General features: G+C 39.7%; 14 protein-coding genes across 31 annotated transcripts; 8 read left to right on the top strand and 6 right to left on the bottom strand.

Moving 5' to 3' along the window:
- The first annotated feature begins 8,971 nt into the window (after positions 1 to 8,971).
- Positions 8,972 to 19,160, top strand: LOC108649914 (uncharacterized). Of its 5 annotated transcripts, none has more exons than XM_089257810.1 (12): positions 8,972 to 9,165; positions 9,232 to 9,427; positions 9,507 to 9,812; positions 11,031 to 11,132; positions 11,459 to 11,563; positions 11,726 to 11,824; positions 12,029 to 12,127; positions 12,199 to 12,297; positions 12,382 to 15,351; positions 15,451 to 15,552; positions 18,179 to 18,432; positions 18,763 to 19,160. In XM_089257810.1, exons 1-12 carry the CDS (start codon positions 9,154 to 9,156, stop codon positions 18,874 to 18,876), a joined length of 4,458 nt encoding a protein of 1,485 aa, XP_089113936.1. In that variant the 5' UTR covers positions 8,972 to 9,153; the 3' UTR covers positions 18,877 to 19,160. The 5 variants fall into 5 exon arrangements, with proteins under 5 accessions (XP_089113936.1, XP_089113935.1, XP_089113938.1 ...); XM_089257809.1 differs by lacking the exon at positions 18,763 to 19,160 and adding an exon at positions 18,520 to 18,722; XM_089257812.1 differs by lacking the exons at positions 18,179 to 18,432; positions 18,763 to 19,160 and adding exons at positions 15,683 to 15,775; positions 16,198 to 16,331.
- LOC149091631 (uncharacterized) lies at positions 16,365 to 18,423 on the top strand. The gene is made up of 4 exons (XM_089257817.1): positions 16,365 to 16,499; positions 16,565 to 17,089; positions 17,485 to 17,959; positions 18,179 to 18,423. The coding sequence occupies exons 1-4, from the start codon at positions 16,427 to 16,429 to the stop codon at positions 18,183 to 18,185; spliced, it is 1,080 nt and encodes a 359-aa protein (XP_089113943.1). The 5' UTR covers positions 16,365 to 16,426; the 3' UTR covers positions 18,186 to 18,423.
- Positions 19,161 to 19,347: 187 nt separating the features above from the next.
- LOC108649316 (sporozoite-associated mosquito saliva protein 1) lies at positions 19,348 to 20,252 on the bottom strand. Its single transcript, XM_030386545.2, has 3 exons — positions 20,047 to 20,252; positions 19,572 to 19,973; positions 19,348 to 19,494 (listed from the first exon to the last, which is right to left on the bottom strand). Exons 1-3 carry the CDS (start codon positions 20,107 to 20,109, stop codon positions 19,450 to 19,452), a joined length of 510 nt encoding a protein of 169 aa, XP_030242405.1. The 5' UTR covers positions 20,110 to 20,252; the 3' UTR covers positions 19,348 to 19,449.
- A 1,062-nt stretch (positions 20,253 to 21,314) lies between these two features.
- Pvr (PDGF- and VEGF-receptor related) lies at positions 21,315 to 45,928 on the top strand. Of its 11 annotated transcripts, none has more exons than XM_030386522.2 (19): positions 21,315 to 21,577; positions 35,704 to 35,896; positions 37,622 to 38,130; positions 38,746 to 38,920; positions 39,346 to 39,732; positions 40,091 to 40,242; positions 40,311 to 40,488; positions 40,579 to 41,048; positions 41,385 to 41,411; positions 41,806 to 42,115; positions 42,183 to 42,632; positions 42,702 to 43,181; positions 43,268 to 43,427; positions 43,789 to 44,036; positions 44,111 to 44,380; positions 44,446 to 44,695; positions 44,764 to 44,836; positions 44,903 to 45,053; positions 45,314 to 45,928. In XM_030386522.2, exons 2-19 carry the CDS (start codon positions 35,836 to 35,838, stop codon positions 45,730 to 45,732), a joined length of 4,770 nt encoding a protein of 1,589 aa, XP_030242382.1. In that variant the 5' UTR covers positions 21,315 to 21,577; positions 35,704 to 35,835; the 3' UTR covers positions 45,733 to 45,928. The 11 variants fall into 11 exon arrangements, with proteins under 11 accessions (XP_030242382.1, XP_089113933.1, XP_030242379.1 ...); XM_089257807.1 differs by lacking the exon at positions 38,746 to 38,920 and adding an exon at positions 38,226 to 38,397 and having other exon boundaries at positions 45,170 to 45,928; XM_030386519.2 differs by having other exon boundaries at positions 38,746 to 38,902; positions 45,170 to 45,926.
- A 752-nt stretch (positions 45,929 to 46,680) lies between these two features.
- On the top strand, positions 46,681 to 50,433 carry msl-2 (male-specific lethal 2). The gene is made up of 4 exons (XM_089257406.1): positions 46,681 to 46,793; positions 46,919 to 49,439; positions 49,520 to 49,871; positions 50,172 to 50,433. The coding sequence occupies exons 2-4, from the start codon at positions 47,183 to 47,185 to the stop codon at positions 50,233 to 50,235; spliced, it is 2,673 nt and encodes an 890-aa protein (XP_089113532.1). The 5' UTR covers positions 46,681 to 46,793; positions 46,919 to 47,182; the 3' UTR covers positions 50,236 to 50,433.
- A 1,126-nt stretch (positions 50,434 to 51,559) lies between these two features.
- LOC108649315 (uncharacterized) lies at positions 51,560 to 53,319 on the top strand. Its single transcript, XM_030386540.2, has 3 exons — positions 51,560 to 51,789; positions 51,869 to 52,135; positions 52,196 to 53,319. The coding sequence occupies exons 1-3, from the start codon at positions 51,720 to 51,722 to the stop codon at positions 53,203 to 53,205; spliced, it is 1,347 nt and encodes a 448-aa protein (XP_030242400.1). The 5' UTR covers positions 51,560 to 51,719; the 3' UTR covers positions 53,206 to 53,319.
- Positions 53,206 to 56,435, bottom strand: Sec5 (exocyst complex component secretory 5). Its single transcript, XM_030386531.2, has 4 exons — positions 56,216 to 56,435; positions 55,537 to 56,151; positions 53,638 to 55,477; positions 53,206 to 53,578 (listed from the first exon to the last, which is right to left on the bottom strand). Exons 1-4 carry the CDS (start codon positions 56,322 to 56,324, stop codon positions 53,440 to 53,442), a joined length of 2,703 nt encoding a protein of 900 aa, XP_030242391.1. The 5' UTR covers positions 56,325 to 56,435; the 3' UTR covers positions 53,206 to 53,439.
- Positions 56,436 to 56,480: 45 nt separating this feature from the next.
- Positions 56,481 to 59,921, top strand: Cog3 (conserved oligomeric Golgi complex subunit 3). Its single transcript, XM_030386532.2, has 8 exons — positions 56,481 to 56,698; positions 56,775 to 57,272; positions 57,330 to 57,817; positions 57,881 to 58,020; positions 58,076 to 58,236; positions 58,296 to 58,410; positions 58,465 to 59,201; positions 59,262 to 59,921. The coding sequence occupies exons 1-8, from the start codon at positions 56,534 to 56,536 to the stop codon at positions 59,655 to 59,657; spliced, it is 2,700 nt and encodes an 899-aa protein (XP_030242392.1). The 5' UTR covers positions 56,481 to 56,533; the 3' UTR covers positions 59,658 to 59,921.
- LOC108649313 (AN1-type zinc finger protein 2A) lies at positions 59,731 to 61,101 on the bottom strand. The gene is made up of 3 exons (XM_030386543.2): positions 60,882 to 61,101; positions 60,260 to 60,810; positions 59,731 to 60,189 (listed from the first exon to the last, which is right to left on the bottom strand). Exons 1-3 carry the CDS (start codon positions 60,934 to 60,936, stop codon positions 60,013 to 60,015), a joined length of 783 nt encoding a protein of 260 aa, XP_030242403.1. The 5' UTR covers positions 60,937 to 61,101; the 3' UTR covers positions 59,731 to 60,012.
- Positions 61,102 to 61,432: 331 nt separating this feature from the next.
- On the bottom strand, positions 61,433 to 63,827 carry Snx1 (sorting nexin 1). Its single transcript, XM_030386539.2, has 5 exons — positions 63,514 to 63,827; positions 63,143 to 63,264; positions 62,200 to 63,085; positions 61,983 to 62,135; positions 61,433 to 61,911 (listed from the first exon to the last, which is right to left on the bottom strand). The coding sequence occupies exons 1-5, from the start codon at positions 63,688 to 63,690 to the stop codon at positions 61,861 to 61,863; spliced, it is 1,389 nt and encodes a 462-aa protein (XP_030242399.1). The 5' UTR covers positions 63,691 to 63,827; the 3' UTR covers positions 61,433 to 61,860.
- A 61-nt stretch (positions 63,828 to 63,888) lies between these two features.
- Phae1 (Phaedra 1) lies at positions 63,889 to 64,981 on the bottom strand. Its single transcript, XM_030386542.2, has one exon. It carries the CDS (start codon positions 64,762 to 64,764, stop codon positions 63,943 to 63,945), a length of 822 nt encoding a protein of 273 aa, XP_030242402.1. The 5' UTR covers positions 64,765 to 64,981; the 3' UTR covers positions 63,889 to 63,942.
- A 473-nt stretch (positions 64,982 to 65,454) lies between these two features.
- Rab6 (RAS oncogene family member Rab6) lies at positions 65,455 to 67,190 on the top strand. Its single transcript, XM_030386544.2, has one exon. The coding sequence runs from the start codon at positions 65,852 to 65,854 to the stop codon at positions 66,476 to 66,478; it is 627 nt and encodes a 208-aa protein (XP_030242404.1). The 5' UTR covers positions 65,455 to 65,851; the 3' UTR covers positions 66,479 to 67,190.
- Positions 67,191 to 68,609: 1,419 nt separating this feature from the next.
- ThrRS (threonine--tRNA ligase) lies at positions 68,610 to 72,082 on the bottom strand. 3 transcript variants are annotated; one of them, XM_030386537.2, is made up of 4 exons: positions 71,791 to 72,082; positions 71,000 to 71,063; positions 70,446 to 70,879; positions 68,610 to 70,384 (listed from the first exon to the last, which is right to left on the bottom strand). In XM_030386537.2, exons 1-4 carry the CDS (start codon positions 71,842 to 71,844, stop codon positions 68,798 to 68,800), a joined length of 2,139 nt encoding a protein of 712 aa, XP_030242397.1. In that variant the 5' UTR covers positions 71,845 to 72,082; the 3' UTR covers positions 68,610 to 68,797. The 3 variants fall into 3 exon arrangements, with proteins under 3 accessions (XP_030242397.1, XP_030242396.1, XP_089113115.1); XM_030386536.2 differs by having other exon boundaries at positions 71,575 to 71,828; XM_089256989.1 differs by lacking the exon at positions 71,791 to 72,082 and adding an exon at positions 71,151 to 71,302.
- A 486-nt stretch (positions 72,083 to 72,568) lies between these two features.
- Positions 72,569 to 87,103, top strand: Lrch (Leucine-rich-repeats and calponin homology domain protein). 2 transcript variants are annotated; one of them, XR_016196371.1, is made up of 8 exons: positions 72,569 to 73,169; positions 81,474 to 81,991; positions 82,958 to 83,568; positions 83,630 to 84,239; positions 84,305 to 84,442; positions 84,901 to 84,978; positions 85,232 to 86,506; positions 86,624 to 87,103. XR_016196371.1 is itself a non-coding variant. In XM_030386526.2 (7 exons), the coding sequence occupies exons 1-7, from the start codon at positions 72,932 to 72,934 to the stop codon at positions 86,291 to 86,293; spliced, it is 3,255 nt and encodes a 1,084-aa protein (XP_030242386.1). In that variant the 5' UTR covers positions 72,569 to 72,931; the 3' UTR covers positions 86,294 to 87,103. The 2 variants fall into 2 exon arrangements, 1 of the variants encoding a protein (XP_030242386.1); XM_030386526.2 differs by having other exon boundaries at positions 85,232 to 87,103.
- The last annotated feature ends 28,575 nt before the right edge of the window (positions 87,104 to 115,678 follow it).

The following is a 115,678-nucleotide window of genomic DNA, read 5'->3' as shown; positions in this document are numbered from 1 at the left end:
GATTTCCTGTTTATTTGCTGGGGTTTTAGGCCGACCTAACTCCTACGATATATATCGGCCTATATATATACACACACACATTCTCAATAATACGTATAGAATACCTATATTAACACGCCGCTTCATTGATTTATTGCGCCTATAATTATATATATGTATATGTATGTATATGTATACCGTCTTACATAAATCCACATCTATCGCTATTAATATCGTAAGCCCACGAAAACCGGAAAAAGTCATCAACGTGATATTGCTACTTAATAAAAATAAAAGAATATGAAAATAAATGATCCTAAATATGCATGAAAATGTATTTATTGTAAACACAATAAATTGTTTTACTATATTTTAACTCCCGAAAGTAGACTCTATTATATGAAGACGTACATTAAATTTTGTTTAGTATACCTAAATGAATTATATAATATTGGTTTGAATACAATAGAGTGTTGCGGTAAACCTTAAAGGAAAATCTGGAAAACTGTAGGTCGACGTTTCTATGAAAGCTTTGTATGGAGTCTTATAGGCTTGACTTTAGCATCAATCAAGCAGTCTGTTCGCTTGGCTAATTATGGCCAGTGCAAATGAATCAAGTAGAACAGATGTTCATTATTAGAATAACATCTAAAAAAAATCAATTTGTTTACATCTGATTGTGTGGAGATTATCAGTTCAATTTAAATGTCCAAAGCGTTTGCATAGAAAATGCTTTCAGTTAGGTGCGATCGATTAACATTATACAGGCTTAAAATATTTAGAGATAATAATATGCGAAAACCCAATAAAATTGTTCACTGAAGCTAATTACATTGCAAAATGAGCATCTATATCGAGAATAGCGAAAAATGATCTTATATGGTTTTGGGTTTACGCTCCATTTGCCGCATGTGTGGGTGAAGGTTGTCCGTCTGAATCTGTGCGTGCATGTGTGTGTGACCGCAGCAGTAAGAATGATGATGATTATATAACAAACATACATAAGAGGCGGCATTACTGAAGCGCCATAAACGGCTGGGCTGCTGAGTAAAACCTAAACGAACTTATCGCAATTCAATGAGCCATTAAACAATTCAGCTGTTCGCTAAGGAAATGTGGGCGAATCGCACTACGTTCAACTTCCAGTTGAAAACGTAAAAGGCCAGAATTTGCGGCGAAGGTTAAAATAATTGAATAAAAATAAAACCGTTAAGAGGTGGTCGAAGAGAAGTTCATTAACTGTCAAGGCGCCAACGCCGAGTAGGTTGAATTGCAGCTGTTAGGGTAGCTGTTAAGGCTGCTATTATTATGTAACAATTGACAAAAATTGCAACGAAACTTTACCAGCTGCATTTACTTGCGGAAGCAAACGTTTGAATTTAGTTCTTTACTAAAAAGCAGACCCCAAACTGAATGTTGTTAAAAATATAAATATGAATATTTTTGTATTGGCATTTAGGAGCAAATTATGATAAGTTCTATAAAATTTTCTGTTGTCTTTGCTGCTATTAGTAAATAAACTAACTGAAATTGAACATATGGCAACATAAGTGTTATTGAAAAAGCCAATGTTATTGCTCACATGATTGCTTTCTGTTATGTCTACAATTCGTTCTGCTGCTGTTATTGCTTACAGTTGCGCTGTTATTAGTTAAACTGCTAAAGTTGCTGATGTCTTGCTGTTAAAACTGCATCTGTTATTGCTTGCATGCTGGCTGCTTCTACAGCCGCTAGCCGCAAGCTGTCGCTGTTATAGTTTACATAGCCGCCGTTCTTGCTGTTATTTGTGTCATCACATTACATTACAGCTGCTGTTATTTCCGCTGCTGCTCAAACCAAAAAGGCAACTGAATTCAACTTTGGCGCTCAGTTTGTGTACAGCAGCGCTCGAGTGCGTTACATTTGAAAACAAAGATATAGAAACCATTAATTTTTAATTCGGGAAAAACGACTTACGAACATAAAACAAAAACAAAAAAGTTGAATCGTAATTTATTAGATTATTGGCAATTTCTAGTATTTCAATTTACCGTGCGCACCAACAGTGCGACAGCTGTTACTTTAACTCAATTAACGATCACCGAACAACGAAAACAAAATACTCCCCTTGTCCCCCCTTTAAGTTCCCCCCGTTCGCAGTCAGCCCCAGCTCACCCACAAATTGAAATCGCTCGCGTTGTGTTGCTGCAGCTGCTGTTGTTGCTGTTGTGCTTTTTTGGCAACGTCTAACGCAGATGTTTTGAAAGTCCTGCCGCACAGGCGGTAAAAGCAACAAGGACTGTTTGCCTTTGAAACGGTTAGCTCGGCGCTAACTGAAAGTTTTTTATTGTGCAAAACAAAGTTGAAAAAGTTGAAAGTTGAAACAGACAACGGAAGCGCAGACTAAAGCCTGTGGGTAAGTGAGGCGTCATCACTATATCTATTCTATGACTTTGGCTGTGGCTGTGACTGTGACTGTGAGTATTACTATCACCGTTACTGTGACTGTGACTGTGACTGTGCTATTGGCATTGCGTGTCGCCTGCTTGCTTATCCTGACCTAAAAGTTCATTGACTGACTGAACGTTGCGGCAGGAAGCACGTTACAAGTCGGCTCGATTGTGTCTATCTGTATTGGCATTTTGTGGCTGTTCCGGCCCAGCCAACGGCACGCCCCTCGAACAGCTGTGCCTTTGCCTATGCCGTTGTTTTGTCAATTGTCGTATTGATGTCACACGGCTTGGTGCCACAAGTGGCAACAGCGAGGAAGCCTTTCAGCACTTTTTCACGGCTGCTCAGCGGTTTATCAAGCCCTATGACATCAGCTCTATCAAAGCGCAAACCGGTCGACTTTGCGTCTATTTCCAACTCTTTTTTTTCCAAAGCCACTGATTATGAGAGCTGAACAACAATAACAACCATAACGCGAACAAAAATTAAATTACCAAAGTTAAAAGAGAAGTAGAAAAACCTGGAAGCAATATCAACAAAAAAACGGAGAGGAAAATTAGAAGAAGGCACGACGGCTGGATACTCTTTAGAGAGCAGCTAACATTGCTTTATATCTAAGGCTGATCCATGAGATTTCCATATATTGTACATGCCAAATTTTTGTATAGGGTATGCAAAAAATCAACACATAAATTATGAATATATTTGTTGCTTTGCAAATGCATAAAATAAATATTTATTAAATGATATAACAGGCAAAACTCAGGCAAATATAAGTCAACTATTAGTCAGAGCTCTGTTCCCCAGAGCCCAAGTCATAAATTTTGCAAAACGACACAAAAAAAGGTGTTTACCAATTACAATAATCAGTTAAGCTGGTGTTTAACAAATGTAATAACGGCTCTCATCAGCCCATAGATCTTGGCAGGAATTCAAGTGTTTTTGGCTCGCTCAGGAGTTGTTTTCCAGCTTTCACTTGGCAGAGTTCTGGCCGCTGCTTTCAAGAAATCAAAAGCACGTTTCCAAAATCTAATTAGATTTTGAGAACAAACTAGTTCAAACACACACACAGACACACACACACGAACTTAGTTTTGCTGACGTCAGTTTGTTATTGTGTATTCTTTTGATCACTTTGCGCTTTTTGTCTTCATTTGGTCTAAACACTTTTGGCAACCAACTTGATATGATCGTTGTTGTAATGAGTAGATGGGTAGTACCGCTTTTTGAACTAAATATGTAACGCTCCGATCTTAGACCTATCTGAACTGAGCAGCTAGTAAAGCTATTCTCGTGAAACTTGGCACAGATGTTGGTTCTGATAGCAGGTGCTTATACTACAACTGATTTAATCGTATAACTAACACATATGTAGTTAGAATGTTACCTATAAGAACTGATATTCCAGTAAAAAAATCTGTCTTATACTTGAAACAGATGTTGCTTTTGATAACAGAATATACATATAATGAAATTGAAAGTATATTTACGTCAAATATATCATATACCTATCGGAACTCGGTTTTCTGTGAAGCTATGTATATTGAGGAAACTTGGTACAGATGTTGCAGGTGTTGTAGATCATATCGGCTATGTAATATAGTTATTTGATATGAATCTCGTAGTTTTCTATCTGAACTGAGCTGCTAGTGAAGTTTTACAAGTGCAGTTTTGCATAGCTGTGAATATACTTATAGATATTTGGCTTGGCCATAGCGATAACAGAATCTGCGCCTAGGAACTCAGTTCTTAGTAATATTATCTCTATTAAAGCTTATGTAAACATATTTATTTAAATTTCTACAAATTATCAATCTTAATTATAGAAGCGTTCTTCATCTTAAATAGCTTTAATTACAGGATATTTAATGGTTGGTTTGCTGTAGCTAATTGCCTTTCTTGTTGATATTTCTATTTGTTGCCGGTGTTGTCTTTTTTTGGCTTCGGCTTGGGCTTGCGGCGTGTTTTGCTGTTAATTAAACATGTTGATTGTTGCGATAGCTGTTGTTGTACCACTAACTGGCCAAATACCAAAAGAGACAGGTAGATAGTGAGCGAGCGAGATAGAGGCATCGTAAAATTCGTAACCAAAAAATAAAGACAATTTCGATTGAGAGACAAAACGCAGTTACGTGTGTGGGCGCCGTCTGGCGACCCATTTGGCGCTCGAGCAGCTTTTTGGACAGCTCAATGTGGGCTAAAGGAAATGGCCAAGTCAGACTAGTCGTCAGACATATATCTGCTCATATTTGGGCGTAAAAGTTGTCTCTAAACGCTGGAAAATGAGCTCATTTCATATCATTTCATTTTATGCCATTTTTAATTTTGGCAATTTGGAGAGCGTGAAACGTGGCCATTGTGAATAGGAGCAACAAAAAATTATTATTTATTATAAAATCAAAGCTGACAGAGTCTATTTCGGGTCATGTCATAGTCGAGTTTTTGCCTTTAAGTGGCTAACAATAGAAAAATTAATCAAAACGAAAATCTGCATTGAAATATGTCTACGACATTTAATTGCTTGTCAGCTTTCAACTAAAATTAATGATTGTGTGAAGAGAGAAGTGAGGGTATGTTGTTAATTGAGAATTTCTATATAAGAAGAAGAACTGTTTTTTTTTTTAACTTTCCCGGAGGCAATTTCCGCTAGATTCTTGGCTTAGCTGTTGAGCTCGTGAATTTTTGAATATTTGCCAAATGATATGCACATAGAAATTGAGCGAAATGAGGTTGATACAGCTGTTTTTAAATACATATACATATGTATATACATATATACGGCATATATTTCTATATGGAACAAAATCCATTTCCTCTCTGAGCTCTCGACTTTCTTTGAACAATGGCTCACACCTATATCAGCTTGCATCTAGCCCTCAGAGCAAGTCGCGTTGCTCTCCATTCCGCAGCCGTTGAGCTTTTAATATAGTCAGAAGGTGAGCAAGTTCTATGTTGATTAGCTGAACTCACGTCAAGACAAGATTGAATTGTGCTCAGTAGACCTTCTAGAGCTGAAGGAGATCTTTAATGAAATGAGCAGATATAAGAAGTAGCTGAGAATACCTCTAAGTTCGCCTTGCTAATAATATATTTTCAAATCTAAAATGTAAATACCTTCACGCCTCATATACAGGGTATTAAGTTTTCGGCAAAGCAAAGTAAAATTTGTGTGCTTTATTCTCTTGTTAGTTGATATCATAAATTGATGCTGACGTGTGCCAGGTTTTGTTTGGCTATTGTATTACTTAGCTGTTATTATTGACACTCATGCAAAGTGTGTGTGCGTGTGAGTGTGTGAGTGCGCAAAAAAGTGCGAGTTCAAAGTTGGCATCATCTATCAAGATCTTCGTAACATTAGCATAGTGTCATGCAACGAAAATAGCCGCCTGACAGGTTTCTGCGGCTGCCATCGTCACACGAATAAATTGAGGCGCTCTCGAGGAGGTAGGGGGATCATGGGGATCGGTAAATGTGGGCGTGCACTCAATTCCAATCAATTTCAATACGCTCAATTAGCAAGCGAACCGGTTGCTGACCTGACCACCTCTCTGGCTGCTGATACACTATCAGCGGCACCATCTAGAATTTGTTGTGGAGCACCTGCTCGCAGGTGACCAATCTAGCCATCAAATGCACGTGCTACACAGCGAGAAATTAGTAGCTGAAGCAGGCAAAATCGAAATGTGAGATATAAGATTTGAATAAAACAGCTCATATACAAAGATACTTATATTACAAAAAAATAAATAAATAAATTTATTAATAAAATAAAATAAAAATTATAATGATAAATAAAAAAAAAATTAATTTAACAGCTATACATTTTTAAATAAAAAAAATAAAATAAAAATAGAAAGTAGTCCGCGTGTGATTTGAACCCGAGACTGCCTGTTTACCGTGCAAGTGTCTTACCACGCAGCTAAGCCAACACAAGCTAAATCTGCGCTTAAGTGTTCATTATATAAATGTTTAAACATCATTGTAAATTATAGCTATTCCTACTAATTCTAACAAAAATTTCATTTCACATCGTATTCGTAATTCTTTCTAAGGCTAATTTTTCACAGTGTAACCCTGCTAGTTGGCCAAGCATTGCATGTGCAGTTGATTAATTTGATTAAATGCGACTAAGTTGGCTTGCGATTTTGGGCCACAAACAAATTAAGATTAATAAGTTGTTGGCAGGCAACATTGAGACATTGCCACGCAAATGTCTGCCGGCAGTCAGACACAGAAGCTGATTCATCAGCCGAGCGAGCAGTCGAGCATAGGCCATATATGGTGTAGGCAGCTTTGATTGATCTATGGTGTTGCATCCGCGCGTGGGTGCAGACTCGGCGATGATGTAAGATTCTCTTGGTTCTAAAGTGGCGCATATGGCCATGCCACACATACATACATATAGTGTACATATATATGGATATGTATATGTACACATATAATAAAGCAAAAGCCAACCGAAAATGAACATGTTTCAATTGCGTGCGAGGTCGCGGGGCGCTAACACGCCCACTTTTTAGCCTCAATTTGAACAGCTTTGCTTTATATAAGAGCCAGCCAATCCTCGCCCCCACTCCATCTCCCGCTGTCATTCATTGCTGACTGGCAGTTACTTTAGTGCCACGCCCACCCAGAAATTGGCTCAACTATATTTACATAGAGTCGAGCTGTTGAATTCACGGTCAAAGAAGTTGCACGCTTTGGCTGCCACTGCCACAGTCACAGCTACAGCTACTTGGACTTGGTCTGAGTCTTGGTATTAGTTACCGTAGCTGCGACTCCGTAGCTGCGACTAGAGATGAGCGCGTGAGCAGACGATCATGAGACTAAAGTCCAGGAATTATTGCTGCACTTTAGGACTTTTACCAAGTTATACGCATCTGCCAGATCACATTCTTTTCTTGCGAAATTCTCGCATTCTACATAGTTTATAGTCTCATTTCATAGCTCACATCGTTCACATAATATAATAACTTTTTAATATTCTGGTCCACTTTTGGTAAAGACCCTTTAAAGAAAAATTTTAAAATTTCTTATTGTAATTCAACTCAAAATAAGTTTTCCTCCACTCGTAGTCACTTCTATAGACTGTAGAGTCGTAAGATATTGTATTAAACTTTTGTCGAATCCTGCTGAGTCATGGTAAAAGTCGAATTGAGATGTATTTAAAATCGCTTTAAGTCGTTGTTGATTCTCTTTGAAGGTCGCGTTGTGTTGCTTAAAATTGTGTTAAGACCTAGGCTAGGTCAATTTACTGCGACTTGAATTGTAATAGAGTCCTGCTCTTTTGAAGTGATTCCAAGGCTTAGTAATAATCGAGCTCACTCGTGCCTAATAATAATTTTGTTATACCATCTCATAACTAATATTTAGATCGGGTCATATTTTCCCCAGTCGTTTCTGGACCCGCCTCTACTTACACTATCTCGTGTAAAGTAGTGCTCAGTAATAATAATATCGTGTTTCCTTGTACCATCTCGTGTTAAGTCGTGCCGAATGATATCTAAGGCTTAGGACAATTTGCTTCTGCTGCTTAGGTACCCTACTCGTACAGCTCTTCGACACGAATTTCAATATATTCAATTAGCCACATCACGCGCTCCACTCGAATGTGCAGTAACCGTTTTCGTGGCATGCAATTGTCGCTCCATAAGTCATTAAAAGTAATCGTTTTGTTGGCCCCACATGCGCCAAATGGGCAACATTAGCACTTTGCATACTTTTTGGAGGCGCAACCTTGTGACGGTGTTGACCAGGCGACCGAGTGAACTACAGGGAGTGGGAGTGGAAGTGGAAATGGAATGGGAATGGAAGGCGCGGCGGCCTCTGTTGCTGTTTCTTTTTCTGCTTCTGTTGACGTTCAATTGCGTTAGCTAATCGCTAGGAAAGCCAATTCAGGTCGTCATCGCTTAGTATCGATTACATTGCGACGTCGCTGCCTGTCACCAGAGCTCAGAGTTCAGCTGAGCAGCGCTGACACGGCGCAAAGCTATCAGACATCAGGTATTGGCTTTCGCGCCTGCCGGCAGCCAACACTTGCCAAAAGAAGGTCAAACGGGCTGAAGAGCCTACCGCAAACCCAAACTTTTTGTCCAATTCGTTGTCTTTGATTGTTTGTCTTGGCGTGAGCAAGCAAATCCACAGGCAACCCCAAACCGGAATTCTGCTTAGTCCTGTGCTGGCCCAGAAAATTCGAAACAAATAAATCGCAAAGTTTTGGGATCCCTTGCCTTGTACCCTGTTCTTAGGCAAAATAATTGGATAAAACGAAACAAATGAACAGATAGGAAATTCGTATTGATTGGCTAGAAATAGGTGGACCTTGCTCTACATTTTGCTGAATATCTTGCTTTCAGATACCTTAAAGAACCAAGACTTTCGTGTTGCACTTCAACAAATCTGTTGGCATGAAATATGAGTACCAACTATGTTTCCTGTCCTCGACACCATCATTTCAGGGTACTTACTAGTCGATCACGTTCAATTATTGTGCGCTTGTTTGTCTTGAGTTTATGGACGATATGGATTTTACGTCATTGATTTGATGTTAATTTAAGCATTTGGTTTATGAGGTTACTAGAGTTCCCTTTTCTTTCTCTTTTGTGTTTACTTCAAAGCAAAAACAACACTAAAACTCAAGTTTTTGTTTATATTTTTCGTTAAATTTTCCAATTGCTAAGCCAAAAAATTTCAAACCGAATCGTCTACAGAGACACCTGATTGTGCGCCAAGAACTGCAACAACATGAATAAAACTGTGCGGAACAGAATGCAATGCAGAAAGCAATTAGAGTACTCAGCATATTTGTAATTCTTCTTGCAGGTTGGCTTTCGTAGTAAGTACAGATATAAGAAGCCGAAGATTACTGGTCCTTGTGCACCGCTGCGTATAATACGTACTCTCACCATGGCTGGCAATATCGAGCAGCGACCCTGGACGCCCACCGTGCGCACGCGTCGAATTGCGGCGGAGACGAGTAATCCGGGACCGGCTATTGTGCAGCTACCCACGCTGATCGGTGGGTTGTTGATAGAGACTAAACCTGAATACTAGTAACTGATGCACCTCCCTCTTCCTCTCTCTCTCTGTTCATTTAGGCAGCAAAGTGCCAGACTCCAAGAAGAAGGGCGCACCGGCATATTCCTTTGGCCATAAGCCGGCCACCAAAGATGAAACGACAGGTCCCGGGCCCGCCCAGTACAATGTGTCCGGCATGGTGCCCAGAGGCAAGGAGTGCCCTCACGCAGCCACACTTCAAAGTCGTCCCAAGGAGCTGACGCGTTTTGTTAATCCGGGCCCGGGCGAATATGACGTGATGAATGCATCGAAGGCCGTCATCGATGCCACGCCCAAATACACATTTGGCAAGAGGCCGCCCCATACCAAGTACCAGCTGATACCGGGTAAGTCGCAACGGTCCCAGGTCCCGCAGTCCCGAACAGTGTTCAAGAGTTTGTTGGTTGTTTTGTGCTTTGGTGTTCTTGTTGGTTGTTTGAATGGTTTTTGGCCAATGGTTTGGTTGCATGCGCATCATTAACGCTAATGGACTAAATGGACTTGCAGAGGCATCATCAAGCATCAAGCATCAAGTAATATCTGCAGGCAGACGCATCCAATCCATGTTGTACATATATAAGAAATCATATCGAACAATAATAATAATTCCATTGAAAGAATCATCTCAGCAGCGCGTAAGTAATCGCTGCATTTGAGAGCAATCTCACTCTCTCTCCCTCTCTCACTTACACTCTTTCTCCTTTTCTCTCTCTCTCTATCTCTCTCTGTTTTGCATTGCCTCTCGCTGTATGTGTGTTACCCTGTAGTCACGTAGCTGTAGTTGCTTGCTTCATATTAGAGTATATTCATCTCGCTCTCTTTTAAGTAGTCGCTCTCTTGCTCTCTCTCTCTTTAGTAGCATTGTTCTTGAAGCGAATGTGTATTAAAATCTAAGATTATCTATTTTGTTCATGGTTTTTGTTTTATTTATAGAATTTATTTACGATAAAAGAGCAAAACTTAAATTATCCATATGTATATACAATCATTAAATTATAAAATTAAAATTATAAATTATAAATTCTTTTAAAAGCTAAAGTTCTCAATTTATACAATATGTCTTTGTAAATTGATTAAAAACATAGCTTGTGGTATGATCCTATCAAATTGATCTAATGTACGTAACTTTTGATAGTCAAATGTTTTTGTATATATAGAATATTTATATATGTATGTATAAGGATTAACAAATCGAATCCAATTTACGTTTTGCTCCTTAAGTGTATAATATATACATATGGTTCAATATTTTTTTTTATACATTTAATTAAATTTTTGTTAATTTAATATATTATTGGGGATTTTTATTAGTAATAGGTACGTACATTTTAATCACTCGAGGCACTATGTCTATCTGTCGCTACCTTATTGATTATAAAACTCTCTTTTGTATTATAGCCACAAAGTTTTTCTGTAGTATCTGTTTTATTTTGTTTACTTTTTTTATTTTATATTTTGGCTTATTCTTTTTTTTTCTTAATTTGATCTAAATTTTAATGGAAACATTTTTCTTCTTTGATTAATTTGACCCAACCACCGACTGTCAAAACCAACGGTTATTTTAGGTCCCAACCATTATCAAGTGGTGCCGCTTGATGTCATTAAGCCGCGTGCGCCTCGATATTCCTTTCGCATTAAGGTTAACGTTTACCTAGTTAACAATCCAGGTAACACAACTAACTGGCTAACGTTGAGCTGTTAACCCAGTTGCAATAACACAAATCTCTCTTGCATGTGCTCAATCTCTCTCTCTCTCTCTTTATCTGTGTACTCTCTATACTTTTACCTCTCCGTCACTTCTTCATCTTGGTGTGGGGTAGATTCCTTCTAGTCTGTTAGGCACTTTGCAACACTCGTAACTTGTAACTCCTAACCTTATTTAGTTCCGTTTTTTGCAGTATAACCCATCACTAGTTGCATTTCGTTGCATAGTCTTAACAAATAAAATGTCGTTATCCCTACCAAAATTATTTTGTTTTATTAACACTAACAGCGCCAAATAGCTATTGTCCTGAAAAGGTCACGCAATCAAGAAAGAATTCGCCACGTTTCACATTTGGTAGACGAACTAAAATCCAACACGATCAGCATACACCAGGTAATATGTTGTTGTAGCCCTAACCCCAACCCCAACCCAGCCCAGTCCAGCAAAATGAGGCACTCGTAGTACTCTAGTTAGAAATTTGGCTTTCAAACTTACCACAGCTTTACGCATAAATCACGCGCCTTGGGTTGTAATATCTATATGTCTATCCCGCAGCTCCTGGCGCCTATTCTCCCGAGAAGGTGAAACTCAGCAAGACACCAGAGTTCAGTTTCGGCATCAAACATCACGAGCTGCGGCCTGACTACACGCCAGGTTTGTAGACACTTAGCAACAAAAACAAACAAATAAGTGGGAATTATGAATTTGCTTTCTCAATCAACGATTAGTTTTGCACTTGAATTAGTATTTACCTACGTCTTATGGGTACATTGAGTAGTACAGTATCCAGTACATTGAGTAGAGCATGAGTTTATTTAGTTTTGTTTGCTTATCGACCTCACTTAATACAATTTGCAGCACCCGGTACCTACAAACCCGAGCAAACAGTTCTAGATCATACACCCGCCTATAGTTTTGGTCTGAAGACGAAGCACATTCAGCACAACGATTCTCCAGGTGGGCTATTCACACTTGAGCTATCTACTCTTGATCTGATCGAAATTAAATAATCTATATTATTTTGCTAGCACCTGGTACGTACAGTCCAGAAAAGTCAAAGTTGCATTCGGCACCCGCTTTTAGTATTGCCGGCAAATCTAATCACGATGTTGTTGATGCTACGCCTGGTAAGTCGCTTTGATCCATCCACTTGCAGTATTTTGAACGAACATATTTCACTAACTAATTAAAGACAACCATCTGTATTTCAGCACCCGGCGCATACGAGCCAGAAAAATGCGTCCTAGGTAAAACTCCAGCCTTTAGCTTTGGTCAACGTGTGCAGGTTAGCAAGTCACAAGATACACCAGCACCCGGCACCTATCAGCCGGAGAAAGTGCGCTTGGACAATCCGCCAGCCTATACACTCTCTGGTCGACATGAAGTGAAATCTGTTAGCGCTACCCCAGCGCCAGGCTCGTATGCCCCGGAAAAATATCGAAGCGACCACACGCCAGCGTTTAGTTTCGCTGGTAAGCATGAGCATCACATTGAAAACACAACACCAGCACCAGGCGACTACAGTCCTGAAAAAGTACGGCACGATCACAATCCTGCTTATTCATTTGCCGGGCGACACGAAACACAGAAGACTAGCGAAACACCAGCACCTTGCGCGTATGAGCCAGAAAAGGTTCGACTGGACCACAATCCCGCCTTCTCCTTCGCTGGCCGCCATGATCTTCACAAACCAAGCGATACTCCGGCTCCTGGAGCGTACTCTCCTGAAAAAGTCCGTCAGGATCACAGTCCTGCATTCTCCATAGCTGGCAAGCATGAAGTGAAGATCACAAATGGTACACCGGCACCCGGTGATTATTCACCAGAGAAAACCCGACTGGATCATACACCCGCTTATACATTTGGTGGCAAGAATGACCCCAAGGTTGAGAACCACACCCCTGCCCCTGGTGATTACCACCCCGAAAAAGTCAGACTAGACCATAATCCCGCCTTCTCCTTTGCTGGCCGCCATGATCTTCACAAACCAAGCGATACTCCGGCTCCTGGAGCCTACTCCCCAGAGAAAGTCAGACTGGATCACAGTCCTGCCTTCTCCCTAGCTGGAAAGCACGAAGTGAAGATTGCAAATGGTACACCGGCACCTGGTGATTACTCACCAGAGAAAACCCGATTGGATCATACACCCGCTTATACATTTGGTGGCAAGAATGACCCCAAGGTTGAGAACCACACCCCTGCCCCTGGTGATTACCACCCCGAAAAAGTCAGACTAGACCACAATCCCGCCTTCTCCTTTGCTGGCCGCCATGATCTTCACAAACCAAGCGATACTCCTGCTCCTGGAGCCTATTCCCCAGAGAAAGTCAGACAGGATCACAATCCTGCCTTCTCTATAGCTGGAAAGCATGAAGTGAAGATTACAAATGGTACACCGGCACCCGGTGATTATTCACCAGAGAAAACCCGATTGGATCATACACCCGCTTATACCTTTGGTGGCAAGAATAATCCCAAAGTTGAGAACCACACCCCTGCCCCTGGTGATTACCACCCCGAAAAAGTCAGACTAGACCATAATCCCGCCTTCTCCTTTGCTGGCCGCCATGATCTTCACAAACCAAGCGATACTCCGGCTCCTGGAGCCTACTCCCCAGAGAAAGTCAGACTGGATCACAGTCCTGCCTTCTCCCTAGCTGGAAAGCACGAAGTGAAGATTACAAATGGTACACCGGCACCTGGTGATTACTCACCAGAGAAAACCCGATTGGATCATACACCCGCTTATACATTTGGTGGCAAGAATGACCCCAAGGTTGAGAACCACACCCCTGCCCCTGGTGATTACCACCCCGAAAAAGTCAAACTAGACCATAATCCCGCCTTCTCCTTTGCTGGCCGCCATGATCTTCACAAACCAAGCGATACTCCTGCTCCTGGAGCCTACTCCCCAGAGAAAGTCAGACTGGATCACAGTCCTGCCTTCTCCATAGCTGGCAAGCACGAAGTGAAGATTACAAATGGTACCCCGGCACCTGGTGATTACTCACCAGAGAAAACCCGATTGGATCATACACCCGCTTATACATTTGGTGGCAAGAATGACCCCAAGGTTGAGAACCACACCCCTGCCCCTGGTGATTACCACCCCGAAAAAGTCAGACTAGACCACAATCCCGCCTTCTCCTTTGCTGGCCGCCATGATCTTCACAAACCAAGCGATACTCCTGCTCCTGGAGCCTATTCCCCAGAGAAAGTCAGACAGGATCACAATCCTGCCTTCTCTATAGCTGGAAAGCATGAAGTGAAGATTACAAATGGTACACCGGCACCCGGTGATTATTCACCAGAGAAAACCCGATTGGATCATACACCCGCTTATACATTTGGTGGGAAGAATGATCCCAAAGTTGAGAACCACACCCCTGCCCCTGGTGATTACCACCCTGAAAAAGTCCGACTAGACCATAATCCCGCCTTTTCTTTCGCTGGCCGCCATGATCTTCACAAACCAAGCGATACTCCTGCTCCAGGAGCGTACTCTCCTGAAAAAGTCCGTCAGGATCACAGTCCTGCATTCTCCATAGCTGGAAAGCATGAAGTGAAGATCACAAATGGTACACCGGCACCTGGTGATTACTCACCAGAGAAAACCCGATTGGATCATACACCCGCTTATACTTTTGGTGGCAAGAATGACCCCAAGGTTGAGAACCACACCCCTGCCCCTGGTGATTACCACCCCGAAAAAGTCAGACTAGACCATAATCCCGCCTTCTCCTTTGCTGGCCGCCATGATCTTCACAAACCAAGCGATACTCCTGCTCCTGGAGCCTACTCCCCAGAGAAAGTCAGACTGGATCACAGTCCTGCCTTCTCCATAGCTGGCAAGCATGAAGTGAAGATCACAAATGGTACACCGGCACCTGGAGACTATTCACCGGAGAAGACTCGACTGGATCACACACCCGCTTACACATTTGGTGGCAAATATGACCCCAAGGTGGAAAATCATCATCCAGCGCCATGCGATTATTCTCCTGAAAAGGTTCGGCTTGACCATACACCCGCCTACAAAATTACAGGTCGTACGACCATTGAGCATATTAGCCAGACTCCAGCGCCCTGCGACTACAAGCCAGAGAACTACCAGGTTGATTCTACACCAGCCTTCACCTTTGGCATGAAGCTCAAACGAGAGCATATCAGTGATACTCCAGGTAAATGAATGACTACTTATTTGTCATATGTGAACCAAAGTAATAAGTAGAAAAGCATATATGTATACCAAATCAAACAATCACTTGATAAACTTCCAGCACCCACTGCATACGAACCGGAAAAGCACAACAACACTCAACACTCTCCAGCATACACATTCGGCACTCGAACTGAGATCAAGGTGTCCACCGATGCACCCGGTAAAGAACCAATTGATAGAACTACTTTCGAATCTAGGCTTAAGTCCCCTATTAGCATGTTGCTTCCTCTATATGTTATGTTTATCTATGAATGTTTTGTGTCTGACATCTTGTTACGCCTGCTCTATAGCTCCCGGTCACTATCATCCAGAGCACTGTAAGCTCGACAGCTCGCCGGCATACAGCTTTGGTCTTAAGACCTTACCCATGCCGCCAATTCCAGGTAGGTGCAGCTCTCTGTATTTCACTTAGCTTCAAAACGGTGCTGGCTTTAGAACAATTTTTGGCTTAGCATGTGTTAAACCCCTTGCAGAATATGTCCATTAAATAAAATATATACTTTAAACTTTGAAATCAATTGATCAATCGATCGATTTCAATAATTTTATAAATATATCTGCTCGGGTAGTTTTATCTTCGGTGAACCGAAGCTAGCTTTATACTTTCTGTTGTATTATTTTATATGTTTATTTCTATATATCATATTTCTGTACTTTATTTTCCATCACACGTGGTTGGCTGGCCCTCACATAAATGTCTATGTTCCATATGTATATACCAATATATATCTGTATACATATATATATAATAAATCTATATATATATATTTATATGTATATATTCATGAAACTCTGCACTCACTAGAACCTAGAGGCGCTTACATTGAAGATCGCATATTGCAAAGACGTGAAAGGCGTTTGGCTAGTCCCGGTAAGCGTATCATCAAAACACTACGACACTTTAAGTACTTGATCTTAAAACGGGTAATTGCAATTTGAGACAGTTTAAAATACAATTCGTAACCCTTATCCGTTACGATTCAGATACTTCGCTACGAAGTTCTCTAGGGATTTAGTTGACAGATGAGTGTAAAATGAGATGGTTGGCATTTTGCTGTTTGATCTTATGGATCGTATCCTTATTCGATATCATTGAGAATTCGCGCTGTAAGTCAACCAATACTCATTTGTAGCTATAAATCGGTATAATTATCGATTATTTTGTTGTCTAGATAAACCCAATTTCGCATGTTTGGTGAAAAACAAATACAAACATGAACGCTACTGTATGGGTCCACGTCGCACGTTCTATGCGTTCCATCGCATCATTTTGGACTGTGTCGCGGTTTATACCAAGTGTAGAATGTTTAACAAATATAACGAATGGAAATCGATGAGGAAATGTCGCACTGAATGCGCTTACCATAAGATAATACATTACCCTAATCAGCACGTAAATGGTGGTGCAAATGGTGGTGCAAATGCCTCTACTGGAGCTGCTGGTCCTGATGATGGTAGTACTGCCGCTGGTGGTGCAAATGCCTCTACTGGAGCTGCTGGTCCTGATGATGGTAGCACTGCCGCTGGTGGTGCAAATGCCTCTACTGGAGCTGCTGGTCCTGATGATGGTAGTACTGCCGCTGGTGGTGCAAATGCCTCTACTGGAGCTGCTGGTCCTGATGGTAGTACTGCCGCTGGTGGTAATGGCGATAAGGCAACTACAGAAGCAGCTGCCGGTCGTGCTTTGAGTAATCCAGGTGAGAAAAAGATCACCGAAACGGTTGCCCAAGGCGCTGGCCCTGTTGGGGGTGGCGATTCATCGAAGACGTCCAAAAAATAAAAATTAAAAAAAGTGTATATGGAAATGTTGAGAATCCACATAATCAGATTAATATACATACATGTGCTTACATGCTATTATCCAAATCGTGTTTTTTTTTTAAATGTAGTCCCCAATTAATTTGTTTACCGTTAACTGCAATGATCAAGTACTTGAGGTGTTTAATTAGCATTTAATGGCAGAGGCAAATACATACATACGCTGTGATTTATATGTATATAATGTGTGCACATACATATATATATGCATATACATCAATCTGATGCATAGCTAACGGCGGCACAAATCAACTAATTATAATCTGCACCACAGTTCGCAGTACTGTTGTTGGCACCGCAAGCACTTCCACCACCAGCACAACAACAGCAACAACAACAACAACAACAGTAACCACCGACAAGGATACAAATGCCAATCGAATGGACAATGTAATCAATCAGATAACAACCACCAGCACCACCGCTGCACCCAACGATCACCACCAACAAGCAACCAACACCGACAAAATCAATTCAGCAACAATCACAAAAAAGCTCGTGGGCGACGACAATTCGAAATCGAGTCGCACCATCGTAATGAAGCGCTCGGCCCAGGCACATGCCAACGGTGACAATCTACAGGTAATTGCCAGTGGTACGGCAGATGCCAGAGCCACTCAGGCGGCAGAGGCGAGCACACGCACTGTGGTGCAATCGGACGGTGCGATTGTGACCAGCGGCGAGTTCACGAGATCGAATACTCTTAAGTACATTGTGAAGGCGGGCAGTGTGCAACACAAGATTATCAGGTAACCGAGTCCTTGAGACATCGAGGACATTTTGCTGTTTTCTGTTTTCCTTTCCTGTGCGTCTTTGTTATATCTCTTACAGCCCCTTCAATGAACCAAGCTCATCTCTCTAACCAAGCCATTCAAACACCAGCTGAATAACCATCAGAAAACAATTAGACAATCCGCAGTACACCCTATTTAATTACAATTATTTACCGAATTTGCATTCCTCGACAGCTCCTAATGTCTACAAGATACCCACTGTCTTGGGCAGCAGCAAGGAGGGTCAGATACGTTCAGCCCCAGCATATACGATGGCCGGACGCATGCGCCCGTCATTGATACCGAAGCTGGTGTTGCCCGGTCCAGGGTACTATGATGGCGAATACACGGTCACCAAGTCCAAGCCACCCGTCTATTCGATGCGCGGCAAATTCAACGTCATCACCGACAACAACAAGCCCGGCCCAGGTGCACATTGCCCCGAAAAGGTAAGCCAGATAGATCTGTTGAGCGGATCTCAACACTTTTACATACATATATCTTAAATATATATATCGATATGACCTGGCCCTTAGTATTGGGAGAAACGTTCGACGCCTTCAATATCCTTTGGCATTATGCATTCGAGGTTCTGCGGACGACCGACCCAGTGTCTAGTGCCAGATCGTTTTGTTAACTGTCTGTTAGCGAATCGGGTCGATAGGAATTACGCCTAGCTAAAGATCAGATCGAATACTAATAGCAAAATTAAATAGCCTAAACTAGCACTGAATACCAATTCTGCCTGACTTTAAATACTTTCTCCTTCCCTCATTCAGGTTAACCTCTCTCACACGCCCTCCTACAGCTTTGGCATCAAGCACTCACCCTACCTGGGACGCTTGAAAGAGAGGGAAGATGATTGCGACTTTGGCTTTTCGGGCATCTGCTGAACTAATCCTCGACTAGCACCTCGCTCTGCTCAAGATGGTCTCAACATTCCCCCGTCCCTCACCCCCTTCCACTATCTCTTCCCTTACTCTAAGGAAAAACAAAAGTGATGAAAATTTCCCTCACTTCCAGTTGCACAATAGCAAACTCAGCTGTCTGTGAATAGAAAATTGGAAAACTAACCATTAAGATTTGATATTTTTTTAATTCTTTATGTAATGTAAGCAAAAAGTGTTGTAAACTGTTCAAATATATACATTTATCTATTACTAACTAGCCAATGCTATGTTAAAGTGTTTTCATTTCACAAATGAAGAATAAGATAATAAATGATCAATATTAATCTATATATACTAAAGGATATTTCCTATTGTTCAAAGACACCAAAAAAGAGTTCAACAATTTCCCATGGCAAATACTAGTTATAGCAATAAGAGAACGAAGTGTGCAAGCCTCACAATTTAATATTCAGATTTTGTTTTTGTGCACTCCATTACCAATATGTTTTATTTATTACAAGGAAAGATACAGCTAGTTTGCAAGACTCATAATATAATATCGGATAAATGGGATCTCTACTTCTTCACAATTTCGACTTCAGCATGGAAACAGGATTTTCCCTAGAGAAAAAGAGAGTGAGAGAGATGTGGATATTAGTAATAAGCACATTAGTTAAATGGGTCGCTTCATGACTCACAGTATCGTGCTTAATCTCGGAATCGATTATGAGATGACCACGAGCCATGCCCAGCATGGCTTTGTACTTGGTCAGATCGACGGTATGATCGTTGGCGCAGATCTTCTCCTCGACCACGGGGCAACTGGATGGAGCACCGAACACCTTGAGCATGTCCTTTGCATCAGAGGACGCCTGATCGGCAGCGGCACACATATCCATTTTGCCCTCCTTTATCATAATGCCATCCTTCTGCACCTTATACTTGATCACAGCGGTGTTGAATGCCTTGTTCATTACGCAGCCCGTGGGAATCAATTCGCACTTTTTATTCAGCTTAACGCCGAAATTTTCATCCACTGTGATGATGGCGTCATCACCCGCACAGTTTTCCATCTTCAGAATCTTTGCCTTGTATCCATTCTATGGAAATATAGTATAGTATATCTGCAATCTATATATCACTTTATCACTTTTCACTTTATCTGCAACTTACACAGGCGAAAGCTGACTCAAAGGCCACACAGATGAACAACAGCAAGATCCCAATATTCGACATTTTCGTTACAGAGTTTGAGATGGGGTCTTATTTTGGCCCTATATATATGGGGCCTCCAGTTGCAATTAAATCCACATTAAGCGGTTCCTGGCTGTGGCGATCGCTGATCGTTCAGCTCAATTGCAGCGCTGATCACTAAACAGCCAGCCGGTCCATTAACTCGCTCTATATATATGTATAGAATAATATATATATCTATCATTTAACTGGCATATTTAATTGTTGGATTTTGTGTACATTAGCCTAGCGGAATTTGACATGCATGTAGATCTGGGCGATTACCTCGCTACTATGCCAAACCCATTGAAACGAGAAATACAATACAATTTATAAGCCGGCAGGTTACAGACAGCATAGAGAGGGAATTTTCAACTGATGCGTAAATAAAATTTATATTGTGGGTATCTTCTTACCATCTAAATTGGAGTTTCATTTTAAATCATACCTAGCAACTATCAGAGTTTTTTTTTTTTTTTTAATTAATTTCAGAATCTACTTTACTTACAATATATACCTAACAAAAATTTGTAAATATTTTTATGATTTTTACTGGCAAGACTCACAGTCGGAAAATGTTTCACTGCTCTGTTGTCGTAATTGAGAGTTGTAGCTGTAATCCATATATGGTTCCTTTGTCTATGCAAGTTTTGTTTATATAGAGAGCTTTGGAAATTTGTAAAAAAATATATATTTTTATCCAATACCCACTGTGCATATGTATATTTAAAAGCAAAGAAATTGTAGAATATAAACTTTTAAGCTAATATTATTAGCTATTCAAAATGTTAACACACTGCAAAGCTATTTGCTATATAACTGTGTGCGCTGCAGCATTTAGTACAATTAAATAAATACAACAATCTGGCAGCACCGCACGCACTTTTGCCGCAGTCTCTCGCTCAAAATTTTACATGACCAGCACTGCTACCATTTTAGCTATATTTCCGTCAGAACTAGCTTTTTGAAAGGTCGCGGGAACTCTAATTTATTTCTTATTATTGTATAATTTTGGTGTAAAATCTGAGTATCGTCTAGTCAAACCTATTAAAATATCACATACAAATTACAAATTGATAAAATCGTGACAAAATAAACAACAAATGTACGAATACATAGGCATCACGATTCAGCTTCTTTTGGCTGCCTTTCTAGCTAAATCTAGCTATCTGTGCTCTGGCAAAATGGCAACGCTCACGACCAAAGCCAGCGCTTAACATTTAGTTCAGTTCAGCGAGTCGCGCCGTGCGGACGTTACGAACGCTTTAACAGAGGAGTGCGCTCGAATCGCGCGTTTTTTCAAACTCCGTTCAAAGAGTGCAAAGCACAATTAAATGAGCTTGAAACGCACACAAAAAGGAAACTAAAACAAATAGAGCTGTTTTAACATGCTGACAGAGTGATAAATAAATGTGTTTCTTGTTGTTTAAAGTGTAAATATACAAAAGCGCAGAAAAGTTTAACTCAAAACGTAAGCAAATAATTTAAAAAAAATATGAAATATTTAAAACATCAAAAATAAAGTTAAAATCGAGTATCAAAAGGTGCTAATGCGTAGCCTAAAACAAATACGCGATAAAATATAGATATATGTATATAGTGAGAGCTGTGTTTTTGCCAAAGTGCAAAATAATAGAGATAGAGTGAGAGAGAGAGAGAGAGAGAGAGAGAGTGAGAGAGAGAGAGAGGACGTGAAAGAGATAGAGATCTGTAGAGCTACAGGTGGTGACGAACACAACAATAAATTGTTTAGCTATAGGAATTCAAATGCAAACTCTATAAGACATAGATATTGAATGAGTGTAATATGAACATGTGTGTGTGTGTGTGTGTGTACGTGACGTCTATTGACAGCGCTCAATGTCGCATTTTAATCTAAATGCATTTTTTGGTGCTCTCAGGGAGACATAAACCCATATATATTATCATTACTTGAACCGCTATCTGTAACCTCTCTCGCTCCCTCTCTCACTATCTCTGTCTTTTTGTGGTATTGTTATCAAATTAATTTTCATTGATAAGTGACTTTAAAAAGTATCAATGTATGAGTGTGTGTGTGTGTGCGCTTTGAAGGTATTCCAGCGAATCGAGAGAACAAACACGGCCCGGCCAAGTTACCAGGCCGTGATTCATCGCATTTATGAATGTGAATAAAAGTTGTTTTGTTGTTGTTGTTGTCGTCTGTTGCTTTTGCTGTTATTGTGGTTAACTGTAGACTGCGTAAGCAGCTGACAGCAATGACTATCCACTAGCCAGGCTTAATCATCATCTGTGATCTGGCCAAAGTGTCTTGCAGATATTTTATTTGTATCTATTACACAGTATGACGTCTTCGTTTGTGTCTTGCTGCAGTTGCAGCCAATGACCCAGCTGCCAAAAAATAAAAACATATAAAGGCAAGAAACAATAAACGTATTTCAATACGCTAACACACATTTAAATACCCTTTCAATTAAGGCAATTATTACATTTCGCTTGAAAAGCTCAAGTTCTGTTTTGTTGCGATTGTTTCCATGAAAGCTAGCTGATATATTTCCCAGATGTTTAAAAGTTGTTCTTATATATATAAGGAATATACACATACATACATACATATTATATATAAATAAAACAAAACTCGACTGAGATAAAGGCAAATCTCGCCGGGGTCCAGGACTCGTTCGCTTGAGCGCCAGACGCCTTATCACGTAAAAAGAAAACAGCATGGGAGTGAGCGAGAGGCAGACATAGAGAGAGAAGAAGTTTTATTATTGATAAAGGCTTTACAAGTGCAAGTAAAGTTATTCAGAGATTAATTTACAAAGCATTCAATCGCCATGTATTTCAAATTAATTTCCATATCAGCTGTCATTGAAAAGGAATTTTATTAAATATTTTAATCTCTCTATCTCTCTATCGAAATTCAAACAAACATTTTTACTCAGACCTCAAACAAATCAATCGATTGTTAAAACTGATCATTGAATATATTTTATAAATAGCGTGACAAATACGTTATACCCTGTGTTAGGGCATGCCTAAGAGACTGTTCTGACGAGCTGGTTTCACGTCTTTGTATTTGTTTCTTGATTTTTTTGGCAGACAAGTTTTGAAAACAACTTTCTTAAACCGGTTTTGAGCAGAGGGAGGGCTTCAAAAAACAAACAGAGTACAAATTGAAGTGTGGTATTATCAAATGGTTCGAGCTCCCACTGAAACGACAAACAAATTTTCATTGATCCATGAGTCAGGCAAACATATGATTAGACACACAATTCTGTCAAAGATGTTATTACAGACAATGAGATCAACTTGTATTTCGTGTGGATCGATAGATGCTTCAGAAATTATATGTTCTATCTCATATAGCATCTTGATAACTGCTTTCCATTAATGAATATTTTAAATGTCAATGAAGGCAAAATATGTTTTCCATTCAAATAGTATCTCATTTGCTATCAAAGTTACTTTTCATATGCAAATTGTATCGAAATGTTTTTTTGTTTTTCTTTCATTGCAGTTACTTCGGTATTTCCATTGTAATTTGTATTGATGTAAGATAACCTTTCATTCATATTAAATCTCATTTTGAATGAAAATATTCCTTACATTGAGTTGTATCTCATTCCGAATTAAATATATTTACAACATACAATTTGTGTCTCAAGTCGAACTAAAGATACTATTTACATCGCATTTTTATATTCTGTATAGTCTTTTGTCTTCTTACTGGTTCCAAGTATCTCTACATACATACATCTACACAGATACATTCTACGTATAAATTGTATCTCACATACGATCTTCATGCTTCTACATATCAATCTATGAAATCAATCTGAAGGTATTAGAAATATGTATCGTCTAGAGAATCCAAATTTATCTGAATATATATGTACAATTTGTATCTCGTATCGAATCAAAGCTACTCTATATGTAATTCTTATTTATTTTGTGCCATCCTAAATACTTCGCTACACAAATTGTGAATTGTATCAATCATAGTATCACATTCAAATTGTATCTTTCTATCGATCAAATTGCAGCCCATTACGAATCAAAGATACATACTCACACAGCCAAACAGCCTCTTGCATGGCAATATGGAATCTTGAATCTCGTAGTGTGCGTCTTTTTGATCCAATTGGGTCAGCTGTGAAATTGCCTGCTGTGTCCGATTTGTTTATTAAATGCACGCTCTCGAGATCCACTTGCCCCATTTGTCCATTAGCCTCAGCTGCCACAGAACGTTAATTGCTGCCGCTGCATCAATCACTCCAGCTCTGTGGCAAATTGTTGTTGTTGGGGCTAGTGAAACTGCAGCCGCAACTAGTTGCAGCACTTGCCGCCGCAACGACTGTTAACTGCTTTGATAAGCGGGAAAATCAATAAAGCTCGAGTATTTACAGGGAAAAATGGCCAGCAGCAGCAAATTTTCACACCTTTTGCTGGGTGTTAGCGTAGCGTCTTAGCGTTTCCCGGTATCTTTGAACAATGTATCAAATGAATGCCAATTGCATTACACTGAACTCTAATACGCTACACTCGAGGCATATGCGCAGTTAACTGTACTTCGCCGCAATACAAAGCGAATGAATTTGCAAGCTGTGAACGTGGTTTGTAGAGTTTTGGGTAAGTGGATTTGCCTTTACAGGGCATAAATAATTAATTATACACCCAGTGAACATTGCTTGACAGTGGAATACCCTATTATCTGTTGTAAATGGAAAAATTGTTGATAAAAGATGATGAACAGTCGAAGGCAAAGGGTAAAGATAGTTATAGATGCTTATTCTGGAAATATTGTATATTCAAATTGCCTGATTTAGTTTGCATCTTGAAAAAGAGCAAAAGTTCTTAAAGTATTTTGGAATATCTGCTCTATATTATTTGGGAAACTTCTGAATTGTATTTAAAAGACTTTTCCCAATTGCGATATATGAAGATCAGATTCACTTGAATTCTAAATTAATATAAATAAATTTAAGAAAACAAGTCAAATCAGACTTTACTATACTTCAAATAAATAGCATAAATTTGTGTGGCTTTTTAAGTGCAGAGCATACCCCGCTCATTAAACAACCCGCATACAGGGTATTTTAAACGAGCTGCAGTTGGCAGAATAACATTTTTTTAGCCAGGCCATTGAGCTGTCCGAACGGTCAGCCTGGTGGGTGGCAATCGCCAAGGTGTGATTGTGTATGAGTGTGTGTGAGTGTGTATATTTGCGTGCATATACTGTTTAAGCCGAAAAACTTTAAGGTCTTAGCCATAACTCACACAAAGCCATTGGCTTTAAAGTCTTGCCTTTCACTTGGGCGAGAGAGAGAGAGCGGAAAGCTAGATGACTTTTCTTGCTATTCATTATGTTTATTTAGAAGTTTTCAAGTTTACCTCTTAGCCGGCACTCGCTGCTCGTAAATTTTCCGCAATGTGAAGAGCTTGGAGCCTTGGCACGCAGCTGCCTGCGAGCAACAGTAAGAATTTAATCTCATTGTAAAACAGATTTCCGCAGAAGACGCCAACCCTCTGCAGCTCGTATTTATTATTATTATGATTATTAAACTTGTATTATTTTTGTTGGAAATGCCTGTGAAATGCATTGCGTGCATTTTCCGTGACCCAAAAGCGCCAAAACATAATTAAATATTTACATCCAACAACATCAACAATCGAATGCAATTTCAACTTTTTCGATGCCATTGCCAATCGAAGGCGGGACTCAGAATTTGATGTGGAAGAGAAATATGTATATAAAAATAAACCCGCAAACCACTTGAAGATTATTTCAGACGTAATATTTGCGGCTGTTGCTGTTTACACACAACACAACAACAATATATGGCCGATATATAAATCGGGCAGCCTGCCAACAAATTGCCAACACAAATTGTTTGTATTGAAGCCAAAATAAACAAAGCTGTCTACAATAAAATACAATACTAATAAAAGCCACTTAAAAGTCGCGTCAACGAAATCGAAAGCTGGAAAAAAAAAACTAATTTAAAAATGTCATACTCAACGCTCAAGATTGAGGCGAATTTTACCAACGGAACAATTATATAAGCCACATTTGCTGAAAACCCCAAACGGTTTTACTATGAACATTTCCCTGGGTCTCTGACTCATGCACAAGTGAGGCCTATTTCTGTTACACTGCAAGAAATAGATGGTCTCATTTAAATTAAATTTATATATAAATTATGTTTTATAAAATTTCCACGAATTTCAATCCAAATAATGCTCTAAATTGCCCAAACTGTCCTATTTTTTCTAAGTATTGTTCTAACTTTGGGGACATAATTTAAGAGGAGTCAACTTAGACTAGCTTTACCAAACTCTTAGCGGCATATCTAATCAAAATGTTTATATATTTCTATGAACAAATATTATTTAATATATTGCTTATAATTCATTTTCTATACATAATTTTTTTCCTACACATTTTTAATATTTTTTTAAAATTTTCTTAGCTCAAATTAAGTTTTATTTGACTTCATTAAGACAGACTCACTTAAAGATCATATGTGTTGCCAAACACTTTTCTCTGTGTATCGTGGAGTGGAAATTTCACTTTTAATTCCGTTCGAAATACGCAACTTTCTTTGTAATTATGTAAAGAAATAAAACAAAACACAAACAAGATGCGGCTAATTTCCGTGTACTTACTCACAGATGCCCGCCCTTATCGAAACCCCAAAAATTTTGCTCTTGCTGCTGCTACTATTTTGCATTTCGGACTTTTTTTCTGGGCGACAATTTAAGTGCTCGTCTAACTACATATCTCTAAAAGTGCTTAGATAAGCAACGCATACGCAAAAACATTATATTCGACTGTTGCAAAACACATGTTAAGCAGGCTGATAAGCGCTGCGAGTGTATCTGCAAGATACAGTATCTTAAGCTCGCCCGCACTTGATGTGAGCCCGAAAGCAGGCGAAAACAAAACCTTATATAAACATATGTATGTATGCATATACACGCAGATATATAAATATGTATTCAAATGCCGGCCTTTATCGGGCTGCGTCTTGTGAGCAATTGGGCTGTAGGCGTGGCAGCTGTCCCGCTGTTTTTCTTGCCAATTTATCAAAATGCAAAGCGTGTTTGTTTTCCCAGTTGTTGTTTATGCATTTGTCTGCTAGATTAGCTGCGGCACTGGCGGTGCAATTGTTGTTGATCTTATTGTTCTTGTTGATATTGTTGTTGCTATTGTTGTTGTTGTTGGCAGCAAAGCGTTTGCACTTCAGCAATTGCAGCCATGTCGCGAAGCTGCAGCTCGCGCTCCTGTGGGCGTAAGCAAGCCAATAGATACATTGCACAATATCCAACAAACTCCCAACTAGTCCCACACCCGCTGCCAGCAGCTGTCAGCTGTTGTGCATGTGTGTGTGTGTGAGAGAGAGAGAGAGCAGGAGGGAGTGTCTGTGTGTGTATGTGGAGCTGCACTTGTTGGACCGCCCTCAAGGCGGAAATATGTCAACAGAGCCCACGCGACACGCTCCAACTAGCTTCACTTATTTCGGCTCATATATCACAATTAGTTGAGTTACATGTAACGTGGTCACCAAATATTGGGTCAAGCTTTAATAACAACAACAATAACAACAACAACATCGAATTGTTAGCTAGTTAGTTAATTAATTAACAATACTTAAGAAACATGTAGCTGACATATTTTGCAAGTATGACAATAAGTGTCATCGGCCCATTAGCAGATATTGAGTAGACAGCCCTAAGTTCTACTCTACATAAATTACACTAAAAAAACAAGTAAGAAGACTCTAGTCGAGACTGCTCGACTAGGAGATACCCTGAACCCTCCAAGCTGATATTCTTATCATTCTGCACTTCTTTTATTCACGCACACATACATTTACATGCATCCACCCTCACGCGCCGGCGCTCTGCTAACTGCGCAGTAAGCAGCGACTGCGCTTGGGCTGCGCTGCAGTTTGGGCAATAGTATGAGAATTTACTTGGTGAATAACTTCTTTTGTAAACATACGATCTTAATGAAACTTTCAGGGCGTAATTATATGGTCAAATGGTGTGTACATTCCAAAGCACAAGTCTCTAGTACTTGAAATACGTTTTTTATAAATTGGGGGCGAAGGGGGCGTGGTATCCAAAAGCTGTTGATTACAAAATGTTTGTATTCTACATATATATATACACAATAAATCTGAAGTCTCTACATCTAATAGTACTCCGATGAGGCTCAAAAAACAAAATCAATTTTTCGATTATTCTCGATAAAAAAGTTATCGGATGAGCTATCGAAAAAATAAAGCAAACTCGTACTGCGTATGGTATACACGAGTATGCACACAAAATTTCAGCTCTCTAGCTTTTATATCTTCTGAGATCTCGGCGTTCATACGGACGGACGGACGGACGGACGGACGGACGGACAGACGGACAGGGCTATATCGACTCAGCTCATCGTGCTGATCAAGAATATATATACTTTGTGGGGTCTGCGATGATTCCTTCTGCCTGTTACATACTTTTACACAAAAACATTATACCCTGATTTCCCATTTTCAATGGGTTCAGGGTATAAAAAGCAACTACACACAACAAAAATTCTTTGTATAAAAATAACTAGGCCTGGTTTACAGTGGATTAGGATGTGAAGTAATATATATGAAAATATAATTATAAAGCCTATACGAGAGTCATTTGATAAGCTGATCAATTATATGAGTAGAACAAGGTTATGTGTATAATACTAGACCTATGCATTTAAGTACATATACAAAGGTTCTTTGAATTAATATATGTATATATTAGAACACTTTTACCAATTTCTGTATATAATTACAAGTACTGTATAATAAACAAGCAAAAACTGTTTTATATTTGTGCACGACTCTAGTTTGGCAATATCAATTTAAAGAAAAACAAAATATGTTATAGTAAACCTATGTTTATACGATACATTTCTTGTTTATAAATTTCTATTATTGTTAATGATCTACTCAAGATCGCTTGTTTGCCATATAATATATGGCACAAGCGAAAAAAAATAAAAGCCTTTGACATACTGCATTAGATCAACATTGAAGAGCAGAGTAAACTAGACATAGCACTTATGTGCTATCAGAGACAAAACTTCCAATACTAATCAAATATATTTATTTTATATTTATTGACTAAATATATATCTTCCTTGTACTACTATCGAACCATTTTATTATGCCTTAAGTTTCTGTAGTTTCTGCTTCCATCACTTACAGCAACTACTTTCATTTTCTCTCAGTGCACGTATAGCTCTAATAAGATACGAAAATGTGGCGAACGTTACACTAATTGCTCTTTAGCTGACTTTACGCCCACAAAATGCGACTCTTGAGCACGAAACAAAAATTAGAAATAAAAAACTAATGAATTAGACAGGTCCTTCAGTATGGCATGTGTTTCCAGCTAATTTCGTCATCATCTGGGCCAGCACGCGAATAGCGTCATGGTCCAACATTTTCCCTTTTTTGCGGAACAGCCTAATGATAATGCTTAGAGCCCCAATTCAGAGTATAATTTAGTTCTTGAACTAGAATATGTCGTAAGCTAATTAAGAGAGCTGTAAATACGAAATTGGTATATATTTTTTATCCTTTCATGTCGGCATCTATATATAAGAAAGTAGATTATAGATATACAACTTACTCCCACAACCCGGAATTGTTTATATAACCCACTGAACTCAGCATGCGTAAGGCCTGAAATCAGCAGATTTGATATATGTACGGCTTCAGTTATACCAAATGCTAGATTAAGAATGTTCAACTCACTCCCATGTATTTTCTATTTTCCTGTGAACTCACTATCTATAAGAGTTATAAACATTCAATTGTATATGTGGTTTCTGACATATGTACATATGTCTTCGAGATATCCAACTCCCTCCCTCATCACTCGACATATGTAGTATGTGAAATTCAGTTAGCATTTGTGGCACGCTTCTTATCTAAGCAGGCATCTGCTGTTGGCACTTTCTCCATGTTTTCGCTGGTTTTTCCTTTTGGCCTCAGCTCATGCAGCTAAGTCCAAGCAACACAAATGCCCGCCCACTGCAGATCTTTGCCGATATGCAGCTACCTTTTTTTTCTCGAACAATTGACAATTGCTAAAGTTTGATTTATGCGCGAGCTTAGAGAACGCCCGCATGCTTCAGCTGTCTGTCAAATGGTTCAGGCCCATAAATTGGCTGAAACCACAGAAATCGTTTGTTGCCCCCAATTGTGAAAAATTTTCAATTTGCGTGCGTTGCACAGTTTGAATTTGTAATGAGCAGATATACCTCGCTGCCACGCCTGCTCCACCCGCCGCCAACTTTGCGCCTCCAGCAATTGCAAATGGTCGAAAATATATTTCCTCATATTTTTGGCTGCATTCATTTCATATTTTTTTTCTTTTTTTTTTTCTTTTGTTGGCTTTGGGCCAAGAATTTGCAGTTGTCGTTGTTTGTTTTTGTTTGCTTAAGCAGTTTTTGCAATTAAGTTCTTGCGCTTGCAATGGCAAAACAATTGAGATGGAAAGCCACTCGACTTTCCCACCCGCTCGCAAAGGTCATGAAGCAACAAAAAGCGACATAAATCTAAAATACAGTTGGCAAAATGCAGCTGAGAAAGCACTTGGCGAATAACCGAAGAATTTTCCTAAATTTTTATTACATGAAATTTAAAGTCTTTCTTATATGTAGAAGAATCTAAAAAGTATTGCTCAGTTATTTATGAGTTCTTGATGTTTTATGATCTGTGATCGATGCGCTTCACCCTTCAAATCAATCCCCAGTTATACATTCTAGCCCAGTTTTTCTCTCAGTATACCCTTAGTCTCAAGTATCCCACAGTAGAAAGAAACTCTGCAAAGAGGATAAATTCTGGCTATAAATTCTAGTCTTAGACAACTCTTCTCTCAGTGCAAAACTTGCGCTAGGATTCCAAAATAAAAGGCGAAATGTGGGACATGTTGTGCGAACAATTTCCTTTTGGAATCGTTAAGTCCGGAACATAAAATTCAATTCAAGACACAGAATGCGAAACAAATTTAGATTTTTACGCAGGGCCAAATGAAAAGAAATGGCCAATAGCAACAAGGGTCAGCGGATGCCACAATTTGTGGCAGTCAGGCACGTAGAGGTGTTTATTGTTGTTGTTTTTGCAACAACACCAACACCAACACCGGCAACCGCACGACAGCTACAAATCTGTTGCACATGCAACCTACCAAAGGCGGGGGACGCGAAGCGCCACAAAGTTTTCCATTTATTGGCCATAAAAAAAGCCAGCAAGCAAGCAAACTGTCAAAAAACTTAACCCATAAACAACAACAACTACAAAGCATGAAAATGCCAGGCGTTGATGGAACTGAAACATGCAACAATCTAAATTTAAATATATAAAGACATATATATTTCTTCCACATCGATTCAAAGAATTGAAACTATTTATTTCACCATTGCGAAATACGATTAATAACATGGGCTACACTGGAAAAAATAAATTTTTAACAATAATAAACACATATTGCTGAGAGAGAGAGAGTGAGTAATGGGTGCTATACTAGATGCCAGATAATGAGAAATATGATGAGTATACAAATTGTAAAATACAAGATATTTATACTATATGGATATAAACAAAATATGAATAAGGTAAAAACCGCATTTCAGCCACAAATAGAAATATCAAATATCATAATTTACTTAGCATATGCGAGGGTAGTTCAAAAGATTATGACAGAGAGAAACTGAAAAAAATTTGTAATATTTTGTAATATTCTCATAGTGCTGTTTATGTTTTTTGCATTTTGTTAGAATTAAAGTGAGTCAACCAAGCTTTAAAACATTAAAGAATATAAAGCATTTCTATCTCCATAAAACTCCTAAAAAAATTGAAAAAAAAAGTCTGCTAGCCAGAATATAGATCAAATTTTATAGCGTTGAGCTCACGTAACTGTTTCAATTTATTCCACAGCTCTAATAAAAAGATATGCAGTCAGAGGGGATATTAGCTCGACTTTACAAATGTACATATGTATCTACATACATACATATATACATGCTTATACATCCACAAACATACATATGTATATATCATATATATCAAGCTTACCCATATGCTTATTTGTATATATCCGCTATTAGAGTATCAAATGAAGCATTGTTCAATGAAATTGCGAACATGTATATACATATATGTATATACATACATACATACATACATATATATATCATAAAATATACATGCGAAGTTATTTGGTCGACAAACATCAATTCATATGCATTACGAGCAATTGAATTTATGCCTTCCAATAATTATATTCTATATGAAGAAGTGCGAAAAGTGTTAGATATGGATGGCACACCAACTACTAGGGGGAGTCCAGACATCATCAAAACCCGTTCAGTTGTCGCTTCACTGGGCCGCATTTCAATTAATACGCAAATATTGTCATTTATGTAAACAGATTTTCATGGCGAGGCATTTTCAATGAGTGTGTCTCTCTCTCTCTCACACACACACACACACGATTGTGATAAGCATGTGTTGGTTTGAACTGAGCCGAGGGTGAGCGCTCGAGCGTACCGCTCGTTTATGACGTCATCGACGGCGCAAACAAAACGCTCGTAAACATGAATGTTAAATATTTCCAATAATTTTCACCTAAGCAAAGATTATTTAAGGCACGCGAAAAAACAAGTTGAATCATGTCTGATTGAGCAAGAAATGAAATCACAAATCAAATAGCGATGGACAGCGGCTCCTGCGTGCGAAAGGGACGCAAATTAAATCCGCTGCAGTTGTCACTAATTGCGCTGAAGGCAGCAAACAATTGCGGCTGAGAGCTGGCCAGTGGGTAATTAGGCGGGGCTGGCCCATAGAGAGGGGAATACGAGGCTGTTAAAAATAGCCAACACGACACCAACAGCAGCAACAGCAACAACAACAACAGCAGCAACAACTCTGACAACAGCAATTGCTGCAGCAGCAGAAAAAAAAAGTAGCCAGAGGTATGCGTGAGCGCCCTTGAAAATGCAAAAGTGGGCGTGTCGCTATGGCAACTGCACGACAGCAAAAATAATAATAAAAACAAAAAAAAGCCCCAGTCGAACAGTTGAGGACAAGAGCAACAGTCGCCGCAGTCAATGTCCACGCTGCTAGCTAGCAACATGTTGCTAAGTGCTAGCCACATGCTGCCAGACACATTTCATAGAAGCAGCCGCTGTGGGCAAAATAAACCGATCCTAGCCAGTTATCATTATGCTCTCTACAGTGGGCAATGCGGCTGTGTGGCAGCCGTTGTTATTGGATACGAAAAATTTATATATTGAATATGAAATATATATGTAGCTTAGCTTTGTCTAGGAAAACAAATGAAATGTGTATGGAAGCATTGCTGTTAAGTTTAACAGTAGGCTGTTAAGTGTTTAGAGTTGTCTGTTAAGCGGGCATTAGAGCACAAATTATGTTGAGATTATATTATAATATGTATGTATGTATGTATATTTATTTTTTTTAAACTCACTGCATTATAATATTGCTTTCCTACGCGATTCACCTGAAGTTATGTATTTTATATTTCCAAGTTTTTTATGCATTGGGTTTATAAATATGTGTGTGGGTTTTTGTTTGTATGGAAGTATATATACATATATACATAAATATGAACTGGTCTCTATGTGTATATTCATAGATTCAAATATGTATGCATTGATGTATTTATACAGGTATATATGTATGTAACTGTGTATATTAGCATATGTAAATATTTGCTATTTGTATTTAAATTCTTCTTCTACGAAGCTCTCACTTCAATCAAACAGCAGCTGCAACAAAGATATATGACTTCATGTAATTATTATTCTCTCTTACCTAATAAAATATAAAATTTAATTTCTAATAGAGCTGTTGGCTTGCACAGCTCAAGCTAATCCACTGAAGTATCGAATTGAAAATGAAAATACCTATCCACAAAAGCCAATTGCTTTCGAAAGCTAACCGGTTTTTATACGGTCCCTTTTACGAGCGTAATCCTCTTAAACGTGTACATTTGAAACGTCAGTTTGGCTGCAGAGCATCTGCTTGGCATGTACAAGCGTCTTGCTCTCTGGCCTGCCATTAACTAAGTGCTTGCTCGCATCATGGTTAAGCGATTAAACTTGTCCCTTCAATTCGAGCTGTCAATATTTGCAAGTGTAAGTGCCTGCAATGTCACTCAGGTGACTACGATAGATCGAGCACATTAATTAGATGTTAGCGAGCTAGAGATGACGCATGGATTCCTTATGTCCTGCTGTCGTTGACAAAGATGAATGCCCTTGTTTGCCGTCTGTTTGGCAGCCCAAAAAGACAATTAGCCAACAAGTTGGCTAGGCTTAAATGTCAGCACACCGCCCCCATATGCTGGCGCGCCATTCTGCTGATTAGTCTCTGGGTGTGTTCCCAGCGGGACAAATGTGAAATTCCTGTGAAATTCCTGTCTATATGACCACTTGTTGTCAACTGAAGCAGATGTGGCGTGTGGGCGGGTCGGGGTGGGTGTTTGGCTTGTCTGTGAGTATGTATTACAAGCATATTTATGGCTCGGCCACCCGCCATAAACAGAGCCAATTGTCAGTTGTATGTGTGTGTTTTAGTCAGCATGTTTAATTGTGCATGTTTCGTTGTTATTTAGTGCGCCGCATGTCGCCGGCCACCCCCTCAGAGCTATGTATGGCGGTTGTTCTTGTTCCACATTTCACTGATCTGGTATCACTGTGGATATCGCTTCTAGCGGATGTCTATTGTAATATTTTGTGTAACACTGTGCGTATGCGTAACGCACAGAGCTATGTTGATGCGTGAGCGCTCTCTCTCTCTCTCTCTCTCTCTCTCTCAATATCTACTCTCTGTTGATGTCTTTCTCTCTATTGCTCAGACACAATTTGTTTTTGTTTATGCGCATAAATACGATATACTGAAGCTGCGATAATACCAAACGTTTCAGATTAAGAGTTCAGCGTCCATAAAGAAAGAAGCACAAACAAAAATTCTGTGATATTACAATTATTTTATCAACAAAAACAGCTACCAGCTTCAATTCAATTTGAGCTTCGAGATGCCAGTCGTAAATTGCTTGAAGATTGAGCATTCAGTTGGGCTGGAGAGATTGCGCGCAGCGTTCGAAACGGAAATCGTCCGGCTATTGTGAATGGGTATAGAATGTTGTGATTTAAAGTCTACACAAATTACAAATTAATAGTCATAATAAACAATTACAAAAAAAAAAGTTTTTACTCATCATAAGTAAAAAAAATATAATATATATATATATACAAATTAATGGGTTCAGTGTATAAAACATTGTGCTCAGTGTGAAAAAAAAATTATGAATAAATTTTTAAATACTGAAAAAGTTGTATTTATTTTTTAATACACCAGAAATTAAAATCATTTATTAAAAACTAAACAAAACTAAAAATTTAACAAAAATAAATAAATCAAATAAAATATTACCAAAGTCTTATTTATTTTTTTATACTTTTTATTATTATATATATCAGAGACTAAAATCGTTTATTTTCGTAATAAACTAAAAGTTAAACAAATTCATTTCTTGCAGTGCACTCAGGGTAATTCGTGATAACAATGAAGTACTACAGCCAGATATCTTAAATATATATTCAAATATATACAAACAGAAAAGAAAACAAAAACAACAATTCAAAAATAAAACTTAACATAATTGATTAACATTATCAAAATGCGGAAACTCTTGCTGCTCTGCCTCATTGGAATCTCATGTTTTCATTACAATCAAGCATGTAAGTAACAATTTGCTGTTTACGCAATAATAAAAATATATATGTACATATATAAAGTATAAAATATATGATTCTCAGAAAATTTGCATTACAGGATAAAAAATATATATGTATGTATATGTGTTACCATTTAATCCGGAGTAGAGCGTTTGGTTTGAATACATTTCTGAGAAGTGATAAGTGCCATAAATTCTATTCCATATACATATGTATATATAAATAACTTTTGACTGCATAACAGAAGCTTAGCTTTAGATCTGTGGGCATGCCAGAACCCAGCTAGCATACAGGGTATTCTTAGTTGAAACGATTTAAATGATGGCCATGAAATATTTAGCGCAAGCAATTCACACAATTAAAATATGAGTAGTATATACATATGTGTATGCATATGCATATATAAACTCTGACATATATATCATGTGTCTATATGGCGTCTCTCTTTCTCTCTCTCTCTCTCTCTCTCTTTCTCTCGCTCTATATATAAATATATTATATGAGTATTTATTCCATACAATGATGATCGCACAGGCCTTTGCTTCTTGTCTTCCTTATAATTTATGATCCACGCTCGATCGCCTCATCCAGCCAGCTTCCAATCATCCAATCTCTATGGAGTCTTAAGTGAATTTCTAGACACAATTGTGAACTTCGAACGATCGTTGATAAGCGAATGTCTTCTCTCTTCGCTCTTCATTTTCGGAAATGGCGCCGACCATTAAAACGATCGAGCATATCCCATTAAAGTGTCACTCATAAAATATAATATGTTCCATTATTTACCACAAGCGAGTCTATTAAGTAGTACTTCATATCTGGGGCGTATTGCTCGCACGCTCAGCCCAACGAAACAAGCTGCCGTGATATGACTTAGATTGTTTCTTATCCGAAACTGTTGTGCCTCAAGTAGCTATGTGATCACTAAATATCTGTATAATATTTTTGTCTACACTCTGTTTGCTCTTGTTTCAAGTCGTCCTTACCTTAGAAAAATTAATTTTCTAATAGTGCAGATATTACATCAACCCTGTATACTTGTATTTACTTCGCGAACAGCGAATACAATTCAAGAGCTTAATGCTATCAACAGTCCTCCATTTAGTTATCGCCAGTAAAAAATCATTGACTTCATAAGGAAGCATAATACACAGAATATAAAATATTGTATTTATGTCTATATATACATATATATGTTTATTTCAAATGACGGACTCTATATGGAAGATAGAGAATGACAATGCAGCTGATAATTATTTAGCAGGAGGTAGCTAAACAGCTTCAATATATTTAAGTTAAATATATGGAAATTATAGAGACTTAGCTTATATTGAGATAAATCCTGAGGTAGACGACAAAAGTGAGAGAGAGAGAGAGAGAGAGAGAGAGAGAGAGAGAGAGAGAGAGAGAGAGAGAGAGAGAGAGAGACGTATCAGAAAGAAAAAGAGAAGGAACATTGGAACTGAGAGAGTAAAAGAAGGAAAAAAAGAGATAGAAAACTCAAGTGAGACAGAGAGAGAGGAAGAGATTGTTACATTCATAGTCTTAAAGTACCAGCAGATACCACTAGATTACATCTTCCCCTAAGACCGAAGAGATAACATCTCACATCTCACATCATTCCCGGTACATATATTGTTATAGTTAAAGCAAAGTTCATTTCGGTTTAAATAAGTATGGTATACCAGATGCATAAACTGACATTTGATCTCAAATTTTTCTCGCTAGTGCCCCGTCCACAAAGTCACCTCGAGGGTAATGACATACCCTATACTTGTGGCGGCGAGTTTGGTGTGCCGCTTATAACGCCCTGCAAGGACTCCCTTAAACTACAAGTTGGCACAACATACACTCTGCAATGTGAGGCCAGCGAACCCATCGAATGGTGGAGCAGCCACGACGGATTGAAACAAGGTGAACCCTTTGAGAACATTGAAGATCCACAACGTCCATTTGGCAATAGGCTCGTATTGGAGGAGGTCACAGTCGATAATGTGTCCGCCTATTATTGCATCAAATCCTCGTCGGCGCCCGATCAGATGAACTGGTCGGAGGAGGAGCTCGTCAGTTTGGTCAACGAAGACGAGGCCAGCACCATTTATGTGTTTGTGAATGACACGAAAAATTTGCTGGTAGCGCAGGAGCCAATCATTTATGCTCGGCAATACTCTGAGGTGATAATACCCTGTAAGCCAACCATGCCCGAGACGGAGGTGATGCTAACGTTCAACGGTGAAGTGAGTATTTAACGGGAAATATGTATATTCTATCTGTGCTTATCAATTCACACGCTTCTCAAACATGTTTATTCGTCATTCATCTCGGCGAGCAGATAGGTAAAATAAGCTCAAGTACGGCCTCTCAAAGCCGACATGATTTCTACAATAATTCTAATTATGACCCCAAGGTGGGGTTCACACTATATTTCATAACTGACAAAATACCGCCCTCCTGGAAATGCAAAGCGGCTAACACGGACTACAATGTTAACATACACTACCAAAGTATGTGTAATTATTTATAATCGATAAACGATAGACATATGTATTTAGTCAGTTCCATATTATATTTGCGTTCATCTGTACATATTACATATTCGTAAATGAATATAGATATATATATATATTTAGACATCTCTAAAGTATAACATCAACAATCGAAATTGTAGATCGAAGATTTCAAAATGTTGCTTTGTTAGGTTATCGTGGATGATCGATGAATCGATAGGATCGAAATTGTCAATTAAAGCTTTTCTCTGCCCTCATAACTCGCATCTCTCGCATCTCTTACCTAACATGTCTGATATACCTGACTATAATCATCAAATAAATCAATATATATATTATCCGTAGACATTTTCCAGTGAGAATACCGGTCGATATGATCCGAAACGAGGTTTTGTTATCGAAATACGCAGCGTTACCGATGGCGGTGAATATTATTGCGAGCCCAAAATCCCCTCGCCGGATAATGAAGAGGAAAGCACGCTCATTGTTGTGCGCTTTATTGGTAACGGTCATATTGATAGTGAGTTTTTGCACCCCAAAGTTTGTGATTTGTGATTTTCCGTCCATATATGTGTCGTAAATATTGCTTTATATTTAAAAACAAAACCTAGAAAATTCTTCTATTATTCTAAACTTTCCAAGAGGCTTTCGGATTTGCACCTATGGCTATGGGTCTAAGATCTTACAACAGTGCAATCAAAATTTTTTATTAATCACATACCCAAAAGAGCGCACACACACAAATACACACACGCACACATAAGTACAGTTGACACACGGTAGTTGTTGAAAATAAAACTGTAATTGCTTTTTAGATGTGGGACTATGTGTGATATTTACATTTTTAAACATATCAATCGGCCTCTATGTCTCTCTCTTTCTATCTGTCTTTTTATATAATTATGTTTCAATAACTGTCTTATTAATATGCTAACACATTCTCAGCATTCGGATTGGACAAAAATACTTTGGTGCAGACTGAGATGTTAACTAACATAACGCACGACGATTTAAAGGTTATGATTCTCGCCGATGAGTCCATCAATGTTACTAACAGAGCCAACGATATCGTTGCAATAACAAATGGTGCTGGGCATGTTGATAGCGATATCGATAGCGATAACGATATCCATGTCGATATCGATATTGATATTCAGAACGATACCGATAACACGGTAGCCTATGATATCCCCGACTTTGACTTTGACTCATCCTCGTTAACATCATCCTCGCCCTACTCCTCATCATCGTCGTCTGCCCCGCAGCGTCCTAAGCGCAGCTACACGATGTTGGCCCCGATGAAACCTTTGCCCTCAAGGCAACCAAAAGGGCGTAAGTGTTGCGGTTGTCCCTTGTTGTCTTGTTGCCTCTGAATGTCCTGCATAATGTTTTCATTTCTGTTTTGTGTTATTTTTGTTCGCTTTTGGATTACTTGCATTATTTTTTATTGTCGCTTGTTGTTAATTACTAATTATTTTTTGAATTTGCTATTAATGGTGCTTTGCATTTGTATATTAGCTAATTGTTAACACTTTAGCTTTAGTTCTTAACGCCTGTATGAGTATTACACTAACTCCTCTAAATCCTCCCCCGCTAACCCACTGCATGTAAATGTACAAATGCTTGCGTCACTTTATCTAACTGTAAATATCCTTCAATAACGTAATCCTCCTCTCTGCGTGCACAACAGAAGCGAGCGATCGCCTCAACAAGCCCGTCATCACCTCAACGTCTCGTGGCTATGTCTACGAGGGTGAAACATTTGAGCTGGTCTGCGAGCTGTCTGCCCCGCACGGCGTTGTCTACGATATGCAGTGGATTATTCCGGAAAAAGTGGACAAGGTAAGTGTTTAAATAGATCTATTCGGGTTGATTAATTGTAAAATAAAATCTGTTCAATGTTTCCTTAGCTCCGCTATACCAACACCACTCCGAAATTTGACGATAATGTGAAGAATCACACCTATCAGGTGGGCCGCAGTACCATGACCGTGCGAGATGCCAAGCTTACTGATAACGGTGTCTACAAGTGTGTCGTGCGCGACTCACATGTCACGCAGTTCGGCTCCTACGGGATGCATGTTATGCGTGAGTGACATTTCGATTGGCGATTTTAAAAACAAGTATAGAACTGGTTTTGTATTTACCTTTTTATGTGTATTTTTGCAACCATAACAGAGCCGAACTCCAGCTATCTGAAAGTGTCAGAGCCCTCCAAACACTATACAGTGCTCGAGCATGCGAACCGCACTATACAAATGACGGCCAACTTTGAGGGCTTTCCGCAGCCCACATTCAAGTGGTACAAACCGAATGGCATTGAGGTCTGGGACACCGAACCGAACTTCAAGATCCTCGCAACAGAGTCCAGCACAACGCTGAAAATACTTAACGCACAGCTCGAGGACAGCGGCACCTATACGCTGAAAGGAACGAATGGAGTGGATGCCAAGCAGCTGGACTTTAATGTTAGCGTCATCTCGGGACCTGTTCTCAGCATGAATGATGTCTATGTGGTGGCTGGCGAGGAAGCACATCTCAACTGCAGCGTCAAAGCCTATCCACCTGCTGTTGTCACATTTATGTTCAAGGCCTGTCGCCTAAAGCCGCGCTGGCCCGAGTGTGAGCAAGCATCGCAAAACTTTAGTGTAAGTATTTAGTAAATTAGCAATTCATTTAGTAGTTAATCCATAGTAGACGAATCCATACGTAAAAACCTTTCAAGCTGACTAAACCGCTCCTACTCCATAGCAGATAGTTCCTAACAATGTCCTAAAAAATTAGAGAATTCTTTGATTAATATAAATAAATAATAATAATCTATAGTAATTTTTAACTAATTTCATTTGATTGTTTAATATGCTAAACATATTTATAAAATGTATATATGTATGATATTCAATTTGAAACATTCAATTTGATAAATAATCTTTTATTTGTATTTTGCTCCCAACTTGCTCTGCACAAATGAAATTAAAATTCAGTCCAAAGAGGTCCAGGAAATATATCAGGTACTCGGTTTGTTCAGATTGATTATTAAGCTAAAAATTTCTAAGATTTTTAATTATCTATTAATATTAGTAATCTTAAGAATTAAATATGCCATTAATTCAAAAGAATTTGTTAGAATCCAAAATTTCCATAATAAACTGTTAAAGGCTGCGGCTGCAGTTAAGCACCAATACTGAGTCGTTTAACAGTGATGTTTAAACTAACAGTTAACAGTTGCTGCTGTCGGCTGCATAGCTGCTGCTGCTGCTGCTGCTGTAATGTAAAGACTACTGCCACTGTTAAAAAACTCTTGTGAACAGTTTCAAACATTGCAAATCTTAGCTTAAGTAAAGTAGAAAGTTTTAATATTGCTATATTCAAATAAAATCATGACATATAAAACTTTTTTACCAGTATAAGACAAACACTCGTCCGGGCCAGTTGAGTATCGAGAATATACACGAGGCGATCTTTACGCCGGATAAACCAGGAATTATCATATGCGTCGCTCAGAATCTAATCGACAATAAGCCGATGACATCACAAACCCGGGCACATGTGTTTCTGGGCAACGTTGCACAGAACATTAGTATATCTGGCCTGGATCCAAACCGTAAGATAGCCAAGGGTGATGAGGAGACGTTCACCTGCTCTGCTCTGGCCTATCACTTCGATGGCAATCTGGAATGGTATCACGATGGAGAGCAAGTGGTGGCCAGTCCAGGTAAGTGATTTGCATACAACATTAATTGGTTGATTGATTGACTAACTAATTGTGAATCGGTTTGAAGGTATTGAGGTGGAGATGAACACCACGGAATATTCGTATACGAAGACACTGAAGTTCCATGCCATAGCCGACCAGGATCGCGGCACGTACGAATGCCGTGCGCATTATATCAATAATCCAGATCTGTACGATAGTCGTGAGATCGATGTCTACGTACACGATCCAAAAGCTCCCCAATGGTCGTACACAAATCTCAATGCCAACTCTAAGATCGAACGAAATTTGGGCGATTCCCTGATCCTCGAGTGCAAATCGAAAGCAGTGCCACAGGCAAAGGTCTACTGGTACAAGGACGATGTCGAGCTATTCGAGACGAATCGCACACACATTGTCGAGGATGGCACCAAGCTATTGATACCCCATCTGTATCCCTCGCACGATGGCAACTACCGCTGTGTGGTCTCCAATCGCTTGGGCAGCATCGAAAACTCGGTCAAGGTCATCATTGCTAGTAAGTGTGAATCTTTGTAGACAACTAGGTGTCTAGATACATACATATACTATTTACCCCATTCCATAGATATGCCTGGCATGAGCAAAGCTTGGATTTGGTTCACTGTCATCTTCTTTTTGATTCTGATTGCCCTCTGCATTTTCCTGGGCATACGCTATCGACAGGAGCGCCGGCATCATTTGGCCTTGAAGGCCGCTGGACTAGCCAACTTTGTTGAGGGCGATGTGGAGCAGATCAACCCGGCTCTGTCGCTGGATGAGCAAGCGGAACTGCTGCCCTATGACTCTAAATTTGAGTTTGCGCGTGAAAAATTAAAGCTGGGCAAGCAGCTGGGAGCTGGCGCCTTTGGCGTCGTGCTGAAGGGCGAGGCGGAGGGCATACGAAATGATGAACCAGTCACCACGGTGGCCGTCAAAATGGTGAAACGCACGGCAGATGCGGAAGTGGTGCGCGCCCTGGTCTCTGAGCTAAAGATTATGGTCTATCTGGGACAGCATTTGAATGTTGTGAATCTCTTGGGCGCTGTTACCAAAAACATAGCAAAGCGTAAGTCATAGAATTTCTAGGCCTAGAAGCTTAATATATGTATTTATACATAATATTCAATAATTAACTGTTTATCACCTTGGCAGGTGAACTGATGGTCATCGTGGAGTATTGTCGCTTTGGAAATGTACAAAACTTTTTGCTGCGCAATCGCAAGTGCTTTATCAATCAGATTAATCCTATTAACGATCGCATCGATCCTACCATCATGACGCAACGAATCTCAGACAACTTCGATCTGCACCGGTAAGTGACAAATTAAAAGTGCATGTTAACATTTAACATTCAGGCAATCGCTAATGTCAACTAACATTGTTCTAATTTTCCTGTTAACTAACATTGTTCTCGTTCTGCTGCAACGCGTGCTAACAAATGCTCTTAACTATTACGAAACCCAATTCACTAACTAATTACAACAATCAAATTTCCTTAAAATATACACACACACATCTATACAAATGTATATATACATCTATATATATACACCCACACATACGCACGCGCGCGCGCTTGTGCCTGTGGTTTATGGTCTACTATTCCTCTCTGCACTCTGCTCTGAACCTGCTAAATGTGTCTGTGTTGTGCACCCACTATGTATATTAACCAGTGATGGTGGTGTTGGTGGTGGTGTTAGTGGTGGCTTGAAATATGCTAACGTCGGTTTCCCGAACCATCCATATATCAATCACATGAACTCCGTAAACAACAACTATACGCACCATAATCGCAGAAACTCCGACAACGATCCACGCTCGGGCACACGTGCCGGCCGCACTGTAACAGGTGGCTCCACCTACGATCGTCAAATGGACACCTGTGCCACAGAGGCAACTGTGATGACCACAGTTCCAGAGGGTAAGCTTACTACTATTACCTTTATTCCATAACTCTATATAAAAATATCTTGTCTGTTTTTTTTTTTTTTTAAGATGATCACGTCATGTCCAATAATTCAATTCAACCCGCCTGGCGTTCAAACTATAAAACAGACTCCACCGAAGCGATGTCTGTGACCACCACCGACCTGATTAGTTGGGCCTTCCAGGTGGCTCGCGGCATGGATTACCTCTCCTCGAAGAAGGTGCTCCATGGCGATCTTGCAGCACGTAATATTCTGCTCTGTGAAGATAATGTGGTCAAGATTTGTGACTTTGGTCTGGCACGTTCCATGTACAGAGGAGATAACTATAAGAAACAAGGTTAGATCAATCAAATTACTTAACTTTAAATTTTGAACTATAACCCATTCGATTGTAAATTACAGAGAGCGGTAAATTGCCCATCAAATGGTTGGCGTTGGAATCGCTCAGCGATCATGTCTTTAGCACCTACAGCGATGTCTGGTCCTTTGGCATTGTGCTCTGGGAGCTATTTTCGCTATCGAAGGTGCCCTATCCAGGCATCGATCCCAATCAGGAGCTGTTCAACAAGCTAAACGATGGCTATCGCATGGAGAAGCCGCCCTATGCCAATCAGGAGATCTACGAAATAATGCTCGAGTGTTGGAGAAAGAGGTAAATTAAATGAAAAAGTAAATTTTATAATGATCTGCTTTAATTGAAACCTTTTGCAATTTGCTTAGTCCCGAAAGTCGACCTTTGTTCAATGTATTGGAAAGACGTTTTGCCGACATGCTAGGCGAGGATGTGGCCAATGTAAGTGGGATGTCTACAAGAAATGCTATTTGATTTACTAAGAGAATCTTATTTGGATAATTGCAGCATTATCTTGACCTTAATGATCCCTATATGCGCTCAAATACAGAATATATGAAAAACCGGCCCACCGACTATTTGTCACTGATGGGCGCGCCGGACGACTTTGCTCCAGCGGCGCCACGCTATGTCAATGGACACATAGTGCCAAAGATAAGTAAGTACTTGCTAAATGCTCGCTTGGATGTGGATGTAACTAACTAAACCGCACACTCACACAACCAACCAACAACCCACCCACCCACACGTTCACACACATGTTCACACTAACAGGAATTGAAGAATCATCCGATGATTATCTACAAATGAATACAGAGAACAGCACCGCCATCTTTTCACCCACGCGCCCCAAAGGCGATGCCGACTTAGCCGATTTGCCAGCCATAGACACAAACGAAACCTCTTTCACGTTCCCAGATACTAATCGCACAGTGGGCCAACAGCATTCGCCAACGCTGGCGAACAATATGGACAGTAGTATAAATAAGCCGGTGCGGCGCAAGAACGGATTGCCGACAACAGTGGATGCAGCTGATCGGGCACCCGAGGAGATACCCATGCTGCATCGCGTCTCCACATCGGATGGCGAGGAACGGAACAGTCCGGAGCAATCGCGAAGATTTCCCCAACAGTATGTGAATGCCACGCCCACGCCCTCGCCGCGACATCACATCGAGACTGCGCTGAATGGCAGCAGCGGCGACAACTACGTTAATGTAAAGCCGCCGCGCAAGAATCTGCCGAACAAATCAGCAGGAGGCAGCACAGACGCCTTCTCCAATCCCAGCTACCAGCCGTTGAATGTGGTAAACGAGAAAGAAGAGCGGAGATATTAAAACCAAGCATAGCATATGTAGAAGATATTAAATTAAACTATGCTACCTAGTGGCATGAGATACATATATAAATATAATGTATAGTATAGATTGATATAGTTGTTTAGAATTCACTCAACCCATATTGCCTAGTGTTTAGTTTCCGCATTTCGTATATACATACACACATGTGCATATACATACTATTAAGTTATAATACGACTTATTTTACTCTAAAGTTACAATATTTTCTAAGAATGAATATATACAGATGTATGTATGTTGTCTATGTATGTATATGCTTGACATAAGTTCAATGATAATTGTATGCGAATAATACGTAGTATGTATATATATTTAACTCATTTTAACTGTTAATCAAATAAGAAACGAAAAATGTATAACAAATTATTGTCAAGTCATAAGAGATTAGAGATTACTTATGTATGTAAAACATTTCTTTGCTTATATATTATCCATAACAGCTTAAGTTATAAACGATATTTAAGTGATTTTTTATTTATTTAAGCAGGCTTATTTAACTAAACTTCTTTTCTATTTTAAATGTTTATATAACTTCTTTGTTCATGAACATTTATCTGCTTAATAATTAAGTGCTAAAATTTTAAAAGCACTTTCAAATTTGTTTTTGTGCAACTGCTGCTAGAATGGAAAAATCTGTTTGGATTTTTGAGCCAAAAAATAATTTATTTTCTGCAAATTGCTAAAAAATACAACAAAAAATTCCGACTCTAAACTACAATATATATAAGTATAATCAACCCTTTTTAAATTTCAGTATTTATAATACTTCTGACTAATCTTGTTTCCATATTTCTTGCTGGAACTATTAAATATACATATTAACTGAATTGCGCGTTGTGTAGTTTTTTTAATTTTCATTCAATTTTGATGCATCCCTGAAGTAAAAATACTTACTTTGGGTGCCAGCATATCAGTATTTTTCAACAAGATGGCAGCTCGGTTGTTATTCACAGCGATGAGTGGGACGGCCGCCATGAAACGGTCACATTGCACTGCTAAGAATATAAAACGCAGGCACGGCGTTCCATTTATCTTTGGTAATTTTACTCCTCAATTCATAAAAACAAAGTGAAAATTAAAAATGACTTGAATAACATTTAGAATACATAACCATCTTTTTTTTTTGTTTTTTTTTTTGTGATTTTTTTTTGCACGTGAATAGTATTTCTAAGTATTTAGCCGCATAAGTGAAAACAACAGCAACAACAACAACATCTATTGCTAGAGGAACGCCAGCCAACAAATTCGATGAAAGCCGGTGAAAATGTACAGCTAATGAAATTAAAGAACATGTTTTAACGCAATCGCGGTGCAGCTACGGCAAGGCAGGCGGCAATCGCAGCAGCTCGTCCAGCGCAGTATCCGATTAACGAAAACTGTCACTAAACGTTTATCTACACTTTTCCATTGCCCATCCATTTACACAATGGAGGCGCAAAGACTTTATATACAAATTACGCTACTCTCATTGAAATCCGCGTCGAACTTGTCGACCCGTCGCATACATGAGATCAATACAGGTATTGGTGAACTGCGTCAGCTGCTGTCGTGCGCCGTCTGCTGCAAGCTGCTAAATGATCCCTACAAGCCGAAGGGACGCCGTTGTGGCCACCATGTTTGCCGGCTGTGCTTGCGTGGACGCAAAAATCTATGGCCCAGTTGTCCGCAGTGCAAGGACTGTTCAGATTTCCGTACATACGAGGAGAACAAAACAATGGCTCTGCAGTTGCTGTGCTATAAAACGCTCTGTGTGCACCTACGGCAGTCTGCCCTGTACTCGGAGTTCTTTCATCTGCGACCGGACATTAAGACTTCAATCAACATCGAGCGGAAGCCACGGATTCGACTCCCGAATAGATCGACACAGTGGTTCATCGAGGAAGGCGCCAACTATGAGAGTATGTCTGAAACATTTTTGCTCCAGCCGGATTTGCCGTTTCTCGCAAATGCTCCATCATCGTTGCCAGCGGAGACGCCTCCTACGACAGCGGCCACCACTCCTGAGCTGCCGTACGAGCAACATATGCCGAATCAGTTATCTATTACAGACATTGAGCTGGAAGCAGCTGCAACTGGGGAGCAAGCACAGTATGCTCATCCATTGCCCATGATGACATCCGGAGCACGAATGTTGACACACACTCACATCGCACCCCAACCGCAGCAAGTGCTAATTCCAGCGGATGAGCCCATGTTGCCAGCGGGTTACATCGAATCACCGTGGTCGGATCAAGTAGATCTATCGGGAGCTTTTACAATACCTGCAGATTATGTCAACAGCACGTCCAACTATACAACCTATGTAATGCCGAATGGCGAGGTGCATATGGCCCCTATTGGTCAGGTAGTGCAGCTATCACATCAGGAGCAGCTATCAGAGCAGGATCAGCTATCTCAGCAGGAGCAAGTGTCACAAGAGGAGCAGCTCGGAGAAGTCGCAGCAGTTGAGCCTATGGAAACAGTTGAGGCTGACGAGCCAATTGTCGCCAGCACCTCCAAGGCGACAGCTTTTAAGCCAGTGGATACCAGTGGCTCCATAAAACGTCGTCGTGCACAACTGTTGCTCGACCATATGGAGGATGAGGAACTTTTACCAAGCACTAAAGCCGTTGCACCAACAAGCACGCTCACAAATTTGCGTAATAAGAAACCCACGATAATCTCGTCGGTTCAGGTGAAGCCACCAACAGCAACAGGATCACCCATAAGGACAGTAGCAGCTGCTCCAATAGCTACAGCTCCTGCTCCAGTGGCTGCAGCTCCAATAGCAGCCGTTCCAGCTCCAATATCTGCAGTTCCAGCGTCTCTAGCTACAGTTCCAGCGTCACTAGCTGCAGTTCCAGTACCAATATCTGCAGTTCCACCTTCCATGGCTATAGTTCCAGCTCCAATAGCTACAGCTCCAGCTTCCGTAGCTGCAGTTCCTGCTCCGATAGCTGCTATTCCAGCTCCAATCGCAGCAGTTTCGGCTCCAATCTCTGCTCCAGCTTCAAAAGTTATAGTTCCAGCAGCACCCAAGCCTGTTCCGACGACTGTTGCCAAGGCTGCCCCGAAGTCTGCTTCGACGACTGCTCCGAAGTCTGCTTCAAAGACTGCTGCCAAGGCTGCTGTCAAGCCTGTTCCGAAGCCTCCTGCCAAACCTGTTGCCAAGCCTGTTACCAAGCCTGTTGCCAAGGGTACTTCCAAGTCTGCTGCAGCAGCTCCTATTGCAACCGTGACCAAAGCTGCCCTTCCTGTGGCTGCGTCAGTCGAAGCAAAAGCTCCCGTGGCTACCGCTAAAATGCTGACCATGCCAAACACATCCACGCCGAAGGCGACAGTCCATAAGCCTAAGCCCAAGGACGCGCGCATGTCACACATCTGTCGCTGTGGCACCACCTCGGCACCTGGTAAAGCGACCTGTCGCAATTCGCGCTGCACTTGCTATGTGGCGGGCAAATCGTGTGTGGATTGCAAATGCATTGGCTGCAAAAATCCACATCAGGATGCAACTGATACGAGTGATGACGAGGACTTTAACATGGATATAGAAACAGAGGTGGCACCAGCCGAGGAGCCCGCTGAGGAGCCCACTTCAGCATCAACTGACATGCAATCGGGCTTCACGTTGGTGCCCCTTGACAATCTGCAGCAATCGCAGCATCCGCTGGTCCTCATGCAAAACGAGAATGGTCAATACCAGGGTATGTTAGCGGTCCGAGTATAGTTTCCCTTGGTCTTTGACAATATTCAGTGAATAATTTATCTTGATCTTTCACGGCAGGCTTCAACATATTCAATGGCAGCGAGCCCGTCGATCCGGCCACGCTTGGTTTTCAGCGCGTACCGTTGCGCAGCAATGATGGGAATTCATCAATACCTGAATTCGCTTACATTATGCCATCGCCGACGGTGGAGCCAACGACAGCCACAACGGAGCCACATCCACCACCATCACCCACAATGGAGCGCCCGGCGAAGAGATTCAAGAGCTTCCGCAATAGGCTAGACATGGAACGTAGTGTGCTAAGAAAGTCGGCTGATATGCTTGTCAGCGCTGGTAATGCTGCTGCTGGCGACGGCAGCATGGACGGTGACAAGGATGAGGCCATTTTGGAGCGTATCTTCTCGGATTTGTAAGCAATGAGTGTAGTAGACGGGCTAACCGGTCTAGCGATTTGTACATGGTCCTCGTTTTATAGTTGCCATTATGTTCGTTTAGTTGTGTATGTTGTAAATATTTGTGCGTAGGTAGAACTGTGCGTGTCCCTTCATGTATGTGTGTCCTGTACCTGTGAACGCATATATACCACCATTTGTATATATATTTATGATATCCTAACTCCGATTCAGGTACAGGACAGACCATTTGTCTTGTCGGTTGCGATCGACTTAAGCGCTCATCCCCTCATCTCATCTTATTCATTTTATTTCAGCTCTTCTTTTAGAATCACAATCGTAGCTTACACAGTTTATTTTTGTTATATTGAATTTGATTAGCTGGTTTAACCAGCAGCCCAAGAAATCCACATTTACTCATCTACACAGATCAGTTAGGATCATCACACTTGAAGGCGTTGCGAGAACAACTGAAATTATTTATATTTTATCCAATGTAATTCCGTATGTATTTTATTTGATCCTTATCTATCCCTAAGTGATATATAATGTATGTTTACGTACATAACAAGCAAAATAGCTTGATAATCTTTTTACGCTTAAGTCGGGCGCCGCAGTGCAGGACTCGAACGTCTGCACCAACTGAAGGAAACGGAAAGCAAAGCAATTTGAATTAACTACTCGTTCAACGAAATGTAGTTAAAGTCTAAAACCAAGAATAATTATTATAATATGTATTATAATAATTATTTATCATTAAATGCTTTGTATGCGGCCGCTGTAAACCAAAAAGGAAAAACTACAAAACAATTTTTTTCATAGTTTATAAGGAAATTTTTTTCATAGATTTAAGAAAATTTTTTTGTATAGCTATAAGACAATTTTTTGTAATATGCTTAAGTCAATTTTTTTTTCATAGTTTTAAGTGCAAAGTTTTTCATTAGTTTAAGGCGATCTTTTTTTTTCATATCTCTAAGCAAATTTTTTTGAGCACGAAACATTTTATTTTTAAACATTTTTTTTTAGCACGAAACCCTTATTTTTTTGAGCACGTGAAAACAATTTTTTTTTTTATTATTTTAAGATTGTTAATTTAGTTTAAAATCCTAATTGAAAAAATGTAATGAAATGAAATGCAAGTCAAACAATAAAAATGAAGCTAAAATTTGAATTTGAATGAAATCTGATTGTTGAATCAATTTAAATCCCGCAAACTTATTGCTAAATTATTAATTGAAAAATTCAATATAGATATTATTGAGCCAATTTTATACAGCTTAAAATTTATATAAGACTTATCTGTGAAATTAACCAAGACTCCAGCTCATCTACACAGCTCAATCGTTATATAACTACAAATTCTTCAAATAATATGGTTCATAATATATGTATCTAAGCTAAGAAAAATTATATCATTGCCATAATATCATATTCGTAGAATTTGCAGCAGCCAAAGCTGGTTAGCAGTAGATGCAAATGGAATGTCAGGGAATTTATATAAAGTTCTCGATGCGATGCTGCTCAAATTTAATGGCTCAGCCACGCGCTCACTCAATTCCCAGATTTAAAAGGGGGAGCAGAATAAACAGCATCGAGCTCGACTCAAATTCGGTTTAGCTCAACATTAGCCGTGCCCTTTGATAAGCGCGACGGATGCTGATGCTGCGGCTGGCTGCTGCTGGCTGCTGCTGTGCTCATCATTATCTCTTGATTAACGCAGCGGACAGTCGTCAGTTCGACTTCGAATCCGTGTGGAGGCAGCAGCAAGTGCGCATCCGTCATCAAGTGCGTGTGTTCTTGTTGTTGTTGTTGTTTTAGTTCCTCAACTGATAAGCAAAGATTAATATATTCGAAATCGCACAAAGATGAAAGTGCTGATAGTTTTTCTCGTGGCGTACCTAATCCTGGGCAGCGTGCGTGCGCAGGATGAAAACGGTGAGGCGATGTGCAAATAAATATATATATATAAGTTGATAGTTATCTATAAAGTTCAGTTGAACCTTGTCACCCGCAGCAGAGGCCAATGATGAGAACGATGAGGCGCATAATATTGAGGCAGCCCAAAATCGCGTGGCCGCACAAATCGAGGGGTTGCTGGAGCATTACAAGCAAGAGGATCCAGTTGGAGTGCCAGGTGCACCCATACCGGATCCAATGGATGTGCCCGATATGGCCAAGAGTCTGGGCATGGCCAATCTGAACATGATGAAAGTGAAGGCCTATGGGCTGTCCAAATTTCGCATATCTACCGTCGATGTGGACTTCAAGAAGATGAAGGCAAGTGACAAAGGAAAAAGCTCAATCTCATAGTAATCCTTTCCATCTGGTTTATTGCAGGCAGAGGCTGGCATACAGCTGGACCAGATGCTGGTCAAGGGCAACTATGTACTCAGCTCCTTCTTCTCTAAGGCCAACGGACCGTTCACCGTCATCCTGAAGAAGGTCTATGTCCGTTGCTCGGTGACACTCGGGGTGGAGCGCGATGGTCATCTGACCACGGAGCACATTGACATGGACATTACCTTCGGTGAGATGGCTATGGATTTCCAGAATCTTGGTTTCTTGGGCAGCGTCTTCCAGAGCATCATCAATTCGGCTCCCAATCTGGTATTCGATGCCATGAAACCGTTTATGCTGCAGGAGGCGGACAAGCAGATGCGCAGTGAGATCAATACAAGGATTGAGAAATTCATGGGAGACCGCCGCATGCCCAATTCGATAACCCCGCTGGACAGCGCCATTGCCGGTCTACGCAAAATGGTTAGAGAGAAGGGCTACGATCCGTATCGCTTGGAAGACAAGAATCGCACCATGGGCGTCTTCAGTGTGCAACTCACCAACACCTGGATCACGGGCTGTTCGAGTTTCTATCGGGTGGGCAATGTGACTGCCGCCATGCACAACAACACCATGTCTATGCGCATGCAGTTAGGCACACAACAGATCACCGGAGCTGGACAATGGGAGGTTGGATTCGGCCTGATGACTCGAGTGGGTCATGTTCAGTTCACGGTGCAGCATATCCGCGCTACGGTCGAGATCAGCCAGCCATTGGACACACGCAAGCGACCACAGATCAACGATCTTCAATTCGACATGGGCAACATTCAGGTGCGCTGCGATGGAGCCGGCACCCTGGATTATGTCATGGAGTTTGTCGTCAATGTGCTGCCCAATCTGTTGCGCTATCAGATCATGGATGCCATCGAGAATCCCATTAAACAACGTGTCCAAGAGAAATTCAATGCCATCGATGTGGAGGAGGTACTCAAGGTGGCCTTGGAGAAATACAAAAAAGATGGCTTGGATTTCATCTACGACTACAAGCTAGATAATTTGCCTTTTAACTAATTGTTTTTTTTTTGTAAAGCTTCCTTTTTATATATATGTAAATCTTAAGAGTTTTACTCTGCAATGTAAGCATTACTTTGCTAATTAAATACATTCAAATACAATTACTCCAGCTCGAATCTCGAATCAATTATATAAAATTATAATAGAAACTATTCGCTAAAGTAATTGTTCAGAATATCGCAAATTATAAATATTTGATATATATAACTAAATTGTGGAGAGGAATAGAGCTCAGGGCTCCTTGACAGCAAAGCAAAGCAACTGCAGGCGCATATTCCGTTTGACACGTTCCAGAATTTCATCCGCTTTGCGCTTCTGCTCGCCATTGAGGGGCGGACTAATGGCCTCCAAGGCCTCCATAAAGTAATTTCTATCGATAAAATAATAGATGGAGTTATTCGAATAGCAGATGAATAGAATTCAACTCACTTGGCGGTCTCATTAGCATAGTTCTCGAGGCCATCGCGCAGCAGTCGTATGTCTACATTTGCTTGAATAGCGCCCGTGTAGCTGAAATGCTGGACACAGCTCATCAGGCGAGCCAGCTCCTCCGATATAGTCTGCACAATGGACTCCAGTATAGGACGCAGCAACGCGGGCGATATGCTGTAGATCTCGGAGTAGACACCCACTAGATTGTCCAAGCACTCGTGCGCATACGGACGCAATTGGCCCAGGCCAATTTCCATCTCGTGATCCCATTGAAAGCGACCGAGATACATGGACGGTTCGATGGTGCCCACCAATGGATCACCCTTATGCTCCACATACTCCTCCAGCAGATTGGTAAACAATTGATTGGCATTGTAGCGAGCCGTCTCAATGGCCAGCGTGGGCAGTGGATAGCCATGGCGCACAAAGATTTCGCCAATATGCGCAAAGAAACTCTTGTTGCAATACGCGTAGTTGGCCAAGCAGCAGAGCATGCGTTGCTCCCAGTTGAGAGCAGCGCCTCCACCACTACCACCGCCACCACCCGACACCGATTCCGGTTGCTGGGCATTGGGAAAGCCCAGCAGCTGCGATACATTATGCGTGGGCGTCTCGTCGTCATGCGAGGGATAAGCCAGCTCGGCAATAACGCCGCTGAAAGTGGACAGCAGCTCTTGCAGGCGTTGGGTCACTTCGCGCTGTCCATCCGAATGGGGCTCGAGCAGATTACCCTCACGCGTTTCTGGCTGCATGCATACGGTCTGCACCTCTTCCAGAGTTTCCACTAGCAGTGCTTCCAGTGCAGCGGGCAGTTGAGTCGCACCCGGATAATCCTCTACGGTCGTTTCCCATGTCTCCTGTGCGCCTAACTTCTTGCAACGATCGGTGGCTCGTTTGAATATGATGGAGAAGCAAAACAGACGCACTTCATCAATGAGCTTCTGTATGATATCCAGTGCATCCGAGGGCAGATCCAGACCGATCAGCGTGGCATAAGCAATGCGCGTGTAACGCAAACATTGCGGAATCCACGGCAAGAAATGATGCGTAGCCGACGAGGAACCAATCGGCCAGGATAGGCCGCTCGACTGCCGCAGAGCACGCTGATCTGCAGCAATGAGAATGGTCAAGCGAAGATAGACACAAAACTTCTCGATGGCAGTTAAGACCATGCGCTTAAAGTCACCCGGCTTGGGATCATGCGGTCCACGTAATTCGCCCGTGAAATACAGCTGACCCAGGCGCCACAGATCGGGTAGCTGGGAGGCGGCTATGTCGCAGAGCTCCTCGCAAAAGTTTACACGATTTGGCGGCTGATTGGGATCGCGGCTCTTGGCCTTCTCCTGTGTCGCTGCATCTTTAGTAGCATACTGGTCAAAGGTCTGACGGAATGTGGATTCCAAGTACTTGGCGCGTGCTTCGATGGCATCCCATGCGGGATCCGTATTACGCAACCGGTCGCCAATCGCTGTGCCGCTCTGCTGCAGCTCCAGGCTAGTAAGCGCTTTGATTAGCTTCTTTTGTTGCTCTACGCTCTGGGGCATCTTTACCACCTTCTCGTGCAGTTGTCTACGGATCAATAATATGCGCTGATCCACCTCCTCGAGCACTTGACGGAAGATGGCCAGTTCCGTTTTCCCAAACAAATTCTTGGCACGCGAATAGTCATTGACCACAATGTCATATTCCCCAGCCTTGGCTCGCCGATCCACGCTGTTGGGCAAGCAGAACAGAAACTTGTGACGTGACAGAGCGAAGAGTACCGACCGTGTGGAGTCTGCCTTCTCCTTTCGCACCAGCACATCAGTGAAAATCTTTTGCGATTCACTGATAGAGTCTGCAAACGATAAGTAGAAGTAGCTATATAGATGATTTTTATATGCATTAACTACTCACTCTCAATGGACTGCTCGAGTACTTTAAAAGGTTCTTTGCCATACAGTTTGACATCCTCTTGGAATTTATCGCGTATGTTCATTAGCGTGTCCAGCTGATCGATCACCGAGCCCGCGTTTGATTTCAAAAAAGAGAGTTGCCCCTCTTTCTGGCTCTCGACCTTACGCTTTAGGTATGACAGACCCGCCTTTAAGTCCTCAAATGAAGTGGCCAGATGATTCTCGAGCAAAAACCAAGCGGGTGAGAAATTTTCCTGAGACAAATCGCCACAAGCATCGGGAAACAAATCGCGTAGGTCTTCTGGAATTTTTTGTTCATTCCCCTCAATGGATAGCCCCAAAGGATCTTCCTGGGTCAGACCCGATTGAGTAAGAGTGCGTCGACCCCAGGCAAAGTTTTGCGACGGCGATTCCTCTATCCACACAGCCGACTCTTTAAGGGGTCCAATTGTCTCATGGTACGCTCGAAATTGAACCGTAGATGTCCCCACGCCTCCGCTGATGGTAGTGACTATAATATCACCCTTACCCTTGGCTGGGCCAGTGCGTGCAATTATTTTATTCGGTGATTTCCACTCTGCTGACAGCAGACAGTCGGATCCACAGATTTTAAGACCTGAATATGCGTTGAAATAGTATGAGAAAAAGAAACAAACGCCGATGACCAATGTTTTATTTACCAATGAGATCCTGCGCACGACACCCCAGAAATTCGCCACGAATGATGACGCGGGTACCGGGCGGACCTTCCTTAGGTGATAGTCCCGTTACCACCGGCTGCGGGGCCATCACGTACAAAATAAATAATAATAATAATGAATGAACAACGCCTACAAAATTGCAGCCGGATCAACAAACTCGATGCTTTTTCGATAAGCGTGCAGTGTTTACACACCATTCTATTATGCTATCGGCAGTGTATGCACACGCACAGCTGATTCATAACTAAGCCGAACAAACAGCTGTTTATTTACTTCGGCGTTGATTACAAGAGGAAAATGGATGACGTCGCCAGCGCGCAAAGCGAAAATGAAAATTTGCGTAAAATTCGTAATCGTTTGATGAAATGGGAGTCCCAGAACGATCCACTGGCAGCGCTAAGCGCACAGCAGGAGGAACATTTGGAGGTGCTCAGCAATTTGTGGAACGACGACGAAACGATGGTAAGCTGCAAACCCATTAGACACGCAGGCCAAAACAAATGTATGGGTATTGACTTTTTTACTTATTCGCTGACAGGTGACATCGGGGTACACGCGCACCGAAGTGTACACCCCAGTGGAGGATAAGACCGAAGTGGAAAAGCAGCTACCCCCAGATGGGCTGCAGAATATGAGTGATTTTCTGCTCTGGTTTGTGAACGTCAACGCGGAGATCGAGCTACGTGGCGATGCAAACTATCACAAGTATTTGCAGCAGCTGCAGCAACGCAAGGCGGAATGTGCTCACATGCTCGAGCAAATCTCTGTGGCCATGGATAGACTGAGTGCGTTGAGCTCTGAGTACGAATTTGTCTCGCAAAAAACCAGCGCGCTGAACATGGCCAGCGAGCAGTTGATTGACGAACAGCAGAAGCTCCAAGAACTCAGCAATGAAATTCAGCGACGTTTGCATTTCTTCAGCCAAGTGGAGCTGCTCAATCAGCGCCTGCAAAGTCCCACTTTGTCCGTGGCGAGCGAAGCTTTCCGAGAATGCCTCAACAAAATTGATGAATGCCTGAATTATCTAGCAGAGCATGTAAGTAGACTCCTCTCCTAGTTTATTTGACCAACCAATAATTGTGATTTGTTGCAGCCTAATTTCAAGGATGCAACTGCCTTCAATGTAAAGTATAAGCAATGCCTGGGCAAGGCTACGGCTCTGGTGCGTAACTATGTTGTAAATGTCATTAATCAAGCGACGGAGGCGACTTTACATCCACGCAATAACAGCAACGATGCCTCGCTACAAGCACCCGATGCTGCGTTCGCCCTTTACTATGGCAAATATCAAACAGCTGCCGCTAAAGTGAAGCGTGTAGCACAGCTTATCGAGTCACGGTTGGAGAACAGCAACAACAGCGAGTATAACCAGCTAATGACAGATTTGCAGCAGCATTATTTGGCACAGCGTGCGAGTGTGATGTCACCAGCTGTCAACCAATCTATACAAAATGTAAAGAGCGCACACAAGGGCGATCATTGTTCGCTAACGCGCAGCGCATGTGCATTTCTCGTTCACGTCTGCCAGGATGAGCAGCGTTTGTATTATCAGTTCTTTGGCACGGGCGCAACGCATCTAACGTGAGTTCAACTAGCAATAATAATTCAATTCACTCACTTGAATATGCATTTTCTTGTCTGCAGCGTTTATTTGGAGGGTTTGTGCACCATTCTCTATGATACCTTGCGTCCTTTTATTATCCACATCAATCACTTGGAAACACTTGCAGAAATCTGCTCCATCTTGCGTATTGAAATGCTTGAGGAGCATGTGCAACAGAATCGTAAGTGATGACTGAATTTTTCTTTAATTTTTCATTGTTCTATATACACATACAGCCAGTGGACTGGAAGCCTTTGCTACCATAGCTCATCAGCTGCTGCAGGATGTGCAGGAGCGTTTGGTATTCCGTGCACATTTGTATTTGCAGTCCGATATACAAAACTATAATCCATCAACGGGTGATTTGGCCTATCCAGAAAAGCTGGAAATGATGGAGGTACGTCTTCCGAAGCTTTAACCTGTTCGATCTTTATATATTTATTACTTTATCAACAGAGCATTGCCTTGTCGTTGCAAGAGCCAGTTCAGCTGCGTCGCTCGGATTCGCGTGCCTCCATGATGTCTAGTGAAGCGGAGAGCGTGGACACCGCCTACAAAGTCAAGCAAATGAGTAAGCTCTCAATATCTCGTTAAAATCAGAGATTGACTTTGATATAATTTCTAGACTCGCCCGCTGATTTGCATGGCATGTGGTATCCAACGGTGAGACGCACATTAGTCTGCCTCTCGCGTTTGTATCGCTGCGTGGATCGTCCGATCTTCCAGGGTTTATCTCAAGAAGCACTCAAACTTTGCATACAGAGCGTGTCGCAGGCAGCGGCTAAAATCTCAGCAGCCAAAACACCGATTGACGGCGAGCTCTTTGAAATTAAACACTTGCTTATATTGCGCGAACAAATCGCCCCGTTCCGTGTGGATTTTACCATTAAGGAAACCTCGTTGGACTTTAGCAAAGTGAAGACGGCAGCCTTCGGATTGCTGCAAAAGCGTAAGCAGCTCTTCTCCATGGGCAGCAACAACGCGCTGCTTGAATTTTTGCTCGAGGGCACGCCACAGATCAAGGAGCATTTGCTAGACTCGCGCAAAGAAGTGGACCGACAACTAAAGACGGTTTGTGAGCTGTATATCAAAGATGCGGTACATATGCTTGTGGGTCCGCTCATCACATTCTTGGACAAGGCCCAGGCACTGCTGGCAACGAATTCCACAACTCCGGAGGCCACAGCGGGCAAAATCAATTATGTGCTGCGACAAAGTAGCTGGGCGAGTCCACAGCAAATCAGTAGCATTATCCAGGAGGCACAGCGTCTGATCAAGTCCAAGTTGGCGGTGCTGCAGCGTGCGATGCAGCTATATCTGAGCAATCGTGATACAGAGTTTATAATTTTTAGACCTATACGAGTAAGTCGTATGAGGATTAGAACAGGAATAAATTAACAATACCCAAATCTTCCCTTGCAGAACAACATCATTCAAGCGTTTGTGAAACTGGAGCAATTGCTGACCACAAATGGTTATTCGGCTGATGACATGATTATCACAAGCTGTCCCTCTGCCGAACAGGTTTCCATTTTACTGTCAAGTGCCAGCATTTTAGCCGCCGAAGGCGTGGCAAGCTTTGCAGCGGCAGCACGAAAGATAAGCACATCATCATCTGTGGACGGAGCCGCTACTGCTCGTAAGCTGAGCACGATATCCAACAAGGCGGAGCAATCACAAGCTGTAGTTATAGAGGAGCCGGAGGTTGAGCCAGCGGAGACAGATGCTAAGCAGAACATAGTTCCAGAACAACCAGCGAATGTTTCTGTAGAACAAGTCGTTAATGAGGAGCAAGTCACGATGACTAGCACCGATTAGTATGCAATATATATAGTCTCTATGTAACCCTAACCTTACCCTTACCTATGTATGTATTTATAAAACTAAGGCATTTCAACATGTATATTACACTTTATTCTTCCCAACTAGAGCTAATCAATCGAGCCGGTTTCTACAACCAAGTTAATCGACATTTGAAGCCGGCTCGATTTTGAATTATTTTTGCTAAGAGCAGCCTTAAGCATGCAGAGAATGTGACGAAGTCAACGTAAATTACCAACATTAAATATTAATTACAAACAATGTGAATTAGTTTATCTAGACATCTAACAAAGGGCAGCGCATATTGGCTGCTGGTCAAGTGATGGATATGTTTCCGTTGCGAATTTTGAGACTAAGATAGGAGGCATTTATCCTTTTCATTTGCTTGCTGTGGGTCGCGTCCACCCACAGTCGTAGCGCGTTGTGTAGAGACTGAGGACGTTGCTGCTCCGTTCCGGTTGGCTCCAGATGCGTCATCTTGTTCCATAATTGATAAAGCCAGAGCATGTGCCAGGGCCTCGTCCTCAGTCTAGCAAATCATTGATTTAGGTTAAATATTAATATCGAGATCTGTTCGAGTTATATTCGTACGGACTTACCATATTTCCTTGAATATTTTGTACTTGGGTGCGCTGTGCAACAGACGCAGTGGCTGCAGGCACTGGCCTGGCTTTGGTATTTGCTTGGGCTTTGCTTTGGAGTCGCCTTTCAGCTGCCTGCGCTGCCTTTGCGCGCGTATCGGAGAATATTTTGAAAACGCCTTGTGATGTGCTCGCTGAAGCAGAGTCCAAAGCTGAGGTAGTAGAGGTTGGCTTGCAGTCATGGTCGCTTGTGTGGCGATGACGTAGGCAAAAGTTTAATTTGCATTGCGAGCACTGAACTGGTATTAGCTCCTTGCGTTTGCAGCCTTTCGCATGGCACCGATTCGTGTAAATTTTTTTGCTATCCGATTTGCATTGCTTATCTATGTGCTGGCTGACCGTTATGTCAGGCTCCACGCCCGGAGCCGTGGGCACAGGCTCTCCGCACAGCGGACAGATGGGAACTTGGAAATTCTTTTTGTGGGCCCCTGGGCACTTGTGACGTTCGTAGTTATAGTGGGTGGCACAAAACACCTTGTCGCATGAGTCACACTTAACAGGCAGGAAGTCTACCATAAAAACAATTGTGTTTACATTAGTTTAATTAAAAGGCTGCTAATTCCCAATACGTCATACATACCTAATCTGTTGCATGTGGGTTCGTTGCAGTGTTGACCCAAATGTGGAAACTCCATAATTACGTACTACGTTCGTTGTTTGGTTGTTGGTAATAGAGTAAATGCTGTAGCTGGTTTGTGACTGCTTTTTATTAAAAACCTAAAATTAAGTGAAAATTCCAGAACGGGCTCGACACAATGACTACACAATATTAATACTGCGATTTCACCATTCGCTATCAACAGCGTTTATTTGCCATTCGCAATGTATCGATTGCATATGAACTTATCGTTATCGATATTGACTATCTAATTTAGCACTGACAGTTAAAAAGCAAACTTAGCTGGCACAAATATTTGGATACATACATACATATTTACAAATTTATTCATTTAAATTTTATGTAGCGTTGTCATGTTACAAAAGGATTCCAGAATATACATATACATATATATAATAACCAACAACAATGATGGGACTATTCGTTTCCCAACTCAATCACTTAATTACATTTTTGTATTTGCTTCATGCATTCATTTAATAACTGCCTTCATTGAAGTTAATTTTTGTTAATTTGTTTTATATAATACCGAATATAAATTGAGAATATTTTCGCGCTTTGCGACATGTAGACTACGCCAAACGTCTATAATAAACATTTTTTAAATTTGTATACATTTACAAAAATAAAAGCAATAGTTGCAATAATAATAATAATTACTGTGTGAGAATAAAAATAATATACTTATACGTGTGTGTGTTTGAATGCATCGGTAGTAAAAGTTCAACTTTATCTGCACGAGGAATTTAAAGAGTTAGGATATACCCAACGGCAACAGCAGCAGCAGCGGCAACTTTTAACTCCAACCCTTTCTCGATCTCCACAATTTTGGTCCCGCGCACACGCTTAAATAATTCATTAATTACATATATTCAGCTAAATGCCGCATTGCTGTTTAGTGCAACCTTTCTGAAATGCATCGCATGATTTGAATTAAAAGTTAAACGATTTCTCTGGCAAATGGAGCGAATGCTTCCCAGTAGCTGATTATCTGTGTACAATAAAATAGCATTACCTTTAGTATTAATATATAAATATATAGATTTATATCTATAAATTTACCTGTTGCTGATGAGCCATTTGAACTTCGATGTATTTTATAATGTTAGCCTTGAAGTCTTTCACTCTACTTAGCTCAAAGCGTTCCATTTCTCGCTTTATTTCGGCCGAAATATCATCGAATTGCTGCTGACAGCGTTGGACTTTCCCTTGCCACTGAGATAAATGAGATAATTCTTGTATTATACGTGTGTAAATGACATCAAATTAAATGTCAAACCTCTTCGACTTCCTGTTGGGCCTGATCTAGTTTATCAGCACGATTAGCCAGCTCAAATCGTCCACGATTCTCACGTCGCTTCGACAGCTGCATTTGAGCGTATTGCCAGTTCTGAAACGCTTTAACACGCTCATGGAAAATGCACTTAATCGCACCGAATAGACCTAAATAGTCTTTGACGAACTCGGCCAGTATATAAAAATCTGAATTTGCCTGCTCGGAGCGTAACAGTTCTATCTTTTCTTCCACATCGGCGAGATTGGAGAGCGCACGCGACAGACCTGTGTGCTCCTCACAGGTGCTCAGCATAGCTGCCGATTTAGCCACCAGGCCAGTCAGTACGGACAGCTCTCGACGTGAGGAGACGAGAGACTTTAATGCTGAAGAAAGCTTTTGCAGATTTGAATCCAAGTGCTCAACTTCGGTTATCTTGTCATCGAACCATGGATCATTCTCATCCATTTTGTACGTAATCTTGTTAACTGTTTCGCCGACTTTATTAAATAGTCGTATGACTCCAGCGCCGCTTAAAGCAGACGTATTCACCGCACGCGGCAACTCCTGGTCGCTCTCCAAGAAATTGATGAAATCCAAATCGACGCGCAGGACTGGATGTTGGGCTGTACGTTGGACGAATCGTTCTAGTGCTGCACGTCGTATCTCGATCCATTCCTGATTAATCGGTGTGCCCGGCTCAGTTTGTTGTGGACTCATTTTAACCTTGGTGCTGCCTATGATATTCTTTGATGGTGCCGGTGGTATGATGCGACCCATACGTAAATACTTGTTGACCAACAGATCATGGATACCTAAGAAATCACTAAAACGGCGCAAAGTACTAAATTCATTGCGCTTGAATTTTGGAATGTTTGTTTTCGTGGTCACCCTAAACGAATAAATTGCAGTTAAATGAGTGAAACGAGATAAGCCATGTGTGACTCACTTGTAGGCCAAATAGGAGCTCATGCCATCGCCAACCTTCTGCGGATCTGATATGACAATTTGAATGAAATAATCACCATCGTCTGTCAGCACTTCCTCTAAATTACTCGCAGAAATGCGACGCTGCTCGAATTACATACAAATAAATATATATAATTAGCTTACACTAGAGATGAACTGCACTGCGATAAGTCGCAGTCGCCTGCCTAATCGCATAGAGGGGCGTCAGCGAGACTTTCTGTGACGTTGTCACAAATCAAACAAAGCACGCGAACATTGTAAGCAGAAGATAAAACAGCTCCGACGCCGCCCTACTCGCGACCTATCAAAATTATGCTTAATTGAATAAATATTTGTTCGCTGCTTGCTTACATGCACTTCGCTCGGCGTCATTGCCGATACGAATAAATCATTTTCTTGCTCCAATGTTACGCTGCCCGGTGCTGGGACCTCCTCTTCGTCAGATGCACCGGATACTGAACCATTGTTGATGTCCACATCGGCAAATTCTCGATTGTGCTCAGGTGTTGTCGCAGTGTCGACTTCCATTGTGCAACGGCTCTCAATAAATGTTAATCAAATGCGTTGCGCTAACCGTGGCTCTAATTGTAATTATTGGAATTTTTATGTCGCCCTGCTCGATAGCCGCAAGACAATGGCTTTGACAATATTATCGATATCTGAAGTGCAGTGCAAAGCGTGACCAGCGTGTAAAAAAGCTTTGGAAAATATACCGACAGCTTAAAATACTGTAGTTTGCATGTATTTATTTGTGTTTAGTATATACAAATATATAGCTTATTAAACCTTTTGATTAGCAGAAATCCAGGATATAAACGAGGACACCTGAACATAGACAGATGGTGAATTGGCCTGTCCACATGGCATCTTGCCCCAGGATACAATGCCAATCAACACATTTCCTTGCACCAAAGGACCGCCTGAATCCGAGGTGCATATGCTAACTCCTCCAGTCAAAGGTCCCGTGCATATATTAGTACTATGCACATCCTTAGCCAAAGCTTTTTCGCAGGACGCGATGGGTATAATAGGAATATTTGCTGCCACTTGCAATACGCTGGGGTACGAAGGTGAACTTGTCTTCGAGGTGCTTCCCCAGCCATAAAGATTCGCAGTACCAGTTGGTACTACTCCGGATTTGGGAAGATTTACAGGTTGGACAGCAGAGGTCCAGGTGAATGCAGTAGGCGTATAAACCAGACCAATATCATAAGGGACCGCTCCACCCGTATACAGATCGTTGATGACAAATTTGGTAATGCTCCGTTTCTGTGTAGTTGAGGCAGTTCCTTGAACCGCATTGCTGCCAGCCACCAAAATGCTGCCAAGGACCTGGGCACGATTCATCAAACAGTGAGCAGCCGTAACCAACCAGTGAGTATTTAAGATGCTGGCAGCGCAGTAGTGAGTGCCTTGATACTGCATGGAAACCGCATAGGGAGCGCTGTTCACTGGGGCCGCAACGCCACCCACAACACGTCCATTAGGAGTCAGGTCACCCGCGGTGGATCGGACAACAGCTGCCGATATTTGGCATAAGCCAAAGAACAGGCAACAGGCAATTAAAAATAAGCTCGTGGCTTTCTGACCTTTCAGCAACATGGTTTCCGAGGAACTGTTTACATTTGTCTTTATCAAGCGCCGTTTAAATTAAAAACGAGATACGATTTAAACACAGCGTAGGTAATGATAAGAAATTTCAATTTGCGCTTTCATAAAATAGATAAGCGTTTTATTTAATTGGAAGGGTGGTAATATTAATTATTATAACTATCTAGCAGTAATAGTGAAAACAATTTATAGCCTTTTAACAAATTTAAGTGGAAATATGCCTACTTAGACTCAAGATTTAATTATTTAACTAAAAAAAAGCATGCCAAATTCAGAAATCAATAATTAATTTTAACACTGTAACAAGACAATATTAATAAATGATAACACGGAGGATATTGAGTTATTATAAATCTAAATAAACGATGCTTAAGTAAAATATCGAAAAAAGTGCAATTCAAGTAGTTTCATAGAATTTATATACATATATATATTGATAAGCAGAAGTATAGTTAGACTTAAGTCAAATATCTCAAGTGGATCGCTAACACACTTTTAATTTATTGATAAGCCTTAACAGAAAGGGTTTCAGCAACATTTGTGGAACTTTGATAACATCATCAGCAAAACAATTTTGTTTTAAAATTCTTGTCCGTTAGCGCCGCACTCTGGCAGCTTAGTATTTTGTATGCATCATGTTTTCGGTATTTTTGCGTACTCTGCATTTTTCACAACTGACTGTAAAATGAATGTATCGATATAGTATATCGATAGCCATCTCTACAACTGACTCAGATAGACTTGCTGGCTGACTTTTCTACGAAAATTTTGTTAATACTATTACGTTAATAATTGAGCTTAGTGCTAAGCATAATCAGATTAAAAAGTGCGTGTATCGATATATCTATATGCATAATATACAAAGTGCAACGTGTATAATAGAAGCCGCATAAGTAACACGCCCCAATAGCAAAACAATAGGTGGGCGAGAGAGCGAGAGTGTGTGAACGAGAGAGAGGCGAGGAGAGGTCAGCAAACTCGCAATTAAGAAAAAGTCGACACGTACAAGAGTTGAAATAGTAGAAGCAGCAGAAGCAGCTGAAACCGAAACCGAAATCAAAAACACAAATAAGTAAACATGTCATCCGGCGACTTTGGCAACCCGTTGCGCAAATTCAAATTGGTGTTCCTTGGCGAGCAGAGTGTGGGCAAAACGTCGCTGATTACACGGTTCATGTATGACAGCTTCGACAACACCTACCAGGCGACAATTGGTATTGATTTTCTATCCAAAACGATGTACCTGGAGGATCGGACAGTGCGACTGCAATTGTGGGATACAGCCGGTCAGGAGCGTTTCCGTTCGCTAATACCCTCCTATATACGCGACTCGACAGTCGCCGTTGTTGTCTATGATATCACGAATACAAACTCATTCCATCAGACCTCAAAATGGATCGATGATGTTCGTACGGAGCGGGGCAGTGACGTCATTATCATGCTCGTTGGCAACAAAACGGATCTGTCCGACAAACGTCAGGTGTCCACCGAGGAGGGTGAGCGCAAGGCGAAAGATCTAAATGTGATGTTCATCGAAACCAGCGCCAAGGCCGGTTACAACGTGAAACAATTGTTTAGACGTGTGGCAGCGGCGCTGCCTGGCATGGATTCATCGGAGAATAAACCTTCCGAAGATATGCAAGAGGTTGTGCTTAAGGACTCGCCCAATGAGACTAAGGATCCCGAGGGAGGCTGCGCCTGCTAGAACTGGCCCATTACCCAAACCAATCCTCGATCCAGCAACCACGTTCACAACCACCAGCCTCCATTTACCCGCACACAGAACTCCGCTACGACCTCGACAACCTTCACACCTTGATACATACTGGCACAACCAAGTGTGTAGACTAGGTGTATGTGGGCAACGGGCTTTAAAACCAACACCAAGAACAATGATGATGATGATGATGATGATGATGAATATGCTTAAACAAGATTGAGACAAAATAAACGAAAACATAACCAGGCTATAAACATGAGTTGCACACACACAAAAAACACACGATTTTATGTTTAAGTTTATTTATATTTATACGAAGGAAGAAAGAAGTTAATAACTTAATGAAACAACGTATAAAACGAAAATGATAGCAAAACATAAAAATAGACTAAACAATTAATTTAACGCAATCGGCTAAATATGTACGTTAAATCGAATTGCATTGCAATATAAGTAAGCGCCTAGTCCTAATATCCAAGCTGAAATGATTGAGTTAGGCTATGTTCAGACGTGCCTCGGCCGAGGCCTTAACAAGCGTTCAGCATAATTAAACTAGTTTATTGTAAAATGTAGCCTCAACTTAATGACTAAGGATAACTACAGTGTTCGCTCGCAAAGTAAATTATTTCATTTGCTATCAAACAATATGACAAAATGTAAAAAACAATAATTGTAATCAAATGAAATTAATTTCAAATCGGAGCGTTATAGAATTCGCTTGTTGACAACGACAGGGGTCGCTCGTTAAATTGAAATTAATTTAAAAATCAAAAATATTCGAAAAGGCAGAAGAATATATCAGATCAAGGACTTAGAATACTTTGCAAAAGCATCTCGCTTCACTGATAAGAAAATGAGGTTTTGATTATCTTTATAGCTGAGCAGCTTTTATAGATTTCATTATATCTAACATATACTACACCATACTATAGTATGATATCATCTATATGTAGATCTTATATATATATACTATGTTATATATATACATGTATATTATACTATAGCCTAACTGGCACGTGTGAACATAGCTTAACCCACTCTCCCTCTCTCTTTCTCTATCTTCTCATAACTTGTACTTACAGAAAAAACTAAGAAAAAATTATAGAGAAAAGAGAATGACAAAGAAAAAGAAAAAGAGAAAAGCAAACAAACTTTTGACACACACGCAAAGAACATTCCAAAGTAGTGTGCTGGTTGCCCTTGCTTCCTCCTCCCCTCCCTGAACGACAGATACCATTGAGAGCCAGCTTGTGTTCAAGCCGAAACTCCGCTCGCCCCTGCCTTAACGGATCGTCAACGCCCTCCCTCCCATCCGCTGCAGAACCATGGTCCCATTTATGACTAAGCTCCCGTTTTGTTTGCGGCTTCTGTTTGTGTTTCAAGACCTATATATTTGTTTGTTTTTGTTTATTTTTATTTTGGGATCGGCGCAGAACTTGGCATCTTATGAATAAATATATATGTATTTTTATGAAACAGGCAGTGTAAACAATTAACAATTTATAAAACAATATTAACAATTTTTGCTTCGATTAGCGAGAAAGAATTTTGTGCATTTTTTACGCAACAAGCAAAAGCTTACAAAATTGATATAAAAACAAAAAAAAGGAAAAAAAAAATACGAAACGCAATTTTTAATAAATCAAATTATGAAAAACTAAACATAATAAGTATTAGCAATAAATTAAAACAAAAAAAACTAAAGCTTATTTTTTTAATGACAAATTATTGGACTTTGGCGCTGAGAGTCAGAAGTCAAAAACATTTATTTAAAATATCTAAACTTTCAAACCCACCTCGTGCATATGAGTGACTCACTTCATAACGTGGCTCATTCTTATCGAACCATTTCCATTATATCTACGATAAGCATGAAGCTCCCACACACTCATAAATCAATGGGCAACGAACCTATCTATCTACATGTATAGAAAATATGTTGTTCATTCAGATCGAGTAATGATCACGAATGAAAGAATGAAACAGATCTTGAGATAGTTCCAACTATCTACTTTATTCATATTCCGCATTCTTCTAAACATGCTGAAGATAGTTTCCAACTATCAGACAATCTACTTTAGATACTCCCGTTTCTTAACATATTCAAGATCTTGAATCATTGGTTTGCCTCTGTGTCGAGGCTATATAATTTATTTTGAGGATTTCGTTGATGTAAGCGTAAATACAACTGAATAAGAAATGCCGGTCGTTTGCTATGCAAAGCGCTAGGTTATACATAGGCTGATATACATATAAATAGAGAATTATATTTTGTTACGGGGAGTATCGAGGGTGCGTGGTGGCCTAGAAGCTATCCTCGTTTGTGATGAACTCGTCGCGTATCTTCTGCAGCTTGCTAATCAGTTCCGCCACAGACACCTCGCCGTGCACCTTGTTGTCGCGTGTGCGCACGTTCACCGTTTTCGAAGATCTCTCCTTGTCGCCAACGACCAAAATGAAATTGAATTGTGCCAATTGAGCGTTGCGAATCTTCTTGTTCATCGTGTCGCCAGCATCGCAGTCGACTTCGCTCATAAAGCCCGCAGCATAGAGTTCATCGCGCACCGTCTTGGCATATTCATCGTAGGCTGGACCCACTGGGACGACCATCACCTGACGTGGTGAAAGCCAGAAGGGCCACTTGCCAGCATAGTTCTCCGTGAGTATAGCAATCATGCGCTCCACAGAGCCAAGGATGGCGCGATGTATGATAACTGGACGTCTCTTTTCGCCATCATCAGCGATGTAGTTGAGATTGAATCGAATGGGCAACTGGAAATCCAGCTGTATTGTGGCGCACTGGAATGGACGCTTCAGTGCATCCATAATGGTAATATCAATTTTGGGACCATAGAAGGCACCATCGCCGGGATTCTCTTTCCAGGGCATGCCAAACTCATTGAGTGACTCGGCCAAAGCCTTTTCAGCGGCATCCCACTGATCCAGTTCGCCCAGATACTTGTCTGGCCGAGTGGACAGCACCAGCTGGAAGGAAAAGCCAAAAATGGTGTACACATGTCGCAAAAAGTCCAAACAGCCCTTCATTTCGCTCTTGATCTGCTCAGGAGCGCAGAAGATGTGCGCATCATCCTGCTGGAAACGACGAACGCGTGTCAATCCAGTCAAAGCGCCCGACAGCTCATTCCGATGCAATACACCAAAGTCAGCCATGCGAAGCGGTAGCTCGCGCCAGGAGCGATTACGATTGTCGAAGATCAGGCAATGGCCAGGACAATTCATCGGTTTCAATGCGAACTTCTCCTTCTCCGCCTCGAACGAGAACATATTGTCCGCATAGTGCTGCCAGTGGCCGGATGTCATCCAGAGCTTGGCGTTGTAGATATTTGGCGAGATGACTTCCTGGAATCCGCGCTTCCTATACTCGCCGCGAATCAGGTTCATCAGCGTGTTGTAGATGTGTGCGCCGCGTGGCTGAAAGAAGCACGAGCCGGGCGACAGTTCATGGAAAAAGAAGAGCTCTTGCTCACGTCCAATTTTGCGATGATCACGCTTGGCTGCCTCCTCTTGTAGTTTTTCCCATTCTTTGAGCTGTTTGGGATCTGGGAATGAGATGCCATAGACACGCTGCAGTGTCTCGGCATCGGCCTTGCCCTCCCAATATGTGGAAGAGTTCTTGGTTATCTTCAGGGCCTTCACCTTGCCGGTGTGGCGGACATGCGGACCGCGACACAGATCAATCAGGGAGCCACACTTGTAGACCGTGGTGCGATCTGAGGTCACCTTCTCGTTGAGAATGCGCACCTTGAACTCATTGTACTTGAACATCTCTAAGAGATCCGATTTCTTCATCTCAAGACGCTCAAAGTTCTGCTTCTCCTTGACAATTTGCTTGATCAGCGTCTCCATGGTGCCATAATCGTTGGTGGAGATCTGTGTGAGAAGGATTTTATCACTACTATATACGCATGTTTGTTACGCTTTTATTTCTTACGCCCTCGCCCTCCAGATGCATGTCGTAGTAGAAGCCATTTTCAATGGGCGGACCATAGCACAGGTGTCCTCCATAGATTCGTTCCATGGCCTCGCCCATAATATGAGCAGAGCTGTGCCAGAAAACTGCCTGTGCCTCCGGATCGTCAAACTTGAGCAGCTGAAGAGTGCAATCGCCCTCGAGCACACGATCCAAATCCCAAACTTCGCCATTCACCTTCGATATGACGGTATTATCGGCCAGACCTTGGCTGATGCCACGGGCAACCTCATAGGGTGTCGTCTCCCAGGCAGTGGCATCCACCTGCTTGCCATCGGGCAATGTGACTTTGATGGGTGTGCGCGGTTTGGCTGCCAGCTCGGCTTCGTACTCGGCCTTACATTTATTCCAGAAGACATTTCGCTCCTCGATATACTGTGGCCATGGATTGAGCTCTATGGATTGAAGGTAATGTTATTAGATAATAAATTATCTATTCTTGTAGAGAATAAATCAACTGTGTTAATCATAATGAGCATTCACTGTACTTGTTTTACAATTAATTAATTAATTACCTTTACGACTGTCGCCGCCGCCTGCAGCTGGCTTTTCCTTTTTCTCCTTCTTCATTTTAGCCGCCTGCAATGCGTACACGAAATAAATCAATAAAACTCAATACTAAATTCGAAAAATAATTTTATCTTCGATGCTACGTAGACAACATACACAGTTAGAAAAGCAATTATAATTAATGATATTTTTGTGTGTTTTTCTTTTTTCGTGTTTTGTCGTTTGCACAGTTGTCACACACGAAAAAAAAAGCAATAACAGTGTTTTCGGCTCTTTGCTTTATCTGCTTTCGCAAGAAACTGATGCAATAGGGCAGGCAGGTTAAGTCAGTGTGGCAGAAGGACAGGCATTCATGACTGTAATTATGGTTGGAGTTAGTGACGTCACGGCTGCCGGCGGCTGTGATTCATTTTGGCATAAGTATTTGGCATACATATGACAATGCACATGCACACATGCATCCACAAACACGTGTAGAAGCACACACACTCACACACAAACTTATGCCTATTCGTATATGATGTGGCAACAACACTTAAATATTTAGATAGAAAACACAATTGGGAGCGGGAAAACCAACCAAAGTTGCGTAGCACCGATCGCTGCGTATGCCTTGATGTTGTTCTTGTTGTATTGACCGCTGTTGCGTATTGGAGAGCGGCAAGGCTCGGATATTGTGCAAGGTTTTATATCTGCTGCCTCTAAATGCAACCACGAACGGCAACACTTTTAACATTACTTAATTACGTTTACTTTAAAATACACTTGTGATCCAGTTGTAAGAATTTTAACATGCCTTTTGCTTATTCAAATCCAAATTATTTAATTCCGTCACCACGTTGTCACCCATTCCGATTCCACGTTGTTGTTGCTTTGCAGAATACTGCGGCTGCTAAATTTGCTCGGAATGTTATTTACAGTTGCAGCAAGTTATAACAGAATGCGATTTTTCTAATGCCAAGTAGAGCCGGGGTTTTGTGAAGCCGGTAGTACGACAATTTCAATTAAGAAAAGACCAAAACTTGAGGGGTTTTGGTTGGTAGGTTTGCACAATGAGTCTTTCAGTGACAGAAATATATCTTCTGCATCTATATAAAAAATATTGACTAACAGTGCCACGTGAGTAGTTTTTATTTTTTATTTTTTATAAATGAGCGGCTAATAATTGTTGACTATCGTTGCGATGTAGAAACTAGTCGATAATTTGCTGAACATATCGATTATTTATGCTCAGAAACATTTTAAATTCAAAATAAGTTAATTTAAATTGTTCCTTTAAATAATTGCGAATTGAAATGTAAGCTAAATAGAAATTAATTATGTCAATAGCAATAAGTTTAATTATGTATGTAAAACATGAAAAATGAAATATGTAATAAATAGAAATTTAATATTAATATTTACTATATGATCACTATGATGTTTTATTTATCCGACGGTGTCAAACCCTTTGAATATAAGCTCATTTAACAATGCGATTTTCAAAATATTTGGAGTCCTTTAAAAATACCAAGCTCTAACATTGCTCGAAACAGTGTGATTTTCTGCCTATTACTGGCTGGTCACACTGTTAGTTCGTTGTATCAGTATTTTTTTTAATTTCGTGGCGTGCGTTTGATTTTCGCTGGTGCTTCGCTTGATTCTCGGGTGTGTTTTTGTGTTTGTGCGAAGGCGCGCGCGTGTGTGTACGTGCGTGTGAGATAGAAAGAAGCCGCAAAGGAAAAACCGTTTCTTGGAAATCTTATCAATGAGTTTTTAGCTGGTGGCACAGTAGGAAAATGCTAACGCATTTTACAGCTCTTCTTCGCTTGTAGTTCGCTGCAGTTCTCGTCGCCGTTGCTGTCTGTTGTTGGTGCTGCAGAAGTTATTTGTTTGTGTGTGTGTCGACAGCGTCTTTGCTACCACGCCCACACTCACAACAGACACACGTACACAGCATGGCAGCCACAGTGTACAAACGCCTACACAGCGGCGGCAGCCTCCTCGCCTCCACAACGTCGCCCGCCCCCATAGGCGGAACGTCACCCATGCTGGGGCACTCGCAGCTGACGCGCTCGCTGGAGCGAATCCTCGAGGAGGCACACTTTAGCGGCGAATTGATACTGACCAATCGCAAGCTGAAGGATTTTCCCAAAACGGGTGCCAAGTTCGCTCTCACGGATACCGTTATTGCAGGTGCGTTACTAATCTTTTAATCTACCCAACCCCCAATCGTTGGGTGCGGTTGGAGTCTTTACATTTATGCTAAAATCTCCTTTTGTTCGCTTGAAAATCAATAATTTGCAGCAGCCCGCCGCATGTTTGCTCTCTTGCTTGCTCTTGCTCTTGCTCTCTTTTGACTGTCTATCCTTCTACTCTTTGCCTTTCCCTATGCTGCCATGTCCATCTGCAGCGGTTTTATGACTTTTTATTGCGTTCGCACGCACTTGCCATGCTCTCCTGCTTGCCCGTCCCCTGCGCCACTCTCACTCATTCTCTCTCGCTCTTTCTCTCTCATCAGGAACCATAATTATTGCAGCTGTTTTTACCGTTTGCTGCTTTCCATTTGCATTCTGCACTATTCGCATTTCGGGTGGGTTTTTTTCAGGCGTTTCTCCTGCTTGTTTCAAGTTCAGCCAACTTTCGTTTTTGTTGTGCCCAAAAAATGCAGCCAATACACACACACAGGCGCATACGCGCACACACACATACACACACGAACACCCACTCACCCACCCATTTAACTACCCTGATGAGCGAACCATCTGTTTTATTAAGTAAAATCGATGCAGGACTTCGATTTTCAGCTGTGCGCGTTCTCTTCATCTTCTTCCATTGCATCTCTCGTTTTTGGTGTCGTTTATATAGTCAACCCCAGAACAATTTAATTTTAAATTGTGTTCGTAACTAAAATTAAATTAGAATATTAGTTCATTGTTATTAATAGAAGTTTATTTATTATTAGATGCAATTATGCTATAAAATGCATAAGTCTGTCTGATATTTAGTTTTATATATATACCTATATATATTATAGTTCTGTATGATATGATATAATTTTATCGTCGGAAAAGTTTAGTGTATTCGCATACATATATTTAAAAATACCTTTGCAAACCCGCATGGCTGATAATTCGTTTTTTTTTTTTTTCAACTTTTCAACTGATTAGAAACTTTTAATAAATTCCTTGCAATTATTATTTGTGCCCTGCGTATATAAAAATTCATTCAATGCAAGAACAAAAGTAAATTAAAGGCATATATTGAAAGTAATATATGAGCAGCCTGTAAGATAGATTTCAGAGGTTGCTTCGAACTAGTTCCATGTATGTGGATTAATTTTGTTAGGTGATATTAACTAGTTCCATCAAGTAAAGGAATAAACATACACAGAGTATTTGTATAAAATACATATTATGAATATCAATGAAGTAGCTTCTAAGAATTACACTAAGTATAAAGATTTTCACAGATTCTTGACTATGAACTAAGGCAAAGATGTCTATATTTTATATTCCACATATTGGTAGTTGGTCTATGCAAAGACTTCCATAAACGTCAGTTGCTATTTTTCCTCCTCTATTTCCCATATCATATATCAGTTCTAGTTCCATATATGTATGTAGCTCACTTACATATGTTCCAGTTGAACTTCCATCTTTGGCTGAAAGTTTTGTTTGTGGTTCAATGCGTTGCGACTGCTTTCCAATTGAGTCATCGCTCTGTCCGTCTCTCTGTCTGTCGGTGTGTGCGAGCGTGCGTGGGCGTGACTAATTAGCAATTAAAGCCATTCGCCCCTTTTGGTGTGAACATCATAATGAGACCCTCCACCTTCCAGTACGTAATGAAGTCGTTTGTTGCTAAATATTTGTGAATTATGTTGTGCCAATAAAGTTGAATGAGCAGAAGAAGAAGAAGAAGAATAAGAATATGATGATGATGACGGAAGAACCTTTGTAAATCTGCAACCCCAGAGAACGCAACTGGCAAAAGGTGGCAACGTCGTTTCGAATAACCACTTGAAAGAAATCAATGAGCGCCATAAAGCATTTTTTTCGCCTTCGTTTCGTTTCTTTTCTTTTTGCTTTTGCCAACAACCCTCGAGGATGTTAGTGGAGTGGAGTAGAGGAGAGTATGTGTGAGGGGGTCTTCTGGCTGGCTGGCTGGCTGTCAACGTTTCCTAAAACGATTTGTTGTTGTGGTCTGTGCTACTCCCACTCCTTTCAATCTTCCTTCCACGCCAACCCGTCCCTTGGCTTCCAATGCTTCCAGCCAAAAGTCATTTCGTTTTCACTGCAGTCGCCAGCACGTGATTAAGACGAATGTCACGTAAAGCAAACAACGAGCAGCAGCAGTAGACAAAAGAGATGAAAATAGGCAACTGCAACTGCAACTGCGCCTGCAACTGGCAGGCAGACAAAATCGTCTCGGCGACGTGCAGGAAATTGTTTAAAATAATTGCAAGCTGAAAAAATGTGGAAACGAAAATAATCAACTTACAGCAGCAGAAATAATGAGGATAACTATGCGAAGCATAAAAGAAGCAACGTAGGACAAGTCAAAGATAAAAATCTACGTAGGCAGAAGCAGATGCAATGAGGAAGATATAGAAGCAGGAATGGAAAGACAAACAAACGTAGTAGCGAATATTAGTGAATAGCAGAAAAAGGTAGCGACTAATCAATATAAGAAAAGAAGTGTTAATACAAGTGACCACTAAATAAGAAAATGCACAAAGAGCAGCAATAATTTAAGCTGCTGTTCAGCAATAAGAATAGAAGAGCAGCAGGAAAAGTTAGTAACCGCAACACTGGCAGCTGCGCAGTGAAAGATAGTTGCAGCTGCTGCTGCTGCGCCAGTGTTGCTGTGCAGCTAAACAAGAAATGGAGTTGCTGTTGATGTTGGCAAACAAAACGATTTGAAAGAAGACAAAGAGCAAGGGGGCACAAAGAGACGAAATTATCGTGTACATGTGTGTGTGTGTGTGTGTGTGCGTGTGTGCCGTTGTCGTTGCGTTGTAATGTGTGTAAATATGTAGCCGACAGTTTTGTAGCTATTTTTTTCTGTTTTATTATTATTTGTTGTGCTCCAAACACGCAGCAGAGAGGAAGAGGAAGCGACTTTGTCTGCTGCGGTTGGGCTGGGCCTGGGCTGCGCTGTGCTGGGCTGGGCACGTCGTCTGCGCAGTGACTGCCAAACTGTGATGCGTGCTTTGCATGCAAAATGATTGACAGCTAGCGATGAGACTTGCAAACGATCGTGCGATTATGTCAAGGGGGCTGCTCACGATGAATGCAATTTAGGTTAAATTTCACTCTTGTTGCATTTCTTGGGAATCGAATGTAATGCGCACAATATGAATATTCCTCATAATATTATCTATAAATAGTTCAGCAACAATGCTAGCCATAGATAAATAAACGTTCGAGCATATTTCAGAATTGAGGCCAATTGGCTGCAAACTTGACACAGAAAAATGAACGTTCATTGTGTCTATTCATTAATTGAGAAGTGTAAGCAATATTTAATGGTTTCACGATGTGCGGCAGCAGCAGAATAAATTGGCTGAGGCATAAACAATGTGAGCGTAGCACGCGCGTTCTTAGCACAAGAACTACGTTTATGCGCTGCAGAACGTGATAAGCACGTCAATTAATGTAATGTCTATATAATCTACTGCTTATGTAATACAATATTCTTCGCCGACTTTATACTGTATTCTTCAATTCGATTGCGAACCAGATGAAACAGAGCCATTTCATTACATATTGCGATAAGCATATTGTCAGTAATCAATCATTGTGTAAACGTTGTATTGACAGCAGCTGCTTAACTGGACAGCCGCTACTGGAAGTGCAGCGCATATCAGCTTACAACAAAAGCGAATGAATTAAGGGCAATAGCCACAACAACAATAACAACAACAACAACAAATTAAACACACGCCAGACAATTTCCAGCTGCTGTCTATGTGTGTGTGTGTGTGTGTGTGTGTGTGTGCATGAGTGTTTTTATAGCTTGAGAAAAACAAAATGCTTCCAGCTGGAATATGCTGGAAAAGTGCAAAAAAAGAAGAAAAACTAAAACATCAACAACAAAAACTATTAAAATGTGTTCAATATTCATTTTATTACTTGTTTACCGTTAGCGCAAACATAAACTTAAGTTTACAAAATGATTAAAAATGAAATATGCGCAAAAATTTCAGAGCACTAAACAAACACAATTATTCATGTGTGTGTGTATATACTGAGTGTTTGCTGAGTGGGAAATATTTGATTGGGGAATCTTGTGCTTTCCACATGAAATCGAAGCAACTGAAGCAGGAGACATCGCAGCGAGCAATACAATTATTGTTGTTGTTGTTGTTGCTGTTATTATAAATGTTTTGATTGCTTGGAACGTATTGGAAGAGAGATTGAAGAGGGTAAACCATATGGAAACTGTATTTGTTTGTATTCCCAGCTGTATATTGACAAATCGAGTATACTCAGCGATAAAGTAAATAGTTCCGAGGTGGGGCAAGTCTTAGTTTAGGAATTGTAAAATACAGTTATTTTATAGAATATGAATCATGTTGGTTAAGATACAAATATCTTGGTTTAAAATATTTATAGAGTGAATTCATTCATCGGAACTAGCTCAAAAATCTTTGGTTTATTAATGTAAAGTACTTTATGTTCAATATGAACCACTTGCGAACTAGTTCCGATTCTAACCGAGTTTAGTTTGTGTTCTTTCTTCTGAACTGATTCCGGTTCATTTCAATATGAATCGATATGGAAGTAGCTTTATATCATTTGATAAACATTCGATTTGTTTTTTATTGAGATTCTAATTAGTTATGAGCTAGTTCCGGTTCAAGATTTTATTTATGCGCTCCAGCTGAACTTTTTTCAGTGTGTGAATAATATTTCTATTTATATCTTTAATGAACCGGCTCCAGTTCAAAATTTGCTCCTTTTGCTTTGCAGTGCCATAATGAACCACTTGTTCATCAGTTCAAAAACGTTCTAAAATAGAGTAAATTACCCAATCTCTTGAGATTTCTTTGTTCAACCCTTTTGTAAGTTCCCTTGTTCCATATAAAGCCTGATTACGAAGTGTGACCATATTTGTAGCATATTTATGGCACGCGCTCTGAGCGAACTTCCAATACAAGTGCATAGCCATTTATTGTGCCGTAAAAGTCGCTTCCAACGGGTTACTCGAATGCTTTGCTCTTTTCTTCAATTCCATTCCATCATGATTCATAATGCCAAGCGTGTGCCCAACATCATAATCATCATCATCATCATCGACTGGGTTTGACTTCATCATCATTGATGGCGAAAGCCAAACCATAAAATTTACTAAATTAATTTCAATAAATCCATCAATAGAGCCAACACTCCACCCAACACTGCCGGAATTGCCAGTCACGAGTGGCAAATGGTTCCATATTTGTCATGGGGGCCCATGCTCCCAAATATAAGCTGTTGTTGTTGTATTTGTTGTTGGTTCTCTTAGTCTGGAATTTGGCGCCATCAAATTGAATTTTTTGTTGCTTCCGTTGACGCCCTTCAGTAATAAATGGCTAGCCATAGCTCTTAGTCTGCATTCTCCTCAACTTTTACCATATACTACTCTCAATATTGTATCTGTCTGTGTGTATATATATGTAGCTTAGTCTGGGAGTAGTTCCGGCAATATTTATGAGCTGCGCTGCAGGTGTGCGACATTATTCTCGAGCTGCTGTGAACATATTTCCAATTTTGATGTCGCGCCAACCAGGCAACAATAGCAGCAACAAAATTGATGTTGCTTGAAAATGAGCGAATTGATAATACCCTGCAAATAATAGACTTGATCTGCACAAGAATTTATAGAATCAGAAAGATAAAAACCGAACTATTGAGTTTTTTTTTTTGAAAAGGAGGAGTATTAAATATATATATACTTATTGGATTATATTATATATTATACTATATTATACTATATATTATATTATATATCATAATCATAAACTTGATATACAAATTATCTATATTAATTCATATTAAACCCATACAAAATAATAAAATTCCTAAATATTTGTTATAAATACTCTCCACTAAAACATAATACCCACTCTACTTATTTGTAAGGGTATTTAAAAAGAGAAACAATTTGATTTATTTGTATGTTTGTTGTACGTAGCACCCATTTGTTTGCGCATTGCGTTTTTGGCCAACAGCCAATCGACCAAAGTAGATGCAGTTGAAGAGTGAGAGGTAGAGGCAGCTGGCGAGTCAGAGGTAGAGGCAGCCCCTGACTGACTCTTAGGCATGTGGCAGGTGGCAGGTGGCAGATGGCAGATGGCTGGACCAGTTAGTCACTGCCCGCTATCGCTCGCGTTTGCTGTGAGGGAAATCAACGTAAATAGAATTTCCGCAAGCGGCCTAAGCCGATAAGAGCCGATATCAACTGATTAAAGCTGATATGATGCCACAGTCTGGGGCAGTCCTTGACGCATCCTGTTGGCGGCGGGCAAAGTTTATTCAACCGTCACTGTGCGACATGTGGGTGCAGCAAAGTGTTGCAACTGCTGGCAATGCCATTCATCTCAAGCGCTGCCTTTGTTCGCATTTGTGAGCAGCCAAGGGCGGGGCGGTCGAGGTAGGGGCAGATGGAACTTATGGGGATTACGCTTATGTGAGTCTGCAAAAGCCGCTCCCCAACTGCTGCCCTGCCTGCGTCTTTGTTGCATTCCGCTGAGGAGGTGAGCGAGGCATAATGCAAAATTTCATTCGTAGGTTGAGGAGCCACTGGCTGTGTGCGTAAATCAACAACAACAGCAACAAGAACAACAGCAACAACTACATAAGCAATCAAATGCCTTAACGGCTGTTGACAGCCAGTTTTTAGCGTTGAGCACTTGGAAGTGGCTGATGGATTCACATTTCTGGTTTTCCCTCCTCAAGAGCATTGCATAAGCGACAGGCAAGGCGAATCGCGCAGTATTCGCAATCGCGCAGTGTTGAGCAACTGGTTCCATTGGCTTGGAACTAGTTTAACGCGCGCTTTAATTCTATTCATTACACTCAGGTATTTTATCTAAAAACTGAACTCAATTCGTTAAGAACACGATTAGTATTGGGAGTAGTCAGTGTTGAAAAAGTCTTGAAACTTGTTTAAGGAGAGAGTTTAGAACTCAGTTTCTAAATAATCAAAATCTCTTTTATTTTGAGCTAGAAAAACATTAACCCAGTGTTGAATAGTTAATTGCAAAGCCTTGGAACTGTAAAACCAGATAATCAGTTCCAAATTATATTTTAGTTCAGTTCTGATAAAAAAGTGATTTAATAACCATTAGAAAATATTTGTATATTTCAAATAAACATCCCATACGGGTTCTATAAAAGTCAAATGAAAATGCTGGCCGAACTCTTTTACTTCAATTTTACATATGATATCATCAGAGCATTACTTTGATGGCCATTCAAAGTGTTTTTAATGGGGCACAAACAAGTTTAAGGGCCATCCATAATACTCTTAGCCGTATTAGGCAACATTTCAGACTCTTAAGCCACTTTTCTTGCTCGCTCAACAGTGAAAATTCTTTTGAATAGCAGCTAAAAAAAGAAAACAACGTTCAAGTCAAGAATTGAGGAATTTTCAGACATAAAACTGAGCTGAGTTAAGTAGTTTTTAATATAGCAGAGCTCTAGCGCTTTTCTTCAGAGAGGAAATCTGAAATATAGTTACAAGAGAAGATCAAATTCTAGTCCAAAATTGAGGCCATTCTTGGTCTAAGCTGAGCTAATTAGCTTTTCGTCCACTTCATATTTACTCATCTACCTACGCATATTATACAATCTGCCTCTAAAATTGCTTTATGCCTAATCGACGCCCACTCTAGGCGACTTTAAACAACTTTACGCACAATTTCGTGTACACAATACATTTGTTGTGTTTGCCTCGTTCATTTTTCCGTCGTTTTACCAGCATTGTCTGAGCACGCTATGCTATACCACCGCCCCACCCACTGCACCACTTGGCCCGCGCTCATTTTGCATGCAAATTCATTTAGTAAATTAATTGCCTATTCCACCAAAGTGGGGAGCGGGCCGGCGTCCAACGGACGAGCGAGTAAATCGTAAATTGCCGCCAGATTGAGGTCATGCGCTCCAGCGTGGCGCAGTGGAGTCGGGAATTGGTGTTGCCCCCCGAGCAACGCAGCGGAGATAAGGGAAACTGTAAACTCTTTCGGCATTCTCTTTTCCTAAGGGAAACTGGGAACTCCGTCTGCTTTTCCCTTTCTGCATAAAGTCAAATGAGAACTGTGTTTTATTTAAAGGCTCTTCCTTTTATTCTTTGGGAAAACTGAGAACTGTTCTTATTACTTCTCTTCGTTTTATTCCTAAGGAAAACTGAGACTTCTCCCACTCTACCCTCCGTTCCAAAAATAAACCAGCCAATGGGGCCCCTCTTTTACTGCCTTTATTAATGTCGCTCCCGCCTGGTTGTTGTCTCTTACAGATCTGTCCCGAAATAGATTCTGTGAGCTGCCCGAGGAGATCACAACGTTTGCTTTTCTGGAGACGCTGATGCTCTATCATAACACCATACGCAGCATACCGGAGTCCGTGAAGCAGCTGTCCTCGCTGACTTATTTGGATCTGCGTAGCAATCAGCTGAGCTCGTTGCCACGCGAGATTTGCTTTTTGCCCCTCCAAGTGCTGCTCGTCTCGAACAATCGCTTGGCCTCGCTGCCCGACGAGCTGGGCCGCTTGGATCAGACGCTCACCGATCTGGACGCCTCCTACAATCAGCTGACCGCCCTGCCCGTTCGCCTAGGCGAACTGCGCTCGCTGCGCGCCCTCTCGCTGCGCAGCAATCAGCTGCTCTATCTGCCGCGCGAGGTCACCTGCCTGAGCCTGGTCTCGCTGGACGTGAGCAACAATCGCATAGCCGCGCTGCCTCTGGAGATACGGCACATGAGCACGCTGGTGGAGCTGCAGCTGGAGAACAATCCTCTGACCTCGCCACCGGCCAGCGTGAGTACAAATGACGCTGATCTATTTGTCATAATATTATCTAGTATTTGCAGAAATATGCCATTGTTATAAAAACCCCGATTAGATAGCCTATCAATTCTACATTTTATTTATATAGCCAACTCAGCTGGTTAAACTATCAAATTTCCCAATTCAGATTGATAAATTGAAGAGTTTTAGTTTTAGTAGTGATTTTTTGGTAGTAGAGTAGTAGTAATAGAGTTCTAGTAGTTTAATGTTAGTAGTGGAATCTTAGCGGCAGAATTGGGGAGACTTTAGTAGTAATATCTTAGCAGTAGAGTGATCGTAGAAATAGTAGAGTTTTAGTAGTAGAATTTATGTAGTAGAATTTTAATAGAATTATGGTAATTAATTTTAGTAGTAGAAATTAAGTAGTAGAGTCTTGGAATTATAATGGTAAAATTTAAGTAAAAAATATTAGTTTTAAATATTTATGATAAAGTCTTACTAGTAGAGATTCATTAGTAGAATAGTAGTAGTAGTAGTAGTAGGAGTATGGTACTAAACTTGTAGTAGTAGGAGTATGGTACTAAAATTGTAGTAGTAGAATCTTAGTACAGCAAAAATTTTATATTAGTAGGATAGTAGTAGCTTAATACACTAGCAGCTGTGCTAGAATTATAATAGTTATATTAGTGGTAGTAAAATCATATAAGTAATTTAACAGGAGATTAATATGAACTAGTTCAATGATCATGCGATTCTGTTCAGTCCCTTAACTTTCAGCCTTTCTCATTCAATTATCAAGAAGCATTAACCTGAACTAATTCACATAACTCTACTACTAGTTCCACAAGAACTACTAGTCTAGTTCACTGCCAACTCTAAATACCTATTTCTAATTCTATTAGCTGCAATTAGATTGTAGTTTCAGATTTGAACTAGTTCGATTGCCATCCGGTTTTTATTCCACACTCAATTTGACATTTGCTTCCGCACTTTCAGCTCTGCATGCGAGGCCTGGTGCACGTGTTCAAGTATCTGGAGACGCAGGCAACCAAGGAGGAGAAAGGCGCCCGGGCAGGTGGCAATTATGACGGCTACACGACATTGCGACGTGCGCCGCGTCACAATTCCAGCGGCAACATGCTGGAGACGACGTCCACGCAACGGCATGCGATGCGACACCAAATCGACTCGGGCTATAGCACCAGCGATGGACTGGACAAGCGCTGGTCGCACGATGCGCCCGGCAAGTCGAAGACTGACTCGCCGCTGCATTGTGCCACGCTGCCTCGCACGATGCCCTCCAACAGCAGCAATCAGCAGCCGCAGCAGCAGCAGCCGCAGCAGCCGCAACAGCAACAGTTGCTGATGGATGCGTCGCTCACCTCCAGCACCAGCACCATTGTGGATGAGAGTCTCACTCTGAGCGCTGGCGTCTCGCCTGCCTCCTCGCCCTGCAAGCGTTCAATCGAGCACATTGGCTACGCACACTCGAACAGCTCCAGCAACGGCTCGTCGCCGGATCAGGACGAGGATCTGATGCTGGATCACCATCAAGAGCGCACCAATGGCAAGTCAAGCAAGAGTCTCAACAATATACAGACCTATAAGTAAGTCCCAGATAGTTAAAATATACATATAAATCTAAATGAAATATTTGATACCCCGAAGGGAATACAAGGATGCCTTGAAGCAGCAGCGCAATCAGGAGATCAGCGTCTATAAGCAAAAGCATCCCAATGCAAACTCGAGTCCCAACGAGGAGGAGCTGCCACGTCTCACCAATGGCACCGCAACGGCCACCCTGCCCAAGTCGATTATGAAGCAGCCCAGCAGCAACGGCAATGGCCACAGCAATGGCAATGGCATCGATGATGTGGTCATACCAAAGAAACCTATACAAAAGGTGATTCCATCACGCAACACGGAACTGATGTCATCGTCCGTTAAATCGCCAGCCGAGGGCAACGGCTCAAATTGCGTGGGCTACGTAAAGCCTCACAGTCCACTCAAGAACGGCATTGGGGTGCTCACGAATAGCAACAACAATGGCTGCACCACCAAATTCAATGGCAGTGGCAGTGGTGCAGGTGCTGCTAGTGCTGCTGGCGGCAATGCCATCAAGTCACCTGTTAGCAATACCAGCAAGTTGGGCAACGTCAAGTCAGCACGCACAGTCACCTGGAATCATGATATACCTGCCGAGAAGCTGAGCTTCACCATGCGACGAGAATTCGATCGACAGCGCGAGGAAACCGAACTGATGTCACAGCTGCGCAGCGTGAGTGATGGCCGATTGTATATTCAATTTCAATTGAGTCGATTCTAATTATTTTGCCTTTGCAGATCATTGAAACGCGTCTGAAGATGACGCTGCCGGAGGACATTGCATCGGCACTGACTGACGGCGTCATACTCTGCCATTTGGCCAACTACGTGCGCCCGCGCTCTGTGGCCAGCATACATGTGCCATCGCCCGGTGTGGTGCGTATGGTGGTTTGATTGTACAGTTAACAAAGCAATTGTGGTGCTAGGGATAAAATTTAAAGAAGTTGAATTTATAAGTCTAAGGATTAGCCAATATATATAACATATGTATATATATTTATTCCAATCTATGTATCACATTGTATTGTTTAACTCTATAGCAACTGAAAATATTATATTATATTATATTATGTTATATTTGGTATGTTGTTGAGTTAACCAAGCAATTATGGTGCAAACCCTTCAAGTTTCTTATAAAATAGATGTAAAACGGTTTAAGATCCAAAAGCTGTATTTGTGTTATTTATTAGATTTGAAGATTGATCCTGTCATATACATACATACATCCATACATCTATTATTCTATCCTTGCACCACACTGTTTTGCTCAACTCTACAACTACAAATATTTATTATATTTTATAGACATATATTAATATAAAATATTTTCACAGAACAAACTGTCCATGGCACGCTGTCGTCGCAATGTGGACAATTTCTTGGAGGCCTGTCGTCGCATTGGCGTAGATGAGGTATGTTTCTACCGCTATATTAATAAGCTACAGTCTTACCTCTAAGTTAGTGAACATTGTATTGGTTGTGGGGCAAATTGATATGCTTTATAGTGCCTAAAGCTTTGCCGCTTTCGTAGTCAGTTTACATTTAAGTGACACTTGACCCAATTCCTCAATCCACCCACACACTCACATACACACCCACACACACATAAACACTTTGAAAACAAAAGAAATGACGCATAAAATCTGTTATTGGTGTTGGTTGCAGGAGTTGATTTGCTCCTGTGCAGACGTTGTGCCACAACAAAACGAACAACCACGCGCTGATGATGACTATGACGCTGATGTGTATGTCAATGATAAAGACAGCAGCTATAGGAACAGCAACAGCAGCGCCAGTGGCAGCAGCAGCAACAACAATAACATTGATACTATTGCTGGCGGCCGGCAGCAAGTGCCAAATGCAGTTGCCCTATTGCGCACAGTGGCCGCTTTGATTGCGCTCGATGCGAATCCACATCATCAGCATATGCGCTGCCTGCAACAGCAGGAACAGTTGCAGCTAAAGTTGCAACAGTTGCAGCTAGAGCAAGAGCAACAGCAACAGCAACAGCAGCAGCAACAGCAACAGCCAGAGCAAGCACAAAACTCCTGCACCAAACAGCCAGAACAGATGTTGCAGCAACTAGATAATGTTATGTATGAGAATTGTGTGGAGGCGCATATGTCTGATGATGATGTCACACTAGCGACAGCAACCTGTATGCTCTACGAGCGACCAAAGCCACAGCAACTGGGCGCAATGGGCCAGCTGCTGCGCACAGCCAAACTGAAGACCTATGAGAAGATCAAGCACAATCTGTTGAATGTGCATGGCCAAAATAGTTTTCAATTGAACAACAACAATCGCATGCTGCAAACGATTGTCGAAAGCGAGCACGACGTGGCCGCCGCTGGACCGGCTGGTCACTATCATCTAATTGACGAGAAGCAGCAGCAGCAACCGCAGCAGCAGCAACAGCAGCAACAGCAACAGCAACAGCAGCAGCAACAACAGCAACAACAGCAACAGCCAAAGGAGGAGAAGCCGTTTACAGTAAAGTCTCTAGCTAAGCGCATAGAGTTCTTCGAGCAGCAGCCCAAACTGGAGGTCTTCAGCATCTATCGCATAGACGAACCGCAGGCGCAACAGTCGCAACTGAAGCAGCTAAAGCAACACGAAGCTGGAACTTCGTTGCTAAAGCACGACTCGCACACACTCACGATCATATTGTCGTGCGTTTTCATAGTCACCTTCCTCTGGCTGGTCTTCTTTCCATTGCCCGGCTAGCACATTTAGTAGTTATTATATAGTCTATATAGCTGCTATTGCCTTTATGTATTGCCAATAGTTTTAAGTGAGCTTTTATGGCGCTTTATACTAATCGGAAAAAAACAAACAAACACACACACATTTAACGCTCGTAGTTCGAGTTCTTGAGGCTGCTTTTAAGTATTACGCAAAAGACCTAGTTGTTAATTCCACAAAACCCAAAGACTTTGTGTACCGCATACCCACATAAATTGTATTTGCTATCCTGTGAGATTTATGTATATTTTACATATGTGAGATTCTACAATATCCAGTTCATCATATTTCATCAGTTTCATCATCATGTAGAAGCCAAAAGCTAGATTACGGGTATTCCCACAAATTGTATTTGCTATACTGTGAGATTTATAAACATTCATGACTATATACTGACTATATAATGATACAAAACTGTAAAGCTAAAACATATATACTGGGGCTATTCCCACAAAAGTTGTATTCGCTATTCGCTAGACTAATTTAGACCCATATACCGTATCATAATACACTCCATGTAACCAAGTATATCCATCATATTCACATAGAAGCCAAAAGCTATGCCTATTCCTAATTGCTAAGTTACAACGAAACTAAAAACAAAAAACTTGATTTGCGTTACTAAGTAGAAAGTAGAAAGGTGTGTTTATCAGTGGGGAGGAGAGAATATCTAGATAGTTATATAATACATATAGGGATTGTTGTTATTGGAAGAGGCAGTCGATCAGGCGTTGTACGGTTTTAACTGAAAGCAGGGACACAAAATAGTTTATAAAAGAAATGAAAAAACAATCGTGAAATAGATATAGCAAATAATTCGAAGCTTCAGCACAATACGATGGTAGTTTGAAGAGTGTTAAATGTATAGACAACAATTCAATTCAACTTCAGCAGATATCAACAATATATATACGCACAATCTTTTGAACAGTCTTTCCTCAACGCACGCCAATTCTCATCTAAAATTTTGACACAAATAGTGCCTTTGACTGGACCAATATAGACAGTCAGAATCTGCTATATATCGGTACATATATAGCAACCACACACACTTACACACAAGCAATATTTCGCGATTTCGTTGCCAAGAGTTTTCAGTAAAAACTAACATAATTTGTATCTTATGAGTGAACTATTTTCCCAATGACTATAATTGTATTATTTATGACTAAAATGGAAAGCAAATCAACTATATATAACATTCCTAACTATATCGATATAATTTAAAATTTATACACTTATATATTATATATGCTTAAGTACTTAACGAAACTCTCGATGAAAGGCTAATCAAATTTCTAAAAGAAACGCACACTCGAAAACTTGAATAGTTATTTAAAATTAGTTATCAAGTACTTAAAAACAAATAAACACAAACATATTTATATTTTGTCTAACAAAATTGGAAGAAACCCGAAAAAAGAGAAAGATATATAAACATTCAGGCAGCTATAAGAAATGCAACAAAACAGATATAAATATATATAATAAATTTAGTTATAGTCTTTAATTTTTATAAACAATATTTAACAAAGACAAGCTATGCCCCATTTATATATATGTATATTCATAAGTATTTTCCAACACTGTCAACGCAAAGGAAAACAATCAAAAAGAAATTATAATCCATATATTTATGAGATGATGCAGTGTAACATTTTCGATTTATACTATATACTGAAGCCAAACATGAAGCAAAGTTGCATTTAGATATAAGAAATTCTCTATGTATACACTGCACAGTGGAGCAAAACTTCCAAATGCATTTATTGTAAGCGTACACATGTGCGCAATGCGCAAATGTCAAAGAAATACATATTATATATATACATTCAAATATGAAAAGAAAAACTAGTTTCTATGTCCACAGTGCGTGCACAGTTGATTGGCAACTGTTGCTTTAGCCAAGACACGCACCCCAAACACAGTAGCTGTAAAACTGTTGTCTATGCCTGCGCTAGAAGTCTTTGGATACAGCTTTCTTTGAACTTTCTGCTTTAGAGTTTTCTCTCTGTTTATTAATAAAGGAATTAAATTGTTTTCCGTACACAGAATCTAATTTGCTGCGCTGCCGATGTGCTTGAGGGCAAAGGTGCCGTCCAGGTGTCAATTACGGTGGGTGAACTATTTCGATTGCATGGCAGCGGTCTAGTGGAGCACAGCAGCGGCGGCAGTGGTGCAGCCACGCCCACAAAATCACCAACCAGAACAACAACACGTGCCACATTGTCACCAACGCCCCTAGTCTAGAAGGAAGCGGGAAGTGAAGTGAAAGTGACAGCAGCAGCTGAGTGTGCAGGAAGCTTCCTTTTGATGCTGCCCACGCAGAGAGGGAGACGTGAACCAAATGGATAAAATACTTTTTGAAACTTTTTTGGCAGAATATAATATAAATAGTAAACACACTCAGAGACGACACACACACACACAAACGGGTTTCCTGCAGAACTTTGAAGAGTTGTAGCCAACAGTTAGTAGTTACATTTATTATGTCATATGCTTTGTTAAACTTCATTTAGGCGTGTAGTTTATTTATTTATGTAAATACAACATATACAAACACATAACATACATACACACACAGCACAATACAATGAAACCAAAAAAGAAAAACAACAAGAAACATGAAACAAACAAACAGACATAAACCAACGAATTTGAGTTAGTCACAAGGAAATATTTATTAAAATTTATCATATGAATTTATCTACTCACACACTCACACACACATACATACATATATGTATATTAATAGTTTGTAAAGTGCATCTCAAACTGTATGCCATTTGTTTCTGTTATATATTTAATTGCGGTTTGTCTACTCAACTTTGGCCAAAATTAAATGAAATACTGTTTTAAGTATGAAGCATTCATTATTCATCATAAACATACAATATAAACACACATACATACATATATACCATATACATATAAATCGATATATACATATATATATATGTGCATATGTGAGTAATTTTATTGATTATGTAGCTTAGTCCTAACGTTAGCTGTGCTCATTTTTCTACTCTTTATACGAAGCGAATTATGCACTAAGTCTTCGAATATATCAAATAAAAACTGAAAAATTGTAATACATAGAAAATGTTGAAGCTGTACTTTAATTTTCGGGATGGGATAGAAGATTACGAAATACTGTGGGTTAGTTATATTCGATTTTCGATTTCCTTGTGGCATTATAGGCGTGCCAATCATTCTGCAATGATGTCATCCCAGTTGAGCTAAGTAAGAGGAATGGTGCAAGCAATTGTGATTCATTCCAAGGTCAGACTGCAATATACCAAATTTAGCTTCCTTTAAGTTAGTTTATGGTATTTTAAAATATCTTGTCTTATCTAATATTTTCAGATGACAAGGCTTCTTTAGCTAAGAGTGTTCCATAATCCTCGATTGCACATAATTTATCAGAGTTAGAGAAGAACAAAAATGATACCGTTTACTATTAAGTTAAGTTTTCCCGGTAGATGTTTAAATTTAAGACATATGTAAAAGTAATGTAGATTTTATTGAGCCAAAACTATGTAGATTTGAAAAGCAATTAATTATTTTTGTCAATGGTTAAAATTTGCACTATACAATCTATTGTTGCATAAGCTGCTGTAGCCGTACGGACCAACATTTGAGCAGATATTTTAAATAATAATAGAAAAATGTAATCTGACACTGAGTTAACATAACACTTTAGCGCACTGTTAGCTAACATAATTATATTGAAATTCAGAAAAAAACAACAGTGGCATAACAGAGAACTGCTAATATTCTGTTCACAATGCAATTGCTGTTAATGTACTGTTAATTAACTTTATTACGTTAATCTCTATGTATTTAACATGGATATGTAAATACACTGTTATTTAAGTTATGCAATGATATATAGCCTAGGCAGAATATTTTACTGTTCCCCTGAGACCCACACACACTCCTCACTTGCACTTTTCTGTTATATCTGTTACAAAGATACCCTTTCTTTTACTCTTCTCTGCTTATACTCTCTTATAGCTAGATTCCTAAGCACTTCACGTTGATTTCTGTCGCCCATATATTCTTAGCACTTAGCTGAATACCCTGTACTCGTCGCTCTTATTTGCTCGAGGCTTAGCAATTTGCCTTTCCCGATGCTCGCACACACACACACACACACACACACACACACACACACACACACACACACACACACACACACACACACACACACACACACACACACACACACACACACGCGCACATGTGCCCCAAAGCTGGAGCAAGAAAAACAAACTGCGTGCAGAAACACAAATTTGCCAAACACTTTTTCCGCCAACATTTTCTTTGCCCGACTTTTTAAGCTATTTTCATTTTTCCTCGCGACGACATTTGCCATTTGCCGTTCGCCAAATTGAAAATCGCTGCCAGCTGCGCAACCAAAACAAAACTAAAAATATATATATAAAAAAAAAATGGAAAGTTTGAAAATTTGCAAAATGAACATAGAGCAAACAATTGACGAAGTTTATTGTTGCCATGAGGCGAGGATAGCAAAACCATAATTAAAGACCTCAGTTATGGTATTTACTATATATCGATAATATAAAGTAAACACAAATGATTATTGGGTTTCGAATAGTTGTACATTAAATTTATAGTCCCAGTTTTACTTTAAATTTAATGTTAATGGATCTATGTATATTTATTTAACTATATTTTTATTCAAAAATAATATCTGGCAGTTTATATGTATATTTATTTAACTATACTTCTATTCAAAAATAATATTTGGCAGTTTATTTAATTTTCTCATATTAAAATAGAAGCTCTATTATAGATTTGAAGAGTTATATTACAGTTTTAATGCGAGGGCAGCTTATAAAATTTGGCATAATATGAACAACTTGTAGAAGGATAAACAATTACTTATAATTTGGTTTTTACATTATCTTTTTTTAATATTTTTATTTTCACATCCAAAATAGCTTGAGCAACCCTCGCAAATGCGTCTATATGCCAGCCCTGGCTCCGACTAGATAACAATTAAATTGCTTGTGGCCACAAGCTTGAAGCCGAGCCGAATTAAAGCCACTCGATAAGGGCTTCAATTTGGAAGCCAACTGCAGCTGCTGCTGCTGCTGCCTTCGATGCGCTGCTTGGAGCATTGCAATTGTGAGTGATTCGTAATAATCGAAATCAAACACTCACAGAAGCCATTCAAATGCGAATGCGCCAGTCCAGGTGGCCATCCAGCCAAAGGAGGTGTCGTCAAAGCAATCCCGACGAGCCGAAGGAGCGCAACAAAAGGCGTCGCATCGCACGTTCCGTCCATAAAATAGTTGCAAAAAATATTTTTGTATGAAAACAATGCAGAGTTTTTTTTTCGTTGGTAACAAAAAGAACAGTTTGACGAGCAAAAATGGCAAGAAAACTAAAAAACGAAGACCAAAACGAAAACGAAAACGATTACTGGCAATCAATTTGGTATTCGCTTTGAATTTGAATTAATAGGATTCTAATCCTGAGCACTGTTGGCTGTTGATGCTGGCTCGATGGCTTTGGCAACTAAATTAAAGTGCTTTTTACCATCAAATTAAACGCAAATGTTGATTTACCCACAGCGTGCGTGTGTGTGTGTGTGTGTGTGTGTGTGGGTGAGTGGGTGAGTGGGTGGTATAAGCCAAAGAAAGGTTGACTGGTTTGAAATAGGGGCAATCTGATTAGTCAGATATGGCAGCTAAAAAATATTGCGGCATACAGCAGCATTTTAATTATCGCTATTCCCCAGGGCGTAGTTCAACTAATTGCCCTTACCTCTGCCTCAAGGTTGCTCTAACCACGCCCCGGCCACAGCTGTAGCCCTCCACCATTGTCAAGTCCCTTGCCATTGCGCCTGTCTCAGCCTTTGCTTCCAGTTAACCAGGTCCGACACGCGCTACAATTAAACTATGCCCAAGCACAGGACCAAAAGACAAAGGCCAAGTACACAGCTGGGGCTTGATCGACGTGAAGATACCCTGCAGTGGAAGTTATATAGACTTGTGCCTGCATTTATGGGTAGTATTTAGTATTCAAGATGTCTTAATTCTTCTCACACTGTTTGTGCTCCATATCCGACTATAGTTGCATTCCACTATGCCTACTATGCCCCGTACTGCTCTAGTAGAAAGTATCTCCTATTTAATCTCTCTCCTTCTCTACCTACAAATATTCCACATGCAATATCTTCTACTACATCTCTTACGATCTCTACTCCTATCATATATCTTACTACCCTACTATTTCTAATATACTTACTTATATACATATCTCCTACTATATCTCTTACTATCTCTCCATATACTTCTTATTATACCTCTTGTCATACCTCCTTCTATATCTCTCACTATACCTACTACTATAACTTCTATTATATCTCCTACTACATCACTTACTATCCCTACTCCTATCATATATGTATCTTACTATCTTACTATAACTAATATATTTACTTATATATTTTCTACTATATCACTTACTATCCCTCTCTACTCTCCGTTTCTATATATCCTACTATATCTCTCACTATACCTATTATACCTTGTATTATATCTTTTACTATCCTCCTATGATATCTCCTACTATACCAAGTCTCCAATCATACCACCCTCTATATCTCCTATTATATCCCCTTCTACACTTCCTCTTATACCTCCTACAAAATCTCTTTCTTCACCTCTTAAATACACCAAACCTTAAACGCTCGTTCATCCAACCTCTCTCGAACTCTCCACAGGGTATATAGAAACCACACTCATGGGCTTATCAGAGAGGCAAAGCCAGAAGCTGTTGTCTTTTCTGTGTTTGCCTCTAATAACAAACGCAACTGCAATTTGTGGCCACACACAAAAAAAAAAATGGCAAGGGGGCGACGGAAAATCGGGCAGGGTGGCGCAACCACGCCTCCCCTCAAACAACAAACTGACTAAAATTACGCATTCCGTGCGATATGTATGTACGAGATAATCATTTTAATAAATTTCAGTGTGACAAATGAGTTGGCTACAAGAACAAAGCCAACAAAGCCAACTTTTGGCCCTTAGCCCTTAGCGTTTGGCATTTGGCATTTGGCTTGCTGGCCTGAATTATTAATAAGACATTTGCCATTGCCTTAAGCAAAGTGCGAGAGCTGTTTAATTGATGGCCAGTGGTATTTAGTAACTAGTGCTAAGGTACTCGTACCTCGTAATTGCTCTTAGTTTATGTGTCACCAGCTCGCTATTGCTCAATGTCATGCCAATGCAGTGAATAATGCGAAAGCATTTCCAACTGGCAGCTAAATTGTATTTGATGTGCACAGTTCAGATACATTAATATATAGTCATTAATATATATTGGATGTCTAATCTAATAATTGCTCAATAAAAGACAATGTTAAGTGGTAAATCAGAGTTTGGCTGATAGACTTTTCTTATACATACATATATATATTTCTGGATGTATATACGAAAATTAAATCTATTATTTATGTATGCAGCTACATTTCACTTGTATTATTTTCAGATATTAAACGACTTCAATATAAGATCTAGTTCATTTTTATTATCTTTACAGTTTTTAGCTAAAGCTATGACCTTAGCTATACGATATGACATTAGACTGTATTGGTTGACATATATTTCGAATATATACGACTATTAAAATTGGAAAACGTCTTTATGCAGTTGAAATAGTTTATAAGCTCAGATTTATGTGTAAATGCCTATCCAGTTAGAGTACAGGGTTGTCCATATTAGACGGAACCATCTGGCAGCTCTACAAGGTAGCCCATATACAACGGACCTAAGTTTTCCATCCTTTATTCCTTAAATAAAAGCATCAAAATTTTCTATTTAGCGCCCGTGCCTATATACTGTACTTGTTACTATTATATATAATATATATTTATTATATTATTATTATTATGTTAGAGATCTTCCTGCAATATTCGTGAATAAGTATGATTTTTGAATGCCTGTCAAATTTATAGCGATATGTGATCCACAAAGGTGTAGAATTAAAAAGTGCTTTAATCCTAATCTTCTTAAGACTATATGGAAATAAATGATATAGAAAATATGTAATGTTAAAGGAGGTAACTCTGGGTGTATATGTGTGAGTGTATGTATCCAGTCCATTTACTAGTCGGACACGTCCCACTTATAAGAGTAAGGGCATGATATTCATGAGTCATATTTACTCGCCCACTTCAATTATAAAGGGTATCTCTAGCATGCATTGTCCCCCACCTAAAACACCCAAAGTCCAGCTGGTCCAGGACAACGATAATTGCTTGTAAAAATATTTACATTTTGCATTATTATGGAATGCAATCCGTTTTAATAATGTAATCCAAATATTTTGCTAGAGCTTTTCAAATATTATTCTAAGCAAGAAAAAGGTATATATGTATACATATATATATCTATATAGATATAGAAATATATGAATATATTTTTGTAATTTAATTTTGGCTAAAACGGCTCCGTATAATGCTCGAGTACGTTTACATTTGATGTTGTTATTGTTGCTTTTTTCTCAGCCCCACTCGATGCGGATTTTGTTACAAAGTTTGCGCTGCTCGCTGGGCACAAAAAAAAAAGGAGAAGAAGAAGAAGAAGAAAAAGAAAAACCTCATTTTGAATGCATTTGGCGTAATGAAGATGAATTTAAAGATTGTGTATTTTTCCAGTTGGCGGCACATATTTTTTGGAAAATTTCGTGCTTCGAGTTGTTGGCAATTTGTAACTTCATCTTTGGCATCTTTGGCATCTTTGGCCAGCGCCGCAAGCCAATAAAGACTGTAGCGGCAGCACTTTAAATTTAATATGCGCCAGACATTCTAAAACACGTATCAGATTTCCGAGCTGGCTGAACTTTCCATTGCGCTAAATGAGTTTCAGCGCTGCAAAATTAAAAACTTTATCAGTGTGAAGTCGACAAAAAATGTGGAGAGAGAGAGAGAGAGAGAGAGAGCTGCTTCCACGTGTGTTGTGGCCATGCTGTGTGTATGCATGTGTGTGTGTGTGAAAAAAACTTGAAACTTTTTCATGAAGTTAAAGCAAAGTAAAATCAAATTATTGTGGTTGGGCTCGTTGGCTGCCGTTGGCTGACTGGCAAAAGGATTACGCGACGGCATTTTCCTTCCACTTTTTCTTTTTTTTTTTTTGTTGCCCACACTTTTCTGGCTACCTGTAACTTGTCGCCATTGCATTTGCAGCGTAGCAGAGCGGAGCGCGCCGGCAGATGGCAGGCAGACAGTTAGAACCGGGGCGTCGAGCGACGAGCGTCGAGCGAGCGAGGCGAGCTCGTATGAAGTTGCCGCATTCTAATTGAATTTTCACTTTTTATGCACGCTCGTAGAGGGCAAGTGAGCATATTAGTTTGCTGTGCTGCCAGCGAGAGTGTAGCAATGAAAGCTAAGAGCAATATAGTTCTAGAAGTCTACTAAATCCAATTAATTTTTGGCATTTCAGTCAACTCAAATTCCATTCAGATTATTAATATTAATTGCCATTGAATGCTGAACCTGTATTATGCAGTCGTATATACCCAATGTTCTGGTTTGCAGCCGCCTAGGCTCTCGGCCCTCGCATTGGGGCACACACGGCGGCTACGTGATGCCGCGACGCGGCACAAAAATTGCAATAATTATTTTTAATCTTAAGTACGACTTGCGCGTAATGAGATTTGGATTATCTGCGCATCCCTGCCTTACACACACACACACACACACACATTTACCTACACACCGGCATAACGAGCGAGACCCCAAATTTACGTGCAGCGTAACGCATAAAAAATCTCCGACTAAAGTTTTGGGCGTCTAAATTATGCAGACTTTGCATTCGCTGGGGTGGTGCGTGTGCAGGGGTGGGGGCGGCAAATGTTGAAAAGGATTTAATGTGTAGCGTTTTCTTGTATCTCTTTGCTTTATAGCTCAGTGTATCACAATTTAACTGGGTTGCTTTACGCGTGCATACGAACTGAGCTTGCTCATTGTCTATTGAGTGAATGGAGCGGAGAATGGAGATGAGGCTATGGGAATTTTGTTTTAGTTATTGTAGTCAAAAAACTAGTTTAAATATTAATTGAAAAGGAAGTCTACGTGATTACACAATTGTTATATACATTGGCCAGCTTTTCACAAAATTAAAATTTTATGCACAACTATAGAGCTATGCGACAGTTGTTAAATAAAAGTTCATTCTTTTGAATACAAGTGTGGGTAAATAAATGCATATGTACATGAGCTAATATTTATTACAATATTTTATGTATGTTTATGTATTTTTGTTTATAATTAATAATTGACAAACAAATTAAATATTCTTTGCTGCATCAATCAAAATTAAAATATTTATATATTTTGTATATGTTGAATCCATTGATGAAATGTGAATTTAAGTTTTCATTTTGTAATGGGTACAAAAAGAGCTGGCAGACCCCATAATTTACATATATTCTTTATCAGGAAAAGCATAGGCTGTTATAGCCATAAAGGTCTAGTCAAATATATATGTCAGCCAGTCGAAAGTTTAAGTATATATTTTAAATATAATTTATTCAATATAAATACAAATACAAATATTTTAAATATATTTTAGATATTTTGATTTGTATATTTAAAATATATTTTAAATATTTGGATTTGTATTTAAATTCAAATTATATTATTTTAAATAAAATTTATTCTATATAAATGTAAATCCAAATATTTATATTGAATAAATTATATTTAAAATTAAATAATTTGAATTCAAGAAATTAATACTTTAAATTAAATTAAATTTGCTTCTTATTTATAAAAATGCTCAGTCTAATTTCTTCGTTGTCTTCTATGATAATTAAATGGATTTGTTATATATGTTTAAATTTCGAATCGTTTTAACTTTTTCTTGACTATGAACATATAAAATAAATCAAATTTATTTAAATAGTTGAAACTTGCCCATAAGTGTGTCCGTGTATGTGTGTGTGTGTGTGTGTACCTCTGATTGCTTGGCTGCTTTGAACTCTGAAACCTTTAGAAATAATCAGTCACATATATGTATATATAAGTTTGCCTGATATATGTCGATTTTAATATTAATTATAGAAATTATTATTAATTGACTGTCAAGTCGAACTAATTGAGTGTGATAAGGAAAATAAATATAAATATGAGCTGAATGATTTAATCAGCGGAGCATTTGTTGTGTGTGGGCTAATGTATTGAATGACACTGATGCGAGATCACGAGCGTGAACTCAAATTATATATATATGTATGTATATTAATTGCATACTTTTATTTATATAAATATATAAATTCGTTTTTCTATAGCAATACCAAAGGTTAATATAAATCATAAAATTTGCATACACTAAAAACTGCAATTTGAATTTAATTCAGCTGCTTTTCTGATCCACCCACTTGAGTCTTTCTTGCTTTGAGCCTCAATATTCGTCTTATTGCGGAGTAGGTGCCTTGCACAAAGTTAATGAGGATTAGTGTGAGCATCAGAGAGGCGCAGGTGAAGCGGTTCTCCAAGAGGCTCCGATCGATGCCCAGTTGATCATCACTCGGTCGCCTGGCTGGGGATAGTTGCTCCTTGTGCAAATTGGCCGCCGCATTGAGGGCGGACTGAAAGCGTAGATACTCCCATCTATTCAGTTGATGAAGACTGCGGGCGCGGCACTTGAATGGATTCGGTTTGCGTTTCGCCTTGTTAGACTTTCTTCGCTTGTTGGCCATTCGAATTTTATTACGTTAATTTAATGCTGAATTCTGAAGTGGGAAAATAAAATGAAATAATCAGCTCCTGACTTGCTGCGTTTCAATTTCAGTATAAACAAGCTCTGGGTTGATTCTCGGTTGATTCTGGCCTGATTCTGGTCTCACAATGCATAAATTTGCAGCAGACAGCGACAAGTTGAGATACCCTACTCGAAGAGTTGTATGCGCTCTGCTATGCGATATGCAATACATCCAAGTCTTGACAACATTTTTAATATAACATTTTCCCTAGAGCAATAAATCTTCGGCTAGTCAAAGACGGCTGCTCTTTCTTGTTAAGACAAATATTGCATTTTCATTAAGTTAAAGTTTTTGATTTTTAGCTCTTGCGGTCTCTGATCTGTGGCACAGCTCAGGATTCCAGCCATCGTCATTTTCGCCAACTGCTGCGCGTTTACTTAAAAACTTTTTCGGCTCCGTTCGCTGAGCAACTTTTTCCACAAGCCAACAAACTTTTAAGGTCTGTCTATCTGTCTAACTATTTGGCTATATAAGTTGCTGTGTGTGTGTGTGTCTCTCTCTCTGTCTGTGTGTGTGTGTGTGTGTAATAATCATATGCAGAGTCAAAGACGATTGGCTCTATGCTCTCTCTGCTCGAACTTTTGACTGACAGCTGCCTTATGCCGTAGGCCGTTGTCAGCTACAAGGAAAATCGCGAAAATTTGTTTGCCATTAACTGAAAGCTAACTTTGGTCTTTGGCATTTACTTATAAATAGCATATGTTAAGCAGCTACACGAGCTCTATAAGGCATCTGTCTGTGGGTGCTCCCACTATTCTTATCCAAACAATAACACAGACAACTCATGTGAAATGCATTATTTAAGAGCTCAGTTTCAGTTCAAGCGCCAGCCAAAAAAATATATATTTGTGCCTATTTTTACAAAACTTTATTATGTGTTTTATATATTTACTCTCAATAGAATATTTAATAAGAATATGTTTTTTAAATAATATTTTTTTAAAATTATATTACGATTATTCTCGGAGTATTTATTTGTATTAAATAAAAAAGAAATATAATTAAAATGAAATGTGCTTTAATTTTGCTACTATTTTACTACTATTTTTCTACTACTATTATTATTTAATACTATTTTAATAATTTTTTTATCTACTATTATTTAATTACTACTATCTTACTACTATTATTATTTAATACAATTTTACTACTATTTGGTACTACTAATAGTATGTACTAGTATTTCACTACTATTTTACTACTATTATTATAGAATACTATTTTACTATGATTTTACATCTACTATTATTTATTTAACTACTATTTTGCTACTACTTTAAATGTTTTTAGTATTATTTAAATACTATATTGCTACTACTTTTAAATATTTAGTACTATTCAACTACTATTTCGCTACAAATATTATTATTTCACTATTATTTTGCGCCTACTATTATTTATTTACTACTATTTTAGTACTATTTTGTACTACTAATATTATTTACTATTATTTCACTACTATTTTGGCACTACTTTTACTATTTACTACTACTACCAATTACAGGTAGATAGATTTAAGTTTGCTATTCACAAAACAACAAATGTTTTTTTTTATTATTTTAGATATATATATAAATCTGTTTTATAAAATAAATACCAATTTAGGTAAAGGGAATAAAGTCATCTAGCCTTATGACAATTGTTGTAGTAGGCTGTAAAGTCGTGTAAGCATATCAAATAGAATGTAAGCCTTACCCATTTTTTTTAGTAAATTTATTAAATATTTATTGTATATATTTTATTAATACCAATTCAATGAATTTTCAGTTGATTTAATTTTACATTATGCATAAATAATGTAAATCATCATTATATATATAAAAATCATAATATTTTTATATGATTTTTCTTCACTGTTGTTTGTTTTGGTTATTTTTATTATTTATGAAGCATTCAACTATTTTTGATGGTGACAAAAATGAAAGCCCGTAGCCTAACTGTGAGCCATTTTCACACTTCAACGATTTTGGACAATAGCTAAAATTGCAGATTTTTATTATTTCCATTCGGTTTTGTATTTGATCGGTTCGTGCGAAAAATCGAAATGAATAAAATATTAGCTGGCTGACACACGACACACTCTCTCGAGTTTTTAATAAAGTTCGTTCCGGCAAAGCCAAAAACTTTATCAAAAATCTTTCGTTATCAATTCGCAGAAAATAAAAAACCTATTGCATTTTTTATTCCATTTTGTTGTCTATCTATATATTTATGTATGTATATATGTATGTATGTCTATATATAACAATAGTTGACCAGGCACTTTGAAAGCTGGCGAACCAATTGAAAAGTTTTCGGTTAAAATATTCTTTTATGCATATCAGACCCGATTTTGATGAACGAAAAATGAAATGCAATTTCAATGCCAATCCACAACTTTTTCTGCTTTTTCTGCTTTTCCGTTTTCTGTTGGCAGTTTTGTTTTGGACTTTGCTTTTTGTTTTTCATTGAATGAATAGAATCTGCTGTGATTGCATTGACAACTATTCTAATGAAAACAATATTAGTTTCGAATGCAAATTTGGGCAAAACGTAGATCATCTTCATTTCACTCTTTATGAGTTATTGATTAAAGCACACTGAAATTCACATCATTTGGCTACAGATTTCCTTTTAATTGTAATCAATTGCTTGTGCTGTTCGAACAGAAACTAAATTGAATGAAAAACATTTCATGGGAATGTTTTATTGTTGAAGGAATTCATGTCGAGACAAGCGAAGCCTTAAAGTTTCTGAATTGGTTTCTATGGCAGGTTCAATGGCAAATCAATCAATTTATCAGTTGGACTACATATTGAAGAGCTCTCGTTCAGCCATCTGCGAAACTGCCATTAAGTGACTTATAATCATAATTTGCAACATGTTGCCAGTTCTTTTCGTGTCCAAAGGACATGCGCTTGTCTGCCTGCATAAGGACATACGGCAGCAGCCGTAGCTGCCGTAGCTGCCATAGCTGCCGCAATGTGTCTGGCATCTCGGCGTCCAGCTTTGCTGTTTGCACTCTAATTTATGCCATGCGAGTGGCACTCGAAGTGGGACTACCTGGCTACGGCCATCTCGCTGCTCGCTGCACCAGGTGAGGCGAAACCCATTTTCTTTGCAGCTGATTGCATTTTATAGCAGTGCGTCCGGCAGCTGCCAGCCTCGCTGTAGCGGGTGGCGGGTGGCGGGGTCGAGGGGCTGCCTTCTAAGCTGTTTGCTTTATTTTCAATACCCTGAAGCTGTGGAGAGTGGCAAGTGGATATGATACCCGAGTGAGAGAGCATGAAAAAGTTGAAAGGAGCTATCACAGACAGCATAAGCTATATATATTCGTGATCAGGAAAATAGCTAGAGTGGATATAGTATAGTAATGTAAACTAGGTATATCAAGCTAAAATTGTTTAGAACAATAGCTCTTCATACACTTCATACACTCTTTATGCACTCTTTATGAGCTGAATGTATATAAAAGGCTGCAGAAATAATTAATGTGAGAAGTCAGGGTATTTGATAGTGAGGCACATTCTAAAGTCTAATCATCTCTTCTATTTGTAAAAAATAAGTATAGAACCATTTAATTACTCGCCCTTTGCAGAAGTCGCAGTATTTGCTAGTCTCTCTCACTGCACTAAAGTACTCTTATTACATTGAAAGCCTTGCAGGAGTCGCGGTATCTGCTAGTCAGTCACTTTCTACCCGAGCACTGCTCCCATGTTTTTTTGTTCAGTCACGAGTGAGTTTTTTCAACTGACGCAACGGCAAACACGAAACACTGCAAGCCGAAGCATTTTGTCTAAACGTAAAGGCTAAAATAAATAAAAATTTATTTAGCGAAAACCTGGCCAACGTTTATTGGGCTACAATTTATTGTTGCAAATCATCAGAGCAAACTCTACTCGCCGCATTTTTTTGCTCTTTCCAATAAATTAGATCGACCTTTATTTGCATCTCGCCATTGTTGAGTCTCGGGCCGCAGGCTCTTTGCTGACACCAATTTCCCGAGCTCACTTTACGTTTTATTTGTTTCGCATTTGCGCAACGGGCAGCAGGCGCCAGACCCCATTGGACGACCGTTATGCAGAACAAGTTGTGCTTAATAGTTAATGCAAAGCTTTTAAGCGGCCGCGGGCCAACAACCAACAGCCAGTAGCCCACGTTTAACATTTTTTAACGGAAGTCCGGAGTCAAGCTGTTGAATGTAATTTTGAATTTAGTTGGCATGCCACGAGGCAAGCCAATTACATTTGGCTTCTGTAGTATATGGGATCTCGCTCGAGTTAGTAGACTTATTCGGATTTTAGCATTGCCAAGCGTCTATAAAATAATCAACAATTAAAAGTAAATACAGTCGAGTCTCAATAATTTTTATCCCGATAAATCTTAAATCGCAATAAATCGAAACAAATTCTAATCCCTTTAAAAAGGTTTGCTCTTGATAATTATCGATAATTCAAATTTAAGTAAATCGAAAAAAAACCTAATCCTCTTGGCTTTTAGAATTATCGGGACTCGGCAAATTGGATTGCGTCTGTGATTGAATCAGATATCAGTAATCGTTATAGTTGAAGTTATTAATATAAAATATGAATATAAATAAATTTTGGACATAACTCCATCCATGATTGAATCAGCTATCAGCTGTAGCTATAGTTAAATTAAGCTCGCTTGCAGCTAAAATATTCACATACATATTTTTTGGACTCTTAGGCTAATTTTCAATGAAATCAAGATCAATCAAGTGCATTAGAGAGTTAATTAAATGCATTAGTTAGCAGCGAGCAGCTGACAGCTGTGAAATTTTGATGCTCCCCATAGACAATACATAAATACAAACATGCATTGAAATATGTATGTATATATATATAAATATTTAACAAGTAAACACTTCGCCAGGCCATTAGGCGTAATAATTTTGCAGCTGCTAAGCCCTCATATTACGGGACAGCCCATCTATCAATTTGCAACCCACATCGATCTCATCTCATTCTCGTTCTCTCACTCTCGCTCTCACTCTCTTTGCCTCCGTGTCGATATAATTTGCATAGAAAAAATCACATCAACACGTTGATAGGGCAAGCATGGGACTGCGGGCCGAGCCATTTATCAGCGCCCAAGTCCCATAAATAAAACAAATAATACAAAAATATGCAAAATAAAAAAAATATTAAAAATGAAACCATCGAAATATAAGTGGTATGAGGCACTGATAAAAGAACAAATGTGAGCGCGGCTATATTGCTCGACTAGAAGTTATTCTATTTGCTACATAATGCTGATTACTAAATCTCTATAGCTTATTTATATACTATGAAAATAATACTGCCATAATCTCAAGTGATTTCAATAATTTTAAATTTTGAAATTTTTTATTTATAACTTTTTAATTTTTAACTTTAACTTATGAATGCAGTTTTTACTTAATGTGAATTTTAAATAAAATAATTTATTTATTTTTATTTGTACATTTTTTTTATTTTAATTTAACAATATATTTATTTATCATTTTATTTTAATGTATTTATTTATTTTTAAATATTTATTCGCATGCTGGAATATTCTCTAATTAATTTGTATAGTTTTTTCAACAATATTTGAATATATCTTCAGTTTTTGGAATATTGACGAAAAAACTTGAACTCGAATTTATACAATTTTATAGTTTGTGCTCAGTGGAGACCTGTTACGTATCTGTTGCAAGACAACCCTTTTATGGCCCACTCAGTGGCTAGGGTAGAAAAAGGTTCAGAGCCAGAATACATTTGGCCTAATAGATGTGCTGAATGAAATGGGCCTGGCCTGAACTAAACCTGCAGGCAAATGTGCGTGTATGTGAGTGTGTGTGTGTGTGTGTGTGCGGATGCTGCGTTAAACAAATGGCCGATGACCCATAATAAAAATTATTATGAATGAACAAGAACAAGAAAAACCCATTGGGCTGCCCCCAGTCTCTGCACCCTGCACCCTTTGTCCATGGCCTTGAGCGAATATGAATTGGGGATTCTTTGAATGCGGATGCGGATGCGAAAGGGAGAACATTTCTAACGGCTGACTGAGTGGTTCGCACCCTTTGGGAGCTCGACATTCTTACTGCTGCTGAATTGAGAGAGAGCTAAGGCACGTGCATCAAGATTCAATTGAGAAAATAAAAAAACTATCGGATAAGTTATCGAAAAAATATGATAAACTTGTACTACGTATGGTACATACGAGTATGTAAGCCGAATTTCAGCTCTCTAGCAGTTATAACTTATGGACGGACGGACAGGGCTATATCGACTCAGGTCGTCGTGCTAATCAAGAATATATATACTTTATGGGGTCTGCAATGATTCTTTCTACCCGTTACATACTTTTCTCATTATCATTATACCCCGATTTCCCATTTGCAATCGGCCCAGGGTATAATAAAATAGCTATGTAGAACTACATTATTTCAGATCAAGAAGCGATATATCGAAATGGCTTGTGTGGCGAGCTGAAAGAGCTTAACGAACAAGTGAGAGGCACATACGCCTCATACTTACGCCTTATGCTTTAGTTTCATTCGAATCACTGGCCAGTGCACAACGATCTCTCCAGGGATGAAATCATACTTGGGATTTGTCATAATCGTGTTGGTGATTGGCATCAATGCAGATCCCACATGCGATCACATTCAAGATGTCCAGGACTTGGAGAAATGCAATTATCTGATGCGTCGCTGGTACGAACTAAGGAATGATATCTACGCGTCCTGCTGCTACGACTACAAATCACGAGGCCTAAGGGATCAATGCAGCAATTGCATCGCAGGTGCCAACAAGAATGCAACGCAGGAATTGTTTTCAGAAAGTAGTTTCGTTGTACGAATGTCGTTTGCTAATTTTCTTCGTGCTACAGTGAAAAAAGGTGCAATAGAATACCAACGACTTACGTTTACATAAAAAAAATGTATAATGAGTATAATGAAATATATATATGTAGTCATTTGCAATTTCATGCTGTTTTACTATCAGTTGAAATATGTTCAGAGAGCGCACAAGTAGAACTGATAACTGTCTAGCCTAAAGATAAAACTGAACTATATATATACATACATATATATTGTTGATTTTTATACCCTGAACCCATTGAAAATGGGAAATCAGGGTATAATGTTTTTGTGTAAAAGTATGTAACAAGCAGAAGGAATCATCGCAGACCCCACAAAGTATATATATTCTTGATCAGCACGATGAGCTGAGTCGATATAGCCCTGTCCGTCTGTCCGTCCGTCCGTCCGTCCGTCCGTCCGTCCGTCCGTCCGTCCGTCCGTCCGTATGAACGCCGAGATCTCAGAAGATATAAAAGCTAGAGAGCTGAAATTTTGTGTGCATACTCGTGTATACCATACGCAGTACGAGTTTGCTTTATTTTTTCGATAACTCATCCGATAACTTTTTTATCGAGAATAATCGAAAAATTGATTTTGTTTTTTGAGCCTCATCGGAGTACTATTAGATGTAGAGACTTCAGATTTACTGTGTATATATATATGCAGAATACAAACATTTTGTAATCAACAGACTTTGGATACCACGCCCCCTTCGCCCCCAATTTGTAAAAAACGTATTTCAAGTACTAGAGACTTGTGCTTTGGAATGTACACACATTTTGACCATATAATTACGCCCTGAAAATTTCATTAAGATCGTATGTTTACAAACGAAGTTATTCACCAAGTAAATTCTCATACTGTTGTCCACACTGCAGCGCAGTCGCTGCTTACTGCGCAGTTAGCAGAGCGCGGGCGCGTGAGGGTGGATGCATGTAAATGTATGTGTGCGTGCATAAAAGAAGTGCAGAATGATAAGAATATCAGCTTGGAGGGTTCAGGGTATCTCCTAGTCGAGCAGTCTCGACTAGAGTCTTCTTACTTGTTATTCATCATATTTGTTTTAAAATTTCATGGAATTATTTTGTTTTAATCTCTTAAATAATGCATGCTATTAAAAAAAAGCTTTTTAGCTTCTATAACATAATTAACATATACACACACACACACACACAGCCTCTTGCTTATCTGGTGTTTACAAAGAAAATTGATGGTAGGTTTATAGGAATATAGATTTCAAGTCTTAAGTCTCTAGCTTTTGTCGCGTGATTATCTCTCTCTCTCTATATATATATATATTTCGTAATGAAATTCATGAGAGTCCACGTCTGAGTAGTCGCATAATAATAGGTATTCGGCATAAATTATTAATCATTGAGAACTAACCGTTAATTAGTCAGAAAGGAGTTGCCTATACTTATATATATTTCCATTTTCCATGGGAGCTCAGATTTTAATTTCATGAAAACAAAACTGTATCTGATATCTAAGTAATTAAATGGTAATTATAATTAGGCATTAATAATGAGTAATCAACTACATCTAAAATATTAAGCTCATATTTTTAGAAACTAACTTTACTTTTATGTATTTCTAGCTATCAAGAGCATAGAGAACGTTATGTGATATATTGCAGGAACACATACATATATATTTATATATATATACACACAGATATATATATATGTTCATATTTACTTTTGATACGAACGAAGGGACTAAAGTCTTTCTACCCTTTCGCTGTGAAAAATATACAATGAGAGCGAAATATTGAGCCGGCAGATTCCATTCGCATCATTGGGCTGTACTCGAACGTGTGAAGCGGCAAAGCACCATACAAAAGCGACTAAATAAATAATAGAAATATTTGTTCACAGTTATTTTGCATATTTTCAGGGTTCGGTTCGAAAAGCTTGTAAGCATTTTGTTGTAGTTGCAATTCTTTGCTTTTCTCTCTCTCTCATATTTTATTTTATTTTTTTTTTTTTTTGTATGTTGTCCTACACTGTTTGCAGGGGCAACAATTTTAAAGTACTTGTCGTTAAGTAAAGATAAATAAGTGAAATATAAATAAATATGCGGCTTGGATCGAAATCCATTAGCTGCTGCGTCTGCTGCTGCTGCTGCTGCTGCCCCGCCCAGCCCAGCACGAGCTGCTGCCGTGTCCCAGGAGCAATGATAGCAGCGAACCTAATAGCCTAGCCTCGACGTGTTGTCCCTTTCAATTATTGCCAACAGGCGAGCGTTCGACCACTTCGTCTTGCTCCTGCGGCTTTTTGTTGTAGTTTCTTTTGGCTACTCGAGCATTTTTCAATTTTACACGTAGTCAAAAGAAAAGCCGTCGAAGAGTGCGCCACATTGTTATGGTTTTCCATGCTCGTTCAAGGCTAGAAAGAGGGTATATAGACTTGAGATTCTTATGTGGCTATGAAGGAGTTGACTTGAATGTAGATTATGTTATCTATCGAGCGTCATGATTGCTTTTTATGCCTATTCGTATGTATGTATATTTATAATCTATTATTAGCTAAGGGTGAGTTAGTATTTGACAATTGGAGAGAAGAACCTCATGTAGGGAATCCTAGAAAGAGTTGAAATTGAGGACAGTAATATCTCTCACAGGGAATTCTCACGCATCTGCGAAACGTTTCAAAATCTTCTGCACGAGTATTGCGCAGCTGGCTATGCCGGTTAGAAAATGTTCTTAGTTGTTTGTGGCCGTTGCTGAGATCCCGCGGGTCGCAGCCCGAGTGGTATGAGTGCTGGCCAGCATGGCTTGGCTATGCGGCGCGTGGAATTTATTGGCAGTGGAATAATGCCAGGCACGTTCATTTGATTACATTAAAACGAAAGTGGCTAAAAAGGTTGCCCGGCTGGCTGTCGTCCTGGCTATCTAGTTCCAGCGCCATACTCAATCCCATTTTTCGGCTGCAGCATAATTGAGCTGCGGCCACAGGAACGTCCCTCTCCTCTCTCTCTCTCTCTCTCTCTCTTTTTCTCCATTTTTTTTTTTAAATAAATAAATAATGCACGTAGCCATGGGATCCGCTTATTATGCGCCTGATAATGCGTATACGAATTTCTAGTATATTTGTGGTATTTTTTTGGTTTGTGCATTATTATTATATTTTGTTGTTGTTGTTGTGTATTTTAGCTGTTATTGCGTATGAAAAACAATGGAAGCACAAACAGTCATTTATAGACGTTGCAGGGAGTGGGAAAGGGAGACGCAATAAGCGAGAGAGAGAGAGAGAGAGAGAGAGAGAGGATGTGAGTGAGAAAGATTTGGGCGTAATTTCTATTCTTCCTTTGTACCGTTTTCTCTCTGTGTGTGTGTATGTATATAAGACACACACACACACACACGCCTGTGGGAATAGCCAAGCGTTTCAATTGTTATCCGAGTGAGAGGTTGCTTGTGGGCGTGTGTGTGTGTGTTTGTGTGTCCAGCCGAAAGTGTGGATTTTATAGCTTTGCCTTTGTCCGCAGAAAAATTTCGTAGCCACGCGCACTATTTCTAATCCCAATTTATTAAATTAGCTGCCGCATTGCAACGGATTTAAGGAATTTACGAACATTTTTTACAATTTTACATATACACATGTGTGTATGTATATATTGTATATGTATAATTTGAGTAGCCAAGGGGTTATTATATTGGATATTTATATTTTAGCCGTTGTTTGAGTAGTTAGTTCATTTTCATTGGCAACAAATATAGTAAGTATTGGGATTTCAATAATTACTTTTTATTTTAATTTTTATTATTTTTATTTTATTATAATTTACGGAATAGAATGATAACTGTTTAGAATAAGCAGTCTTGCTGATGGGCGTTATTATTTTGCCAGAGTTCGATATGAAGTTAAAATAACAAAACGAATTAATAAATATATATATACTGAATCATTTTGTTGCTTAATGTAATGTTACTCTCTTGAATCTTGGATCACTTATAGAGTCTCAGTCAGTGGCATCAGCAGGTTTGATCCGATTTAATATATTATTAGGGGCACCATATCGAATGTAGCTAATCAGAATTATTAAAAGAAAAACATCGTATTCTTAAAAATATCGACCCGAATGCATCGATGTTGCAAGGTATCGTGTTTTGGGGTGAATTTTTTTTTAGGATTAAATGAGAGTACCTTTGCAATTACTTGTGCAATGAAAACATTACTCCTCCTCCACACAGTACCCAAGAAAAAAGTTTGTCAAGTCGATTCGGTGAAAGTTGGCTACGAAATAGTATTTCCAGCTTTAGAGAATAAACGTTCAGAGGGCATAGGTCTCGCAGGAATTCCCAAGTAATTCTTTGCTAGTTTGTATAGTTTTGGATATACCAACTTAATGTCAATCCAGTCTTTCATAGAGTTGATAGTGCACAGCTCTGACTCTCCCTTGCTCTGCCTCTCCCTTTTTATATAGATTTGTAAGCGGGCGACATACTTGCAGTAAGAGCTCAGCTCTTATCTAATCATGGGAATATTGAAGTAAGTCAGCGAAGTGAAGTAACTCTCACAAAGCAGCTTAAAATCTTAGCTTATTCCCTATGCTATGCAATAGCAAAATGTAAAATTAGAAATTATAAATAAAAGTTGAATTTCATAATAGAAAGAAAGCCAGCATAGTTAATCCATGCTATTTCATCATTCGGATTTCACATATTAAAATATATCAAAAATGTATCATATTTGGCATTTTTGTGGATGACATTTGGGGCGCGCGCTAATGCAATTGCAATTATCAAATGCCATGGATTCAAATGAAATAAATACACGCATACAAATGTGAACTCTGGCTGGGCTCTGGCCACAACATCACAGCCGGAGCAATGCGCTCGGCTAATTGAATCAACGTTTCAATTAAACAGCGAAATGCTGAATTCTAACTGCATTCAAAAGTGCTGCAACGTGCATAATTATAATGTTTGTGTTTAGTTTGGCAAAAACCAAAAATAAATCGAATTGCGGCGCAGGCTATGCTCGAATTGTGAATACCCTGTGAGTTCAGTTGTTTGCTTTGCCTATATATGGAAACTTTCATGATTGTTTTCTGGGTATTCCTATGATGCACTCTTTTCTATCGTGAAGTGCCTCCACTATATTTAGCTCTAGCTATAAAAATGCATTTGTCACACAACAACAACAACAACAATAACTTAAACAATAATAATTACGCACAAATCAAGCACTCGACTTAATTGCATTTAAATGAAATTAGCATTAAATGTTTACAAATTTTGTGGCATATTTAAGTGTGTGTATGTGTGCAGAGAGTCCATTTATTATTCGACTAATTTGTTTGTATTTTAATGTTTAATTATATACATATAAATATGTATGTACATATATATTCACAATATATAAATTTTATTTTATATACACCAAATTTTTAAATTTGCGGTTTCGTTGGCGCTGTTAATGCTGATAAATTATCGCAGCTTTCGCTATTTGTTTTTTGTTTTTTTGTTTTTGTTTCTCTTTTTTTTATACCCATTCAAGAAAGTGAAATGAGCATATTAGTTTGAAATCCGTTCGAGTGAGAGCAAATCATGCGAATCAGAGTCAAATATTTGAAATATTTTTAAAAATATATTAGGTTTATATCTATTGGGGGCGTGGTCAAATTTCGGATAAAGTATACGCGCTAGAAAATTGCACAAATGAGGGACTTTTCCTTTGCAGAGATACATAAAATTCTTACGCCCCTTTGGAGGCGTGTCACACTCGCCTTCTTGCTATTTTCGCAACTGTGCCCACTGAAGGCGTGACAAATGGCTCTGGCAGCGTCTGGGCCATGCATGAGTATTCGCCAGTCGGCAACGCCCGGTCGCAGCGTTCTCTCTCGCTCTCATTATTTGCAGCAAGAGCATTAAAGTTATTTAACAAAGTGCATAAATTAACATTGCGCAACAGCAAAAATAAAACGGGAGAAATGGATGTGGATCAATTCATATGGCATAGTGGGGCATAAATAATAAATTATGCCCAAACCGCCAAGCCCAAGCCGAGGCTAGTGTAAGCCAAAGCCCCGCAATATTATTGTTATTGTTATTGTTATTTGTTATTGTTTTTGCAGGGTTCGGTTAATTTATCTATGTGCTGGCTGTCCAGTCAAATGTGTATTTGTGTGTGTGTGTGTGTGTGTACGAATTATACGAAAATAAAGGGCAATGCGTAGTAAATTTAATAAATTCATTATCAGCTCATTAACAACGGCACTCACGGCACTCACGGGGCACACGGGGCACACGGGGCGTATGCGCAATATTGCAATGCACTGCAATTAAAGACAAAAAATGGAATGCTGACACGACAGCAAAAGGGCAAATTAATAATACGCGTAAGCGGAAAAGTTCAACAGCCAGCCGTGAAAAGCCTTAAAGCCATTCAATTTGCGCATAGCAAAGCATGTGGGCGTGGCTGTGGCAACAACTGCCGCACACGTGTGTGTGTGTGTGTGTGTGTGTGTGCATGTGTGTGTTAACATCGGCCCATTGGCCCATCGGGCAGCAGTCTAATTGCAAAATAATATACACAGCTAAGAGAGCAACGTTGGGTCTTTCATCAATGCCACACACACACACCCATACACCCATCTACCCACACACATGCATAGACAGCGCCAGGAAGCAATAACAAAGAAAGTGGCAAAGGAAGGCGTAGCTACAAGAAGCGCATGTTTCGGTTAATTAGTAAACAGCAAAAAAAAAAAAAAAAAAAAAAAAAAACAGAAAAAAAAAACAGAAAGAAGAAGAAAAACCCATGAACGAGCTTCAAATAGTCAAAAGCTGTAAGAGACAAAAAGCCAACGCTTGACTACATAATACCCCATAGCAAATACCAAAAATTTGATAATAAAAAAAATTTATAGTATAATAATATATTTAAAAAATAAGGTAATAGTATGTGTAACAATTTTTTGCTATATGTATTTACTCTTAAATTTAATTATTGTTAAATACTACACTTTGTATACAGTTATTAAAAATAAAAATAGATTAACAAAAAAAAAAAAAAAAAAAAAAAAAAAAAAATTGTTTAAGGAAATACGTGGCATAAAACATAAAATAAAAAATATTTCTGAATTAATATATATTAAAAATAAATAAATATATATAAAAATAATATTATTATTTTATATATAAATTATTTTACGCTCTACTCAAATTTATGTACTTCAGAAAAATTATAGAACAATAAAAATGTTCAGAAAAATATTTAAAAAAATTAAATATGTATTATATATTAATTATTTCATATTTATGCGCGACATGCCCCATTCTTAATTAACTGCCGGGTATATTAGATAAAAACAAAATAGTGAAAGCAACATTTGCAGGTGGAGAACATGAGCATCGAAAAGAAAAAAGAGTGAGAGAGAGAGAGAGAGAACACCCAAAGAAACAGAGTGTTGAGCTGGAGCAATGCTTAAAGCGCTATTCGACTGGACTGTGTATGGCTAGAGCATTGTCCATGGCTGACGGCTAAAGGCTTTTGGGCAATTTTCGGTCAACGATGGAGTCAACGCTTAATTTGTTGGCTAAGCTGCTGCCAGAAGCCACTAGCTTCAGTGTCTCCCAGCTGGCAATTGGGCGAACATGTGTGCGCCACGAGGCGATTTTATTAAGGCATTAACTATGCTATTTTATGCAAGCATGCGGCTCAGTTGGCTCTTGAAGCGCACGAAATTACGAAAATCAGGCAGCATAAATTAGAGAACTTAACGGATTCCCAGTGGGTGAATCGCTTAGAAACTAAAGCCAGAATATGCCCAAATGCTGGGCATGCAATAGATCAGCCCAAGAGTTGCCAGCTCGATAAGCACTTCATTGCAGATCTACAGTTACTCAATCTAATCTGCCTCCAGCTGAGGTGCGCCAGGTGTCTGGCACGGGCAATGCTCTCTCTCTCTCTCCGGACAAACTCTTTTCATGCGCGTATTAAGCAAAAATGTGTTACAAATGGCAAAAGGCAAGACGAATGCGAAGGCGAATGTAAAATGCGAATGTGAATGCGAATAGTGGACATGTATGCATAAATTGCGGCCAACGTGGCGTATGCGAAGCGCACAACACACAACATACAACACACACATGCAACACACACATGCAACACACACATGCAACATACAGCTCGCATATTTTTCGCCTTATGAATTCGTATTTTATATGAATTTCAACTTGTGGGCTACTTCCGAAGTGCACAGAGTAGAGAGAGAGAGAGAGGGGCAGAGAGAGAGGGAGAGAGACTGTGTGGCATGGGTAATTTTTAGCAGTGCAACGCGCGTCTCAGTGCAAAATGCAACACACCAATGCATAAAAATGCCATATTTCAAAATGCAAATATATTCTTTTAGCTTTTTTGATAAATGACACCGCGGAGGGCTGATGAAAATGGCGCACAGCGCTCGCTCCACTGTAAGCAATATGAAGCGTGCCAGCCAAGCAGAAGTTGTGCACCAAACGAGACCCAAAGAAAAATGCAAAATGCAAAATGAAAAAGAAAAAAAAAAAAAAACTACTTTAACCGTAGCATCTGCTGCAAAATATTTGAAATACATTTCATTGGGCTGGCCAGACACTGCATGCTGGCTGGCACTTTAATTTAATTTGCCAAGTTCTAATAACTGCGGAAATATGCGGATCATGCAGCGATTGTTGTGCGATGTCAGAATGGCCGGGCCAGGGGCATATCGTATCGTGTAGCTATTGGAGCTATATATATGTTGCATATGGGAATGCGATTTGACGTTTTGGGAAATAAAAAGAACTGCTAAGTATATAAAGCATGTAAAGTCCAAGAAATTAAGCGGAATGAAGTTCCAGATTCTGATTCTGCCAAATAAATCTTAGACAGGATAATGCAATATGTAAATATTTGGATTGACTTAAGTGGAGCTCAAGCTATTGGGCTACTTAATCAGTTAATCAGTTATAGTTAATGAATTCTCAATTCATTTGTTTAGTTCTTAGATCAATATATATTGCAAATATAACCTGGATTAATATAAAAGATTTATTTACAGCATTCAAAGCTAACTTGAGATAATTTATATAACGCCTAATAGCATGGCTGTAACTTTAAAAATCATTAAAATATATTCAATTGCAGTTTAATTTTTCATAACTCTCATTTAGTAATACAATATTTACTTCATCAAGTATACGACATGTATCACAGGCACTTCAACACGTTGTCACTTTAAGGCCTTAAAGCTGCAAGCACACACACACATACACACACACACAAACACATTTTTGTTTTATTCTATATTGACTTCCATTTTTTTTTTAAGTTTAAATATTTACTGCTGACATATTTGGAGGACGTTTTTTTTTATTGCGGGTGCACGTGGCGTATACGCAACGTTTTGGTCGTATTAAACACGTTTTATGTGACGTATGCGCGATTTTTTAATTAACAAACCGACGCGTTAATATATTTTATGAGCTTTGCCTTTGCCTTTATTAAGCAATCTTTTTTTTTTGGTGTAGCAAGCGAATGGATTAAAATAATTTAAATGCCAACAGACTGAAGCCAAAGGCCAAAAGCCAGAGACCAGAGTTTGACATTTTTGACATGGCTGCAATTGCAGCACGTAACGAAACAGGAAATTGTGTGGCTCAACAGAAAATGCTTAACAAAATGGAGATATATATATGTATATATATGTATGTGGAAATAAATCCTTTTTAAAGTTGCCAAAGCAGAACGTCAGCAGCAAGAAAATTTGATATCTCTGTAGTCAAATAAACTGTCCTGCCTGTCCATCCATCCATCCATCCATTCAGCCAAGCCAAGCCAAGCCAAGCCAGGCAGCTGGCAGATGATCTATGCACAAGGATTTCTTAAGCAAGACACCGCCAGAAGGAAGCCGCAGTCCAAATAAAAAGCGCAAATACAAATTCGGGCAAAATGACATAAGTCACCGCAAAAGTAATTTTTCACTAATGAGCCAGCTACCAGGTGAACTGTTGCACAGTGGAGCCGAAGCATCGAAAGAATATATAAATAATTTATTTAGTTTATGCATTAATGAGTCGCCACTGAATTAATTGTTTGCTAATTAGCTTGGCAGCTCTGTAGATAAACTGTGGCACAGTGGACTAAAGACAATTGTTTTTGTGTAAAAAAAAAAATATAATAAAAAAAATTTTTTTTTAAATAAAATGAAACTGAAAAATTTTATTTAAAACTCAAATTATTATTAGGAAAAATATTAGAAAAAATAAAAAAATTGTAACAAACCAAAATATTTTATTAAAATGCATAAGATATTTTCTTATATTTAATTTATTTTTTTTTAGTTTTATTTTGTTTCCATAATTACAGCATTTGTGATTGACTTGGTCCCACTGTGCAATAGCTAGCTTTAGCGGCTGCTGCTGCGGCACACGCCACAACTCTGCGTTTGTCTTTAGAGCGCTGTATCATTCTATTTAATCTAATGATGTATCTCAGGTGTTTGTTTGTGAAATTTATCGTGAAAATTTTATCCGTATTCCCTGGCTTAAGGCATTTTAGCAGTTGTTCTTATTGTTGCTATTTCTCTTACTCCCGCTCTCTCTCACTCCCTCTCTCTCTCCTTCCCGCTCTCTCTCTCTCTGTCTCTCTTGCCTTTTACCGTTGATTTATATGCAGCTATTAGTTTGGATATAAAAAAAAGCCAAATTGTTGTTACGCATTTGGTATTGGTATACTGTGTGGGCGTCTGGGCATGGTTTGGCT

This window comes from Drosophila navojoa, chromosome 3 (genome assembly GCF_054131105.1).
Source record: "Drosophila navojoa isolate 15081-1374.11 chromosome 3, UAZ_NAV_1.0, whole genome shotgun sequence".
Taxonomy (NCBI): Eukaryota; Metazoa; Arthropoda; class Insecta; order Diptera; family Drosophilidae; genus Drosophila; species Drosophila navojoa.
This window is presented reverse-complemented; position numbering and strand designations above follow the sequence as displayed.

Bases quoted from the DNA above. Each gene is read 5' to 3' on its own strand.
- Snx1 (XM_030386539.2), bottom strand. From the start codon at position 63,690: ATGGAAGTCGACACTGCGACAACACCTGAGCACAATCGAGAATTTGCC. The intron at 63,265-63,513 runs GTAAGCAAGCAG...TAATTCGAGCAG, and splicing joins TGACGCCGAGCGAAGTGCAT to CGTCGCATTTCTGCGAGTAA. The intron at 62,136-62,199 runs GTTTGACATTTA...CATTTATCTCAG, and splicing joins CCCAACAGGAAGTCGAAGAG to TGGCAAGGGAAAGTCCAACG.
- LOC108649316 (XM_030386545.2), bottom strand. From the start codon at position 20,109: ATGTCGAATATTGGGATCTTGCTGTTGTTCATCTGTGTGGCCTTTGAG. The intron at 19,974-20,046 runs GTAAGTTGCAGA...ATATTTCCATAG, and splicing joins TTGAGTCAGCTTTCGCCTGT to AATGGATACAAGGCAAAGAT. The intron at 19,495-19,571 runs GTGAGTCATGAA...CTTTTTCTCTAG, and splicing joins CCGAGATTAAGCACGATACT to GGAAAATCCTGTTTCCATGC.
- Lrch (XM_030386526.2), top strand. From the start codon at position 72,932: ATGGCAGCCACAGTGTACAAACGCCTACACAGCGGCGGCAGCCTCCTC. The intron at 73,170-81,473 runs GTGCGTTACTAA...TGTCTCTTACAG, and splicing joins CACGGATACCGTTATTGCAG to ATCTGTCCCGAAATAGATTC. The intron at 84,240-84,304 runs GTGAGTGATGGC...TTGCCTTTGCAG, and splicing joins TGATGTCACAGCTGCGCAGC to ATCATTGAAACGCGTCTGAA.
- Cog3 (XM_030386532.2), top strand. From the start codon at position 56,534: ATGGATGACGTCGCCAGCGCGCAAAGCGAAAATGAAAATTTGCGTAAA. The intron at 57,273-57,329 runs GTAAGTAGACTC...GATTTGTTGCAG, and splicing joins TGAATTATCTAGCAGAGCAT to CCTAATTTCAAGGATGCAAC. The intron at 57,818-57,880 runs GTGAGTTCAACT...TCTTGTCTGCAG, and splicing joins ACGGGCGCAACGCATCTAAC to CGTTTATTTGGAGGGTTTGT.
- Pvr (XM_030386518.2), top strand. From the start codon at position 35,836: ATGCGGAAACTCTTGCTGCTCTGCCTCATTGGAATCTCATGTTTTCAT. The intron at 38,921-39,345 runs GTGAGTTTTTGC...ACACATTCTCAG, and splicing joins TGGTAACGGTCATATTGATA to CATTCGGATTGGACAAAAAT. The intron at 44,837-44,902 runs GTAAGTGGGATG...GGATAATTGCAG, and splicing joins TAGGCGAGGATGTGGCCAAT to CATTATCTTGACCTTAATGA.
- msl-2 (XM_089257406.1), top strand. From the start codon at position 47,183: ATGGAGGCGCAAAGACTTTATATACAAATTACGCTACTCTCATTGAAA. The intron at 49,440-49,519 runs GTATGTTAGCGG...CTTTCACGGCAG, and splicing joins CGAGAATGGTCAATACCAGG to GCTTCAACATATTCAATGGC. The intron at 49,872-50,171 runs GTAAGCAATGAG...ATTTTATTTCAG, and splicing joins GAGCGTATCTTCTCGGATTT to CTCTTCTTTTAGAATCACAA.
- Sec5 (XM_030386531.2), bottom strand. From the start codon at position 56,324: ATGGCCCCGCAGCCGGTGGTAACGGGACTATCACCTAAGGAAGGTCCG. The intron at 56,152-56,215 runs GTAAATAAAACA...ACGCATATTCAG, and splicing joins TCGTGCGCAGGATCTCATTG to GTCTTAAAATCTGTGGATCC. The intron at 55,478-55,536 runs GTGAGTAGTTAA...TATCGTTTGCAG, and splicing joins ACTCGAGCAGTCCATTGAGA to ACTCTATCAGTGAATCGCAA.
- LOC108649914 (XM_089257809.1), top strand. The intron at 9,813-11,030 runs GTAAGTCGCAAC...CGGTTATTTTAG, and splicing joins CAAGTACCAGCTGATACCGG to GTCCCAACCATTATCAAGTG. The intron at 15,352-15,450 runs GTAAATGAATGA...ATAAACTTCCAG, and splicing joins GCATATCAGTGATACTCCAG to CACCCACTGCATACGAACCG.
- ThrRS (XM_030386536.2), bottom strand. From the start codon at position 71,730: ATGTTAAAAGTGTTGCCGTTCGTGGTTGCATTTAGAGGCAGCAGATAT. The intron at 71,064-71,574 runs GTTGGTTTTCCC...TACGCATTGCAG, and splicing joins ATCGGTGCTACGCAACTTTG to GCGGCTAAAATGAAGAAGGA. The intron at 70,880-70,999 runs GTAATTAATTAA...TTCAATCCATAG, and splicing joins CGGCGGCGACAGTCGTAAAG to AGCTCAATCCATGGCCACAG.
- LOC108649315 (XM_030386540.2), top strand. From the start codon at position 51,720: ATGAAAGTGCTGATAGTTTTTCTCGTGGCGTACCTAATCCTGGGCAGC. The intron at 51,790-51,868 runs GTGAGGCGATGT...TGTCACCCGCAG, and splicing joins GCGTGCGCAGGATGAAAACG to CAGAGGCCAATGATGAGAAC. The intron at 52,136-52,195 runs GTGACAAAGGAA...TATTGCAGGCAG, and splicing joins CTTCAAGAAGATGAAGGCAA to AGGCTGGCATACAGCTGGAC.
- Phae1 (XM_030386542.2), bottom strand. From the start codon at position 64,764: ATGTTGCTGAAAGGTCAGAAAGCCACGAGCTTATTTTTAATTGCCTGT.
- Rab6 (XM_030386544.2), top strand. From the start codon at position 65,852: ATGTCATCCGGCGACTTTGGCAACCCGTTGCGCAAATTCAAATTGGTG.
- LOC108649313 (XM_030386543.2), bottom strand. From the start codon at position 60,936: ATGGAGTTTCCACATTTGGGTCAACACTGCAACGAACCCACATGCAAC. The intron at 60,811-60,881 runs GTATGTATGACG...TTTTTATGGTAG, and splicing joins ACCCACATGCAACAGATTAG to ACTTCCTGCCTGTTAAGTGT. The intron at 60,190-60,259 runs GTAAGTCCGTAC...ATGATTTGCTAG, and splicing joins AAAATATTCAAGGAAATATG to ACTGAGGACGAGGCCCTGGC.
- LOC149091631 (XM_089257817.1), top strand. From the start codon at position 16,427: ATGAGATGGTTGGCATTTTGCTGTTTGATCTTATGGATCGTATCCTTA. The intron at 16,500-16,564 runs GTAAGTCAACCA...TTTGTTGTCTAG, and splicing joins TATCATTGAGAATTCGCGCT to ATAAACCCAATTTCGCATGT. The intron at 17,090-17,484 runs GTGAGAAAAAGA...TCTGCACCACAG, and splicing joins TCGTGCTTTGAGTAATCCAG to TTCGCAGTACTGTTGTTGGC.